Source organism: Diabrotica virgifera, chromosome 2 (assembly GCF_917563875.1).
Source record: "Diabrotica virgifera virgifera chromosome 2, PGI_DIABVI_V3a".
NCBI classification, from domain to species: domain Eukaryota; kingdom Metazoa; phylum Arthropoda; class Insecta; order Coleoptera; family Chrysomelidae; genus Diabrotica; species Diabrotica virgifera.
In genome coordinates, this window is record NC_065444.1 from 237,663,814 (window position 1) to 237,807,992 (window position 144,179).

The 144,179-nt window shown below is 33.0% G+C and overlaps 3 protein-coding genes across 5 annotated transcripts; 1 reads left to right on the top strand and 2 right to left on the bottom strand.

Moving 5' to 3' along the window:
- Positions 1-737: 737 nt before the first annotated feature.
- On the bottom strand, positions 738-22,644 carry LOC114333851 (chitotriosidase-1). Of its 3 annotated transcripts, none has more exons than XM_028283844.2 (7): positions 22,493-22,644; positions 21,936-22,094; positions 20,675-20,886; positions 19,922-20,040; positions 18,013-18,304; positions 9,339-9,455; positions 738-950 (listed from the first exon to the last, which is right to left on the bottom strand). In XM_028283844.2, exons 1-7 carry the CDS (start codon positions 22,566-22,568, stop codon positions 819-821), a joined length of 1,107 nt encoding a protein of 368 aa, XP_028139645.1. In that variant the 5' UTR covers positions 22,569-22,644; the 3' UTR covers positions 738-818. The 3 variants fall into 3 exon arrangements, 2 of the variants coding, with proteins under 2 accessions (XP_028139645.1, XP_028139646.1); XR_003653016.2 differs by having other exon boundaries at positions 919-950; positions 18,017-18,304; XM_028283845.2 differs by lacking the exon at positions 21,936-22,094 and having other exon boundaries at positions 22,493-22,641.
- Positions 22,645-41,020: 18,376 nt separating this feature from the next.
- On the top strand, positions 41,021-66,585 carry LOC114333852 (acidic mammalian chitinase). The gene is made up of 7 exons (XM_050644392.1): positions 41,021-41,298; positions 44,807-44,965; positions 53,956-54,167; positions 59,270-59,388; positions 61,948-62,233; positions 63,414-63,530; positions 66,420-66,585. Exons 1-7 carry the CDS (start codon positions 41,229-41,231, stop codon positions 66,540-66,542), a joined length of 1,086 nt encoding a protein of 361 aa, XP_050500349.1. The 5' UTR covers positions 41,021-41,228; the 3' UTR covers positions 66,543-66,585.
- A 4,189-nt stretch (positions 66,586-70,774) lies between these two features.
- On the bottom strand, positions 70,775-118,946 carry LOC114333850 (chitinase-3-like protein 1). Its single transcript, XM_050644390.1, has 10 exons — positions 118,820-118,946; positions 118,670-118,756; positions 108,467-108,637; positions 103,938-104,170; positions 99,030-99,157; positions 96,106-96,232; positions 94,606-94,791; positions 94,400-94,522; positions 77,163-77,282; positions 70,775-71,312 (listed from the first exon to the last, which is right to left on the bottom strand). The coding sequence occupies exons 2-10, from the start codon at positions 118,737-118,739 to the stop codon at positions 70,911-70,913; spliced, it is 1,560 nt and encodes a 519-aa protein (XP_050500347.1). The 5' UTR covers positions 118,740-118,756; positions 118,820-118,946; the 3' UTR covers positions 70,775-70,910.
- Between the last annotated feature and the right edge of the window lie 25,233 nt (positions 118,947-144,179).

Here is a 144,179-nt window from a genome sequence, read left to right on the forward strand (position 1 = left end):
TCTAAATGTTTTTGGCCTGGATCTTGCGCACCAAAAACAAGTTTATTAATAGCAAGCTGAAAATTTGTTAATAGCTTTACGGTGTCTAGTGGGACAAACTTGATGTATGAGAACACTGGAACAGAGAACGTTTTAATTGTGGAACGTGTCATCCTGACAAGTTTATGATTGTGAAAACTAGCAGGTAGTTTTCAAGTTTATTCAATAGCAAACTTTATACAATATATGAAAAAATGTTTGTCCGACAAATATGTTGGATATTTTAATAAGTCCGACACGTAGAACATGTCAAATGACAGGAATTATGTTGGTGGTAAATAGCAGTCTGATTTTTGCATGAGAGTTTGCATGAGAGGTAACAAATCAATTGGAAGTTCTGTCCGACAACATACATGAGACTTTTTCGTAGTCTGATGTTCGAAACCTGTAACCTGTTCCACAATTAAAACTTCCCCTGTTCCACTGTTCCCGTACATCAAAGTTTGTCCGACTAGACACCATTAAGCTATTAACAAATTTTCAGCTTGCTGTTATTAAACTTTTTTTTGGTACGCGGGATCCACGCCTATAAAATAAAATATGTACTTACTGAATTATTTTACATTTTATCTTTAAATCAAAATTATTCAGTTGTGTAGCTATAATTCTTTCTATTTATAGTGTTCCTTTTGTCTTCTCTTACTTTAAAAAAAGTTATTATGCACCTTCCATCAAAAACAGGGATTCAAAAACATACAACTTTTTAAAATTTTATTAAACTGTAGTTGTTGGAAAATATTTTACAGTGAGGTGTTGATAAATTATACTGAAATAAAGTATCAATCATTTAATAAATAATGGTTTACAGTTCGCAACAAGGATTGCTTTTGGCCACATTCACCATTTATGTCATCTTGACCAATTTGCCAGATCATTGCACCAGCAACATTTTGGGATTTTATGTATTTGACCTAAAAAATGTTTTAATAAAAAATATCCTTTAAAAGTAATGATATTTTTATAAAATACTTATTAAAAGAATTAAGCAATTATGTAGAATGGACCAAATATTTGGCATCTTTCGGTATAATATACAGGGTGTCCCAAAAAGATTGGTCATAAATTACACCGCACATTCTGGGGTCAAAAATAGTTCGATTGAACCTAACTTTCCTTAGTACAAATGTGCTCATAAAAAAAGTTACAGCCCTTTGAAGTTTCAAAATGAAAACCGATTTTTTTCAATATTTCGAAAACTATTAAAGATTTTTTATTGAAAACGGACTTGTATTATTCTTATGTCATATACATCTTAAAACAAAATTATAGTAAAATTTGTCCACCCCATAAATATTTTACGGCGGGGGTTTTGTTCCCTTAAACCCCTCCAAACTTTTGTCTACGTTCCAATTAATTCATTATTGTGGTACCGTTAGTTAAACACAACGTTTCTAAAACTTTTTCATCTCCTAGTATTTTTTCGATAAGCCAGTTTTTATCGAGATGCGGCTTCTTTTTTAATATAATTACATAAAAATTTTCTGTTGGTTTTGCTCTTTTACCCCCCAAATGTTTGTGTACGTTCCAATTAAACTATTATTGTGGTATCATTAGTTAAACACAGTGTTTCTAAAACTTTTTTGTCTCTTAATCTTTTTTGATAAGTCACCTTTTATCGAGACTTCTTTTTCAAAATATATCTAAAAATGTAAATTATAAATAAATTTTCAGATTATTAACAGGTCTCCATAATCTTACTTTTAACCATATACAAATACATATGTGGTGTATTCGTCAAATATTCAAAATATCTCGATAAACACTGGCTTATCGAAAAAGTACTAGGAGGCAAAAAAGTTTTAACAACATTGTGTTTAACTAATGGTAACACAATATTAATTTAATTGGAACGTACACAAAAGTTTGGGCGGGTTTAAGGGAAAAAACCCCCATAAAATTTTTATGGGGTGCACAAATTTCACTTTAATTTTTTTTAAGATGTTGCTGCCAAAAGAATGCCACATGTCCATTTTCAATAAAAAATCTCTAAGAGTTTTCGATATATGAAAAAAAAACGATTTTCATTTTGTAGTTTCAAATGCAGTGACTTTGTTTGTGTGCACTATTGTATATAGGTATGTGAGGTTCAATCAACCTATTCTTGACCCCGTAATCTGTGGTATAATTTATGACCAATCTTTTCGGGACACCCTGTATATTTTAGGAATTGTTTCTAATGGAGATGGGTACCAAAACAATAATTCTATATATAGAATTATTGTTTTGGTACTTATCTCCTTTAGAAACAATTCCCAAAATCCAAAAACCTAGTGGTACCATCTCTAATATTATATGTGAACTAACTTGCTGATTTGCGAAGAAAGCTGCTTTACTTTCAGTATTATTCATAGAAAAACTTGATTAGTTAACAATAGATAATGCTTATATACCTATTATAGTATCCTATTTTACTTAAAATCAGGTCCGAGACACTACATAATTTTCAGGCCCCCTTGATTGATATTAAGTTTCTTAATTGTTCTAAGACCACAGTTGACAAATTTGAAAATTTATTTTGTTTTATTGCAATAAAAATTTTTTTTGGTGATCTTTCCGGCCCCATTAAAATGCGGGCCCGAGGCAGGTGCCTCACCGGCCTAGTGCTAAAATAGGCCCTGTTTATAATAGTACCTAAGTATCTACTTATTTAGAAAATATTTTTTTTATTTAAAAAACAGCCGCATCAACTTCGAGTTAATATCGTGCATATACATGGCAGGGATAGATAATCTATAAATTTAATATTAAATTTTGTTTAACAGTTAACTGTTACGTTGGTTCTATAGGACTATGAGGCATCTGATGAGCACTGATGAGGCTTCAGCAGGTCACATTGGTCTGATGAGGCCAACATATCGCCTTGTGAGAACAATAGTGACGAAACTTCAAAATGAACATTTAGAGATAATCGTATTTGAAGTTTTGATGAAACTGCTAAACAGTATAACTGACTTATAGGTAATCATTTTGCAAAATTTTTCTAATAATGTGCTTTCTAGATATGTAAACCAATTAATAGATGTAAGTTTATTTGAAGAAAAGATGGATATTGTATTTATTTTTGATTTTTTTTTCTGCGTTACGCCATTATTGCATTATCGAAGGTGTTTAATTTGATGTTTCGCCACTATACTTTAATACTACTATACTACAACAGTTTAGTTTCTGTTTTAAATAATTAAAAAATTTACTTTTAAAAATAAATTAAACGCATCAAATAAAATATTTTATTGTACACACCAGTTATGCGCAAAATGAAACTAAAGTACAATAGAAAAATAACAAAATAAGATCTTAAGTAATAATTATGAAAACGATAAACATGATAAAAGATCAAAAGTAAGCAAAAGAACTATGAATAGTAAAATTAAATTCATCATTTCACTTACGTATGTTTCGTATTTCAAACTACTAAAGAAATGATTGTGGATAGAAGGAATTGATTTATTTTGTAAGACTTCTTTTTAGAAATGAATATTGGTTCTTGATAGTTTGAGATTAATCAATACTGATCCAAAGTGGATAGACGCTTTCTTGGTTTGCTATTTCTAAGTACCTAAGAACGATTGAAACTGAGTTTCTCTGTAAGAAGTTTTTTAAAAAGAACATAAAAGCAAAAAACGACCACACAGACAAAAGTGCTCATTCGCCACTATTGCACATTGTACTACTATCTTTAATAAAATACTAAATATTTCAAATACATGTAGGCACGGCGTAATTACAGATTCGCCAGTATTGATATAAAGTTTGGCGTGCTTTCGTCGTTAATGCATCAAAATATTTGACAAATTCACAATACCATAAAGACTTGTAGGCGCCCTCTAGTAATAAGGAAATTAAATAATTGTTAGCCGATATTGCACATAAAAGAGGGCATATTTAGATGTCGATTAATGGACTTAACTCAAAAACGTTAATTTTCGAGTTTCGCCACTATTGTTCTCACTAGGCGATATATTTTGCCTTATTAGGACATGTTGTTCCCATAGGATTATACTTTTCACATTTTGATACTTTACTATTTGCTTTTTAAAATCGGTCACTGCCATATTTTCTCCGGTTACAAGCTGTTATAGAATACAGAACATAAGAATTCACCATAGATGTCGTTAATAAAAGTTCGAAATTTTTCCTGTTTTTAGCTTGGTATTTATCACTTCAAAAACCTCCTAAAAACGCCTTTATGGAAAAGAACAGTAGTAAATCAAAATGATTGGAGAAGCTTGCTTTATGGTTACCCATACTGAAAGAGGAAGTCAATAGAAAGAAAATACCACGATTAGTACGTCAATAACATATCGAGTTAGTACATATTTTATATTTTAGTATTGCTTATATATCTACGTATTATTAATATTATTTATAATTTAAACAACATATATATTATATATTAAAGTCAGAATTTGGTATTAGTTTTGAGAGTAAACTAAATGTAAGACCAAATACTTACGATGTCGGGATAGTATCACGAGGTATTTTCCTGGTTTTTCCTCGTGATTTGCTATGGAATCTCTAGCGCATGTGGTTGTCTTTTTAAAGACAGATCACATGTTATGATTTTTTTGTGACGGATATTCTTGAGTTGGGATTGATTTCATGTAATCGAATGAACTATCTTTTAGTAAAGTCGTCCCAGGAACGCAACTCATAAATATTGGCGATATCATTTTAAAGTCTTCTACTTTAAAATGTATAATATATGTCTGAATTGCCGATATAAATGAGCCAGATTAAATAAATTATTAGAAGAATTTTTTACTAAGCAACAACATTTTTGTTTAATTTAGTAGTATTTTGTATTTTGACGACACCCGATATTTGGGCGTCGAAACGTTAATAAAATTATTTTTTTGAATTTAATTGTGGCTTATTTCCCATCTAAATAGTTCATTATCAGAATGCACATTGTTATGCAAAATATTCCCACCACCTCATAATTTCCAAAACACAATTATTATAAAATAAATTTACCTACTTAGTTTGCAGTTTTTATTTAATTAAAAATAGGAGCGTTAAAAATGGTACTTTAAAGCACTAGTGCTTTAAAATTTTTATGGCACTGCAGTTAAAAGTGAATTGTCAAATTGTTAAACATCAAAATATTTATATTTCTTTTATTAACATTAATATTAATAGTACAACCTGCGAAATTTGAAAAAGGTGGTTTAAAAGGTTTTTTAAAATTTAAATTAAACTGTATTATTGCATTTTTAACACGTTTGTAGAAAAAACAAGTTTATGTAACGGTATAATATTTTCGCTAAGAATTTTTAGACATTTCCCTCGAGTGTAGACAACCATTTCTACCTTTACGGGTCATAGGTTTTATGGTTTCAGCAATTAACAAAAATATTGTATTTTATAAATTTATAACGTTTGTAGAAAAAATATTGTATGATATACGTGTTAAAAAGTACATTTTTAAGACACTCATGTGAATTAAAGAATTCGCTTCGCTCATTCTGCAAACTTTCACATGCGTGCCTTAAAATTGTACTTTTAACACTTATATTATATCATAAATAACTATTAAAACGCTGTGTGATTATCGGGCGCCAGATTTTTTTGGTGGGCTGTGTATATCGAGCAGAATAAAATGCTAATGGCGACTTTAATTTAATAATTTTTTTATAAAGAAATTGAGCAAATATATCGATAGCTTAATATGAAAGCATTATAAGTATAAGAGTTCCTTACATTAAATTATAATTATAGCAGATGCAAATATTTGAATTATTGATAGTTTCTAGTTAATGCAAAAAAGATAAAAACAAAACAGTAGTTATTATAGCATTAAATTTTAATGAACGCATACAGATGAAACATAATTTTGAGTCGTCTTTAACCCATAAGATGTCTTAGGCCGTCCGCACATGGGTCGATCGAAGACACGTCTCTAAGTTCGCGCGTCTTGTACGAACCCTGCGGCACAAGCGATTGCTCCCCGCACACTTGTCGATTCAGTTTGCTCACATCTTCCAACCAGGGAGAACGCATTTTTTATATATTAACCAAAACGACTATTTCGATCTGTAAAAAGTACGGTATTGTTACATTTTTAGTATAATTTGTATACAATGAGCATTATACAATTGAGGCCATTTTTCTACTTCCCCAACGAATTTTATAATAAACACCTAGAAACAAAAGTTTAATGTTTTCAGAATTTTATATTACAAACAATATATTTCCACAAAGCTAGTGGGTAGTACTACAATCAACGAACGTAGCATGCACCGATCTTTAAATAAAACTAAAATTTAATAACTAAAATGACTAAAAATAAAATAACCTATATGACTGGAAACGTGCGTCTCGCTCGAAATTTCTCGTGCACTACGGATCGCAAGAGACGAGAGTCGTACAAGACGAGAAGATTTGCAATCCTAAACGCTCCGTGTACGGAGCTCAATGCCACAACGAAGGAACATGACTGGCGGGGAGAGACCTACGCGGCTGGAATCGAGTCGAGTAGTTCGAGCGTCGCCCCATGTGCGGGGCGGCCTTAGTGGTTACTTTGGCAAGAAACGCGTGTAAATGATTATTAACCGCTTCAAAATCAAATGACAAATTGATTGTTTTCCTTTAGTTATCGTCCATCTTTGATATTTTGAGTCTGTCGGAAATGAATTTTGCGAATTCTGTTGTGGATTTTTGTGTTCGCCTTTGGCACTTGCCTATATAGTCGGAGAGATAGAAGCGGATTTTGTGCGTGATAAGTAATATGGAAAAACTATATGCGAATATGTTGAACTAGTTGTGTACATTACTTTCCCCAACGGCCGGAAACCAGAGTGGGGGCCGAGGGTAGATATAAGGGGTCAAAGACGCGGTTTTTATTATTTTTTTTTGTGACGCTCTTGATAGAGATGCACCAAAATTTGGAAAGAAGTAGGCCATGACGTAACGAATTAAAATTTCCAGGGGCGGAACGCTGCGTGGCCGACAAAGGGGTGGGCACAGGGGTGAATATAAAAATTAAAAGGGTTTTTTTGTGACGTTCCTGATAGAGATCAAAAGCACCAAAATTTGGGAATAAGTAGATCATGACATAACTAAGTAAAATCCCCAGAGCCGGAAACCAGAGTGGGAGACGAGGGTAGTAATAAGGGATCAAAGCGCGGGTTTTACTATTTTTTTTCTGACGCTCATAATCAAGATGAGAGTGCACCAAAATTTGTGAATAACTAGTTCATGACGTAACTAAGTAAAACACCCAGGGGCGGAACGCTGCTTTTGGGGACAAAGGGGTAGGGGCAGGGGTGAATATATAAATTATAAGGGGTATTTTGTGACGTTCGTGATAGAGATAATGCACCAACATATAAAGTTGAATTATGTGAGCACTTTTTAAGAGCACAATATATAACAAATATTTGGCTAAATAAGTCATTTCCAACAGTACTCATTCCTACTGATTATGGATGGAAACTGGCTGATGATAATTCCTATAAATTTAATTGGTTTAAAGGCCCACAGTTGCCAGAATCTATTCGAGATATTGTTATAGGGGATGATGAGTCTGAAAATGAGATGGATGATTTTGAGTGTGAAAGTGATGAAAATGATGATAATACATAACGATTCTGATGATAATTATATTAGCGGTGATGATGACTAATGTAATTATATGTATTGCATAAAGTATATCTTTAAGCAAATTTTTGTACATGTTAAAAGGCTATATCAGCGCGCCATCAAGACGAAAAACGCGTTCCAAGATTGCAGCTTCTGTTTTGAATATTTTGTCGAGTTATTTGACACACATATACGTAATATATTAAAGAATGGCGGTACACAGCCCAATTTGAAAAATATGTTATTATGTGGAAATTACTCCAAGTATAATTAAATAAAAGAAGAAAAAAAATTTACACTTTTTTCGAATAAACTTTTTATCCCATGCCTAGATATTGTGTCACATTGAGAAATAGTTACCGTTATCACAATGCCTATTATTACAATATTGTTCTTTCGTCTTTGATAGTGTCACCTACTTCCGACGCACTGTTGCCAAAGGTTCACAAAACTTTCGAAAAACGGTGCGGCAAAACTTTCGCTCGAATTAACATTAATGGCACACTGATGTAGCCCCTTAATACTTGTAGATGTAAATAAAATTATATTTTCCGATGAAAAACCATGAATTATTTTCTAATTTCATCATTGTTTCTATCAATTAATAATAAAAATTTCGAGAACAATAATTATAATTATTTGCATAAATCAATGTTATAAAATTTTTTTTGAAAAATATAAGAAATTTTAATTTTTTCTCTACATTTTTTATAAAAATATTGTGACACCGTTTTTATCAAAGCTAGCTGACCCCACCTAGCTGTACGCCCTTTTGGATTTTGATTCTACAATGAATCAATTGTGCAAGTTACGGACATATTCTCGATGACGAGCATAACCCAAAAATTTTGCGTATTCACCCTTGTCCGCCCCTGGAGATTTTATTTAGTTTTTTCATAATCTACTTATTCCCAAATTTTGGTACGCTATGTCGTTAACGAAGATCACAAAAAACCCCTATATTTGCATATTAAACCCTACCCACCACCCCTTTATACCCAAGCAGCGTTCCGCCCCTGGAGATTTTAGTTAGTTATGTCATGATCTACCTATTGCCAAATTTTGGTGTACGATCTCGATCACGAACGTCACAAAAAAACCCTTATAATTTTTATATTCACCTCTGCCCCCACTCATTTGCCCCCCACACAGCGTTCCACCTCTGGAGATTTTACTTAGTTATGCCATAATCTACTTATTCCCAAAGTTTGGGGCACTATCTCGATCAGGAACGTCACAAAAAACCCAATTATAATTTTTTTATTCACCCCTTTGTCGGCCACGCAGGTTTCCGCTCCTGGAGATTTTAATTAGTTACGTCATGACCTACATACTTGTTCCCAAATTTTGGTGCACTATCTCTATCAAGAGCGTCACAAAAAAATAATAAAAACCGCGACTTTGACCCCTTATATCTACCCTCGGCCCCCACTCTGGTTTCCGGCCGTTGGGGAAAGTAATGTACACAACTAGTTCAACATATCCCCATATAGTTTTTTCATATTACCTATCACGCACAAAATCCGCTCCTAGCTCTTAGACTAATACCTAGGTTCTTTTATAATTTAAAAATGTTACAAGGGTACCGTTTTGCATAGATACCCATGTGTTAGTTAAATATATATTTTTTTAATATCTATTTTATATGGTTTATGTTATCTCTTTTATGAATGATAGAAATCAATGTAAATAGAAAAAATATTGTAAACAGTGTATACCTTTTCCATAATTGATTGTTCATTTTCAAAGCTCATCCATTGGTTGTTAAAATATTTGTAAGAAATTTTTTGTTCATCACTCCATACTGTAGTGTAATTTGTATAATTCAGGCAAATCTACAAAATAATGTAAAAAAATATCTAAATTATTACCTCTGTTTTCCAGAAACAAATTTGTGCAATTTTGTATAAATTACATGTAAATACATTAAAATAAACATTAATAAATTAATCAATGGGAAAATGCCCAGTAGCTGGCTGTATACCATAATTAAAAAATCATACAGAAGTAAAAAACTTCATTTGTACAATGGTATAAAAAGTTTATTAAAAAGGTAAAAAAGTAAAAAGGTTGGTCTATGTCCATTGAACTGGCAAGAACCACGATTTTTTATCGAGCATGGAACCATGTTGCCCTTTGAGCACTCCTAACACATAAATTAATCTTTTAACATCGACTTGGAGTCGCTATAAATATTATAGAATTATCATGTAAACCATATTTCTTGATGTTACCATTTTCATAAGGTTGCTAGTTCCATGTACTAGGCAGAACGCACTGAAGATGATCTGATCTAGATCGAAAACGTTTTGCAGATCCTTTTGGATGACTTTTAATAGTTTTTAATAAACTTTTTATATCATTGTACAAATGAAGTTTTTTACTTCTGTATGATTTTTTAATAAATTAATGCCTGCTTGCACCAACAGATCTTAAACGTAAGACGTGCCTTAAAGATCAAATTTCTGCTTCCCACAACGGATTGTCACGTGGATTGCTTAGGCCGCACCTAAATTGGTTCCGTTTTTCTCCGATCAGATCAGATTCGACGTCGGCCGACGTCGGAATAAAAAATAAACCCATATTATTAAATGGGGATGCCTACATTGGATCCGTTTTATCCGATCCGATCAGATCAGATCAGATCCGACGTCGGCCGACGTCGGAATAAAAAATAGACCAATATTATTAAATGGGGGTGCCTACATTGGATCCGTTTTTCTCCGATCCGATCCGATCAGATCAGATCAGATCCGATATCGGCCGACGCGTCGGGAGTAGCTTCTCCTATTCTCATCGAGAAGTGGTTAGTTTCATTCCGGTTTTTGCATATAAAGTAATTGAATTTTTTGTTTTAACTATTTCATCAACAATAAATAGAAATAAATCAACATTAATAAATAGCATCCAAATCTTAATATTTAATTTTGTAAAATGTATCTCTACAAGGTAAATATTTTATAATGTTGTCTTGAATATAATGGTTACAAAATCTCTTTATTTACACAGGTAGAAAATTTAATACCTCTAGCACATAACAGGAAACAATTATTGTTCCCTAATCTATACCTCTATGTAGGTAAATAGTTTTATTGGGATGGTCAATTTCACTTTGGTTATAAAATTGCTACGGGTACTATAATGTGTCTTTGAAATTGCCGAAAATAATCTTAGATAAAACCGGAAGTATAATTATACTATCTATTATGTGTTACTATATCTTTTTATCTCAGAATATTTTTTAATACGTGCCAACACAAGGCTACATAGTTTGTAATAAATCAATATATTTTTTCTTTTCTCATGAATTATTTTACATTCTTGTGACGAAAAAATAGGAAATAGGATCTTAAATTTATCAGGATAGTTACGTAGATTTTTGTTTATATTAAATTCTCCTGAAGACCTGTCTTTATTAAATTTATGGATTCATCTACGTTTTTTCTACGTCTTTTAAGAACGTTGTTTTCCAACAACAGTCAACACATTACACCTCTTCATCATTGTCGGTGGTCGGTGGTCAGAAGTTAACGGAACCAATGTAAGCACCCTCGCCGGAAAATCGGTCTATATCGGATCTGATCTGATCGTAGAAATACGGATCCAAAATGTTATAATTCGCTGTATAGATGACGGTACATTTCTCACTAATGGATAGAATACATGTCGTGTTCACTATGTCCCTAAGCCAGTTTATGTCTGGGGTTATATTATGACGGGCATTATATTGGGGCTCATCAAATACTCGTAGATTTCTATGTCTAAGAGCAGACATCTTAACCAAATATCTTCTTTTTACAAAAACGTAGTTTTTGCCTACGTGTGGTATGCACTCCATAATGGGATATTTGGCTAAGATCTCTGCACGTCAAGATTTCTTCTCAGTTTACGTTCGATCGATCACCTTTGATACCTACTTCAAAACCAAGAGATAAGAGCGCGCATCGGAAAAGCTAGATCAACCTTCAACCGTATGGGGGCCTTTTTCAAGAGCCATAACCACTCTCTCTGGGCATAAAAGTAAGAATGTTGCGATGTTTGTTTTATGGTGTTAAATCGTGGATCTTCAACGAAGATATGTACAGAAAATTGCAAACATTTGAGATGTTGCTATATCAAAAAATACTAACTGAGGAGATCCTCAGAAAAATGTAGAAGAACCGAGAGGTATTGACCAATATCAAATCTCGAAAGTTAAGATACGTCGGACACATTATGCGAAATGAATCCAGATATGCCCTCCTACAAGCCATCCTGAAAAGGAAAATATTTGAAAAACGAGGTCCAGGAAGAATGGAATAGAATAGAATAGAATAGAATAGAATAGAATAGAATAGAATAGAATAGAATAGAATAGAATAGAATAGAATAGAATAGAATAGAATAGAATAGAATAGAATAGAATAGAATAGAATAGAATAGAATAGAAATATGCTTTATTGTCATGAAAAATTGTACAATTTTATCGACAAAGCTTATAAAAAGTCAAGAAAACAAAACAATAACAATCCAATTTACTAAAATTACATAAATCGTCAATATATTTACAATAATAACAATAATAATGAAGTTAAACAGAAATAATCAATTGCAAAATTTAAGTAAAGTGCAAATGCATAGTCTACCTAGTAATTAATAAGTTTAAAAGTTAAGCTGCTGCATATGACACCCAAATATAGACAAAAAAAATGATAATAAAAATATGACTTGTGCAAAGGGTACTGTAATTTCTTAGTTATTGATTAAGAAAATCTTCTACTGAATAATATGGTCTTTCAGATAGGTAGGCTTTTGTCAGTTTACGGAATTTGGGGAAAGATGCTACAGATTTAAGTTGTAGAGGGAGATGGTTGTAAAGTTTTTTTGCGGAATATAATATAGATTTCTTTATTAACTCAGAGGACGGGGTCGTCATATAGACGTCAAACGTAGAATTCCTCGTGAAGTAGTCATGATTAGGTCTTGGTGGAAAGACATGTAGATATTTACGAATTAAGCAAACAGTTTCTAAAATATACAAAGATGGAAGGGTTACAATTCCGTGATCTTTGAAGTAACTTCTGCAATGTGTTGTTCTTCTGAGGCCAAACAGATATCTAATTGCTCTTTTTTGTAATTTGAAAATAACATCTAATTGGGCAGCTGTACCAGAACCCCAAAAAGGGAGGCAATAACGAAGATGTGACTCGAAGAAAGAAAAATGTGTTATTTTGTAAGATGCTAAATTGAGTTCATTCGAAACAGATCTTATAGCATAGCAAGCTGAAGAGAGTTTCTTCCGTAATAAATCGATATGGAGGGACCATTTAAGGTTGCTGTCTAAAAAAATACCAAGAAATTTTACAGAATCAACGGTACTGATCTGGCTGTTATTAAAAGGTAAGGGTTGAAGAGCTCCGTTATAAGACAATGCTACTGTTTTATCTACGTTAAACGAGAGTAAATTAGAGTCAGACCAGGTTTTTATTGTAAGCAGATCAGAAGTTATAGTAGCATGAAGAGTTGCAATATTTGAGTTGCTCAAAGTGATACTGGTATCATCAGCAAAAAGAAAGATTTTTTCATCGATTTTTAAACTAGTGTTGTCATTAATAAAGATAAGGAAAAGTAGAGGACCCAATACCGAACCTTGAGGTACCCCACATACAATGTTCTCGAGACTAGAGTCTGTATCATTTGCTCTAACCAGTTGTTTCCTATCATCCAAGTAAGATTGGAACCAATCTAAAGAAATACCTCGAATTCCGTAGAAATTTAGTTTTTTTATCAAAATGTTATGATTTACACAATCAAAAGCTTTGGCGTAGTCACAAAAAATGGTGTCAGTGTGAAGATTATTGTTCAGTGCTTGATAAACCTCATGTAGTACAGAAAAGATGGCATCAGTGGTGCATTTATTATTTAAAAAGCCGAACTGATTTTGTGATAAAATGTTGTTTTCAACTAGAAAGGACATAAGTCGGGCTTTTATGAGTCTCTCAATAATTTTGGAGAGTACCGGTAGTAGTGCAATAGGTCTATAATTGCAGGTATTAGATATTTCACTACCCTTATTAAGAGGAATAATGATGGCTGTCTTCAGGTACTCTGGAAATTTACCTTTCTCAAAGGAATCATTAATTAGTGAGATGAGGACTTCTAACACATTTTCTGGGAGATTAGAAAAAATTTGTATCGATAGACCATCAGTACTACAGGAAGATTTGCTTTTGATACTATTGATTGTTTGGATCAGTTCAGATTTATCGACTGGTTTTATAAAGAATGAATTCGAGACATTTCTTGAATTAGGGAGATAGGCAATGGTATCTTGTTGTGGCAAAATAGTTGATGTAATATTTTTACTCACATTAACAAAGTATTCATTTAGATTTTCAGGGTCTGGAAGGGAAATTGTTTGAGCAGTGTGGGTTTTATTTCGAAGATCGTTTATTATGGACCAAGTTTCTTTTGCAACACTTTTTGAGCTTCCCAGACGGTTATGGTAGTAGTCTTTTTAGCTGATTTTATAAGTTTAAGACAGGTTGCACTTGGTGATATATTCAGTGATAGAGACGTTATTAGTAAATTTCCTGATATAGAGAAGAGAACGCATATTCTTGGAAGATATTCGGATACCTTTAGTAGTCCAGGGTTTGCGATGTTTTGGCTTAATTGCAATTAAAGCAAATGCTTTATTGAAGATACAGACAAGCTTATCTAAAAAAGCACTGAAATTATTATCCACTTCCATAGCAGGAAAGAACCACTCAGAGGTTAAGCATAAATTTTGAAAATTACGAAAGTTCTGGGTGGAAAAAATCCTGCCTAAACGTCGGGTCTTCGAGGAGGGTTTGCTTAAGATTTTAAACTTCGTATAAACTGCTTCATGATCAGATAGTCCAGCATTAATAATTGTAGAGTGGACATCAAGGGGTGAAAAATCTGAGACAGTATAATCAATTATGGTAGATGAAGTTTTTGTAATCCTTGTAGGAGAATCAACGTGCATTGTTAGACCATACGATTCAGATATGTTGACCAAGGATATTTGTGTAGCACTAGCAGCAGCATAATCAATGTTAAAGTCCCCGCATAAAATTTTTCTACTTTTATGGGGCAGGTTATCTAACAAATTTAGCAGGTTCCGAAAAAATAGTTCCACGGAAGAGTTAGGTGATCTATAAATGCAAATAATATAAAGATTAAGATTCTTATTGTAAATTAACGAAAACTCAAAGAAGGCTTCACTTAGCAGAAAGTCATATTTTGTTACCGAAGAAAAATCATTGCTCGTAGACAGAATTAGGGTGCCTCCATAAGCTGAGCTTGGACGATCATACCTAGCAATTGTGGTGTATTTTTCTATAAAAAAAGGCTCGTTGACTTCAAGCCAGTGCTCTGTAACCGCAACTACCGGGGGAAATCCTAATTCCTCTAGGAACAAAAATAATTCATCAGTTTTGTATCTTATAGATTATAGAACGAATACTAATCAGAACCATGCTAAAGTTGTTATCACTAAAACAATTTGAGGATTCTAGTCCCTCAGAACACGTCGTGATGTTTAAAAATTTCGTTTTGGAGAGGCAGCGGAATAGTAATTTCGGTGACATTCGCTTGATTTTTGCAGGTGTATAATTCTTTCAGAAGTGAGAAAGGATCTGTAAGTATCAAGATCAGCTTCCACTTCATCTGGACCAATCCCATAGGCACTGCTAAATTCCAGCAGAATTCGTCGTAGATCTTCAGTCTTAGTGGGAAGTCCCTCGGAAGCCAAAAAGAGTTTAACGCTTGTGTTGGTAAATCCATCGTAAAACACTGAAGCTGGTTGGTCGTGTAGATAAGCAAGATGAAGTTTAATGGCTTTTAAGATATCCGGTTTCCTTAATATGGCTAGAAGATATCGACTATTCGAGTTATTGGTTAAGCTAACTCTTGGTGGGGTCAAAGGATCCAGATTTATCGAAGGTTCTAAAGTATCCTTCTTAATGAAATTTATTGGCGAATGGAACGGATTCTTAGATTTACAAACTTCGATGGCCTGCTTGTCTGTACGTATGTTTGTGTTTTCTACTTCATCTTTGTTCTTGCGAGAATTGGTAATTGGATTTTCCAAGGTGACAGGACTTCTGAGATTCTTCGGATTCTTAATAACCACAGAACCTTGTTCAACACTGTGCAGCTTTTTCGCGATGCTGCATATAAGATTAAGATTGCCATGATGATTGCCAACGTTTTTCGAGGATAGGCATATCAAGAAAAAAATTTCTATGAACCTATATTTTTGCAGTAGATACCCTAACCACATGTGGAGTTTGGTTTATATTCCTGATGTAACCGTTATGCTAGCGCCATCACACAGTCCTGTCTGGCACCTCGTTTATTTCTTCTTTGTCTAACACAGAGCTATTTATGAGAATGCAATCCCCTTGTCCCCAGTAAAAATTGTTTCAGTAATCCCTCGTATCAATGTTTTCATTTCCGAGTAATCACATCTAGACAAGGCGAAAACGGCGGGTTCGTTGGAAGAAATATTCCCATGAAATTTTTTTGCATAATCACATTCGTGAGACACCCTAGAATAAGGTTCAAGAAGTCGCCCACGCGAAAAGTGGTCCAATTTTTTTTAACAATTATTTTCTAATCAAATTAAAATCAATGTTTTCGGCCTGGACAATTTTTTTTTATATTTTTCGGACCATTCTGGACAGAAAAGGTCTCTTGTAATTTTTCTCTAAAGTTGATTGTGTTCGAGTTATAAGCAATTTAAAATTTGAAAAACGCAAAATGGCCATTTTTAAAACTTAATACCTCGGTTAAAGATTATTATTATGAAAGTCAGAAAGTGACTAAATCAAATTTAAAGCCCTCCCTTTATGATCCTGAAGAAATTTGTGTCATTAATTTATAACTACTACGCTGTTATTTTTATTTATTAATAATGAGCGGTAAGATCGTATTGACGCGGCTGTAAATGTGAGTGCGAATGAGATGCGCCATTGGACTGCCTGAATGGCATCTCTTTCGCACTCATCATGGACGGCCGCCTAATACGTGCATGGCGCTCATTATTTTTACTTAAAAATAACAACTTAGTAATCAAGTAATGACAAAAATATCTTCAGGAACTAGTAGGGGGCTTTAAACTTTGATTTAGTCACTTTCTGACTTTCATAGTAATAACTTTTAACCGAGTTATTAAACCTTGAAAATCGTCATTTTTCGTTTTTTTCAATTTTAAAATGCTTTTACCTCAAAAACTATCAACTTTAGAGAAAAATTATAAGAAACCTATTTTATCCAGAATAATCCAAAAAACCTAAAAAAAAATTTTTGTCCAGGCCAAAATATTGATTTTTGCAATTTGATTAAAAAAATTTGGACCACTTTTCGCGTGGGCGACTTCTAGAATCTTATTCTGGAATGTCTCACAATTGTGATTATACAAAAAAATCTCATGGGAGTATCTTCTCCAAAGAACCCGCCGTTTTCGCCTTGTCTAATCAATGAATCCTAACTTCATAATCTAACCGGAGCAAAAACTTGTGATATCATTATCCTTAGTATAATAACCCTTATAATATAATTAATATAACATTTTGTACAATTAAATTCTGAATAACGTTATCATTGTTATTAACTTATGGACTATTCCACGAATATACGACTGTCTTAGATTATCGCGACAACGAATATTTTAGTGTGCAAGACAAGAAGTGCAAAAGTAAATGGCTCTAATAATTGTTCCAATAAACAACAATGCATTTTGCAATTTACTTTCGTTCTTCATAATTTGCACAGTAAAATATTCGTTGTCGAGATAATCCACAACAGTCTTATGCTCGTGGAATAGGGTATATAAAGCCACGAACAATAAGTAAACACGAGATTGAATTGTGCGTGTTGTTGATATAGTTTCTTGTGTATAAATACAGACAGGCTAAACACATTACTATTCGTATTTATTATTAGACGTGAATATGGCGAAATAGTGTGATAAAATAGTATTGTTAATTATTGTTGATAGTTATGGTTAGCCACCGTTGCGATATGTAAATATAATTATAAATGGATTGAAATACAGTTTTATTTAATATAAACCAAAGAAGCAGATTAAATACCAACCCTCTGCTTCACCAGTGCAAACTGTTAGACAGAGAGCATGGGCGCATATATAAAAAATTTTAAGGGGGGGGGAGACAGACGTGAAGATGTTGCACATTACATTTTGTATACTTTGGACAATGTATAGTTTAAAGCACCCGGAAAGCTAGGGGGAGGGGGGCACGGCCACCTCTGCCCATGAGTATGGGCGCATATGACTGACAGAATAGGCCATACTCCTTGTAGTGTATTATACGCTACCCCCTGCATTTAAAAATAATATTTTTAATAATTCCAATTATATACCTGCCTGTAAGTTACTGTTTCGGGATTTCCTACCCCAGTTATAGGGGAATGAAGTCCGTGGTTATTTGGATCTGCTATTTTAAGTATACGCCCATAAAAAGGCATTCCAACATTAATTTTGTCTTTTACAGCGCCAGCTCTTAACCAGTTTTGCAGACAAGCAGCTGTATTTCGGCGGTTTCTTTCATCTTCAGTTTCAAGGGAAGAACTAAAAAGTGCTGAATTGTGACCTGTATATTTACTCCATCCTCCATAAAAGACGTAGCACATTAGATTTATCATATCGACGTTTCTGAAATATAAATATACCATATCAATAAAAGGATTAATATTAAAATTGGATTCACCAGGTTTTCAGGATGAACCGCGTTGTTGCATTCTAGGCAGATATTCGCAGTATTGTGTAGAGGGCCGAGTAGTGTAGAGTGTAGTGTCTAGAGCCTCAGAAGACTGAGGCCCTGGAAGCCCTAAAGATGACGTCAGCGAGGATGTCGAAATCTCGACCCAGAAACCAACGACGCGGTTCAATCCGGAAGCCTGGTGAGTCTAAGATTAGTATTAATTATTTTATTGATATTATTTTTCAGTATACAGGGTGGTGAATCGGAAAACGGGCCATAGGAAACTCAATGTAAAATTTTAAACTGTTGAATTCCTGCTTCCCTAATTATGTTACGTCAAAAGTCATGAGAAGTTATTTGTAGAGGATTGAAATCCGTATTAAAAACAGAAGTTACAATTGTTCTATGATTTAAACACATTTCAAAATTTTGAAAAATATAATGTATTTACCGCAGTAGGTATGTGTGGGCATGTTAGGCCACACGTTACTATTTAACTGACAGTGAGCACACTATTGACTGAAGAAAATATCTTCATTATTAATACTTTCTCCTTAACTGAAGGTATCTGATCAACTTTATTGTGTTTTAAACAATAGGGCCTTTCATTCACAGTCATTTGTTTCGAGCTTCTGTCATATCTCGTATAATCCGTGTATATTAATATCATACACAGATTATACAACATATGACAGAAGCTCGAAACAAATGACAATCGATGAAAAGCCCTATAAATGATAAAATAAATAAAGAAATTGACAGTTCAAATTGTTAATATAATAAATTCATTGTCACCGAATGCAATCTTATACCCATTATTACACTGTGTGTGGCGTAACTTTGGCGTATTTCTCTGAAAATTGTATTATATTTTTACAAGATTTTGAATAATTATTGTTCGTAGAACAATATTAACAGTTGTTCTCAATACAGATTTCAATTCTCTACAAATAGTTTCTTATGAATTTTGATGTAAAATAATTAGGGAAGCAGAAATTCAACAGTTTAGAATTTTACATTGAGTTTCCTATGGCCCGTGTTCCAATTCACCACCCGGTATATGATACATACTATGTATATGTTATATGTATAGTATATTATATACAGTTGAGTCCCTGAATATTTACCAGTGCGTCATCATTTAAAGCATACAATAAGTCTGAAATTGAAATTTACTAAACGCAACAGCAAGTGACAGTAAAGCCTGGGTTTCCTCAAAAGCGGCACCAACAAACAGCGACCGTAGCACTGCGATGAATTACGTCAGATTACGGTGATAAATTCAAGGTTCTTCACTGGGGCAATGGAATGTGCAAGCTCAGCAAGCGGTGGCTTCCAACGCATCCTTGGAAACCAACGCTATTATTTTGCATGGTACAGTTTTTTATGATGTCATTCATCGTAGTGTTACGATCGCAGGTTGTCAGCACCGCTTTCGAGGAAACCAGCGCTTAAGTGACTTGCTGTTGCGTTTAGTAAATTTCAATTTCCGACTTATCATCGACTTATTTCGTATGCTTTTTAATGATAATTCACGGGTAAAGATTCAGGGACTCAACTGTACTTACTCTGATATTGCTGTAGCATTATAACCAGGGGTCGGATAAGATTGTAGAGCAACAGTAAGTAAGTACTTTTCTTTCTTTAACGCAAATTGTAGCTCTTTAAGAAGATCTATAAAATTTTCCTAAAAACAATTTAGAAATACCTATTACGACAGATGTTTATATAGAATAGAGTCTATAATGCCTGGCTGCACCAACAGATCTTAAGCTTAAGACGTCCCTTAAGCTCAGCTTATGAAACATACGCGTTACACCATTGAGTCTTAGATCAATTTTCAGCTTGAACCGACGTTAATCCCAAATCCCCATTATTCCCAGCTTAAGTTGCTGTCTGTGTTAAAAGACATAATCTAGGTCATAATCTATAAGCTGAGCTGAGCTAAACTGGAGCTTTTAAGATCTGTTGGTGCAACCAGACATAAATATTATGTAGTAAGACTTTGTAGTAAGATATGTAATAAGAATTTTCATCACGTATTTAATTCTGTCCAATTAGATTATTATTATACTGGGAATCTTCTACCTAAACTATTATAGTGGGAATAATATTTAGGTATTTTGTTTCTGTTTAATTAAGTACAACGACAAATGTTGCGTTTAAGAAAATTGATCATAATAAACTTTTATTTCTGAATCTAATGTCAAATTGTCACGAGGATAACACAAATCGGCAATTTTAATCCAGTGTATTTCTGTAATATTATTTCATGAATAAAACTGTATTTTTTACTGAATTTTTATTAAGAAAGGACTTACTTTATCAACAATATTCGGATGTTCCCAGTCAACATCTACTCCATCAAAACCGTATTTCTTCAGAAAATTTACAGAACTTGTGACAAGGTTTTGCCTTTTTGTAGGATCTGCAGCGACTTGTGCAAACGTTTGGGGCGGAATTTCCCCAAGACTTATTAAAACTTTTAACTTTGGATTTGCCGTCTTTAAGGACAATATTTTTTCAAACATTCCTGCAACAGAAAATGAACATGTGTAAGAATCATAAAGTCATTTTTTCTCAACTCGACTCCACTCTCTTTACTACAACTACTCGCAAATCTCAAACTCCACTTTTCATTTTGAGATATGTAGATATTCGACTATTTTCTATATGTAGTAACCTACTCAAGGAATAACTTTTACTTTTTATCAGCTAAAAAAATAATTTTCAAAATTTGTTTTCTTCTTCTTTTTCTTCAGCCTGTTTGCATCCACTCCTGGACAAAGGCCTCCCGATGAGTTCCTTATTCTTCTCTGTTTTATGCTATTTGGTGCCAGTTTTTTCTCTCATTTTTACTTTGATGTCGTCTAGCCATCCTTTTTGTGGTCTTCCTCTACCACGACTGTGCTCACGTGGTTTCCAATGTACAATGTTTCCACCTTTCGATGTGTTGTCGTGCCACGTGTCCTACCCAGTTCCATTTCATTTGCGAAATTCTTCCAATTACACCTTCCATCTTCGTCCTTCTTCGCAGGTCCTTATTTCGTATATGTTCCCTCAGAGATACTCCTAACATCGCTCGTTTGATCGCCCTCTGTGTCGTTCTCAATCTATTGCCTGACACATCTGATCTGTAAGTGTCATGGTCAAATTTGTTTTGGTTATACAAAAAAAAAGTCAAATAATGAAATCATACGAGATAACCTTGCAAAATTAACAGCAGGGGTCTCCTTTTAAGTAGGTAGATCCCTTCTGTTAATACATCCCCAAATATCTCTTAGATTTGGACTGCATTGAGTCATGGGATTTATTTTTGTAGGTACCATTTTGAAACAAAATTTTGAATTGAAGATCATTTTTACCATTGAAGTTATAGGTTTTTATATAAAATTATGAAACAACTTAGTATTTATTTTTCCAGTTTACCACATTCTGATAGAATTCTGTTGTTTTTTCTTTGATAGTCATGAAAATGTGGCATGACTCAATCTGCAGTTTTTTGAAATAATAATAATAATAAACATAATTGGTGAACGATATATTAAATCAGGCAGAAATTATATTAAAGCTTTACCTTACTTTTATCAATATCTAGTGACTTTCTCCAATGAGTCAAATTTCCATCACCATCAACTTTCACAAAGGCGTAGTTCAAATGAGTGCAGAGTTTCCCATCAAGTGATTCCGGTGGTGCAACATGGAGTCCATATCCACATAAAAAGTAACATACTACATTTTCTACAAATAAAACGCAAATTAAAAATTGTTTATGTTGGATGAATGCCTTGTCCAGCATATGCCATATTGTGAAAGTCTTATTCTCTTTAAAAGCTGTTGTTGGCGTTGTTCAATGGTCGCTACACAACTGGCAGTAGTGCAGTGCAGTGACCAGTGGACAGTGTATTGTCTGGAGCCTCAGGAGGCTGAGATCCTGGAAGCCCTGAAGATGACATCATAGAGGACGTCGAAAGCTCGTCCCTGTGAATATCGACGCGGTTGAATCCGGAAGCCTAATGAGTTAAATTTTAATATTACTTTTTGTAATAATATTGATGTAAGCTTAATTATTGTATTAACGGCGGAAACCTTTTCGAATAATATAACAACCTAATATTTGGATATTAAAATAAACTTACTTGTGGTATTCGAGATTTCAATTGAGGACTTGATATACACAGTGCATAATAAAATTAAAAGCAACATAAAATTCATGATATATTTGATAAACGCCAAATATATATCTTACACGTTGTATCGTTGTATTTGCCTACTAATCTTACTGAAAAGTACACGGTCCGAAAAAAATATTATCAAAGAGGTCATAAAACATTATTGATATAAAATTGTAAATAAAGCTGTTGGAATAATAAACAAAATATAATATACAGTGATGAGCGCGCTAATAATCGGCAAAATAACGCAAAAGATGGAAAACATAATACATTGTGAAGAAAAAAGAGATGAAATTAATTGAGGTGGAAATGATCGATATAAACGTATAAATTAACATTATATTACATAGTTTCCCACTTTATACCTAACCCAAAGGGAAATAAGAAGGAGATCTATGCAAATCAATGAAATTAAAATAAACCGAATACATTTTATAAGGATCAATTGTATAAAAATTCCTATTCCACCAAAATAAGCAAAATTTTAAAATACTGAAGGACAAACTAGTAAGGGCGGAGTCCCATGTATCCGATTTCCGACGTACGTCGATCCGAATGTATTCTCATTGGTCAGAATCGAATCAGAATATTTTCGCGCTGAATTTCATCCGAAATTTTTAACTACGCTTCCGACATCGGGGCCCTGATTCTAAATCAAATTTCGACCAAAAACAAGTCGCTTTCAATATGGCGACTGTCGAAATTATTTGACACGGAGATGAATGAATCATGAATGAATGGCCAAAAGCGAGGTTAGGTTTAGTTTAGATGTGTTTTGTTTATTTCTTGCAAGGAAAACTAAATCAAAAGGTATTATAATATAGCTGGGTTTAATTGAAATTTGCTTGTTTTGAGGAATTAGATAGAATAGTATTAAATTAGAAATATAATAATTGAGAATGTCCACAACATGAATCATCAACTCAATGAAAGATGTGAGGTAATAATCTGGGAAAATTAGTAAAAAACAAGGAAAATTAATTACCAGCTATTTTATTGCTGGACATGCTGAAATCAAATCTTAAGATTTCCTATATTAGTAATATAGCTGTGCAAAGTCCACAGAAAGTGTGCTATTTTGTTTATAAACAAATTAGCACTCCGAAATCTTTTTTTTTATTATTGCTCTATAACTCCGAAAATTTTAACTTTAAACCAAAACACTCACATAAAAATTGACAGTAATTTAATTCTGCACATTGATAATTTATTCCAATTTCCTTCGACGGAAATTTTCTTCGGAAAATTCGGGTTTTCCAAACAAAATCTTTAATTTTCAACTAAAATTTGAGGGAAGTAATTATTTATCAATAATTAAATAATTTGGTGACAGTGACATAAATCTTTTTTGTTATGAGTGTCTTGAAGATATGAAAATTTGTATGTACAAAGAGGACCGGAATTAAAAGGTATCTAATGGTTCAAAGATTAAAATCCTGTTGTTTATAACTCTGTCGCAAATGCCGGTCAAATTTGACCGGTTATACCTGGAATCACTCCTCGCAATTCAATTTGTTTTTCTTCGAAAAGGACACAGAAGCCGTGCTCTTTTGAACAGCGTTAACTTAATTTAATTTAATCTAATATTTTCTGAGGGGTTCTATTTGTTTATAAGCCAAAAAATTGTTTCTTTATAACATTCCTGAGACCGCTCAAATGGTCCAATTTCAATCCTGTAAGGTACGTTGAATAGGTATAGTGCTTTTTTATATGAAAATCATAGTTATTCTGGTGTATCATAATCTTTCTGGTTATTATTTCGACCGAAATTTTTTAATTAACATTTTAATTATTGCTAAACTATTGGTTAGATTGTCGCCGGTCTCCTGATATACAGAGAGGGGCTAAATTATGGAATAAATTCATTTTCTCTAAAATGGACGATTTTAGAGAAAAATCCCGAAACAGGTCGATTTTTATTTTTAAATTAAATTTCTTGGCATATATTTCAAACTAGTGACGTCATCCATCCGAGCGTGATGACGTAATTATTTTTTTAAATAGGAATACGGGTTCGTGTTGTAGCTCATTTACAAAGGCGTTCAATGCTCTATTCAGTATTATAAACATTAATATCATTATTTATACAGGGAGGCCAAAAAAAAATTTGAATTAAATTAATTGACGCAAGAAGAAGAATGCATGTAATTTATTTAACTCAAAATACATTCTATTGCTGTCAGAAGATAGAAAAAAATGTTTATTTTGCAAATAAACATTGCTTTTAGCTTAAATTAAAAGTTCAAACTGCCAATAGGTAGGAGGGAGGCTGTTTGTGATTTAATTTAAGCGAAAAGAAATGTTTATTTGTGAAATAAACCTTTTTTTTCTATTTTCTGACAGCAGTACAATGTATTTTGAGTTAAATAAATTACATACATTCTTCTTGTTGCGCCAATTAATTTAATTCAAAATTTTTTTTGGCAACCCTGTATAAATACCTAATGATATTAATGTTTATATTACTGAATAGAGAATTAAACGCCCTTTCAAATGACCTACCACACGACCCCTATTCCCATTAACAAAATTATCGATTACGTCATCACGCTCAGATGGATGACGTCACTAGTATGAAATATATGCCAAAAAATTGTAATTTAAAAATAAAAATCGACCTCTTTCGGGATTTTGCTCCAAAATCGTCCGTTTTAAAGAAATGAATTTATTCCATAATTTAGCCCCTCTGTATAATCTACTATAATAAATCTTTCATGTCTTCAATTATTTAATTATTGATAAATAATTAGGTACTTCCCTAAAATTTTAATTGAAAATGGCAGATTTTTTGGGAAAACTCGGATTTTCTGAGTAAAATTTTTGTTGAAGGAAATCGGAAAAAAAATAACTTTGTGCAGAACTAAATTACGGTGAATTTTTATTTGAGTGTTTTTGGCTCAAAGGAAAAATTATAGGAGTTACAGACCACTAATTGAAAAAAAAAAGAAGATTTAGGAGTGCTAATTTGTTTATAAATAAAATAACACACTTTCTGCGGACTTGTCATACCCCATATTACTAATATATGCAATCTTAAGATTCGATTTTAGCAATAAAATAGCTGGTAAATAATTTTTCCCAAAAATGGTATTTTTTCGATAATTTTCCCAGACTATCAACAAAATCCAAGAAACCGAAGCGCCAACCCAAATTCTGAGCAGTCTCAACATGATAAGGTTAATATCCCCAAGAATCGCTATACTCTCCGGCTGTCATGGCGGTGTCGAAATAAAATTGCGACTGTCGAAATGAATTAGAATCAGGGCCCGGATAAAGATGAAATTATTTTAACTGTTTCCGATAAAACGGACGTTTTGTAATTGTAACGTAACCTCATTTTATTTCTGTGCATTCAATTTATTGAAACATGGATTTGAATCGAAGAAGTTATGTTCGTAAAGTTAATAAAACCCTAGTATAATGTATGCTTCTTTTAATTCGCAAAAACAAACCAAAAACAAACCAAAAACAAACCAAAAACAAACCAAAACCAAATCAACCAAACCAACCCAAAACGTACAATGCGGCCAAGAAGAAAGGATATTGGGTTCGTGGAATATTTAAGCAAAGAAACAAGGGGCTTTTAATAATTTGTTGCAGGAAATTAAGCTAAATGATTTTGATAAATATTTCAATTATTTTAAGAATGCCTCATTGCACATTTAAAAAATTATTAAGTCTAGTTGGACCAGCATTATCAAAAACATACCATTCAACGTTATCCATAATAACAATAGTTATAATTTACAACAATATTGCAATTACTAACCAAACCAAACAAATAACAAATGCCAAATAATTAACAAAAAATTGACATTTGACCATTCACAGTTGACAGTTTATACGCTCTGAGCTTCGCTAGTGTCGCTTCTAGCGGATTAGTAATGCAACTTTCACCGGTAAATTTTAAATTTATTATTTAATTGTTATCGCTTAATATTTACAACGTAAAAAAGTAATTAAATTGTAATCGATTTTTTTAAGATTTTGCTAATCATTTTGACGTTCTATTGATGAAATATTAATTTCTTACTTCGAATACTTTCACAATTATCGTGTAGATGGCGCTAAGATTAATAGATTAATTTATAATTACATATTACGGAACATTAAAAAACTTAAATTCAGTATTTAAAACGTAAGTATATTTAAGGTAAAAATATATACCACAGCTTTGACCAACTAATATTTTTTATAATTAATGTTTTTATTTTTAATTTTAAATTAATCACTTTGACATTTATTTCAAATTTCCAGTAAACGTTTACAGACTTGTCACTACTGGCGCTCACGAATTTTTAAATATCCCCTCTACGTACCAGTTCGCAGCGTATACGGATTTTCGTATCCGATAATCGGAACCATGTCATAGCTGCTAAACTAGCTACTACGAAAAGAGACGATTTTCGTATGTCGGATATCGGAGATCGGATACATGGGACTTCGCCCTAAGTATCCATGTTGTACACACTGTGTTCACTTTAAAAATATTCTACCCTCGATATTTCAGAAAAGCGACATAAGAAAGAAATGTCGAAACAGGTCAACTTTTAATTTTAACAAGCAATTGGACTTCGTAAATCATAGGTTTTCACCCAAAGTCATCGAAACTAGAACCGGAAGTCAATATTTGAACTCTTCGTGTAACTCTGTATCGATTGACATACGGTTTCACTAATTTTGAGTCATTTTTACTAAACTTTCAGTCATAATTGTTTAAGGAGAAATGACTTCAAAACCGGAACTAAAGATTCAAGCTAGACTTTTCAATACGCTTCGATTGGTATGTCACACGCACTATTACTGCGCCTATAATATGGCACTGCCGCACAGTGTTCAAAATTGAAGGAAACGTGATCGTAAGTACAAAAAAAAAATAAATCTGAGAATGCCGAAATTAAGGGGTTTGTTTGTACTACTCATGGTGCAACTTCTCAGCAAAAATTGATTTTTTAAGTTTGTTAGGGCCAGATGTATTAATGGTCAAAAGTACAAAATTCAGTATAATTTTATACATCAAATTTCAATCCTCAGAAGCTGCCTTTTACTTGGAATATTACTTCATTTATGTGGATAGCTAATATAAAAGTAATTATTTGAGATAAAGTACATACTTTAAAGATTAAAATAGCATAGTTAGTTTCACGGAAAGTCGGCTGTCTAAAAATCTATACAATTTTTGATAAAATTAATGTTTGACAGCTTATTACGTTTATTGTGCCATCTTGTGCCACGTTAAATCCTTCACTAAATGAAAGATTGCAATGTAAGAAATAAAAAAATATATAAGACAAACTGCGAAAAACTGCGCAACTGAGTAAATTGCGCATTAAGTTTGCAGCGAGCGCTGCGCGCATTTAGTCTGAATTAATTGCACTCGTATGTATTGTTTACATGTATGTCAAACACATGTTGTTTGTTAGGGTTGCGAAAAGAGATTTTATTTTTGATGAAGTAGTATTAATCCTTAATAGATAATGTTGTACATTAGTTTTATAAATAGCTATTATATTGCATACCGGGTGTACCAATAATACTGTGGTTTTTCTAAAAGTTCGAAACACCCTGTGGAATATTCTGGCATCTATAAAATGTTGAAATTAAACCTCACTTGTAGCCTTAGGCTTGCTTAACATTTTGTTTTTCGATTCATTTGCTTGTATTGCAAAATAAAAAAGTTAGGTACTATAACAACTAGCCATGTTTTTCGTCGATAAATCCTCATTTTTTGCTTAGTTTAATAACAAAGCCTACAGTAGGCTATGAGAAATTAACAATTTAATAAATGTCAAATTGTTAATAGTCAAAAAGTGTCTGATTTGTTGTGAAAATTAGTAGATTTATCATTTAAAAGGCTTCAATTAAGTCCGTAATTTTTTTTGTTGTTTGGCGAAAATGGAACGCGATACAAGGAATTTGACCGCGATGAGTATGTTCAAGTAGTGAGCTTACACAGTGAAGAACTTAGCTACCATAATATCGGCTCCTTATATTGGTAAAATTTTTTTGCTATGCACGAAAATGCAAGAGCTCACGTTGCACGAACTTTAACCGAATATTTTACAACAGGTACATCTTCGGGCTTTTGAATTGGCCACCGCATACTCTAGATCTTAACCCAATCGAATATTTGTGGGACATAATTGGCAGAAGACTACGACAGCGTTTGCCACCTCCTAGACCCTTACAAGAGGTACAAACAATAGCTCTCGAGATTTAGACTGATAGTGTTCAAGACCAAATAGCAAACCTCATTTGTAATATAAAAGTAATATATTTGAACTTAAACAAGTAACGGCACAGATATTTTGAATAATGTATTGTGTTGCTTAATTTTCAAATATCTCGAAAACTTATGGTTTTATCACTAATAATGAATAATATACTCTTCAGTCTTAACGATAAAATCATTGGTCATAGAGATATTTGAAGTTTAAAATTAAGCGGCAAAATACATCAATCAAATATCTGTACCGTTACATGTTTAACTTCAAATATCTCGAAACCTGATGACTTTATCGTTGCGCATGAAGTGTATGTTATTTACATAGATAGTATTGGAGAATCCAAAAATTCTGCTAAAATGGCATTTCCGCCAGTGGCGTAGAATTTGGGAAGGGTCAACCATTCACTGTCCCCTGTCGTACGCCTCTGGTAATAGCCAGAAACGTTTGTTTAACATAATTTTATAGGGTGTACAACACCCACACCTTGTGCCAAGTATGAAAAGGATACGTCGAATAGTTTTAAACCACTGAGCAAAAATAGTTATTAAATTGTTAAATAAAACAACCTGTAACTCTGTAACGAGCCACATTTTATTTAAGTGATTTGGGTTAAATCCTAATATTTTGAGGTCTAGAATCTAAAAATCAAAGATTTGACATTCTTAATGAAACAACCTGTATAACGATATTTTTTAAGTAATTCACCCCCTAATGAGGGGATGAAAACTAAAAAAAAATGACTCCTATTATAATATACTCGTTATACGGTATCAAATATTCCAAGTTTTCAGCCGGATCACTTTTACAGTTTAAACAAATTTAGTTTCGATCACGTTTTGACCAATTTTGAACACTGTGTGCCGGTTAGAACTTTTTAACCGGAAATTATGCTAGTTTACAACCAATTTGCGAATCGAATGCAAAATGCTGTTTTTTTGTTAATTTTTGCTCTCTAAATATGATTATGATGATAAAACGTTCGTAACACGTAAGACTTTTGATGTATGATTAAAAAAAAATGAGTTACGATTTTTGAGTTATGAGTATTTTACTAAATTTTTTTTAAAACAGTCATTTGTAATATATCGGGGCGTGATGTTATCAAATTAACATTTTTCTTAAAAATTGTGCATAATTTGGCAACACTGGGATATCTAATGTCTACGAATAACACATTAACATTAAATTTAATGGTCCGAGAGCTGTGAGACATTTTTGAGTAGGTATTTTAGGCAACTTGAAAATTTTTCAGGTGACTCTTCCATGATAGCCTAATACAAAAATGCCGGTCTGGCTGGAGGGTAGCGGTTATTTTCCCCAAAAATCCCCCCCAAAATAAGACAAAAGGGTAAAAATTGTTAGTACAAAAAATATCATTGACATGACTTTAAAGTAAATTTAAATATTCAAATATAAAGAAAATAAACAGGCCAGGTGATTTGAGGTCGATCTTAACTCTGCAAGATACTTGCATGGGCGCCCCATAATTATTTTCAGGGGATGCATCTGAACTTTAGAAGATTTCATCTGAATCTGTACATACTATTAACGAGTATAAAATATACAACTATACATGCATAGCTATGTAAATTCCTTCCGGACAGGAAGGTGCAATTGTTATTTTGACAGGGTATTTTTTAATATTAAAAATAAATATTCTAAAAAAGGCAGTTTTTTTGGTGAAATTTTCCAATTTCCATGTGATCAAACAAATTACGCGTGCATATAAATGAAAAGCGCTATAGGTAAGCAGCAGTGTGAGACAGAGCGTATATTGATAGCTGTTTGCGTAATTATTATATTATATATTATATATTATACTTTTTTAAGTAACTTTTTCTTAATTAAAGGAAAATAATACGTAATATACAATATATTTGCAAATATGATAGAAAAAGAAAAATTTATTATTATAAATATATAGGTAGAAAAGTATAAAACTATATAAACTAAATTAATTCTGTATCCCAATCTTGTACTTCTTCAAACTCCTCATCTGAGGTTAAATAGTCATTCTCTTCTTCTTCGTCATTATTTTAGCTCATTTTTCTTTCCTTCATAGTGTTGAGTATTTCTTTTGCCTTTTTCATATTTTTTAATGTTTCCGTGTTTGTTACGTATTGTGTCTATGATATATTTTACATTATTCGATAACACCCCATCTCAACAACGGCAAGTCTTTCTTCAGATGCGCCCGTGATTGTCCAGGCTTCGACTCCGTATAAAAGGACAGAGAGTACGTAGTAACTCAATTAATTAATCACTAATTAATTTTTAATTAATTCTAAATACATATTACAACTAGTTACAGATCATGTAGAAGAGGAATTTGAGTCTCGAAGGGAATCTGACGAAGAAGAAGAGAATGAATATTTAAGCTCAAATGAGGAGTTTGAAGAAGAAGTACAAGATTCGGACACGAATTAATTTAGTTTATAATTTTACACTTTTCTACCTATATATTTATAATAATAAATTTGTCTTTTTCTATCATATTTGCAAAATCTCTTGTATAGTACGTATTATTTTCCCTTAATTAAGAAAAAGTTACATCAAAAACTATAATATATAATAATTACTCTAAAGTTTCGAGGCACAACAACATGGTATCGCCATGGCACGTGATTTTTCTCGAGCGAACGGACTCGCTCAGCTACAATAGAGGACGCAAACAGCTATCGGTATACGCTCTTTCTCACACTGCTGCTTACCTATAGCGCTTTTCATTTATATGTACGCGTAATTTGTTTGATCACATGGCAGTTGGAAAATTTCACCAAAAAAATCCTGTCTTTATTAGAATATTTATTTTTAATATTAAAAAATACCCTGTCAAAATAACAAATGCACCTCCCTGTCCGGAAGGAATGTACATAGCTATGCTTGTATAGTTGTATATTTAATACTCGTTAATAGTATGTACAGATTCAGATGAAATCTTATGAAGTTCAGATGCACCCCCTGAAAATAATCCTGGGGCGCCCATGCAAGTATCTTGCAGAGTTAAAATCGCCCTCAAATCGCCTGGCTTGTTTATTTTCTTTATATTTGAATATTTAAATTTACTTTAAAGTCACGTCAATGATATTTTTTGTAATAACAATTTTTACCCTATTTTTAACTTTGGGGGGGATTTTTGGGGAAAATAACCGCTACCCTCCAGCCAGACCGGCATTTTTCTATTAGGCTATCATGGAAGAGTCACCTGTAAAATTTTCAGGTTGCCTAAAATACCTACTCAAAAATGTCTCACAGCTCTTATGCTATAAATAAAGAATAAACCAAAGGTAATCCTTAATCAGTAAACCTACCCATTTTAACTTATATACAGTAGGAAAAATGAAAGAATACCCATGAACGAACGTATAAAACACGCTGTGTTTTCCTGTCACCGTGTCATACAAAAAATTGGCCAGCGCAAGTACATGCAATAATTATTATTACATGTACTTGCGCTGGGCAATTTTATTTCTGACACGGTGACAGGAAAATACAGCGTGTTTTATATGTTCGTTCATGGGTATTCTTTCATTTTTCCGACTGTAGGTAGTTCTAAACCGTTTTAACGACTGTTACTTCTGTATGACAAAAGTTTCTGGGTTTTCAAGGAAGAGCAAGCATAAAATAGAATATCCAGATATTACCTCGGCAATAAAACCGGTTTTCTATGGAGAAGATTTACCAGTTCCAGGACTTCCGGCAAATTGGGAGCATTGGGAGGAAGATTTGGAAATGTATGGCGTTAAAAGTGAACCCGATGATGTATCAGAAAAGAATGATTCTTATTTTCCCGAAAGCGACGAAAAAGCACCTTATTGCATCCAACAAGCCGAATTACATGATTTAGTTCGAAACCTTTACTTGTTCAAAGGACATGCTTAACTCTAGGTTCTAGATTACAATAATGAATTTTTTTTAAATGGAATTTACTAGCTAGTACAACTTATATTATTTATATACTGTAACCAGGAGCTATCCTAGTTTTTTACCATGCAGAATAAAATGTGTGTTAGTGTTAATCTAAACAGTGTTATGGGAAAATTGAAATATGAATTAGAATATAAGATTAGAAAAAGATAAGGAAAAACCACTACACGTTTGTTCTCATATTTTTAACGCACGTCGAATAATGTATCGCTTATACTATTTCGGTGACTTTAAAACGATACTTCCAGTTGCAACTCTAAAACCGGAAGTCCGAAGTAAAATTTCTCGTCTTTAATAGATACCATCCTTGGGTTATTAGCTTTTAGCTTTCATTCGACACCTCATTTGTCATTATATCTGTGTTAATAACAGAGGAGTTATATTCGCGGACGGACGGATAGACAGTCATGAAATCGGAAGTATATATCTGTTCTCATCTTGCAAAGGCGCGTCGAATAATATATCGCTTCTACTATTTCGCCGACTATAAACAGTATTTCTGGTTGTATTTCTAAAACTGAAAGTCCTGGCTTAAATGTCTCACCTTTATTTCCATCCTTGGGTTATAAGCTTTTATTTGACATATCATTTGTCATTCTACCTGGTATTGGGACCCTGCAAGTTCGGCAAAGCGACACCTGGATTCTACGCTCAGCAACATTATTCGCACTTACATTAATTATATTGGCCAATTATATTACTCCTGGTTACTGGATAATTGTCAAGAGCATAGTCCAAAAAAATAATAAGAAGAAAAAATAAGATTCAAGTTATGTTATTAAAACGTAAACAATTGTATGTAGTAAATAAAATTAGTTATTAAAATGCAGTACTGCAAGCAAAATACAATTAATTAAATTTACCTTTATATAATAATTGCATATCATATCAATATTGTGGAGCAATATATAATTTTTCTTCTTCATTGACAGTAGATATGAAATATACGACAATTTGACAATTTCAATTGACAATGAATTATTTAAGAAAGTTACAATATTTCTCCGCTATTCTCGCACGATCGTTTCTCGTATCCCCTCCAAGTACTTGCACACCGCGAATAATGACGGAGGAGTTGTGTTCACGGACGGACAGACGGACGTGGATATTTCAACGTTTTCACATGTTTTTAAAATTGGGTGAAAACAATGGGACACTTTTTAGCGATAATGTCATAAACATCAGCTTAGCCCCCTCCTTACTGGAGATATTTAAATTTTTTCAAATGGCGTTAGGTGTCAAGTCACACCTTAGTTAAAATATTTGGCGAATCTATATTCAATGATGATATTTTACCTTTGACACCAACCTTCATATCTTGATAAAAACAAAACAATAATAACAATTAAAAAAGTCTTTATTAGTAAGTTATCGATCTTCAATAGATTTCGCTGTACTGAAATTTTCAGTAGAACAACAGCTACCGATGAAAGACACCTAGACAAACTTGTCGATCCTAAGTGTGTTAAACACATAGATATAAGTAGGTAATTGGAAATTTTTCTATGGATTCAACAACATCCACTATTATCTTTCCGTAGGTTATATACATAAATCTCTTAAAAATGTTAATAGTATAAAATACACCTATTGAACGAACTAAATAAAGATGATCCCAACAACCCAAACAAGCGAAGTAAACATGAAACACCCCGAAAAATATATTTTTGAGCCAATCTTCATTGAAGGAAATTTGACGGGTGAAAAATATTTGGTACTTTTAGATATTGTGCTACAAAAAGGGTGCTATATAGTGGCTATTTAAATATCCAGCATTTCATAGACTTCAAGCAAGCCTTTGACAGCCTAACAAGACCCGACCTAATAGAAGACATGAAAAACCTAGATATACCAATGAAACCTATAAAGCTTACGAAAATGACAATGAAAGGATCGACTGCAGCAATAATTGCAGATAACGGAATCACCAAAAATATAGAAATAGCAAGTGGAGTACTGCAAGGCGACTCTCTATCAACGTCACTATTTAATGTCGCTATAGAAGGAACAATAAGAGCTACATAAATAAAAGGTACGATTATAACATCGACGTCGCAACTTGTGCCGTATGCTGACGACATAGCATTCATTAGCAGAAACCTAAACAGTTTAAAGGAAGAATTTATGAAGTTATGCAAAGAAGCATCCAAAAGGGGTTTAGAAATAAATCAAAACAAAACAAAATACCTAATATGCTCAAGAAAAAACCCAGTTAATATGATAAGCTTAAATATTGGTGAATATAAATTTGAAAAGGTAGAACATTTTAAATATCTTGGAGTCTCAGTTAATGGAACTAATAGTCGAGGAAATGAAGCATTTTGGCTCGCAATTCTTTCGTCCAGCATGAATTTACTTGAAATTTTCACAGAAGGAAGGGAATAGTTCAAGGATCATTTTCTATATCATGCCGCTGTACGCTAAAACCTTGGGGGTGGTTGCCACCCCATCTCGGGGGCGGGAATTTTTTATTAGATTTTAACCATGTAAACCGATGTAAAAAGTAATTCTAAGAAAGAAATGTTTTTTACATTTTCTTTGTAAAACTAATATTTTTCGAGTTATTCGCGCTTGAAAGTAACAGTTATTCGATGAAAAAATCGACTTTTTTAGAGGGTTTTTTGAGAATACCTCGAAAAATATGCATTTAATAAAATAAAACTGTAGAAATCAAAATTGTATCTTTTAGTAACACAAACCAAATTCTTTTTCTGTAATATCCTTAAGAACAACACAACAATACGGCATATTAAAAGTTAGCTTTTTTCGTCAAATGCATAATTTGAAATATTCAAAGTAAAATAACGGAAAAACTTTGCATTTTTCGAGGAAAAATTAAATAATATTATTTCAAGTACATAGTTAGCCCTTTCAAAAAATAATAATAAAAAGTTTCTAGCCTGACAATTAAGCGATTTATGATCAAAAAAATGTCGGTACCTGCTTTTCTCTATGAAAAAATCAGTGAAAACAACCCCCTAACTACCCTCCTAACTAAAAATTGGTCTTCACCTTTCTGTAATTCGTTTTATATTTGTATTATCAATACACTTAAGAAGCTTGACCTATTTTAAAAGCCTAATTTTAGAAAAATTGGACTTTAAAGAAAAATTAATTTTTGGAATTTCCCATTTTTCACCTTTTACTTCAAAATATCTCCGAAAATACTGGAGACACGAAAAAAATGATAGACTACTAAATTGTAGCTTTTTTAATAACTAAAATTTACCTGTACATAGATTTTCATTACAGTGAATGGTTAGCGAGATATAGCTGTTTAAAACATCTATTTACGAGCAAACACCCCCTTATTCGAGCCCTTTAAACCAAACCTAATTAAAAACTAAGAGATCTAACGAAATTTAGTTTACAAAGTCTTAACTCTTTAAAAGGACTACAAAGTCATTTTTGAAAAAACTTTTATCGCCAAAAATTAAAGAGCTATGTTTATAAAATGAATTTTTTTTTTTTCAAAAAATTCAGATAGTCCGCTTATGGATAATTTTCAATGTATGTATAATACCACAGAACCGATTCGTATACTGGAAGATGACTAAAAAAATATTTGTATTTGTATTTGTACATATTTGTAAATTCGTATTTTTGTGTAAATAAATGTTTTTGTAATTCTTTAATTCTACTTTTTTTTCTGTATAGATCTATCAAAATATCTACTTATAAAAACTGTAATGTTATTAAGAGTGGTTTTTAAGGGTTGAAATATTATGATATTATATCCTAAAGTATAAAACAATCATTATTTAACCAACAAAAACCAAATTTTACCCATATTAAAGTTTACAATGTTTTTATATAATTTTTGACAATAAGGGGTAGTTTACACCCCTAAAAATAATCAACGCCCTTAAGCATAATATAGAATATGAAGTACAGGGTGAGATGATCCTAATCCCAAATTTTTATGTAAATCGATGCAAGCCGAAATTATTATTTTAGGATAAGTAAATTTTTTATATATAGCTCCAACAAGGGTGGTTTTAAGGGTTGAAATATTATGATAGTATATGTTAAAGCATAAGACAATCATTATGTAACTAATAAGAACCAAATGTTGACAATATTAAAGTTTTAAATGTTATTTTATAATTTTTTGCAATTAGGGGTAGTTTTCACCCTTAAAAAACCAAAAGCGTACAACGGCTCAATATAGTAAATGAACTAGAGGGTGTAATGAGCCTAATCCCAAATTTTTGTACAAATCGATTGTTGGACGAAAAAATTGCAAGGTTTTGCCATTTTTTCAGCTTCATTTCCTCGACTATAATGATAGACGTATCGAAATTAATGAAAGAATCCAGGCAGGAAACAGAACCTACTGGCAATACAGTAACTTCCTCAAAGATAAGAAGCTTACTCAGAATACAAAACTGAAAATTTATAATGCAGCAATTAGACCAGTAATCACATATAATGCTGAAGTAATGTGTCTGACACAGAAAGAGGAAGAAAGATTGAGGATCCTAGAAAGGAAAATAATTCGGACTATAGCAGGTCCACTAAACTTACGTAATAATGAATTTAGAAAACTCATGAACTACGAAGTAAGAGAACTTCTGAAAGGAGAAGACATCGTCAGATTTATCAAGGCACAGAGACTCAGATGGATGAGACATATAGAAAGGAGGAATCCAGAAGCCGTTATCAAGAAAATTTCCAAATGGAGATCTGTATCGGGCAGACCACGAGAAAGACCCAAAACTATCACTGCGCTAGGAGTGTAAATGCCATGATGATGATGATTAACAATACTCGACTTTTCTTGTGGGTTTTTTTACAACCTAAAGTCTGAATAGTAATCGTTGTCATTTTGCACACATGATTTTGGATCTTGGATAATACGACTTTTGCTGTTTGTCCTCTCTGAAATTTCAAAATATTGTAAATATTCCTATTTCAGTAAACACATTCGATTATACAAACCGTTTTCATCGCTACGAGTTTTAAGTTGTTGCTCATCGTCTTCTGAAATTTTGGATAATGCTCCTTTAATGCGATTATAGCCTTTAACTAGTGCTTTTACTGCATCACTTCTAGATCACCATCTAGTAGAATTTTTACTTTTAGGAACAATAATATTTCTGCCACGGTCGGCGTTGCACTCGCTTTTACTATATTTTACTATACGCATATTTTAAACATTCGATTAACAAGGTGTATCTACAGGGTGTCCAGAAACTCTACCGACAAATGAAGACGGAAGATTCTTCAGATAATTCTAAGACAATTTAACCCTATTCACTTAATCCAAAAATGCTTCCTAAGGGAGCTAGAGCTCTTTGAAGATGGCGTCTTGTAATGAGTTTTTCTTAAATACCTCCAGAACGCTTCTATTTAGAAAAACAAAAATTGGTACACATATTTATCTTCCAGAGATAAATCTATTCCATGCATTGCAAATTTTTAGTATCTATCATAGGCGTCCCTTTTGGCCAGGGCAACGGCTATTTTATCGCATAACTTTTTTGTCTTTAAATTTTAAGCATTTTTGATACTGCATTATTAAATTGTAAGGTATTCTATTACTAAAAGGTACTCTTGTTTTAAGCCCGTAGGACACACCGTTTTCTAGAAAAATCGATTTGAAAATTTTTCGTTCTTTGAATTTCAAAAAAAAATTTAAAAAAAAACCTATTTAGAAAGACGAAAACTGGTACATTTATTTATATTCCATAGATGAATCAATTTCATTAATTGCGAATTTCTAGTACCGGTCATAGGTGTCCGTTTTGGGTAGGTCAACAGTTATTTTATAGCGTAACTTTTTTGTCCTTAATTTGTAAGCATTTTTGACACTAGATTATTAAATTATGAGGTATTCGAGTACTAAAAGTTACTCTTGCTTTAAGTTAGTAAAATAAATCGTTTTCTTTTGAAAATTATTTTCAATTTTTTTCAAATTCCAAAAACGAAAAACTTTCAAATCGATTTTTCTAGAAAACGGTGTGTTCTATCGACTTAAAACAAGAGTACTTTTTAGTATTAGAATACCTCATAATTTAATAATCCAGTGTCAAAAATTCTTCAAAGTTAAAGACAAAAAAGTTATGCGATAAAATAAGCGTTGCCCTACCCTAAAGAGACGCCTATGACCGGTACTAGAAATTCACGAAGGACGGAATCGATTTATTTCGGGAAAGTAAATATGCAAACCAATTTTAGTTTTTCTAGATGGAAGCGTTCTGGAGTTATTTAAGAAAACTAATTACAGGACGCCATCTTCAAAAAGCTCTAGCTCCCTTAGGAAGTATTTTCGAACTAGGTAAATTGGGTTAAATTATCTTGAAATTATCTAAAAAATCTCCTGTCTTCGTTTGTCGGTAGAGTTTCTGGACACCCTGTATATGTAGAAGAAATGAAAAATACATATACTTCGTATAGTTCTTATAAGAAATAAAGGGATGGTATGGCAGCAGGACAACACTCAGCTGCAGCTTTTCCAACTAAATTTAGAGAGTGGGCGGCACACAGAATCCATAACAACTAGATATTATGTTCTCTAATTTTAGCCTGAACACCATTGCATTTTCCACTCATAACTGACGCGTTGTCGTAGGACTCTCACTTGCAGTTTTTCAAATTGATATCATGTGTTTGCAAGAATGTCATTAGATAATTAAATATATCTTCTGCTTTATGACCGTGACAACAGGAGTGAAACCTTCCAAGTAACGAAATATCACAGTTAATTGATTGACAAAAATTATTCTATGTGATAATGTTCTGTGTTATTCTATGTTCTTTGCTCGTTAGTCTAATATTTTGTGACTAAATAGTTTTAAATAACCAAGGCACCGCCTCGGTGTTGTTTAAAATAAAAAAAAATGTGAATAATGTGCTGATTTTTTACGTTTGAAGCTTTGTGGGGGCTTCGGGCAGCTGCCCAGCCTCTCTCTCTCTCCTGTCGTTTCCCCATTACTGAGGATCGTGATTTCTTCCAATATTCCTAACAATGTTTCTCCATTGGTCTCTATCTTCAGCTGCTCTAAGAGCTTCGTAGAATGAGTTTCCAGCTGAATGCTTTATTTGGCCAGACCATCTAGTTGGTGATCGTCCTCTTGATCTTCTCCCCGGAACGTTTCCAGAAACAATTAATCTCTCCAAACATCTGCCCAGCCCGCCCTCCCTTAAATCCGGTCCTGTGCTGGTGTCTGGGTAAAGTTCTTAGAGCTCTTGGCTAGTTCTTATACTATATTGTCTTGATGCTTCATCTAACATAGGCCCAAAGATCTTCCTTGGGATTTTTCTTTCTCAAACACGTAGTCTCTCTTCGTTTGCCTTTGTTATCGTCCACGTTTCGCTTTCATACATCTTTACGATCATCATAAAGAGTCATAAAATGTATACCCTCACAGCTGATCTTTGCAAGATACCCCTATATTTATCGAATCGCCCCGCTACCGAGAATTTTCCGAAATAGAAAAGTTGTCCGACTTGACATGAATAACTGAATAAAAAATTCTCGGGACCTCTACCCACTCGAGGGATTTCGTTCTGTACATCTTGCACGAAGGCTAGGTTGGAGGAGCTGGGAATCCTTCGCTACTATTGTAACGATATGATACCTCGGCAAGCGATGAGCTGCTATTACCAGAGACGACCGATGGAGTGTCCGTGTTTGCGCATTCCTTCTTCATAGCACCGCTGGGGGAAACCGAAGGAGAGGGCATCATGAGCATATTTAAGGCGAGCTAGGAGAATGAGAAAATCAGTCATGGTTAGCGTATTGAACTAACTATGGCTCAACAGCTGATGCTCGCGTATTGAACGAGCTTTAACTGGCTTGGCAAAGATGCACCGTTTGTGAGGTGGGACTATGCCTAGGTAGACGTCACCGTAGTGACGTGGAGTCTTGCCACAATCGTTCGTTATCGCAGTAGGCGGTAGTAGCGAGGAGCGAGTGACTGCATTGTAGTGAAATGCGGTCTCCAGGCTATGTTGATTCAACGTAGCAATATTGTTATTGTATATATGGTTTATCGTATTATTTTAATGTTGCTGTTATGATCGGATGGCTGTAATAAAGTTTAATATTGTTTTTCCTTTGCAGAAGATGGAATTATATTTTATTTTATTTGTTTTAAACTGTATATAATTATCTTTAATATATTTGCTTTATTTTTAACTTGTGTTTTACTGAGTCTGTCGTGCTTAAAACAACCACCCGTTAAACTATATTGAAACAAATATTATTATCTACATCGTACTACTACATTATAGCTATTGACGTTTAGACGGCAATTAAAAAATTGTATCAATATCGTAATTAAACGTGAATATTAATTAAGTTAATTGATACAAAAACAAAATAAGATATGTCTAAATATTTATGTAGATTTGTATGCTACAGATAAGAGGGATTTTCCAAACTGTACATAACATGTCAACTTACAATCTATTAACATATTTTAAATGATAAATAATTGCTTTGTGGTCTAATACCACAAGGAAATAGGCAGAATTTGTAAAATATATTTTGATAGTGTAGATACACCGTCATAGCTGGAACAGTGTTACTAACTTAGTAAATGATGCAGTCCTTATTCGTGATACCTATTGTTATTTTCGTTTCAAACGTAGTATGTCAGTCAAAAGGTCGTAAGTACAATATTTTATTTTCAACTTCAATCTTTTTATAATAATAAATTTTTTTAAGTTATACTTCTTTAGGGGGGATTGAGAAAAATGTTGAGAGTGCATGTTAATAAAAGCTACAGTAAAAAGTACGCGCATATCGACAGTGTGAAGTTAGTTGCTAAATCTTTCAAGTTACGTACGTGTCAATGCAAATAAAAATATATTGGTGTTTTAGTAAATATGTTTATTATAATTTTTATGTTTTTGTTTCCGTTGGGAATAGGATAATTAGTATTAAAATATGATGAAAAGGAAATTAAAAAATTTGTGTAGAAAATTTAGAAATCTGACGTTTTTTAGATTTTCTACGAGTCATAATCACAATTATGATGGAAAATAAGCCACCATTTTACTAAAAAAATGATTTTATTAACGTTTAGACGTCCAAATCGGATCGCCGTTGCCGTTGTCAAAATCGGTGTTTTGACAACGGCATCCGATTTGGGCGTCGAAACGGTAATAAAATCATATTTTTAGTAAAATTGTGGCTTATTTCCCATCAAAACTAGTTAATTAGATAATTCTAAGACTAATATGGAAAAAACCTTTGTCTTTATTGGAGGAATTAATATTTTTTTTACATACAGGAAATATTTGTGTCATTACGTCTAGCAAACACACCACATCTTAGATTATTAATATACCTATATATTACAAAAACGGAAAATGTACTACACAGCTTATTAATATTCACACTTTTGGTAATATCGCCTGCAAAATTGCTGAATTTCTTTCATTAACGCATCTCAAAGAATACACCGGGCCCTGTTTGCGAAGGAGCTCAGCTACTTTATTAGCTGATGGTGGTAATGTAACACAGAGGCTAGAAATCAATCACTGTATTAGAGCAATACTAAGCAGAAAATTCTTTATAAAATAAAATTCACATATCGAGGGTTGAGAACCATAGAGTTCCAAGCGACATTCTGTAAAAAATCGGTTTTTGTAAACAATTCCATTAAATAAAGAATTATGCATTGAATGCTATTTGAAATACGTTGAATTGTTTCGAAATGGCACATGGCGGTGTAACCAACATACACACACCGGCAAAATTAGCCGAACACCTTAAAAATGGGACATGTTTGATGTCTTGAATTTCCTAAACCACTGGTTCGATTTGAGTGATTCTTTTAGTACGTTATAGCCTTAATATTTAAGAATATCGTTGTAATAATATTGTTGCTAGACAGGTAAATATCATTTTATACCGGGTGTACCAAGCATACTGTGTTATTTTCTTAAAGTTTGGAACACCATATGGAATATTCTAGCATATGTAAAATATTAAAATCAATACTCGATTGTAGACTTAGACTTTCTTAACATTTCTCTTTTCGAGTCATTTACTTTTGTTGGATAATATAAAAGTTATGTGCGTTAACAACTATCCATGTTTTTCATCAATAAATCCTCATAGTAGGGGAGGAAAGTATACTAAATTTGCAGTTACTCGAACGTTATGGGGACCTATTGGATTGTGAAGAGTATGTGCTAAAATCAGAAAAAGGTTAAGCTAAGTTTTCCATAAAGTGGGGGACTTTTAATTTTTTAATTTAATTTTCCATTTGAAACAATAATTTTTCTCCGATTATAGCGCTATTTATCCATAATTCGAAAAAGTTTGTCGAAAAAAAGTTGCTTATTTTTACGTAAAGGATCCAAATCTGAAATAAAAATTGGGGGCTTCTAATCCCCCACCCCACCTCCGTGGGGACTCGTGATATCCCATGGAGAGGGGTGGGGGGTAAATTAAAAATTTTAAATACGAACCCTGCGATATTTCGCGAAATGAACATCAGATTGCAAAACTGCAAAATGCATCTATTCAATATTTTTCAAAAATCTACCGAATGGCACCAAACACGACCCCCACGGAGGTGGGGTGGGGGGTTACTTTAAAATCTTAAATTTGGATCCTTGACGTAAAAATAAGCAACTTTTATTCGCAACATTTTTTCCAATTATGGATAGATATAGCCTATATTTCCTATAATCGGAAAAAACGATTGGTGGAAATGGAAAATTAAATTAAAAAATGGAGAGTCTCACACTTTATGGAAAACTTAACTTTTTTGGTTTTAGCACCCAGTCTTCACAATCCAATAGGTCCCCATAACGCTCGAGTAACTGCAAATTTAGCATACTTTCCTCCTCTACTATGAGGATTTATTGATAAAAAGCATGGATAGTTGTTAAAGCACATAACTTTTTTATTTTCCAACATAAGCAAATTAATCAAAAAAGAAAATGTTAAGAAAGCCTAAGTCTACAATTATGTTTTAATTTTAATATTTTATATATGCTAGAATATTCCACAGAGTCTTCCGAACTTTAAGGAAAAAACGCAGTATAATTGTAACACCCGGTATAAAATGACATTTACCTGTCTAGCAACAATATTATTACACCGATATTCTTAACTAATAAGGCTATAACATGCTAAAAGAATCACTCAAATCGGACAACAGGATTAGGAGATTCGAGACATCAAACATGTCACATTTTTAAGTTGTTCGGCTAATTTTGCCGGTGTGTGTAGTTTTAAGTACGTGGAATATAAGCGTTTCCATAAAGTTCCAAGCGACATATTACGTCAGAAATAAAGTAAAAAGTTTGTTGATTCGTGGTCTATTCAATAAAAAAAGATAAAATTTAATTAGGTCCAGTCTTTCATAATGTATAAGTATTTTTTTTATTTTCACTTCAAGTTTGATTTAGGAAAATATTTTTTTCTTGTATTTTGTTCTGATTTTCAATTTAAGAATAAATATTAGCTTTATTTTGAAACTTATTGCTTAATTTCACCAACTGCTCTATAAATATTATGGAAGATTTAAAAGTTTTTGTGAATTGTTTATCTTATAATTCCATAAGTACACCCTGTATTTTGCAGAATGGAAAAAACAGTAAATTGTTATTTTGATTTAACAATGTCTACATTAATCATTTGACTTATATTTGACAGTTGACAGTTCTGCTGTACCTACTAGTTTTAGTGCTCTAATAAATTTTGTCAGTTAGTTACATAAATAAATTATTTAAAAATGAAAAAATTACTTGATATTTGAGGAAGGTGGTAAAATCATATGTATAACATGGGAGTAAAGTGCCTTTTCCTCCCTCGAATGATTACCTCGAATGATTACAGTAAACTTCATTCTCGGGAGGAAAAGGAGGAACTTCATTCTCTCACTTTCCTCCCTTGTTATACAAATAGCTATTCCTCGCCTAAATTTAAAATATGTTGTTATTCCTGACTGAACACTTTCATAGCGGTGATTGATTTATATAAAGGTAATCTAGATCGCTGGCTTAACAGAGGGGGCCAGAAAATCATTCTCAGCAAACGCTGACATATCAACTTTTTTGCCTGTACCCTTCAATTGAAAATGTTTATCTTACGCAGGTTATATATTAACTGATTTTTGTTTTCTCATTTTCTCATTTATTATTATCGTTTTTTTAGGAAATGTAGTTTGCTACTACTCTGGTGATTTTGGGACTAGTGTTGCACCTCCTGAATTATTAGATGCAAATTTATGTACCCATCTAAATTACGCATTCGTCAAAGTTAATGAAAATGGAAATTTGGTATTTTTAAATAAAAACGTCGACATCGATCAAAGTAAGTGATTTTAGCAGGTTTTAGGCAAATTGTCTTTTAGATCATTATCACTTACTTTGAAATACTAAAGATAATTTGATAATATTTGTTAGAAGAATCTAACATAAGAGGTTTTGAAACTGTTTTTTGCATGTTTAAGTTAAATATATTATTGTGTTTTCAATTTTATCAATCAAAAGCAAAATAAAAATTAAATTAATTTTTTTTTAATAACGCGGGGACATAAATTTGATACACCCTGTATATTGAGCTGTAGATATTTCTTAGAATGTAGTTTGGATGTAAGTAGATTTCTCTTTTAATGAGCTTTCCGATGAACCATTAAAGACTTTTGTGAATAATTAAAGTGAAAATAACGATGTATTTAGATTTAAAATGGAAAAAGTTTGTTTAGGGTATAGGTAATTATAAATTTCTCGAAATTGATAATTGGAAAGAAAGTTGGAATTTTAATATCTTTATTTCAACACGAGTATATGTTGGAGAGTTTCTCCGAAAGTAATTAGGATTGTCGGAATAATTTTGAAAATGACTGTTTTGTTTGTCGAATGGAAAATTCGAGGTTTCTGATGCTTGGCAATGTGGAAGGGGAAAAGGAGCGGTTCGACGTTGTTAGTGGATAGATAGTTACCAGATACCAGTGGCTGTTTGATAGTGGAGAATAGTGTTGAAAAGTGGAACGAGACACAGATCAAATTGAGACGAAATACCTCTTTGATTCTGTATTATTGTGAGAAGGAGAGCAGAGAATTTTTGGAGTTTTGTTTGAATCGAGTACGTGTCAAAAGAGACCCGGCTTGTTGGAGAATTGGTGCTGGTATGCTGATAGTTTTGAAGCTGGACAACGGAGGGAGGCTTTGATGAGTAGCCTTTAACATAGTCAATGAGGGAGAGCTGTTTTGGGTCACGAGGCGACATCAGAGTGAGTGAAGCAAAAGGTCAGTCAATTTATGTGAAAGAGATTGTTATGTTCGGAAACTAAATTTTTGAGTAAAAAGCATATGAATTAAAATTCCAATATTTTAAAAAGTAAATAGTAAATATAGGTAATCTTGCGAATACATAAATTTGTTTTGTTTAGTTTGTTTTACCAAAGTCATCGGGAACAAACCGATAAATTGTTTTTTTTTAACTATAATAAATTTAAGTGGTATAAATTTCATTCGGACATCTGTGTCCACAGGTTTTTAGATTCGATAGATTTCAGAGTATTGATTTTGATAAATAAAAGACAATTCTGTATTTTTATTTTAATAATTTGCTTTATTTCTTTTCCCTATTTTATCCCGATTAGGATCAACTCAGAGATACTGAACCCACGAGAGAAGATAAGTATAACGTGAGATAATTTGGATTTTTTTTTAGTATAAAAAAGGCACCCTGAGATTTTTTATTCAATTTTTATGTATGATTTGCGACAATTAAATAATTAATCAAATAAATAATAATTAATATAAAATTAATAAGAAGCAGATCATAACAATATTTATAGGATTAAGCTAAAATTGATTGTAATAATTTATATCATACCTGAACCAGCTGTAGTTTAAAAGAAATAATCAGAATAAAAGAAATGGTTATTCCTAACATCATCCAATAGGTTCGAGTAGCTTGGATTTACAATTTACTTGATTCGCCGTCAACAATAGTATATTGTGCAACAAGTGCAGAAAGGTACTAATTTCTCACGAGTTTGAAAAGTTGCGGTACGAGCGCAAGCGAGTGCCGCAATTCAAACGAGTGAGAAATTACCTTTCTGCACGTGTTTCACACTATACTTTTTCTACAAGCACAGTTTTTCCTAAAAATAAAAATCACAATTTCCAAACGGCGATTAATTATAATAGGTACCTATGTGATAAATTTTAAAATGTATTTAATTAATACCTACTAATCAATTTAAATTCCTTATACCTAAATAAATTGCACAGAAATCAGTTAAAAAATTAATGCACTGCCTTAATTTGTTTAAATTTAAACAATTATTACACATTATTGACATTATATTTATGCAGTCACGGATTTACACAAAACCTACAACATTCGACGTCTCTTGCACAGGTTGCTAAATCCTTATTGGTTATTTGATAATTATAAAATGTTTAATAAGAATAAAATTTTAAAATAAAACAGTTGTAACATCCATAATTTAGTTTCTATGCTATAGTTAAATATAATAATTGTCTTATAGGTTATATATTTGTCTAAGGTTTAACCACGGATGTAAACAGAATATAACGTTACTCAGAATGCGGTAGTCCACGGATGTAAACAGAATATAACGTTACTCAGAATGAGGTAGTCAACTGTGCAGAAAAGAACTTTGCGGCACAGAAACGTCACTTTGCGGCACAGAAACGTCACTTTTCTGCACACTAATGTCAAATATCTTATACTGTGAGAAAATATCAAGTTTGCTAACATAAAACCGTGCAGAAAAGTGCACTTTGAATAGAGGTTGTAGAAAAATGAAGTTTTCTGACTTCTTATTGCTTCATATGGAAGTCACTACTAGCAAACTCAGGAGTGTTATGTTACTATACCGGCCATATCGATGAAGATAATAATTGAATTTAAATTCCAGTTACCGCAAGTGTTCCTGACGTGCGGTGAAACCCCGAAATACGTACCCAGTAAAATGGATTTTCATTTCACCCAATTCTTCATCGAAGAGAAGTCTCCTGGGATATTGTTGCTTCACATAGAGGTCACTACCAGATGTACATACTCAAGCATGTTATGTTACTATAACGGCCTTATAAATCAAGCGAAGTGAAACTTCTATAAACGTGTAAAACAATAATTGTGTAGTATAGAACAAACGTGTAGGTATAACACGTTTTTAAAAAGTTTTTGAAAAGGGCTGTAATCCCTGATATTAAGTATGTATATCTATAAAAATCATCAATAAGTGTAAGGCTTTATTAACAATTCATTCAATTACATATTGTTGCTTCATATAGAGGCCACTACTAGCGCATTCAAGCATGTTATGTTCAATAACCTTTAACTACTGACGTTGATGTTTCAGATGGTTTCACAACGTAGACACTAACATGCGGCATGTCATACCGTTGCTTATTCTCGTTTGATTTCAATATGAATTTGTCTGATATCACTGTATTAAGTATTAAGTACCCTCGGAGATCCGTGGAAAAAATTTTACACCCAAAATAACAAAAATTCAGTTTGGCAACACTGTGTGAAAGTTGATAGTAACATATCCTTTTTAACCACAACTGTAATTTAGTCCAAACAAATTAATATATTTTTTTTGCCAACAAAAATGAGATTTTTCAACCAAATAATATTTCAAATATGATGTGCAAAATAATTTTTAATTGGGTTCTGCTAATGGGCTTGCTTTTTGTTGTCATTAAAGTAGAAAAAACTAAATTTCACTCATTAAATCGTTAGTGTCCGGTTATCTTCTTAATTATTTTAACTGTACTAATATCCGTCAAGTAATTCTGAATGATTAATAGGTTGTTAAAAGATTTTATCTGTAGCAACTTCTGGAATATCTTAAAAATATCGAATTTCATTGATAAAATGCTCATATCCCACCAATCTTCGCTTCGACCATACTTGTTTTTTACATCAACTATGGAATGATTGTTCATACTGCTGTGGAATAAAATACTGCTCCAAATAAAACAAACTTTAATTTTTCAAGAAAATTATGAACGCATGCATCATATTAAAAAAATGGAGGTTCTTACAAAATCCTTCAGAACTGAATTACAAATAAAACTAAAATTGGTAACTAAAAAATAGTCAAATACTATTGAAAGGACTTAAAAGTAGAACAGCTGGATGGACTGCTTTTAACGCTGGAAATATTACTAAATGGACTGCTTTTAACGATAGAAACGTAAACACTGACATACGGTACGTGATACCACAAGAAAACTTTACGTCAACGTAACTCAAAGACTAAACCATACTAAAACTGCAGAAGTTAGGAGCAAGTACAATTACACACCATACTGAAGGTAGATACACAGATGGTTGTCTAACAATCTTTTATAAAACAAGTTTTACAACAAAATATATTTTCGGCATGGAATACCGCATTGCAGTAGTTAAGGGTTAACGGCCGTATAAATCAAGTGCATTCCATTCCTATCCGAGCTACCACCAATGTTTCTGATGGTAGGTGAAACTTCGATAGAACAACTGGGTGGTATAGAACAAACGTAAACGTATAATACGTTTTTAAAAAGTTTCTGAAAATGGCCGACTCCTTGATATTATATCTATAAAAGTTATCAACTAGTCCAAGGCTTTATTGACAATTCGTCGTCCCTTTTTCTTTTTCCGACTTTGCCATGCCAGTTCTTAACCTTTACTAACGAACCATTCCTTCATTTTCCATTTTGCTACTGTTCTACTAAGTACGGTATGCGTCAAAACAAAGGACACTGAAATGAGGAAGCCTGTGAAATATAATCGCGTCATATGAAACAAGTGACAATGTTGTCATGGTATTTTTAAACATGGTTTATTCTAACAAGCTGTCAAAAAGATTCGAAATGGTGCTTACAACGCAAGAAAATAGTTATTTTCCTAACTAGTGCGGAAAGTGATACTTTCACGCACGAGAGTGCCGTTGACCCGAACGACTATTCGGGTAAGCAGTCGAGTGCGGGGAAGACACTTTCCGCATGAGTTAGGAACAATATTTTTTCTAGGGCCGTACGTTTGGAAAAAAGCCACAAAAAATAGAGTTATATCAATTTTTATTTAAAAGTGAAAATACACAAATTAGTTCTTTGACAAGTTTGTCAAAACCAAACTTTCAATATAATGGGTTACCACGACGACGATCTTGGTTTCCATAACGACGATTCAAAACCATTGTAATTGTCTACTGATCTGACTTTTAAATATTATGTCAAAATAATTTTATTTCAGCGAATTATCAGTAGTAATTGCACAAGAGCTCTAAAATTCTATATTAATTTTAGAGATCGAGTGCAATTTGTTGCGATTCTTTCATGAATAAAACTGTTCAAAACCAAAATTTTATAATAATTTATTTATGTACAAATTAGTACAATTAAACAAACAGTTATTATAAATATTAATTTGACGGTTGAAAGTCTCACTTTTATAATTTTTAAAGTATTAATTATCATTAATGTCACTGAATGTATTTTTTCGTAGCAACGAAGGGCATCTGACGTAATATACTTGACGACGGGAAATTATCAAAAATTATCGATTTAATTTATGTTTCTGTAGCTTTCTATTGGTCAGAATCTCCTATGAATGAAATAATCGCGCTAATTTCATTAAAACATAAACACAATAAGATAAATTTGAAATAAATTAGTAAATAATATCTAAATATTAGTTTATTGCATGTATTATAATATATTATAATGCCATATTACAAGGTATTTTACTTACACGCACGCCGTGCGGGAAAGTGCAACATTCGGAAACGAAATGCGTACGTAAAAGTGGCTCTTTTAGCACGGCCGTAGAAAAAATATTTTTTCTACGAGCGTGCAAAAATGTCTACTTTCGCGCACGCATTTTAGTTTAGAAAGTTTCACTTTTCCGCACGCGTGTTACTTTTTCGCACGCGGTTTTTACTTTTCCGCACGCGTGTTAATTTAGATATGTTAATATGGCCTTAAAGTAATTATAGTACATGCAATAAACTAATATTTAGATATTATTTACTAATTTATTTCAATTATATCTTATTGTGTTCCTGTTTTAATGAAATTAACGCGACAATTCGATGAAATAAAATTATTCTAACATAATATTCGAAAGTCAAATCGGTAGACAATAACAGTCGTTTTGAATCATCGTCATGGAAACCAACATCGTCGTCATGCTAACTAATTATATTGAAAGTTTGGTTTTGACAACCTTGTCAAAGAATTAATTTGTGTACAGTCGGAAAAATGAAAGAATACCCATGAATGAACATATAAAACACGCTGTATTTTCCTGTCACCGTGTCACAAAGAAAATTGTCCAGTGCAAGTACATGTACTAATAATTGTTACATGTACTTGCGCTGGCCAATTTTTTGTGTGACACGGTGACAGGAAGATACAGCATGTTTTATATGTTCGTTCATGGGTATTTCTTCATTTTTCCTACTGTATGTATTTTCATATTAATTAAATTAATTGATTAAGATTTGGTAATTTTTTAAAGACTCTTAGAAACAATATTGTTCCTAACTCTTGCAGAAAGTCTCTTTTCCGCACTCGACTGCTTGCCGAACTCCCGCTTCGTGTCGTTCGGCAAACTGCAGTCGCGTGCGGAAAAGAATGACTTTCTGCATTTGTTAGGAAAATAACTATATTATTGAGTATTATTTCCGCTCACACGGGAATGGACGATCAAATAGACCTAGTTTGTTAATGGTTGCCAATCAATTTCGGGAAGAGTTTCAGAAGCATGCACCGACTAATAAGGACTTGTTAAGAGCCGTTGCAAAATTTCGACGAACAGGAAGCGTTCTAACTCAACGCAAAAGCTGTACTGGTCGTCCAGTTACCGTGACAACAAATGCGAATCAAGGAAGGCTATTTCAACAGGTGTTAGAATCACCAAAAAGAAGTCTCCGCAGAACATCACTAAAAATGAATTTGAGTGAAACGTCTACCCGAAGAATGTTTAAGAAGATTGGTGGTTTTCTCTGTAAAATACAGATTGGGCAACACTTGACAAGACAAGAAATCAAGAGTTGTTTATTGTGCTTCAGTCTTGGCAATGGTTTATGAACAACCCCTTTTTTTTTAATGTGTAGTTTACAGACGAATGTCACATCCATCTAATTGGATTTATCAATCGACAGACAAATCGCATTCTTGGTTTTGAACGACCAGACATCATCGCAGAGAAACCTCTTCATAGTGACCGTGTAACGATTTGGTGCGCAGTGTCAGGTAATGGATTATTGGGCCCTTACTTCGTGGAAGACGAGCGTAGAAGACCCGTCACACTAAATCAAGTGCGATATAGAGAACAAATTTTGACACCATTTTTTATTGATCTCATACAATTCTGTCGTGCCAGAAACATACAGTTGAATACCCAATGGTTCTAACAGGATGGGGCTACTTGTCATACCACGAGAGCATCCTTAGATTTGATTCGAGAAAATTTTGAAGACCGCGTAATTTCCCGTAACACGAATTTTCCTTACCTTTCTCATTCACCTGATCTAACAACTCTTGATGCTTACGTATGGAGTATGCTGAAACAAGCCGTTTTTACAGAAAATCCACCGGCAACTATTGATGAACTCCGTGAAAAAATTTTGACCTTTTTCACAAGAATGCAGCACCCTATTTTTAATAACATGCTAAGCGATCTTGTTAAGCGTTATGAGTACTGCTTGGAACGCAATGGCGAGCACTTTGAACACATTTTGTATAGAAGCAAAACTTAAAATTCGCATTATTTGAAATGTTTTTATTTAATTTTTCATGTTTAATAAAGCTTTAGGTTTTCAGTGTCATTTGTTTTGGTGCATACTGTACTTTTTTTACTCTCTGTAACGGGAGTATATTATTATAGCTGTATTATCATACCTTTGCCGTATCGATGCCTTGCCTTACCATGATTTCTTTAACGGCTCTTCTTTAGTCTTTAACTTTTTGATATCCTTTTATTTTCTATTTTCATACTGTGTTCGATTCAGTTGTTGATTATGTTAACTCTTGGGTTTTAGCTGACATAGTCATCTGTATTTTTGAACTTATTGGCCTTGATAACTGAGAATTTGTTTTTTTAACTGTTTGATTTATTTTTTTGTTATACTTCTTTAGGCGCGATTGAGAGTAAATTTCATAATCCTGCGCGCATGCGCACACAGACAGTATGGCGTTTAGTTGCTAAATCTTTCTAGTTATGTATAAATATATCAGTGCAAGAAAAGGTGTGAAAAGAATATATTAGTGTTTTTAGTAAATATATTTGTTATAATTTTTGTGTCTTTGGATTTGTCTTCCTCAGGAGTAAGATGAGTATTATTAAAACATTTTATTGTATATTTATTATAATCGTATCCGTCTTATCCAGTAAGAAATTCGATTACATTCAGAAATACACAAGCTAGAACTAACCTTATGTTGAATTCTCCTCTATTCGTCATGTGGAGCTATTATAATGCCTTAAGTATTTACTGCGATATATTTCACTGCAGTTTAAAGCAACTTATTTCTATGGCCAAGATCTACCTAGGTGATTAATAATTTATTTCTTTACGTTCAATAGTATGTTGTTCGTTGCTAATCTTTCAAATTATGTATCAGCGCAAATAAGCCATTAAAATAATATAGGTATTAGTGTTTTTTAGTAAATATATTATTTATTATAATTTTTGTGTCTTTCGATTTGTCTTCCATAGGCGTAAAATAATTAAATATCTATTTTTATATTTCACTTGTCACCGTGATGTGTAATTATGTATATGCGAAACGTCAATAAAAGACGCCTTGATAGCCTGGTTGGTAAGGCATTGGACCAGAGATCCAGAGATCGCGAGATCGCGGGTTCAAATCCCGGACGATTCCTATTTTTTTTTTGAAGTTTTGGCATTGTTAAGTTTTGGTTAATTTTTGGTAATTATTGTTAATTTTTTGTATTATAACTGTTAAGTATATTTATTTCGTTGAAATTATATAATAGAAGTATTTAGAACTTCTTACCTGCGTACAAAGTACACACACATTCTCTTTTTGTGCTATTTTCCTTGCTGTACCTTCTGGCCTTTCTATAATTTTTTTAACCTATACTGACGATCTTGCGATCAATAACATATGTGTACTTATAGTTGGAGTTTATGTGTATAGTGTACTTTGAGTATTTATGTTATTGGTTTGAGTGTTTTATGTTTCACAATATTTTTCGCATAATTCTTAAACACATATTATGTTGGTTAAAATAGCTTTTCCATTTGCATTTCTATAAGAATAAATAGGTATATGGTTTTGAGAAAAATATAATTTTAGAAATGTACGAGCGAACCATAAAACTAAAGAAAAATAACTCAAATCTGAAAGTATTATTAAGCATAGGCGATACGCCAGCACAGGTATTTTCGACAGTTGCAGCAGATCCAGCCAAACGTCAAGCAATGGTATCCAGTTCACTAAAATTTGTCAAAACTTATGGATTCGACGGAATAGATATTGACTGGGAAATACCAGAAGGAAAAGATAAGGTATATTTTAATATTTTTAAATGATTGCTATTTAAAATGGAAATATATATCTTATAGCTCCATATTTTGTGTAGATATAAACTAGCAGGTAATTAAAATAATATAGACATACAGGGTTTCCAGTCTTCTGACACACGAAGACTGGAGATTCCTCAGATAATTTTAAGACAATTTAACCCCATTCACCTATTCTGCGTTCCGCAGTCACTTTGCAGTGTGGGCAGCATATCCCAATATAAAACTTATGGAACCTTGTAGCTCAGTGTTGCCGGTTTTAAGCAGACGAACTTAAAGTCCGTCTAAATAGAATATTCCAGAAGTCCAAAACATATTGATTTGAAAATCTGTGGGTTTTATTATTTTTAAATAATTTATAGACAGGTACTATGAAAGATATTTATACGATATTAAAGATATCATTTGAATATTAATTATAAATCTGTGGCTTGGTTCTAAAAGGGCCAATGTCAAATTTTTGTTTTTTTGTACAGCTTTCTTTTGAATTTAATATTGACCAAACAAAATGCAAAATATTGAGATTGCCCATTTTAACATCAAGAAAAATAATGTGGCTTAATGCTAAAAGGGCCAGTTTCAATTTATATACACATATAAAAGTAAAGGTATAAATATTACTTTAAAATTTATTTAATATAAATATTAATATCTCTTGGCAACACTGTTCTTCATAAGAGTCTGTACTGAAAGGTGACCGTGGAACGCAGTATAGTCAGAAACTACTTCCTAAGAGTGCTCTTTGAAAATGGCGTCTTGCAATTAGTTTTTTTTAATATCTATGTACCTCCAGAACGCTTCGATGTAGAAAAACGAAAACTGGTACGCCTATCTATCTTCCAGATATAAATCGATTCCATTAATCGCGAATTTCTAGTACCGGTCATAGGCGTCCGTTTTGGGTAGGGCAACGGTCATTTTATCGCATAACTTTTTTGTCTTTTAAGCATTTCTTATCCCAATTGTACTTGTGGCAAAATCGGAGATCTAACCCTTGTCGTATTAGAATGTCATTTACCTACAGATAAATAACATAAACGACCTTTATAAGGAATTAAAAAATTTAAAATGTTGTTTCCCAATAAACCTTAATACTTAATATTTACAAATGATATGGAAATTCTTCATCTCATTTATAAACATGTTAAATTATGTAAATACAAGTTGTAAACTAGCCATAATTTGTTAATTTGGTTTGAAAAAATTAAAAAGAAAAAAAATAATATATAAAAAAGAACATATTATAATAAAATAATAATAATAAAAAAAAGAAATAAATAAAAAATAGAAACAAAAAAAAAGAAAAATAAAAAAAACAAGTAAAAAAATAACAAAAAAAATAGAAGTAAAAAAAGTGATTACCACAAATTAAAATATATAATAAAAAAAATATAATATAATAATCTTCTTCTTCATTTGCCATCTCCGCTACGGAGGTTGGCAATCATCATAGCTATTTTAATTTTTGAGGCAGTAGCTCTAAATAGTTGTTTTGAGCTGCATCCAAACCATTCTCTCAGGTTCTTCAGCCATGAAATTCGTCTTCTGCCGATGCTTCTTCTGCCATCTATCTTTCCCTGCATTATGAGTCGCAGGATGCCATACTTCTCGCCCTGCATCACATGTCCGAGGTACTGTAGTTTTCTTTCTTTAATTGTAAGTTCAACTTCCTTCTCTTTACCTATTCTTCTCAGTACTTCATTGTTCGTAACTCTATCTACCCAGGAAACCCTCATAATTCTTCTATACGTCCACATTTCAAAGGCGTTAAGTCGTCTCATTGTCTCTACATTTAACGTCCATGATTCCAGTCCATAGTATAGTATAGTACACTATATACGTAATATTTTGTAATATAATAATATGTTGTAACAAAAAAAATAATACTGTAGTACTTACGTCATGAAATAAGAAATTTATGACTATGAATCTGCAATCAATCACAAACAAGTCTGTCTAATTGGCTCTGCCAAAGCCATTTTCAAGAAAAAAAAATTGACACTGGATTATTAAATTTTGAAGTATTCTAGTACTAAAAGGTACTTTTGCTTTAACTTGGTAGAACACACAGTTTTCTAGAAAAACCAATTCAAATTTTTTGTTTTTTAAATTTGAAAAAAAAAATAAAAAAAAACTTTTTAGAAAAACGAATAACGATAAAAGTTACTCTTTAATAGCAATAGTTAGTTACTCTCTTTAGCAATAGTTACACTATTGCTAAAAGTTACTCTTGCTTTAAGTCAGTAAAACACACCGTTTATTTTGAAATTTTTTTCAAATTGAATAAATGCAAAATTTTCAAATCTATTTTTCTTGAAAACGGTGGATCCTGTCGACTTAAAGAAAGAGTACCTTTTGTTAGGTACTATAATATAATCTCACAATTTGAAAATCCAGTGTCAAAAATGCTTAAAAGTTAAAAACAAAAAAGTTATTTATAGGATAAAATAACTGTTGTCCCACCCAAAACGGACGGCTATGGCGGGTACTAGAAATTCTCAATTGTTGGAATCGATTGATCTTAGGAGGATAAATAAATAGGAGTACCAGTTTTCGTTTTTCTACATAGAAGCGTTCGGGAGGTATTTAAAAATTCAAATTGATTTGTCTATAAATGTAACATTGGCAGATATACAGGGTAGCGAGAATGTATGGAAACACGGTAATTTCTCGGAAACCGCTACAACGATTTTTATAGATTTTGGTGGGTAAGGGTTTTTTAATGCGGCCGATATTATAGTGGTAATTACACTGTTGTCAAATCTTTCATTTTTCTGGAAATCTAATGAACTTTGTTATTTTAAATGGAACACCCTGTATATTTTTTACTTTTTCAGTCCTTAAGAGATACAGATTATATTATTTTCATGTTATATTCCCTATACCTAAATGGCGTAATTTCAGAGTTACTGCTACATTTATAAAAAAAATTTTTAAATAAATTATAAAAATTAATTTGGTTGGCCAGGGTAGACATTATTATTAGATTTTTTGGATCATTGGGAACAAAAAAGGTCTTTTGTAATTTTCTTGTAAACTTAATTTTTCCGAGTTATAAACAATTTAAAACTGAAAAAAAAAATTGAAAAATGACGAATTTCAAGGTTCAAAAACACAAGAAAAAAAATGATTGTAGAAATCACGAGGTACCTAAATGCAAGTTCAAACTTTTTTCTATCAGCTACCTTTAAGAATTTTTGGCACGTTTTATTCTAAAACATTGTTTTTTTTTTTAATTATTAATGAAGCGCATATGAGAGGACGGGCGATCGGGCTGCATTAACAACTAAAAAACAATATTTTAAAATTAAATAACACCAAATCACTTATCGGTATCAGATACAATAAGGTTTGTACTTAAATTTAGGCTCTTCGCAGTTTTAAAAACAATATTTTTTACTTGTGTTTTTGAACCTAGAGAATTGTCATTTTTCGATTTTTTTCAGTTTTAAATTATTTATAACTCGGAAAGGATTAACTTTAGAAGAAAATTATGAATGACCTTTTTTGTTCTCAATGATCCAAAGAACCTAAAATAATGTCTACTCAGGCCGAAGAAATGAATTTTTATAATTTGTTTATTAAATTTTTTTTTAATAAATGTAGTAATAACTCAGAAACTACGGCAATTAGGTATAGGGAATGTAACATGATAAATAATCAGTATTTCTTAAGGACTTCAAAACGTAAAAAATATATAGGGTGTTCCATTTGAAATAAGAAAGTTCATTAGATTTTCAGAAATACGGAAAATTTGACAACAATGTAATTACCATTATAATATCGGCCGCATTAAAAGACCCTTACCCACCAAAATCTATAACAATCGTTTTAGCGGTTTCCGAGAAATTATCGTGTTTCCATACTTTCTCGCTACCCTGTATATTTTAAATACGACCCTGAACCAGTCGTAGTTTTCAAGTATCCGCCACGTGGTTTTAGCCCAGAAACAGACGAACCACTCTACAGGGCTACTCTATGGCGCCACAAAGTAGCTTCCGATGATTAGCCGTAAATTCTTATGTACATTAAACATGTCATTCTATTGGCGAGGAACCGCAAAGTGGGCGACGCCTGGTGGCCAATTTGAAAAGCATCAACTCAAGGAAAACATTGACTTTGCCATTAACTTGTGTACATATTTGCGGTCAGTTTATGTTGTAATTAACAATAATTTCGACTTAAAAAAACTATTGCAGTGTTCCTCAGTATTCATTCCTATTATACTCTACGTAATGACCTAAATTAACCAATGCCAAATCACACATTTTGTTAATTTAACGTTTGTATTAAACGTAGTATTTTTTAATGTTTAAGCAACTGCAAAATTAAATAAACGAATAAAATGTAGTATATATTCTGTATATAGAATGTACATTGTTATGAAAAATATCCCGACCACTTCGTAATTTCCAGAACACAATTATTATAAAATAAATTCACCTACTTAGTTTCCAGTTTTTATTTAATCAAAAATTTTTATCTGTCGGTGTAAAATAAACTGTAGTGCACCTATTAATTAAATTAAAAACAAAATTAGAAATCCTAAGATAGATTAATAATTTTTAGAACGCTGTGTGATTATCGGGGGCCAGATTTTTTTATGAAAAAAAAAGTAAAAACAAATCAGTAGTTAGCATCAAATTTTAATGAATGCATACAGATTAAACATAATTTTGAGTCGTCTTTAACTTATAAGATGTCTTAGTTGCAAAACTTAGTGGTTACTTTGGCAAAACACTCCTGTAAATTATTTTAATTTAACGTTTTAGAACTGTGAATTCAAATGATAAAATGAATTGTTTTCCTAGCGTTGTCGTCCATCTTTGAAATTTTGAGCGCCCTCTGTTGGAATTTAATTTTGCGAATACGAGCGACAGTGACCAGCTGATCCTCGCTGCTAGTGGCTACCACTACAAAATCCTGCAAAGTGGCTCGTATCGTATGTTTCTGGACTTAGGGTAAAATATCACTTTTGCCTTTTATCGCGAACAAGCAAATACTGCAAACGTAGATATGAATTATTGTATTAAGTAATGTTTATACATATAATTAAACAGTTAAATGTAATGTACCTATGTTTGCAGCAAAATTTTATAAGTCTGTTGAAGCTGTTTAAAGAATCTTTAGGAAGAGAATCGTATACGTTTATGGTCACAGTTTATAATTACCCTGAAAGTGCTTATGACGTTCCTCAGATTTCTCGGTAAGTATTTTCAACATCAATATCACAAGAGAGTGAGAATAAATTGACAATAATGCAACAATTTTTCGAAAACTTGTTGCCTGGCAACAGACACGAGAGCCAGCAGGGCTCTCGTGACTATGGCCGAATGGAAACAAGTTTGAGAAACAAATTGGAGCGTTATTTTTTAATTTATTCTTACTATTGTGTGGTATTCGACAGATTATTTTTTAAAACTTATATACAAAATTCGTAAATAAACATTCAGTGACATTTATCACTAAAAGGCGGCGTTCATACTCGGGCGATAGCCGATAAGCGACTTTTATCGCCACGATATATTGTTAGGAAGGTTCAAAGGGAACGGACGATAAATCGCCGCCACCATGCAATGATAATGAAAGCACAATCATTTCAGTTAAAATTATGAGCTCAAGTGAGGAAGACGTTGTAGTGGCTTATTGGTTTAGGCGTAGAATGAGAAGAAAAATAAAATAATGGGTGCATCCTTATAATCCTATTAACGCGTATCATAGCTCAGCTGTTGTGTCCAGAGAGCTGTATCAACACGAATTATTAAAGATCAAAGACCTGTATACCTTTTATTTATGATGCAATTTCCCTTCATGCAGTGCTCGTTACATCTGTCTTACTGTAAACAAGAAGGCAATAATAGTTCTATAGATGCTCTGCCGAGCTTTCACTAAATTAATGGAAAGAATCACAGAACTGTCTTCTATTCTTCCCGACAAGTTAACAGTTTGAAATATCGTATGAAACAAATCGCTAGAGCGACCGACATGTAGCACTTCGAACGATATATCACTTACGATATCTGATATGTTGTGCAATCCCGCGGAAGTGAATCTTTTTTATCATCACTATTTAGAATTTATGTATTTGTTTTTGCGTGTCGCCTATCGCGTATCGTTTACGATATAACGCTTATCTTTTATCGCCCGAGTATGAACGTCGCCTTAACCCATTAGCGCCCAGCGTCCTCGTTTGAGGACGGTTTGTTTAGATGGGGATAAAACAATTTTTGGGTAAATATTTTGTGATTGCCTACCTCAGTGGTTTAGTAGAAGCACTACCGTAGGCATAAGTGTATGTATTCATGCTTTATTTATACAATTTTTAAGTTTACTGAACTATACTTACATCGGTGTGTATAAGTTTTTTGTATACAAAAGTTTGTTCTAAAAAATTGTATTTTTTATTAGGTTCGATCTACAACTTGCACAAAAAAATACAAAAATGACTACCCAGTAAAAAAAATGTTCAAAAAATTATAAGAGTATTATGCGTCCTCAAATGAGGACGCTGGGAAAATACATATATTTTGTGTAAATAGTCTACATTGGCATTTTTAGTAACTAATTATTTTCTTCGATTCTAGGATGAGACAAAAATATTTATTAGAGAAAAGTATTAGAGAAAATCGAACTGTAAAGTGTCCTACCAAACAATAAAATACCTAGAACAGAAGCCTTGACTATGACTGGTGCTTTGACAACAACAATACAGTAAATGTATTTATGTTGGAACCAGTTATGATACGGTTTTTCTCACCAACCAAGTTCAACAATGGAGTAAAAAGGAAAAAAAGAAAGTAGAAGTAGAAGTAAAGAAAGTTTCCCAACTATCCGCTATTTCCAATACCTATATGGGTGGCGTGGATCACCATGACTGGTTTTAAGAAAAACACCATATATCTGTAAGAGGAAAAAAATGGTATTGGTGTCTTATTACACAAATGATAGATATGGTTATCCTAAATGGGTACGTGCTATACAACATGATACACAAGGGAAAAATATATCCATCAAAGAATTTAGGCAACAAGTAGCTTATTCATATCAAACAATTGCACATGACGTAAGAATAAGCAAAGGTCGTTTATTTAGTCTTCCAAGTACATCAAGAAACAATATTTCTAAAGACATTAGATATGATAATAAAAACCACATTATTGCAAATCGGGAAAAACAACGAATATGTCAAAATCGAAACTTTACGTCAAAACCGCGAACATATGGCCAGAAATGTAATGTAACGCTTTGCTTGTCGATTTGTTTTGAACAATTTCGTAAAATATAGTAGATATATAATATGAATATAATTTGAAAAACTACTAAATAAATTTATTTTTCTAAACAAAATTTTGTCTTTAATTTTATAGTAATTGAGCCCAGCGTCCTTAAATGAGTACAGTTGTTTTTTCAAAAATTTAAAAACAAAAAACAAAAACTTTAATAGGACATCATTTTGTACCTCAAAATATATTACGAAACAAAAAATTACGTTAAGAATGCAAAAAAAAATAATTTGGGCATTAATGGGTTTTAATGTGACACACATTTTTCAACTTCAACTGCAATAAAAACTGGAGCTTTTCATTTAAGATTTTAAAGTTACCTCCAGGGGGTGGAGGGGGTCGTGTTTGGTGTCATTCAATAGATTTTTGAAAATTATCGAACACGCATTTTTCAGTTTTTCGATCCGATTTTCATTTCTCGAAATCTTCGACCGTTCCACTACTTTTGGGACACCCTATATAAAAATAATTTATACTTTTAGGTCCGCTGATATGATAAACCTAATGTGTTACGATTTTTATGGATCGTGGAGCAAGTACACAGGTTATAATGCTGCACTTTTTGCATCACCTGCTGAAAGCGATTTTGAAAAAAATCGGCTAAATGTGGCGAAGTGTATTCAGAATTGGCTTAATGCAGGAGCTGCTAATACGAAAGTAAATGTGGGAGTACCCTTCTATGGACGCACTTTTAAATTGGCTAATCCGAATGATCACAAAATACATTCAGCTTATGTTGGAACTCCAGGATCGGTTACCTATCAGAAAGTATGTATAAAATACATTATTTCGCCATTTAATATTTTGCAATTTTTTATTATTTCTTTTGATATAACTAATTCCTACATTTTAGAATATCTAAATGGAAAATGTCCAGAAGATCGGATCTTTGCTCTGATTAGAACCAATTGTTTAATCGAGGAGAGTAAAACTTGTAAAACTTAAGATAGTAACAGAATTATCGAAGAAGACAATGCAGAAACAATAAATATTGATCACAAATGTGGAAATCTGAGGAACTTCTCTGGAACAAAATTTGAACTTCTCTTGCTTTTGTTCACAAAAAGAAAATCTCGAAATAAATTTAAAAAATTGGATGACAGCAGAAACTTTTGAGCCGATGAAAGAAAGCAGAAAACGCAAACCAGAAACTTATATTACATTTACAATATGATAGAATAGTAAAAATAAATCCAGGAAAACATTATCAAGGAAATTCGAGTGCCAAAAAGAGGTTGTTGTCTGACAGATGCAAAAAATAGAACAGATAGATAACAAATACCAAAGTTGTGATCTATAGAAGAGAGTCGAAGATAATAACGTGCGCTAAAATAACACAATATCGAATATTCCTAAACATGACAAATGAAATGTATTTACTAATCTAAAGGAGGGATTAATGTTTTGTATTTTCAGAACGATATGGATCGATAGGCCTCAGATAAAGTTACTAAAATACTATTTCCTTTATCTCTATCCCGTCTACACTGTAAAAAAATATATATTTTATGTTTACTCTAATTAGATTAAGGGGAAAGGCGCAAAATGTCGTCTGTCAAAATTTTCAATGTGTTTTAAATGTTATCATTTTTTTCGAATCCTGAGAAAACTAATAAATATTTTTGAAAAACTTAAACGCAGAATGAATGATTACATTATTACTGAGGGCCGAAAGTCCCTGAAAACTTCTATAATGTTTATTTCAATAAGTTACAGAGGTGAAAATAAAAGAGAAAATTAAGTGTGATTTTTAATTGCCAATATTTCATTCAAAAGAAACTTTTTATTTATTCTAAGGGACTTTCAGCCCTCGGTAATAACGTGATCTTTAATTCTGCGTTAAAAATTTTTAAAAATACTTATTAGTTTTCTAATATATTATACTTTATAACAGGAAAAAATTAAAATTTGGTAAAAAAATTTATCCTAATAAAAATATTTTTATTAGATATGTTCGGACTTTAAAGAGTACACTGAAGCATGGGATGATGTACAAAAAGTGCCGTTTAAGTATTCTGGAGATCAATGGATAACATATGATAATGAGAGATCGATTGCAGAAAAGGTTTGTATGTAATTGATCACATAAATATTGTTTTATCGCCAACCGTCACTAAAATCATTCATTATTGTACTGATTTGCCCTCATTTGCGGCAGTAAAGTAACACTTTATTGTACTGAAAGAAGAATTTTACTTTACCTGCCGCGATTAATCAAATTAACAGAAACTGAATGTAAGTGGTCGACGACAGTAATCGAATGGCGACTATTTGAGTTGACTTAAAATTTATTTACTTTAATTAATAAAAATATTGGACGCAATTATCGATATTATCGATATTATCAATTAAATTTAAGTCAAAAAGTAAAATTCTGTAGTATTTTCTAATTATATTCATATAAAATAAACTAAAACTTTACCTAATTGATGGATTCGACCGTTACTTGATGGAAGTTCATTTTATCTCACAATAAAACACTGAAAACTTTTGTTTTCTATACTTCTGGTGGATACACTAAATTAGTGTATCCACCACCACAGAAAGAACCCAGTACCTTCTGCTCTCTCACATATACTGGCAAGATAACAACAAAAATAGCCAGATACATAAAAAAGAAAGGAATAATACCAGCTTTCAGAACTAACAACAACTTAAGCAAATATATTAAGAACAATAAAAGCCGAAAGAGAAAGCAACTACAGAGTGGTGTGTACAAACTAACTTGTGGTGACTGTCCGAAAACGTACATCGGTCAAACTGGCAGAACTTTTGACAAACGGATAGCAGAACACAAAAGGGCTTTCAACAATAGAAAAACAGACACTTCTACATACGCACTTCACCTTCTAGATCATAATCATTCTTTCAATGAAGAGTTTCAAATTCTGCATATCCAAAATAAAGGCCTTAAGCTATCTTTTTTAGAATCTATGGAAATTAATAAACTGAAAAATACAGATACAATTCTGAATGACCAACTCGAGACAAACAGCTCCCCACTCCTCAACCTCTTCAGTTAGAGACTTAAAAAGGCAAACACATTGTAAATTATATCACTTGAGAAAGGCACTCTGCCGAAACAGGTGTAGTCACATAGTTGTAAATAATAAATTTTGTGGAAGTATAGAAAACAAAAGTTTTCAGTGTTTTATTGTGAGATAAAACTTTACCGATTTATTAATTATTCAATATTGATAACTATCGATTAAAAATCGAAAGCGGTTATCTTGCAAGTTATCTGTCATCGCTGCCATGAAATTATTATGACGTCTAAAATTTAAAAAGTTCTTAAATTGTAAATTGCATGTAAGTGTTAAAACCAATATTAAATTATGTTGGCAAATATTATTTTATATCAATAAAACATAACATCTTAACCGATTGTCAAATATACCAGCAAACGAGAAGTAAACTCAACCTTCCCAGGGACCTATCTGAGCTTTTTAGAAACAATACAAATATCAACAATATCATACAGTTTTTAACGGAAATAGGAATAAAAGACATTTAATTGTATCACAAATTTTTCAGGTATACTTTTTGTTAGTACATAATATGTATCTACGTAATATTATAATCTCTTTTTATTTTTAATATATATTTTCCATTGTTGTCGTTTATAACCGCAGTGGTTCGGAAGACATTAAATTAAAAAAATATGTTGGCGATAAAATTTTGTGTGCACCACGTCAGTAAAGACTCTTTATCGAACTCGTCTCTTAGTCGCCTCGCTCGCTCTTCTCGTAATATCAGACTCGTTCGGTAAAGAGTCACTTTACTGACTTGGTACATAAATAACTATTAATGAAAACATTCAAAAGCGTTTACATAATAACAGGAGTAGAAGGAAGTAAATAAAATCTAAATTCACTCAATACAGTTTAATATAATGTTCAAATACCTTGAAGAATAATAATTATTACACTTATAAACAAATCAATTATAGTTATTAAGATACCAAGGGTATTATACGGATAATAACGCTTGAGGTTAATGGTGTATATACCGAGGCCTTATGGCCCGAGGTATATACGTTGACTGAAAGCGTTATTATCCATAATACCCGCGGTGCCTTCAACGTTTAATGTTCGACTAAATTCTTCTTTATATGCAAAAAAATTGAATGAATTTTGAATTACTTAGTTTTACCATTGAATTTGAATTAGTGGTAACCATAGTTTTACTTAGGTTTTTATTTGTCAACTTGACAGTATTTAACTAGTTATTTAAATTTAACGCCCAAGGACGTTATTTTTCAAAATAACGCCCTAGGGCATTATATCATATTTAACTGACTTTGAAATCATGTCATTATTTGTCAAATAATAGGTATACCAGTGCTTCCCTATCCCGACAAATTAAACTGCGCAGCTTAAGTCGGTTAGCTTCAACAAATAACAAAAACTACTTTAGAGAAAATTAACCTTATGCCTTTGCAATATTGTTCTCAAAAATCCAGGCAACTTTCAATTTTTAAACTCCAAAAGTCCCTGTTTTCTGTATGTTTAGATTTTAAATTTAGAAATGTTCTTTTATTAAAACTGTCTAGCTTAACTCCTTCCTTTGTTCTGCTTATATGGATTCTCGGTCAAATGTCCTAACAATCCTACCTATCTCGTTTGACTGCCAAAATATCCTTGGCTATGGTTCTCCCGATGAATGAGAACTTCCAATCGGCTTCCAAAATCCATTAAAAAAATTTTCGTTAACCTTCCACCCTCTTCTTTGTAATAAATTATCTTTCAGTGGTGGTAAACTATGTAAAGTAATATTAATAATTATTTATACGTTTATATCGATAATGTCCATCTCTACTAGTTTCATCTCTTTTTACTTCACAATGTATTATGTTTTCCATCTTTTGCGTTATTTTGCCGCTTTTTAGCGCGATCATCACTTTATATTAGACGTTATAAAGGCTTGTTTAATATTAAACTATTTGTATTTCCAGGTAAAGTACATCAAATCTCAAAATGTGGCTGGTGTAATGGTGTGGCAAATAGCGCAAGATGACATCAAGGGAGCTTGTGGACCAAAACAAGGGTTGTTAACTGTTGTAAAAAATAATCTGTAATGAATCTCTTGAGAATATTAATTCAATAAATAACTTAACGCAATAGTTTGTCTCTTGGCCAATTTATTTTCAATTTTATGGTTCTGTTTGTTACTATTATTAAAAATTATGCTGTAATAAATTTCAAAATAATATTAAACAGCACCCAATATTGCAAGACTATTTGACGTTCTTTAATTTTTTTAACAGCGTTTAAAATTGTATTTATCTGTCTAATTGCAGATTGATATTGGTAGTTAATCATCTAAAGCTGCCGTACATACTATACCATGAATTCATAATTAATATAGTAACGACAGTAAAAGATACTGAGAAAAGTGGTTTACTGTAAAGAGGCCGAAATCATAAGACCGAAAGCAGTAGACCGAACTCATTAGACCGAAAAGCACTTGACCGAAACCTCACTAGACCGAATAGCAGGGGACCGAAAGGCATTAGGTACATAATACCGGATTTATACTCAGCCCTGTTCGGCAGGGAATTGGACAGGGAAGTGGGCAGCGTGAATGTGTAAATAGCTCACTCGCGCTGCTGCTCGTCATGCTATTGCTATTGCACCTACATACCCCAAGAGTCGGTTTTCTGTGGCGGAAGTCAAAGGGAGGCAGCGCGAGGACGAGTGGGTATTCACATTCAACTACTCTCTCTCTCACTTGCCGCTGGCAAAGCGTCAAGTGAGTAAGGGAGCAATACGATGCTGTCATCACATTCCTTTTTTGTGAGTTATTCGGTAATGAGTTGTGAAGATATTGGCGAGGAACTGATGTAAACACCTCACTCGCATCGATATCGTATTTCGGGCAATATTTCTGTCAGCGGCAGCAGCAGTGGGAATAGCTGAGTATAAATCCGGCATAATACAGGGTACTTAAACAAGAATGTAATCTGAGAAAGAGTAACATAAACCTCTCTTCGCCCTTTATCCAGGCTTAGGACTGGCAGAACAAAGTACTGGCGAGTTGAGCGGTTGTTTTTTGCTTTGTTCTTATTTGTTTTTGGTTTATTTTTTATTTATTATGTGCAATACTCAAAATTAAATACAATACATTTTTGGTAATTTTATAATTATTTGGGATTGCAAGTTCCATCCGATTACCAGGAATAGCCGGAGCAGCGTCATGCTTTGTTCGAATGTTCCGTATGGTTCTTTTCAAGTTGTCCACTTTTGGTAGTTTTGCTGATGCTGCCTGCGATAATCCTATAGATCAGGGGTGGGCAAAAGCCGGCCCGCGGGCCGCATCCGGCCCTTTTGCTTACTTTATCTGGCCCATTGAGAAATCTCGAAAGCGATTTTCTTAAGAGAGTAATGCATTCATTTTTTTCGAATCCTGAGAAAACTAATAAGTATTTTTGAAAAATTTAAGCGCAGAATGAAATATTACATTACCGAGGGCCGAAAGTCCCTGAAAACTTCTATAATGTTTATCACAGAGGGGAAAAAAAGAGAAAATTTTGTGTGATTTTTAATTTCAAATTATGTCTTTCTCATTTTAATGATAGTCAAAAGTTCTCTGTTCCTTTTCTATTCTGTGCAACACCATTTCGTTCGTAATATGATCGGTCCATGATATTTTCATAATTCCCCTAAAAAGCCACATCTCAAAAGCTTGCAGCTTTTTCTTTAAGTCAGCTTTAACAATCCAATAAAGAAGAAGAGAGTGGACATAACATTTTTATTATTATCCCGGTTTTTTATAGCGTTCTCCGTCTTCCGGTTGCCAGTTTGCAGCTTCGTCCGTCGTTGCATTCTTCAGGGTTAAGGTTTCTTTCCGACATTGCCTTCTGAATGCCCCCTAGCCAGGATTGTTTCGGCGTTCCTCTCTTCCTTCTTTCCCTGTTTGGGTTTAGGAAAGGTTTAGGAACAAGAGAAGCAATAGTAGCAACACAGGTGTTGGTCCAAAATTATTACGATCAGAGGAAGGACGTATTCCTGTGCTTTTTAGATTACGAGAAAGCGATTGATCGTGTCCAACATCACAAGTTAATGCGGATCCTCAAGAAGCTTGATATAGACCAAAAAGACAAAAGATACATTGAAAACTTGTACTGGTATCAGGCAGCACAATTAAAAATAGACAATTCTATATCCAAACCCATACATATAAGAAGGGGTGTTCGGCAGGGATGTGTGCTTTCCCCTCTTTTATTTAACATTTATTCGGAAGTCATATTTCAAGAGTCTTTGGAAGATGCAGAGATGGGAATCAAAGTGAATGGGGTATTGATCAACAACATACGATATGCTGATGATGCTGTCTTAATTTGTGACAACGTAGCAGATCTTCAACAACTTGTCACTATAATCGGACAATACAGTAAGCGAATGGGATTAGAGATTAATACCAAATAGACCAAATTCATGATCATCTCCAGAAACTTGGATGCATTTGAAAACTCTATCATAACACTGAATACTAAGTCCATTGAAAGAGTGAGCAAATTTAAATACCTGGGAACGTGGCTTTTTGAGGACTGGGTATCGGACAGGGAAGTAAAATGTTGCATTGAGTAAGCTCGACAAGCTTTCGTAAAATTCAGGAAGTTACTGACCTGTTCAGAGTTCGATCTTACACTGAGACTAAGGTTTACTAAATGCTACGTGTGGTCGGTGCTGCAATATGGCGTAGAGGGCTGGACACTCAAATTAAGGGATATAAACCGATTAGAAGCCTTCGAAATGTTGGATTTTATCGCTGTATCCTAAAGATACCATGGACGGCGACAATCACAAATGTAGATGTCCTTAAAAGAATCAACCAAGAACGCCAGCTTTTCGAAAACTTCAAGAAAATAAAAACGGCGTATTTGGGTCACATCATGCGAAACGAAAAATATCAGTTCCTTCAACTTATAATCCAGGGTAAAATTGAAGGCAAGAGAGGAATAGGACGCAAGAAAATGTCCTGGCTCCGAAACATAAGGCAATGGACAGGGATTAACGACATACAATCTCTGATACATATTGCAAGAAACAGAGAGTTGATGTAAAATGTGATCGCTAACATCCATTAGTGGATTTGCATCTGAAGAAGAAGAAGAAGAAATAGCAGGCACACATACGCATTAATGAACACACATTAGAAAAGTTTGAAATTAAAAGAGGAGTGCGACAGGGTGTGTATTTTCACCACTACTATTCAATGTATACTCTGGAGAAATTATGGAAAGAGCTCTTGAGGGAGAAAGAGCAGGAATAAAGGTCAATAGAACACCTATTAACAACATTAGATATGCGGACAATACTATCATAATAGCGGACAACCTCCAAGACTTCCAAAAGTTAATGAACAAGATAGTTGAGCATGGAGAAAAATATGGATTATCAATAAATATCAAGAAAATTAAATTTATGAAGATATCAAAAACCCAAAATAATGATGAAAGCCTGACAATTAACGGTAAAACTTTAGAAGAAGTTAAAAACTCCAACTATCGTGGCACAAATTAATCACACAAACGATTACTCCAAAGAAATCAAACATCGAATAGTGAAAGCATGAACAAACTTCAATAAAATGAGAAAGGTACTTTGTGCAAGAGAACTGAAATTAGACTTGAGAGTTAGGCTGGCAATGTGTTATATTTTCTTAACTCTTCTTTACGGGATAGAAGCATGGACACTTAACGCGTCGACTACTAAGAAGTTGGAAGCATTTGAACTGTGGGTGTACAAAAGAATCCTGAAGATATCATGGACCGAGCATGTAACAAACAACGAAGTCATGAGAAGAGTCAACAAAAGAATAGAAATATTGAAAACCATCAAGACACGAAAGCTGCGATACCTGGGGCATGTTATGCATAATGAGAGATACAGCATACTTCAATTAACTATACAAAGAAAATCCAGGGCAAGAGAAGTGTAGGAAGCAGAGGAATCTCATGGTTGCGAAACTTGAGTGAATGATACGGATGCAAAGCAATCGAACTATTCAGAGCAGCAGCATCTAAGATCAGAATAGCCATGATGATTGACAACCTCTGTTGCGGAAATGGTACGTAAAGAAGAAGACGGACATTCCTTCACTGGAAAATAAAGTCTAGCGAGATTTCTTCTCTGGAAAGCAAAGTCTCTGCTAACATCTCTGAGGTCACCTCCTACTTCGACGACAAGATATCGTCGTTAAAATACAAAGTTTCTCCTTCTGAAAAAAATATGAAATATATAGAAAAAAGGTGGAGAAATCAGGAAAGGTAGACAAACACTTTTTGATATTTTTGAAAAAGTAGCCTAGCGTTTAATTTCTATATTTTTTAACGTACATTATAAAAGTTCACAAAAATATATTTTGCATAAAGTTTTTAAGTGTTTTACTATCACCATCTGTCCAACAAAGGAAAACTTTAAAAGTACAATGATTTCTTCTATTAGTTACAGTTAGTAACTAACGCCTTCCAGTTACATACGTTACTGTTAGTATCAAAATAAAGACCACCGTAACATGACATTTGAACACCAACTAAAACACCACTGGTATTAGCAGCGCAATAGTAGAATTTGGAGCAATCGCTGGGATCCCTAACATATCCAGCCTTAGAGCACACACTGTTCTGAACTTTTGAATTTGACGCGGCTTCATTGTTTGAGGTATTTGAAGCAGCCTCACTGTTTGTGTTAGAAGCTGAGGATTCTGCAGCCGAAGCTGACGACTCTGCAGCGGAAGCTGATGATTCTGCAGCTGAAGCCGAAGATTCTGCAGCGGAAGCTGAGGATTCCGCAGCTGCAGCTGCACTTTCATTTGTTTCAGCAGCAGCGTTTGAAGATGTTGCCTTAAAAAGAAAAAATGTTTTAGAAATGATTATAAAATGTTAAACCTAAGTAGTCATTTTTTTAAATGATTAATTATATTATGTATTTTTCTTAAATAATGTATATGATATTAGCGTTTTAGCAGACAATGTGTTGACATGTGTGTCCATTTATTTTTTTATTGTTTTCTGAATCCATTCATGACCAGACCTTTGCTTGATGTCATCAATCCATTTGGTTTTGGGTCTGCCTCTACTTCTACTATATACATGTTATAATATTGCTAGGAACGGCTAAAAGGGTACAAGAACAGAGGAATATTATCGCATACCTATGAGTCTTCTTTCTATTGAATAATGTAAGTTCCGCCAGTGACGTAATAGAATATTTAATAAAATGAGTGAAAAATAATTTCCACCACGAATCAAGTAACCTGTTAACCGAGGTACACAGTACCAAGGGGCGCCGCTAGGAGAACACTCCAATAATGCATCGCAGATTACTTATATGAAACGTGGTCATTTTGTACTCTAAAACCGAGTAAGGTATGACAAAAAACAAAAACATCGTTTCGTTTTGATTCAATTCGAGTCTCTTGCCATCCTCTGACGCCTGATGTTTCGGAATCTATTGCTTGTCAAAGAGGCTTTGCAAGTAGACTGAATTGGACCATAACGAAACGAAGAAGAAGTGCAAATATTAAAATATTTGCACCTGAGTATGGTTAGACTGTCCTCTAACGGGGAATGATGAAATGAGTAAAAAATAATTTCGACCACGAATCAAGTAATCTGTTAACCGAGGTACACAGTACCAACAGGCGCCGCTAGGAGAACACTCCAATAATGCGTCGCAGATTACTTATATGAAACGTGGTCATTTTGTACTCTAAAACCGAGTAAGGCAGGCCCGACCCTAGGGATTTTGCAGCCCTGAGCAAGATCGGTGACCGACGCCCCCCCCCCCCCCCACCTACTTAAGATTGTATTTTTATCGATGTGTGCTTGGTGCTAAATTATTTAATATGTATGTCATTTTCTACGTTGCCATTATTATTTAATATGTCATTATGCCATTATGCCATATTGCCATTATTATTTAATATGCCATTTAAAATATACACGTCAAAAACATATATGTATTTGCAATATTTTCGTGAGATTTTACTACATTACTGTATATTAATATGTTTTAATATCCAAAAACTCACTATCCATATCCATAATTACACACTTACTTTTTTAAGTAAGTAGCACTCTTCTTATCTTGCCACGGGAAAAGTCTTTTATTAGTTCTCCAAGATCCAGGGACCTTGATCTTGGATCCTATCCTATTTCGTGTTCAATAAAGATTGTTGATAGAGCTCTCAAAGGTTCCTGGGACATAGTTGATCTTAAATAATTTTTTATTAGTTTTAGCTTTGAAAACTTTTCTCTCCAGAGGACAATGTCACTGGTAGAGTTTAGGGTTAATAAAATCCTCAAAGCAACACTAACCTAAAATCATACCCCATAATGATTTTCAGGGTCTCTAGTCTCTAGAGGTGTATTCTTCGGCTTCACAATCGTGGAAAGTACTTTGAGTTCATCTTTTAGATCAGCATAATTTAGATCTAAAGCGTCACATAGTTTAATTTAAAACATTTATCTGATAAATGATGCGTCTCTTTTGTGTGTGTCAAATAGTTCTGGAATTTTAAATAACTTCTGAGAAACGTAAAATGGTTTTCCGTTTTTTCTAATAAACTGACAGTTTGATACATTCCTATATCAATATTCTGCAGTGTTTTGCTGACTATGTTGATGTGAAGTAAAATAATGTCATGCCATATTACCACAGAGTAAAGAAAAGTAAAATCACTGATTAGATTTGCAAAACAGCTTGACTAATGAGCAATCATTTTGTCATTCACAAGGAAGAATTTCCTATAGCTGGCTGTATACCATTAATTACAAGTAAAATTTAATAAAAAATTTTTGTCTTGGTAAAAGGTATATTAGTTTAAAAAGCCCCTATAGGGCTACAAACATAGAAACAAAACGTTTTCGCTCTGTAACAAGAGCATCATCAGTGTTGCAAGAACATGGTGAGCCAACCAAAAAAATACAGAGGTCAAAACCTTTCAACAACAGACTAAAAGTCTCATATAAATGCAAACATGCCAAAATCCAAAGGATGCTGTCACCTCTTGTAACAGAATGACCTAATTGTTACCTATTGACCCACTTACCACGTGTGGGAGTCATATGTTGTCCTAGGGCCGTATCCATAGGAATTATATCCATCCTTTGGATTTTGTCATGTTTGCATTTATATGAGACTTTTAGTCTGTTGTTGAAAAGTTTTGACCTTTGTATTTTTTGGTTGGCTCACCATGTTCTTGTAACACTGATGATGCTCTTGTTACAGAGCGAAAACGTTTTGTTTCTATGTTTGTAGTCCTATAGGGGCTTTTTAAACTAATATACCTTTTACCAAGACAAAAATGTTTTATTAAATTTTACTCATTTTATGATTGTTTTTATTGACAGTGATTTCTACAAGAGCATCGTAGATTTCTTCAATTTGGTATCTGATCGGAGTAAAATTGCATCAATGATCATCTAGTTCCCATCTAGTTGCGGACAAAGGTTTCAATGTTATGCTAGATATATGATTTTTCAGTATAGTCCAACCCAAACGATGAATAGATGCTGAGAAAAAGTTGTAAATTTTTATCAGTAAGGAAAAGGAAGAAATTGCAAACTGTGCGGCTTTAGTAGCATCGTTCACGACTAAGTTGGGTGAATGGCTAGAACTCTGCAGTCTAAAACCTAAGATGCAATCATCAGATATCAAATTTTGTCAACAGTATACGAGGTATGTAAAAAAATATGAATTTCGCTCAGGAGCAAACTACCTTTATATTTCAAAATATCAAAAAATGTTATTATGAAAAGTTATTTGTAATTAAAAACCATATTCAAATATGCAATAACAGCCTTTACTTGAAAAAAATTTCTGAAATTTTCCTAAATTACCGATTCCGAACATCATTTTTATTTATTAGACATGTAATAACTCTTTTATTAATAATTTTAGGAAAAAAGTTTTTCTTTATAAAAATCTGTGCATGGTCTAAAACTCAAAATGCAACCATCAGTTATCCAAGTTTGTTAATTTTATACGAGGCGTGTCGAATAATATGAATTTAGAAAGAATTCTAGAATTCATATTATTTGACAAATCTCGTATAAAATTAACAAACTTGGATAACTGATGGTTGCATCTTGAGGTTTAGACCATGCATATATTTTTATGAAGAATAACTTTTTTCATGAAGTTATTAATAAAAGAGTTATTACATGTCTAATAAATAAAAATGATGTTCGAAATCGGTAATTTAGGAAAATTTCAGAAAAATTTTTTTTCAAGTAGAAGGCTGTTGTTGCATATTTGAATATGGTTTTTAATTACAAATAACTTTTCATAATAAAATTTTTTGATATTTTGAAATATAAAGATAGTTTGCTCATGAGCGAAATTCATATTTTTTGACATACCTCGTATAGTGTTGACAAAATTTGATATCTGATGATTGCATCTTAGGTTTTAGACTATGCAGAGCACTTTATAAAGAATTACTTTTTTTCGTAAAATTGATATTAAAAAAGTTTCCCATATGGTTCCAAGTTACGCAGACACCCTGTATAATAACCTGTTTGTACTCGAGTCAGATAGGCGACATTAATATAAAAATATAAAAGAAAAATATTAGAATTAATTCATTAAAATCAAACGTCCAAAGAAATTCCTATTATGAGAGGAGTTCCAAAAGGATGTGTGATTTTGCTCATTTTGTTTAATTTATACAGAAAAGTTACTCATGTATTCTGCCCTCCTAAGACAAAAGGTCCTATCTGCAAAAATTCGGATTTTCAGGTTTTTGTCTCACTGGACTCTTAGTTCAAAACTTAACATATTTACTACGTCAAAAAGCCGTAACTGACAGGCAGTGATTCAAAATTGCCATATTTATTTTGTCCTAACCAACAAAAGTTAATCAAATACCAAATAAAATTGTCCTAAAGTAATATTGCTAGACGAGTATGTCCGAAGTTGGCTGAATATATGCAGATAGGACAATGTGTCTTAATATAGAATGACGTTTACAACACGTGACTCAACAACATACCCTTAAACCCCAGTAAGGAATAACTTCTGACTGTGCAGTTTGACGTGTATCGGTGTGAATTATTGTTGGTATTATTAGTTTTAAAAACAGTAAATTGGCAATATATTTGAAGAATTACAATGGATACTGAGTAAGTACATACTATTAAGCAATTACCTACTTTAGATATTTCTGAATGAAAAATGTGATAGAAGTTTATGTGTTATTTGCGCGGAAAAAATAAATACTGATTTTTTTACGTGAATATCATTTATAGATACGTGTAACTTATTTTTAAACTGGCTGTAAGTGACTTTGTAGAATTAGTTTTTTAATATTTATTTAAATTTTAAATAAATATGTATTTGTTTATTTCAGATTTTATCATTTTTGTTTCAGAAATTGCAGAACTGCTAGTCGTTCCAAGAGAATGGTTCAGGCTGCGTTAAATAAAAGCCTACAAGAAAAAATAAGTGTAATCAGACAGAAGACTAAAAAACCAAGGTGTGTAACGAAAGATAATGAGTATATAACTGAAAAAGGTGAATCTGAAGAGACTGAAACTAGTGAAATAGAAAACGAGTCATTTTCAACGGATTTACACTTATTGAAGAACAATAAAGCGACTTCAAAAATCAACTAATATCAGACATAATAATAGTGAGGCACACCGAAAACAAAGAATCTATGCAAACGAAAGCAACAATAGCGCAGGAAGATTTCTTATCAAATAGTATGCCACCACATGTAACCAATTTGGATTTTAATTTTATTGTTACTATTCTAGAAGATGCTGTAAAAAGGCAAGCCATACATCAGAAAGTAAGTTGTACACGAAAAGGGAGAGCTTAGAAAGAGGAGAAAATTCGAAGAAAAGCCTAGTGAGCGACAAGTGAAAAAAATTAAAATTTATATCGACAATCACAATATTAAGGAAGTCTGTAAATGTCCAATGAACTGCCATAGAAAAATATCAAAAACTCGACGGGAATCTATTAATAAACAATACTGGACCCTATCAAAAGATCAACAGCGGTTATTTATATTCAAATGTACCAAAAAATTTCAGAAACGAAGAGATACCTTGAAAACTGGAAACTCGAAACGCACAAATACTTTTAAATATTTTCTTTCAGTGGAAGAAGGTTTAGAAGTAAACGTCTGCAAAGTATTTCTCTTAGCCACGTTAGGATTTGACAAAAATAATGATAGTGTTCTCAAAAATATAAGAGTTTGTGTGAAACACTAGACGAAGGTGTTTTATATATTTTGTGATTTCTTTTTTACTAATAAATTAATTTTCTTAATATTTTAAATTTATTAATTTAATAGGTGATGCACTTAGTACCTATTAATTAATGTTTCTTTATAAATAGGATCCCTTCTACTAAGTTAATTAGTCCTAACTATCGATATATTCAAATATCTTTTTTTGTGATGATATAAGTGAAAATAATATTGTACTATTAAATCCAATAATTATCAACTAACTCAGGCAGAAAATCTTAAAAATCTTGTGATTATCAATTTTTTTTGGCAAGCAATTATTAAAAAAACCGTGATATCTCAAAACTTTAATTTTGCAGATAGGACCTTTTGTCTTAGGATGGCAGTATTGATCTCAAATGAAAGGCATTAAGAAGCAGAAACACCGAAATACTTGTTACCTAGTTTATTTGACCATAAATTAAATAAAATGTCACTAAGTAATACTTACCAATTGTTCATTAATAGCTCTTAAGAGTGGATTTTTAACTCCAGATAATCCTTGGAAATCATCTGTTTCGATAGCCCAAGCCATAACACCACCAAGTCCTTTATCTTGTGCATATTTGGTCTGTTGAAAAGAAAACAGTGATATTAAAAAGAGAGACAGGAAGTAAATATGATTGTTTTATTCTGACTATCTGAAAATAGTTATTGATATTCGCTCCGTGGATGACTTACGCGACACCTAGCGTCGGCACCAGACAGTTTGAAGTTAAGCATATTATGATAAATACATGTGAAATCGCAACTTATTAATCATTAGTTTTTTAACGATACTTTTCCAATTTATGTATAAAATGGATGTAGCATTAGATAAGAACTTAGCAAATGGAACAAAAAGACTTCTTTAGTCTTCTTTCATCCAACACTCGTATGGTAGTCCAGTCGGGTTAGACGAATAACAGGCCTAACCTTGCATTAGGAGCTGCCCCAAATTTTATTTTTCTAATCTTTAGGAAGGGTCAATATTAATGTTTCAAAATGTTATGAAAACTGCAGGAAATATGAAAACTGAGTTGTAAAAAAATAGAATTTAAAAATTATGTTTCCACAAGCTTTGCACAATATCGCTTACCTGGAAATCGGTGATATTTAGGATATGGTAAACTTGTAGATCCAATGGGTGACTCAATTCTGGACTCCTTCCATGGAATTCGCGATGTACGTGGAACGCGGGACGGTACCGTCAAGATCACGAAAGGGAGTACCTTTTTCGTTGAAAGCTTGAAGCGAAATCACAGTAGTGGTACCTTGTCCTTAAAGTACTTAACGCATGTCCAGTTTTATACATGCGTACCGAAAGCGATAAGCTTTGAGCTTGTGGATAATTTTAAAAATTGACATTAAGAAGGTTATTCCGCGTCATTTTACAGGGGGCATACCAAAATAACTAAATATAATTAAATTGTCTAAAGCTTATTCTACCCGAAAATAAATAAATAGTAGAATCATAGCAATATTAAAATAAAGAAATAAGGATTCCCGAACATTAACCCCGCCAAAACGAATGTTTTCAAAGTAAGAGAGAAAGAAAAAAAATAAAACTAAAGTTAAACTCAATTAAACTTAATTAAAAAAAGCAGTTACATTGCCTAATTGCCTGGAAGAGGACAAATCTTGACCACCGGTCGTTTCATCGTGCCGCGAGAAGTATTGACTTCGACAACGCGAATTACATCATCCTGTCCCGGAAATACGTTAACAATACGACCAAGTTCCCATTGCAAACGAGCTTGCTGTTCATTCTTAATAACTACCAGATCTCCTTTAGAAACCGGAGGAGACTGTTTAGTCCACTTGTGTCTTTGTTGAAGAGTGTTAATATACTCTAAAGACCAACGTTTCCCGAAATCGCTTTGGATACGTTGCAGTAGCTGCCAACGACTTAGTTTGTTAAGACTTAAATGCTCTAAATTGGGTTCAGGAATCGGATTATTTAACGATTCGAAAATCAGAAAATGTCCAGGCGTAAGTGGCTGCAGATCATTAGGATCTGAGCTAATGGGACACAAGGGACGAGAATTTAGAATAGCCTCGACTTGTGTTAGAACTGTATAGAATTCTTCAAAGGTTAAAATTTGATTTCCCATAACTCGGTAAAAATATGATTTAAATGACTTGACGCCAGCCTCGGCCAATCCATTCAAATGCGGAGAAGCGGGAGGATTAAAATTCCAAGAAATGTCTAATTTTTGTGCTGTAATTTGAGCAAGTTCTATTAATTGATTATTAGCACCCTTAAAATTAGTGCCCTGATCACTTACAATATGATTGCACCTACCCCTTCGGGCAATGAAACGTCTAAAAGCTGCTAAGAATGACTCTGAACTAAGATCAGATGTGGCCTCCAAATGAATGGCCTTAGTAGCGGTACAAACAAATAAACAGACATAACCCTTAAAAGTTCTTGCTCCTCTGTGTTTGCTCATCAAAAGCGAAAATGGACCAGCGAAATCAATGCAAACTGATGAGAATGCCTTTAACTGAGAAACGCGGAACGAGGGTAAATCAGCCATATACGGATTATATGACTTGGGTTTAGAACGAAAACATGTAATACATCTAGATAAACATTTATAAATTGCTGCTTTAGGGGATAAGATCCAATATTGTTGAAGCAACAAGTATTGCAAAGTCTTTAAACCAGGATGAAAATATGAGCTGTGAACTGATTCTATTATCAATTCTGTCAGTCTGTGTGTTTTGGGTAAAAGGATAGGATGTTTAATGTCGTAACTAAAAGAAGATCTTTTAAGCCGACCACCAACTCTAAGTAAACCATCTGGGTCCACAAATGGGGCCAATTTACGAAAAGGTTTTGACAGTAACTGATTTTGATTAATCTTAAGAAAAATATCAGAAAAAACATCCAGCTGAACATATCGAATGATCGGTATAAGTGAAGAATTTATTTCCTGAGGAGTAAGGATTTTGTTTTCGTTGAGTCTTTGTTTAGACCTAGAATTTTTTATAAACCTTATAACGTAAGCTAAAATTCTTTGAATTTTAAGCAAAGAAGACAATCGGTTAAGTAAATTAAATAGAAAATTGTCACTATTAACTGTCACCGCAAGTGCAACTTGTTTTTCCTCCTTTTGGATCTCTATTGATAAATCAGAGTAAGATTCAGTTGCAGGCTGACAGGGCCAAGTGGTTCTAGGCATAGAAAGAAAAGGAGGGCCTGACCACCACATAGAAGTATTTAGAATTTGAAGCGGACTTTGACCACGACTTGCATAATCGGCAGGATTCTGTGAAGACGCCACATGATGCCAACTAGAATTAGGGACAGTTTCTTGTATATGACTTACTCTGTTAGCTATAAAAGTCTTCCATCGACTTGGTGAAGAAGACAACCAAGCCAAAGTTATCATAGAATCTGACCACGCATATACAGCGTCAAACATTATGAAGCCCTCATAACTTCTTTGAACAAAATTAATTAAGTTAGCCAGAAGAACTGCTGCCAAAAGCTCCAAACGAGCAATAGACTGGGTCTTTAATGGAGCAACCTTGCACTTAGCGCTAACCAAAAAGGTTTTGATATTACCAGTGGTTTCTTCAATTCGAAAGTAAACAACACTAGCATAACCTACTTGAGAGGCGTCACAAAAGCCATGTAACTCGACGCGAGATATGGCTTCAGAACCCAAATAACGAGCAATTTTAATATCAGCGAGATTTGGTAATTCCGTTTTGAATTTTGTCCAAATTTCGGTAATCTCGTCGGATAAGATTTCATCCCAAGGGACATTGAGCTCCCACAATCTTTGTAGCAGACGTTTTGCAAACAGAAGACAGGGTGAAATAAATCCGAGAGGATCAAAAATCCTACTAATTTCAGACAAAATGTGTCTCTTTGTACAAGAGCGATCAAAAGGGACATAGGAATAGGAAAATATGTCTGATGACGGATCCCATTTTAATCCCAACAGTTTGATGAATGAAGGTTCGTCCTTATCAAAACTATAAGATGAGTTCTGACAATCGGAAGCAGAAAGATGAGTAATTAGATCAGGGTGATTACTAGCCCATTTTCCAAGTTCAAAACCTCCTCTTTTCATAACTGCGATTAAGTCAAATTGAAGAGTCAAGGCTGAGGGAATATCATTAGCTCCCAGTAAACCATCGTACATATAAAATTGAGTTCTTAAAGCTTTAGCTACATGAGGATAATTATTTTCTTCAGAAGCTGCGAGTTCATACAAGGTACGTAATGCCAAATATGGTGAAGAAGATATACCATATGTCACAGTGCGTAAATGATACTCCTGAAGAGGTTCGGATAGGGAGAAACGCCATAGAATACGTTGATAGTCCCAATAGTCGGCAATCACATTAATTTGTCTGTACATTTGCTTAATGTCGCAAACAAAGACATAGGCATAAAATCGAAATCTAAGTAAAAGACTAGCAATGTCCTTCTGAAGCTTTGGACCTACAAGTAAGGTGTCATTTAGAGATACACCGTTTATGTCACGCAAACTTGCATCAAAGACTACCCTTATTTTAGATACAATCTCGAATTCGGAAATTTGTTCCTTAAATATAGCATGATGGGCGATATAATAGGCCGAAGGAGAATGGTTATGCTCTGTAGGAACGAGAGACATGTGACCCTTATTTAAATAATCTTGCATAAAATCACAATATTTTGTGCGTAAATCAGGATTTTTTCTAAAACGATTTTCAAGCATCGAAAAACGTCGATGGGCTTGAGAATAAGTATCAAGAAATTTAGGTTTTTCTTGACGAAAAGGTAACGGGACAAAAAATCGACCTGTAGAATCTCTAAGAGTTAAAGACTTATATATTTCTTCACATTTTTTATCTTCAGAGGATAAAGGTAAGGATTTAGAAATCTCCTCAAGCTCCCAAAATTTTCTTAATTGCGTGTCGATATTTGTTTCAAGAGACATATGACAATTAACAAGAGTATTTATAGAAGAATCATTAGGGAGGCAATTTACTTTACCTTGAAGAACGTATCCAAAAACAGTTTCTAATGCCACTGGTTGATTTGGATTTCCAAAAATTCTACCCGATTTTAAAATAAACGGAGTGAGTTCTGCACCAACTAACATGTCTATAGGACCAGGTATGTGGAACTTAGGATCTGCCAATTTTAAAGTTTGAAGATGTGTCAACTCAGAAGGATTAATTAGGAATTTTGGTTGATTTGAACATACTTTAGGAAGAACAATGGCTTCAAATGAAAATGTTGGATCGATTTGTCCACACGGTTTCATTGTGCACTGCACTATACCACTGTTTGCAGCCAATGATATTCCATTGAGACCTTCAACAGGAATCGAAAAATTTCTTTTTGAAAGGCCAAGACGTTGAACACAAGATTCAGAAATAAAATTCGCCATAGAACCTGTATCAAGAAGAATTCGTATTGTGGTAAAGTTACCTCGAATATCCTTTACTTCCGCTTCACAGGTTGACAATAAAATAGTTGATTGAGGAAGTGATAAGGTGCTTGTAATACAGTCAGAATTGATGTAAGTATTTACAAGAGTATTGGTAATCGAAGAACTAGTAGAGGGGTTGCAACCCACTGACGGACCAACAGAGGGGTTGGAAGAAGTAACCTGAACGTTTGAATTCTGCTCAGAAGCTGTATCGTTTGATTTTTTATCAAAGTGCAATGTTGTATGATGGGGGAATTTGCAAACACGACATTTATGAGATGACACACAATTCCTCATAGAGTGTGGCGAAACTAAACAATTAACGCAAAGTTTGTGTTGTTTAGCAATAGAAAACCTCTCTTGAGGGGATTTAGAAAGAAATATTCCGCACTTATATAAGGCATGAGGCGAAGAACATAAGATGCACTTAGACTGCTCAACTGAATTAGGGCTGGATTCCACCAGAAAACTAGATACGTGTTTTTTATTGTTCACCTTTGGATTGTGAGATGACGAAGCAATATACTGAACAGACTCCAGTGCGATGCATTGTCTATCTAAAAACGACATTAATTGCCTATAAGTTGGCAATTCCTGGCTAAGGCTATGTTCCAGTTCAAAATTGGTTCTGGTTTTTGAATCTAATTTATTAAGAAGCATGTTAAATAGCAAAAAATCCCAATGATCTACAGGCAACTTCATTACCCTGAGAGCAGCAACATTTTCTGAAAAGACACTTAATAATTTTCTTAGTTCAAAAGAATTTGCCTTTGAAATTGAGGGAGCATTAAAAATTTCATTATAATAGTGGCTAGCTAAGATACGTGTATTTTTATATCTTTTTTCCAGCTTTTCGTATGCTACAGTATAATTGCCCTCAGTAAGAGGAATGCCTTTGATTAAAGCTAGGGGTTCATTACCCAAAGAAGTAAGCAGATACTGAAACTTTTCAACATTAGATATGTCAGGATTATTGTGGATTAGACTGTTAAAGACATCAAAATAAGTAGGAAAATCTTTATAAGAACCTTCGAAACGCATCAAGGAAAGCTTTGGAAGGTTTACGACACTTCTACGGTTAGAAGAATTAGAATTATCTACAGTAGACATGTTTGCCGCTTGAGAAGATGAGTCATTCAACAAAAAATCATGTTTTAGTGATAAAACTCCATAAAAGGCTTTATCAGCATTTAATCTCATCTCATCATAGGAAGAAAATTCATCATCATTGATTAATGAAATAACAGTGTTATGATTACTTTGAAATTCATTATAAGTGCCATCAATAGCATTGGCTCTAGCAAGAAATTCAGGCTTTAAAGACTCATCATTCGAAACTTTAAGACCACACTCGTAAGTTTCTTGTAATCGTTTAAAAGCAGTAGTTCGCTTTAAATTGGCTTTTGTTAATTTATCAGACATGTTAGAAAGTTAATTTAACAAATTAATATTCTAATAAAATTTACTTAAATGTGATTGATTTGTATTCTAAATAGCGAATAAAAAATTTATTAATCAAAGACACAAGTGGTTTAAATAATAAACGTAATTCAAATAATAATTGTTTTGTTATAAATAAGCGAACAACAGCAAGTAACTTTATTTATCAAAATCGACATAAAAATAAACAAGAAAACCTAATTAACGTGAACCCATCAAATTAACCGATAATAATAATTAGCGACAGGTTTAGAAAAGCAAAAACTAGAAAGCGATGTACCGTTCAATTTCTCGATTCAAAAATATGTGCGAGAATTTACTTTAGGTATCGTATTGTAAAGTTTTTAAAAGTTACAAAAAAGTGACTGTTAATAAAAAGCCTATAACGTTTGTCGTTTATAGAAGCTTACAAGGTTTAAAAATGACGCAAAATAAGCTTATATTATGTAAAATAAATAGAAAAAAAGGCTCAAAATCCGGCTCGAAGGACCAAAATGTTTCAAAATGTTATGAAAACTGCAGGAAATATGAAAACTGAGTTGTAAAAAAATAGAATTTAAAAATTATGTTTCCACAAGCTTTGCACAATATCGCTTACCTGGAAATCGGTGATATTTAGGATATGGTAAACTTGTAGATCCAATGGGTGACTCAATTCTGGACTACTTCCATGGAATTCGCGATGCACGTGGAACGCGGGACGGTACCGTCAAGATCACGAAAGGGAGTACCTTTTTCGTTGAAAGCTTGAAGCGAAATCACAGTAGTGGTACCTTGTCCTTAAAGTACTTAACGCATGTCCAGTTTTATACATGCGTACCGAAAGCGATAAGCTTTGAGCTTGTAGATAATTTTAAAAATTGACATTAAGAAGGTTATTCCGCGTCATTTTACAGGGGGCATACCAAAATAACTAAATATAATTAAATTGTCTAAAGCTTATTCTACCCGAAAATAAATAAATAGTAGAATCATAGCAATATTAAAATAAGGAAATAAGGATTCCCGAACAATTAGTATAAATTTAAAATCTTGACTGAATTCCACCGTTGCGTTAGCCGCCATCTTGATTTTAAACGAGAACCGTTTTTGCTCAATATCTCCGCCATTTTCAATTTTTTGACAAAAAGTGTAGAAACTGAAATTGTTGAAAATGCGATTTTCTATAATTTTATTTATTATAATTTTTTTCGCGCGGTCAATATTTTTCGAGTTATGAGGAGAAAATAGTGAGAGTTGGAGCATAATTATTTAATTATTGAATTAACTCGTTTATTATTAGTTTTTCAACAAATATGTGTCTATACAAAAATGACGAGAATTAAATTCTACACAATTTTAATTTTTTTCATTTTTTTTGCTAAAATGAATATTTAAGGTAGTACGTATGCAGTAATGGCGCGAGCGTAAGACCGGATTGATTTTATAGCAATTGTTTTTGTTCAATATCTACGCCATTTTCAACTAAAATTGTTCAAAATAAAATTTCCTACTATTTCTTTTTAACAATTTTTTTCATGCGGTTGATATTTTCCGAGTTACATGGGAAAATAGTAAAAAGTGGTGGGGGAAGCATAATTATTGAATTGAATTTTGTTTCCGAGCTGCCCCAAATTTTACAATTCTATCCTTTAGGAGAGATCAATAGTAGTGTAAATTTAATATCTCGACTGAATTCCGCGGTTGCATTAGCCGCCATATTGATTTTAAATGAGAACTGTTGTTGCTTAATATCTCCGCCATTTTCAACTTTTCAACATAAATGGTGGGAGAGAAAATTGTTGGAAATGCAATTTCCTACAATTTCTTTGGCACAATTTTTTTATACGATCAATATTCTCCGAGTTAAGGGGGAAAATAATGGAAGCGGAGGGGAAGCATTATTATTGAATTGTCTCATTTATTATTAACTTTACGACATAATTGTACATAAACAAAAATAAAAAGAATTATATTTTATACAATTTTTGAAACTTCCAATGAAACATCAACCAAACTAAGTATATAAAAGACATAAAAGACATTATATGCATTAAGTTCACTTAATTTTATTAACTAGCGGGTTTGATTGGTTGAATTTGTCTGTCGATATTTTAAGTTTTATGTCAGCTAATATATCGTGATGTTTCAACAATTTTTTTTTTAAATTTTGGACCCTGTTGGGGAATTTTCCCATTCCCCCCCCTTATACACCCGCCACTGGTTCTCTCGAAAAATTGTAGTAAATCGTAATTGCAACAATTTCAGTTCTTACACTTTTTGTCGAAAAGTTGAAAATGGCGAAGATATTGAACAAAAACCATTGCTACAAAATCAATCAGGTCTTACGCTCGCACTTTAACCACATACGTACTACCTTAAATATTGATTTTATCAAAAAAATGTACGGCATCAAAATTGTACAAAATTTAATTTTCTTCATTTTTGTATACGTATATATTTGTTGTAAAACTAATAATAAACGAGGTAATTCAAGAATTCAATAATTATGCTACAACTGTTACTATTTTCCCCTCATAACTCGGAAAATATCGACCGCAGGAAAAAAGTTATAATAAATGAAACTATAGAAAAGCGCATTTTCAACAATTTCAGTTTCTACACTTTTGTCAAAAAATTGAAAATGGCGGAGATATTGAGCAAAATCCGTTCTCGTTTAAAATCAAGATGGCGGCTAACGCAACGGCGGAATTCAGTCGAGATTTTAAATTTGTACTAATATTGACCCTTCCTGAAGATTAGAAAAATAAAATTTGGGGCAGCTCTTAATGCAAGGTCAAATGCTATCCCGACTGGGCTATGGTTTGCAAGTAATAGAAACCACGAAGGCGTAGTCAGAAAATAGGTTTCATTAAAAGTTTATTTATTTGGAAATAAAACTTTGATATTGTAAGCAGATGTCGCTGTGGCATCCATTTCTATTTGTTAATCGTGATTCGATACTAGTAGGCTTTATTTTAATTTGTTCAGGGATATCGATATAATATACGAAGAGTACAGGGGAAAACAAGAAATGTCACTTTTTCATTAATTTTGGTTTTTCTCGCCATGTGGTAGCAAAAACCGACTACTATCGACTAGGCTATCGATTCAGGACAATAAACACAACGATTAGTTAAAAAAGGGTTCAAGGCAGGTTTTGTTTATATTCGATTTAGAGTTGGACTACCATCTCCATATAGCAACTATTTCAGCATCCTTATGCATCATCAGTGAAGTTTATGCAGTCACAACTCTGAAGGGAATATAAACATTCTGCCCCTTTTAAGGCAAACCATCGCGATGCAATGAACCCACCTTTTGAGACGCAATCTAGCGACATCTCTCGTATTACGAGGAAAACAACGAAAAGCCCCAGATACAAAGTTTACTACTTTTTAAACAATTAGAATAATTGAAATAAAAATATAATAAACAATATTTTAAATCTAAGACTTTTCGTTAATAAACTGCTTTCTGGCTGCATCCCATATCTCCGGATTTTACAATATATAATCACGTAGAGACGACGAAAATAGGAGAAAGCAAATAGAGGACACTTAGGCCACGCATTTACCTTCTCTTCGTCTAGGAAAAGGACCGAAAGACAGTTTCTAAATACTCAAAAACTGAGTAAAATGAAAAAGATAAAAAAGGGTTCAAGGCAGGTTTTGTTTATATTCGATTCAGAGTTGGACTACCATCTCCATATAGTAACTATTTCAGCATCCTTATGCATCATCAGTGAAGTTTATGCAGTCACAACTCTGAAGGGAATATAAACATTCTGCCCCTTTTAAGGCAAACCATCGCGATGCAATGAACCCACCTTTTGAGACGCAATCTAGCGACATCTCTCGTATTACGAGGAAAACAACGAAAAGCCCCAGATACAAAGTTTACTACTTTTTAAACAATTAGAATAATTGAAATAAAAATATAATAAACAATATTTTAAATCTAAGACTTTTCGTTAATAAACTGCTTTCTGGCTGCATCCCATATCTCCGGATTTTACAATACAGTGCTAGTCAAAAGTCCGTACCCCCCTCGTATCTTTTGAACGGTTACACCTATAATAGTGAAATTTGGAGGGAGGAAATAAACCGACGTAAGCTTCTTAACTAGTCATGACAGGTGACGTAATAGTGACAGATGACGTTACAGAGCCACTGTGACCGATAATTTTAAATGGGACCTTATGGCAAGTGATACCTCGTTTGAAAGGTATTTAAAATACCTATTCAGTCACACTAATTTTTTTGGGTTTAAGTTAATTTGGATTTTGGTGAATAAATTAAATAAATATAATATTGTAGTTTTGAATTTAATTAATAAAAATTCAAATGTCCGTCTATGGATTTTTTGTCAAAAAAGTTGACGTTTTTGAATTGTCTAGTAGTTTTTACGTCAACGTCAACCTGTTTGACAAGTAATCATAGGCGGAATTTTGAATTTTTATTAATTAAATGCGAAACTACAATTCTATATTTATTTCATTTATTCATCAAAATTAGCTTAAACTCAAAAAAAATTAGTATAACTGAATAGGTATTTTCAATACCTTACAAACGAGGTATCACTTGTCATAAGGTCCCATTTAAAATTATCGGTCACAGTGGCTCTGTAACGTCATCTGTCACTATTACGTCACCTGTCATGACTAGTTAAGAAGCTTACGTCCGTTTATTTCCTCCCCCCAAATTTCACTATTATTGGTATAACCGTTCAAAAGATATGAGGGGGGGTACGGACTTTTGACTAGCACTGTATATAATCACGTAGAGACGACGATTAGTCTTTATGAATTTTCTAAGAATTTGTGTCCAGGCGAAGGACCAGGATTGTCTGCACGCTACTGAACAAAAATAAGGAGTGGTAGCAGTGTTTTGGTGCATTTGTAAATTAGTAAGTTAATATAGATTCATATTATATTAAGATTATAGAATAAGAATTGCTAGAATTCTGCTAAGAAACTCTTAAGTAGTTTTTAGATGTCATAAGAGTTATACCTTTATTGGTGTTTATCTCAATATCTATAAAATGTGACTTTCCTTGTTTTTCTCCTGTACTCTTCAACAATCTCGGATGATTTCTAATAAGAATGAAACTAGTAAGATTATTTACGGGACTCTCTGAACAAATTGAAATATAATTACTCCAGGGAAATAAGGCAAAAATATACCATGTTCGGGACACTTGAGCAGCCAGGTTGCAAATGGGTTTTTTGGGTACTATATACCTAATACATTATACATACAAAAATGCCCGTCACAGTTCGGACGAGAAATTTAGTTATTAACAAATAAGTGTCAAAAATGGCAGTTTTTTCGTTTAAATCGCTACGGGTAAAAATAGGGTAATTAAATATCTTATTTATACTGTTATTCTCATAGTAGATGAGCCAAGGTTTAAAATAGAAGTGTTTGAATTTCGGTTTGATCATTTGTTGCTTCAGAAATTGCAAAATTACAACATACAGACAACAACAGACTAAAATTTCGAAAATAAAAAAATTGCTATAACTTTTGTGAAAATGACCTTAAGACTTTCATATTGCACGAAAAGTTGAGACAAACAGTTCGTATAATGCAAAAAAAATTTAAGACGATTCGTCAATTAGTTTAAATTTTATTCAATTTGTTTATCCCAAGGAGCTTTTTTTCGCAATAATATTGTTCAGAAAATAGTAATGTAATAGCAATTTTGTGAAAACCAAATGAAACAAGAAAAGTCATGATTTCAAAGTATTTAAAAAAAATCATTAATAAGTCATTTTTATCATTCCGAAAACATTTTACTAAAGTAGGGTCATTTTTAGTTCATAAACAATTTGAATAACTTTGTTAATATTAACTGTAGGTTAAAACTACTTTGGCATTTGAAAATCTGGTATTTTTATACGAATTTTCAAAAAAAAAAGACTGTTTGCCTAGGTTAATTACAGTCAAAGTTAGCCACTTTTTTTATTTAATTGACAGCTACTTTGTTTATAACAATTAAGCAACCCAACTAGCGCCATTTCGAAGTTGAAGGTATATAGTTTATGTGTAAAAGTTTGAGTAAACTTTAAACTTCAACAGAGTTGTTAATAAAGCTTTAAAAATAACGTTCTAACGAAATCGATGTGTGGTCGGTGGAAATGAATTATTAAAATCAGTGCACTCAAAAAATGAAACTGATTCTTCAAACATATATGCTGCCATTAATGTCTCCAGAGATTGTTGATGGATTTTGATCATAATTTTTTTAAATTGTATGTACTCGTAGTCTTGTAGAGTACGTTATGTACGTAAATCCCCACCTAACATTTCAAAATGTTAGCGGGAGTTCCCCTTATCACTCAGGGATAATAAAAATAGATTACGACCGATTCTAAGACCTACCGAAGATACATTATATAATTTTATAAAAATCGGTCAAGCGGTCTCGGAGGAGTATGACAACTAACACTGTGACAGGAGAATTTTATAGATGTAAATATAGAGATGGATATTAACAAATAGGGGTTGGTGATGGAAAAGTGTAAATTAAGGGTTGTATGTATTTTTTAATCCTACATCATATAAAATTAAGATAGACTATTTTGTCCAAAAAATAAAAAAATATCATGGTGGCAACCCCCCTTATAAATTATGGATATGAAAAATAGATTAAAACCTATTCTCAGTCCCATAGGATACACTTGTAAAATTTCATAAAAATCGGTCAAGCCGTTTCTGAGTAGTATGGTAACTAGCACAGTTACAGGAGAATTTAATGTATATTGAAGTAACTGTGAATTAAATAATAAAAGTGGCTAACTTTGACGGTAATTAACATAGGCGAAAAGTTTTTTTTTTTTTGAAAATTTGTGTAAAAATACCAGCTTTTGAAATTCCAAGGTAAATTTACTCTACAGTCAATATTAACAAAGCTCTTTAAATTATTTTCAAGCCAAAAATGACTCTTCTTTAGTAAAATATTTTCGTAGTGACAAAAAATACTTTTTAATGATTTTCTTCAATAATTTGAAAAGAAGACTATTGTTCTTTCATCTGGTTTTCACAGAATTTCTATATAATTATTATTTTCGGAACAATAACCTTACAAAAAAAAGCTCTTTGGGATAAACAAATTGAATAAAATTTAAACTAATTGACGAATCGTCTTATAATTTTTTGTGCAATATATGGACTCTTTGATTCAACTTTTTGTGAAATATAAAATTCGCAAGGTCACTTTCGCGAAAGTTATAGCAAATTTTTTATTTTCGAAATTTTAGTTTTATTTTGCAATTTTCGAAGCAACAAATGATCGGACCAAAATTAAAAAACTGCCGTTTTAAACATTGGCTCATCTACTAAAAGAAGAATACTATAAATAAGATATTTAATTATGCTATTTTTACCTTTAGTGACTTAAACAAAAGAATTGCCATTTTTGACCCTTATTTGTTAATAACTAAAATTCTCGTCCGAACTGTGACGGGCATTTTTGTATGTATAATGTATTAGGTATATAGTACCCAAAAAACCCATTTGCAACCTAGCTGCTCAAGTGTCCCGACAAAAATCTTATTTCCCTGGAGTAAATACACCTCTTGTTTTAATTTCACGACGAAATTTTTTTGTATTAGCTTTACTCCTATCTGAGTATCGAGACCTACTTTTCGTTGAAGTTTTGCCACGTTAGATAGACGGGTAGTGAGATGAAAATTTTAGATCTCCCCTTAACTCTTCTTTCATCCAACATACGTATGTTTGCAAGTTATACAAACCACAAATGCATAACCAGAAAATAGGGCTCATTAAAAATTTATTTCTTCGGAAATAAAGCTTTGAATTAAAGTAAAATCTTTAATTTTAATTTAAATTAATTAAAATATCGAGTATACAGGGTGAGTTTTTAGTGCGGGATCGGTCGATAACTCCATTATGGTATAAAATACCGAGAAAAGTTATTTAAAAAAAATGTAGGCAATAATATTCTCCACGCTTGGAAAATATGTCCCTTTCTACAGGGTGATCAATAACAGCGTGGTATATCAAACATATAATTTTTTAAATGGGACACCCTATATATTTTTTCATATTTATATTCCCCTCATAATTCTTGTTCATATAATATATGGTTTTGCATTACTATACAGAGTATTTAACAAGTTATGCCCATTTTTATTTCGAAATCACTATGAGATTAACACCCTGTATGTAAAGAAGTAATTCGTAGACAATAATTTGTTTTATGTAATAAGATAAAAAATATACTGTAGTTTTTAAATTAAGTCCAATTCACATCATTGACGAATATTTGTATACAGGGTGAACTACAAAACCAAATTACGATTTTCTCTATTTTTTTAAATGGATCACCCTATATTTTATTTTTCAACATTATTGTATTTAATATACTCTTTCATTTTTATAAGCATTCCCTATATCTAAACTGATTACTTTCCGAGATATTTTTAGTTTTCTTCAAATTTCGGGAATACATTAAATTTTTCTAGTAGAAATAAGTTAGTATTGAGTGATAATTAAACAAAATTATTTTTATTAGATAAATAACTAACACAAAATATAAACCATAGCAATATGCAGTGAATATACCTATAAATGTGATATTAAGAAATTATCATATTTCCCTAATATACAAGAATCGTAAAATTCCTACAAAAAAACTTTGTATTGTATATAATAATATAACAAGATTATTTTTATTCAATAAATAACTTACATGAAACATAAATCAAAACAATATACAACTGATGTAACAGTTTTTAGATGGGTATATCAACAGCATTCTAAGCCAAGAATTTTTTACTAGAACATTCATTTTTATAAGCACTTTTAAACTACAAAACAAAATTACGATTTTCTCAATTTTTTTTAATAGATCACCCTATATTTTATTTTTTTTCTAAACTTATTAGTTTCTGAGATATTTTTAATTTTCTTCATTTGCCGGGAATACATTCAATTCTTATAAATATAAATAACTTAACAAATAAGTATTATGATTATGTAATAATATAACAAATATTTTCATTCAATAAATAACTAACAAAAAAATAATAAACCATAACAAAATTTAATGAATGTACCAATTAATGTGATGTTAAGGATATAACTCTAAAATAAATGTTGAAAATGACCACTTTCAAAGTCTATGCAATTTTGTAACCGATATTCAAATGACCGAGCCACATTTCTAACATTTTTGTAAGTTATTAAAAGCTTCTTTTATTCTATTTTTCATAACATCAAGCGTTGTTGGATGCTTCTGGTATACAAGGTTTTTTATATAGCCCCACTTGAAAAAAATCAATTTTGGAAGGACTGGAGCACCGTCGTATAAAAACCCTCAACCGTCAAAAAATGTGGACCAATCACATAATCTCTAACAATATCACCTTAAACATTTATAGATCACCTAGTTTTAGTGTTAACAAAGTAGGGATTTCTTGATGCATATTAATGAAATTTAATATGAAAATTATATTATTAATAACTGCGGGTCACAATCTGCAATTAGGAATGTGTTATTAAAAACTTCTTGGCTTAGAATGCTGTTGATATAATAATCTAAAAACTATTAAATTAGTTGTATATTGTTTTGATTTATGTTTTGTGTAAGTTGTCTATTAAATAAAAATAATCTTGTAATTTTATTATACACAACATACCTATATTTTTTTTGTAGGAATTGTATGATTCTTGTATATTAGGGAAATATGATAATTCCTTAATATCACATTTATTGATACATTCATTGCATATGGCTATGGTTTATATTTTGTGTTAGTTATTTATTGAATAAAAATAATTTTGTTTAATTATCATTCAATACCAAGTTATTTCTACTAGAAAAATTGAATGTATTCCCAAAAGTTGAAGAAAACTAAAAATATCTCCGAAAGTAATAGGTTTAGATATAGGGAATGCTATATAAAAATGAAAGAGTATAATAAATACAATATTTTTGAAAAATAAAATATAGGGTGATCCATTTAAAAAAATAGAGAAAATCGTAATTTGGTTTTGTTGTTCACAAACATTCGTCAATGATTTCAATTGGACTTAATTTAAAAACTACAGTATATTTTTTATCTTACTACATAAAACAAATTATTTTCTATGAATTACTTTTTTATATACAGGGTGGTAATCTCATAGGGATTTCGAAATAAAAATTGTCATAACTTGTTAAATACTCTGTATAGTAATACAAAACCCCATATTATATGAACAAGAATTATGAGGGGAATATAAATATGGAAAAATATATAGGGTGTCCCATTTAAAAAATTATATATTTGATATACCACGCTGTTATTGATTACCCTGTAGAAATGGACATATCTTCCAAGCATGGAGAATATCATTGTCTACATTTTTTCTAAATAACTTTTTTCGATATTCTATACCGTAATGGAATTATCGACCGATCCCGCACTAAAAACTCACCCTGTATATTTGTCCGAATAAGATAATTGCTGATGTTAACTTGTACATTGATTGTTTCCAGAGCAAAAGAGAGTCTCATAGAATGCAAACTAATGAAGATAATCTGGGGAGAGACCATGGTAAAATTTTAGCTGAATTATGAAAAAGAATGTTCTTCATTATAGTTATAGTTTAAATGAGGAATGCTTTTTGGCAAGTCAGTATAAAACACAGTAGTAATTTTTGGGTGTCTTCTTGATCTCTTTATATTTTGATCTCTTTTGAATGTTGGAACAATACCTGCTGACTTTCTCGTGATAATAGAAAATAGATTTTTGAAGTTGCAATTATTTATAATCTCTGATTTCTCAAATATATGTTTTTTACCTTTTTATCTTATGACTTAACTTAAAAACACTTACTTTAACTTGTACGGCTTTTGGATCATCAAATCCTACCCATTGGTCTCCTTTGTACATATGGGGAACTTGCTGTTCATTGTCCCAGACATAGGTCCATCCTCCTTGTAATTCTTTTTCAACAATCTAAAAATATAATTTTATTTAATTCTTTTTTATTTCTTTATTTTCCGATAGGCTTAACGTGTTAATGTATAAGTTTATCTTACTTCATTATATCCTAAATATCCAGCTTCCAATGTGTAGGGACCTGAAATACCTGCTCCGCTAGAAACTGCTCCTACAGCGACGTTGGTGCTACTGGTGATTGTGAAAGTTCTTCCATACAAAGGTACACCAAGGTTGATTTTTTGGGGATCAGCGCCTTGAGCAATCCAGTTTGAAATAGCAGCATCCTAAAAAGCATATAACAAAAATATTTATTCAAGGGGATTATCTACTAAACAAATATTAATAAATATTTAATAATTATTTATAATAGTAAGGGAACAAGTAATACAACACGTATCTACTTTTGAATATTTGGGAAATGTAATAAAAGATGATGGGAAAACGGACATGGCAATAAGTATTAAACTACTAACGTGTATTACTCTTTAAATAATACAATTTTTGGAAAGTCAGAAATAGACAACAAAACTAAACTCAGAGCATTGTAAATGCGATAATGACATATGGGTCGGAAACATGGATTGTGCAAAAGAAACATGAATCAATGATAAACGCGACCGAGATGAAATACATGAGAATAATAGCTGGAGTTATGAAGTTTGATAGATTCAGAAATGAAGATATAAGAAGAGAGCTGGAACAAGAACCGATAATGAGGAAGATCGCGAAAAACAACAATTGAGCTGGTTTGAACACATTCAACGAATGGAGCAAAGGAGACTAACAAAAAAAGTACATGAAGCCAAAATGGGAAACAAAATAAAAAAGGGAAGGCCGAGGAAGACATGGATGGACCAGATCCAGGATATAGGTGAAAGGAGACACATGAGTATGAGGGATATGAAGAACCTTGCCACCAATAGAAGCAATTGGAAGAAATGGATAAAAGACGGAACCCGACATCCAACGCCCTGAAGGGCACTAAGGATTTTGAGAAAGAAGAAGAAGAATAATAATTCATAAAAAAGTCGTACAAAAAACTGTATGATTATTTACCGTAAAGCATTAATAGCGCTGATGAACATGCCCAAAGACGTTCAGCTACAAAATACGTCGGTTCAGGTATATACCCAGCTTAGAAGTGGCAAATTGGCCTCAAAAAGCTCAGATTCGAACATAATATACCTACCACTAGGAATGTCCACCAGATTAAGTATGTGGCAAAATGTATATTAGGCAAATATGAGCTAATAGGACTGAAATACGGCGAAAATCAAGAAATAATCGTCTCAGAGTCATAACAAAATTTCTCACTATACAGGCGCCAGTCAAGAGACAACCTCAGAAAAGGGGGCTGTTTTATAGAAACTTAGCTGCAAATTTGTAGCACAAATTGTCAATAAAACATCAAATGCCTATATATTATGGGGTTTTGTATCTTCGTTAAAAAATAGCATACGAAATGAAAATTACGAAAAAAATTGAATAAGACCAAAGATGAAAAGAATGTAGAACAATCATCACATCTACTTTGTTCTTAGGAGGGAGTGGATAAAATAATAAATGTTCCTGTTACATATCTCATATAAAATACTTACAACGTTGAGTTGTTTGCTCGCCGCAGTGGTGTCAACGGATGATGCATACAAGGGTGCATTATGTCCCAATACTCCATCCCAAGAACCGTGTAAATCGTATGTCATTACGTTAATCATGTCGACATATCTACAAAAAAATATTTAATAAGTATTAATAGTTTCAAAATACAATTTAGAACATGTTAGGTAAAAATCTTCTTAAGTCAAAATATTTTAAGTGAAAACCTTAAAATCTAGGTACATATTTATAAATGTTTAAAAAAAATAATTGTTGTAAAAAAATAAACTAAAATTATGATTATAAAATTGTTAATTATTATACTTAACTCTACAAAGAATATTTAAAATGTTATTTATTATCTATTATTTATATAAAAAAATATATTTAAAAAAATCATTTTCGAAAAGTAAATTTCTAAAAACGTCTGCAAAGTTTATTTTAATTATTCTGCCGCATGTATTATAACAAATTTTTACTAGTATATAGATTTTGAATCATCCTTAAACTAAACATTCTTTTATATAAATATTGCTTGTGAAGAATACGAAAATTATTTATAGTTGTAGCATACAGTATAATACGTGTGTTCGTTTCCAAACTAAGCTAAGACGCCTTTTTCAGACGCCTGACCGGTGGAAGTGTCGTGTAGTCGCAGCTTGTGATTTGTTAGAAATTAAGTTCATCTTCTTTCTGTGCCATTCTCTAGTTCTAGGCCATGACGTTATTCTTCCGTTTAACTTATATATACACCGGTATTTTAGGCGTCAACTCCCTTCCGGTAGCGATCTATGGGAGAGTATCACCGAGCCGCAAGCCCTTATCCCTTGTTGTACTGCTCCCTTATAGGCCGATCAGACGTCCACATATTCCAGTGTAAGCGCGAGATTCATATTTAGAATTTTATACTGAAGCGTTAGCCTTTTTTGTTTTTTCGATGGCCTGGCTGGGCTTGAACTCGCATTCCTCACGGCGAAGTGAAGTGCGGGTCAGCCGCTAGTCGCACTGAGCTATCCGATCGACTTCCGTCTATCTTGCCTTGTATTATTAATGAAGTATATATCTTTGGGTGACGTATGGCCAAAATATTCCAGTTTACTATGTTTAACTGCTCTGACCACTTCCGTAACTTATCCCATTCGCTACAAAACAACCTACCAACTATCTACCCAACTTCTCCCTTCGACACCAGATAAAAGAATAGAGAACACAGAACATTCCAACAATCTAATTTTCAATTTCGAAGCGGTATTGTTTCCACATAAGGTTTTCTTTTGCTTACATATATCCCAGTTCTAATATAGACTACAATCAAAGGTAAGTGATATTGTTGGTTCTCTCCAGTTGTTCTGCATAAGCTGTTACCAATTCTGGTTGTATTGGCATTTACTGACAACCATCGCCTTTGTCTTTGTAGTGTTTAGCTTCAGTTCATATTCATCACACGTTGTGGTAATCCTACTAATCAGATGTTGAAGTTCTTCATAACTATTTGCAATTAACACAGTATCATCCACAAATGATCAATATTCATTTAATTTTGATACTATTTACAACTATTTCGAAGCGGTATTGTTTCCACATAAGGTTTTCTTTTGCTTACATATATCCCAGTTCTAATATAGACTACAATCAAAGGTAAGTGATATTGTTGGTTCTCTCCAGTTGTTCTCCATAAGCTGTTACCAATTTTGGTTGTACTGGCATTTTACTGACAACCATCACCTTTGTCTTTGTAGTGTTTAGCTTCAGTTCATATTCATCACACGTTGTGGTAATCCTACTAATCAGATGTTGAAGCTCTTCATAACTATTTGCAATTAACACAGTATCATCCACAAATGATCAATATTCATTTAATTTTGATACTATTTACAACTATTTCGAAGCGGTATTGTTTCCACATAAGGTTTTCTTTTGCTTACATATATCCCAGTTCTAATATAGACTACAATCAAAGGTAAGTGATATTGTTGGTTCTCTCCAGTTGTTCTCCATAAGCTGTTACCAATTTTGGTTGTACTGGCATTTTACTGACAACCATCACCTTTGTCTTTGTAGTGTTTAGCTTCAGTTCATATTCATCACACGTTGTGGTAATCCTACTAATCACATGTTGAAGTTCTTCATAACTATTTGCAATTAACACAGTATTATCCACAAATGATCAATATTCATTTAATTTTGATACTATTTGCAACTATTTCGCTAACTATTCGCAATTAAACCGTGTCATCCACGGACCTCAAATTATCAATATTGACGCCATTACTTTTGATACCACACTGAACACTGTCAAATGCTTTATTGAAAACGAACTGCGAAGAGATGTTAAATTCTAGTGGAAATAAAATGCAGCCCTGTCTTACACTTATTCGTATTTGAAGCTCTTCAGAATTATCCCGGCCAATCGTGATGTTTACACATTGACATCAGTACATAAAGCTTTTTAGTGATACGTATATTATAGGTCACTAACAGCAATACCAAAAGACTTCCAAAAATAACAATGAGATGGATACCGCCAGAAAAACGAAAAAGAGGAAGGCCACCGACCTCCTGGAAACAAGGAATTACAAAAGCCATGTCAGAAAGAAATCTACAAGAAAGAGACTGGCTAGATCGACAGGCTTGGCGATTGGGTACCGGAAGGCGTAGAACGCTATAGAACCGGTTATATATATAACATCAATACCTTGGCGAACGGATTTAGTGTCCGCAGTCATATAAACCCAAACAAACAACAAACATCAATACCTACTTTCTGAAAAATGTCTATCATTTCATTTATGTTTTTGATCAAAGTCCTTACCAAAGTCAATAAAATACATATAAACTGGATGACCGACATCTCTGCATCTCTGTACCATACTTTTTTCCGAAAAATTTTATTGCATACGTTATATAAAATTGTCCGAATACTTACTGGGATATACGAGCAACATCGTACGATAGTGCCACAGATGCAGAACCAGCGGCAACAGCAACTGATACTAATAGACCATTTGCTTCAAAAACTGCTTTGGTTTCTTTTAGTAGAGTTATGAAGTTTTCCTTAAAAATACAAAAAAAAATTATTTTTCGTATAGGTAATCAAATTAATCACATGTTCATTAAACATAATATATCAAACACAAACGATAATCTTGATCTATCAATAATTGAAATGCCAGAAGACTGGTTAGAATCCATCTTGACTCCCTTACCAAAACAAGCTAACTACATTTCTTAATTGATCACTAAGGGTTAAATAGAAATGAGACAAGGTATTGAAAAAATCTGTTAGTTGAGTGATATTAGAAACAGCATAGCACTAGGCTTTGAAGAACTTGACAGGATGAGTACAGCTGAAGGGATAGAAACTGCTAATCTCCAATGATGGAAACGGCACATGAAGAAGCAAAAGCTATTTGCAAGGGTCGGTATTGGTAGAGCTACCAAATGGAAATCTATGAACTCAAGTAGTAAAGTGAACCTGAAAATTAAATGGGCCTTAACGAAGACTTTTCAGGTATATCCTACTTAAAAAAAACTTAAATATACATTAAACACAGAATAGGATGAATGCATGTGGAATTCAATAATGATGCGAATAAAGTCAACGAAGCCTTAGAATGACAATGGGTAGTTCGAATTAGGGGAGAAACTATTAACGACATCAGATATTCAGATAACACAGCGATCATGGCTGAAAGTATCGAAGATCTTTATTTTCTAATAGATCGAGTCACTAGAGAATGCTCCAAGGCTTGGCATAAATGCATCAAAGACAAAATTACATGTGGTTAGTAAATAAGATGTTGGCCCTATGTAACTAATTGTCAATGATGAGCCTATTACAAATTTAAATATTTGAAATACCTAGGATGTTGAATAAACGATACACTAAATCCTCATGAAGAAATTAAAACTCTTATAAAAATTGCAAGGTTGCAATTGCAAATTGAAACCTGAGAAACCCTATACTGTAAAATACGATGAAAAAAATAGATGCCTTCAAAATTTGGTTATATCGTAGAATGCTTAAAATTTCATGTGTTCAACTCATTTCAAGCATAGATTTCTTAAACGGAATAGATCCAAGTGAAAGTGACTTGGCGAAGTCAAGTCCAAGTGAAAGATGATAAAGAAGTGAAAAGTTGAATATCTTGGGCATATAATGAGAGGTAACAGATACTGGATACTGCAGTTAATACTCAAGAAGAAATGGTAGGAAGAAATATTTATGGCTTCAAAACCTACGTCAATGGATTGACTTATCAGCTCATAAATTGTTACATCCCACGCAAGACTGAGAACCTTCTTCTTCATGTACCATGTCCTTTCAGAACGTTGGTTACCATCATAGCTATCTTAATTTTATTCACTGCCACCCTAAATAGCATGCTTGTATCAACACCATACCAATCTCGCCAGATTTTCAACCATGAGGTTCTTCTTCGTCCTGGACTGCCTTTGCCTGCTATTTTCCTTGCATAATATTTTGTAGCAACCTATATTTGGGACCTCTCATTACATGTCCGAAGTACTCCAGCTTTCTCTGCCTGATGCTTTTTATGATCTCAGTAGTCTTGCTGAGACGTTCTAGTATTGTGGAGTTTCGAATCTTCTCCACCCAGGAAACTTTTAAAATTCTTCTATAGCACCACATTTCGAAAGCCTCAAGGCGATTTAGATCGATTTTATTCACAGTCCAGGACTCGACACCATAAAGTAAGACCGAGAACACGTAGCAGCGAAGTAGGCGGATCCTCAATGCCAATTTTAGGTGTCTGTTACATAACACCTTGGACATCCTTCTAAAAGAGGCTCTAGCCTGCTCTATCCTAGATCTAATTTGGCCGTGACTTTCTGCGTTACAATTTAGTTGCTGTCCAAGGAAAACGATTTTATCAACTTGCTCAAGTTTGGTATTATTTACATATATATACGGTTTTATATGCTGCTGTTTACATATTACGAGTATTTTGGTTTTCCGTATGCTCAGATCCAGACCTGCCTCCCTACAACTCTCAACGATACTATCAAGTAGTGTTTGCAGATTTTCTTGACTAGAAGCTAGGAGTACTGTATCGTCCGCATATCGCAAATTATTGATGACTTCACCGTTCACAAGTATTCCTTCTTGTTTTTCAGAAAGAGCTTTTCTGAGAATTCATTCGGAGTAAACGTTGAAAAGCAGTGGTGACAAGAGGCATCCCTGCCGTACTCCTCTTTTAACAGTAAGAGCCTGTGATTCCACACCATCTACTAAAACTGATGTTGTTTGATTCCAATATAAATTTGCAATTATTCGAACATCTCTGCCGTCCAAGCCTATGTCTTTTAGAGCTTCGATCAATATAGAGTGCTTAACACGATCAAATGCCTTTTGGATGTCAATAAAACAACAGTATATGTCTACAGATATATCTCGACATCTTTGAGCAAGTACGTTAATTCCAAACAATGCCTCTCTCGTTCCAAACCCGTTACTGAAACCAAACTGTGTCTGAGAACCGGCAATCGGCAAATTGTCAAGGAAGCTACCTACGCCTAAAATTTGGGCACAGTATGTACTTTCTTTATAGTCGCCAGGGGGTGGGTTCCAATGGCCTCCTTTATTTAGATGGACTTACTTAAGTATTTTTTATGTATTTTGACCCGTAGAACACGAATTTTTTGGGTAACAGTTGATCCGGGTGTCGATAAGATTGTTATTATATAAACAAAGAACTTACAGAATTACACAAAAGCGATTTTTCGCAAAATAAAACATTTTTTGTATATTTTGGATCATTCTTAGTTGATCCGGGTGTCGATAAGATTTTTATTATATAAACAAAGAACTTACAGAATTACACAAAAGCGATTTTTCGCAAAATAAAACATTTTTTGTATATTTTGGATCATTCTTAGCAAAAAATGTCCTTACAAGTTTTTTCATAGGATACACAGTTTTCGAGATAAACGCAGTTGAACTTTCAAAAAATCGAAACAGAACCCGAATAACTTTTGATTAAAAAAATTATAAAGTAGCAATTCTGCTTACAGCTTTTGAAATTTCAAGTCAAATTATAGTGATTTTGATTATTTGCATTGATAAAAATTTATTTTTTTTATTGTTAAACAAAGCTTTAAACACATAGTGCTTGATTGATATTTTCCATGAATCTCCCATTTTTTAAAATCAAATGAGTAGGTACAAGTGCGAGCGCCTACAAACAGGCAATTTCTACGTAAACGCGTCAAAATGCTCAAACACTATTTGTTTATCGCCTTGTTTAATAATAAAAGAATTAATGTTTAGCAATGCGAATAATCAAAACTGGTATAATTTGACTTGAACTTTCAAATGCTGTAAGCCGAATTGCTATTTTATTTTTTAATCAAAAGTTATTCGGGTTCAAAAATTGCAGTTTTTCGATTTTTTGAAAGTTCAACTGCGTTTTTTCTCGAAAACTGTGCATCCTACGAAAAAACTTGTTAGAATATTTTTTGCTTAGAATTATCCAAAAAATACAAAAAAAAATACAGGGTGTCTGCGTAACTTGGAACCATATGGAAAACTTTTTTAATATCAATTTTACGAAAAAAAGCCATTCTTTATAAAGTGCTCTGCAGTCTAAAACCTAAGATGCAATCATCAGATATCAAATTTTGTCAACAGTATACGAGGTATGTCAAAAAATACGAATTTCGCTCAAGAACAAACTACCTTTATATTTCAAAATATCAAAAAAATTTATTATGAAAAGTTATTTGTAATTAAAAACCATATTCAAATATGCAACAAAAGCCTTCTACTTGAAAAAAAAAATTCTGAAATTTTCCTAAATTACCGATTCCGAACATCATTTTTATTTATTAGACCTCTTTTATTAATAATTTTTGGAAAAAAGTTATTCTTCATAAAAATCTGTGCATGGTACAAATTTCAAGATGCAACCATCAGTTATCCAAGTTTGTTAATTTTATACGAGGTGTGTCGAATAATATGAATTTAGAAAGAATTCTAGAATTCATATTATTTGACACACCTCGTATAAAATTGACAAACTTGGCTAACTGATGGTTGCATCTTGAGGTTTAGACCATGCACAGATTTTTATGAAGAATAACTTTTTTTCCTAAAATTATTAATAAAAGAGTTATTACATGTCTAATAAATAAAAATGATGTTCGGAATCGGTAATTTAGGAAAATTTCAGAAATGTTTTTTTTCAAGTAGAAGGCTGTTATTGCATATTTGAATATGGTTTTTAATTACAAATAACTTTTCATAATAAAATTTTTTGATATTTTGAAATATAAAGGTAGTTTGCTCTTGAGCGAAATTCATATTTTTTGACATACCTCGTATACTGTTGACAAAATTTGATATCTGATGATTGCATCTTAGGATTTAGACTATGCAGAGCACTTTATAAAGAATGACTTTTTTTCGTAAAATTAATATTAAAAAAGTTTCCCATATGGTTCCAAGTTACGCAGACACCCTGTATAATAACAATCTTTGCGACACCCGAGTCAACTGTTACCCAAAAAATTCGTGTTCTACGGGTCAAAATACATAAAAAAAAACTTGGGTAAGTCCATCTAAATAAAGGAGGCCGTTGTACCCCCCTGGCGACAGCACTAATAGTGACACTACAGTAAAAGTATAAACAGTACTGGCGCTAGGGTCTAAGGTGCCCGCCAGCAAAACTAGCATGGACGCCCTTCGTAGTTTTTAAGTTGGTATTTTGTATAACACCAGCAGAAAAAAGCTCATTTTGGCGCCCCTAAAAAAAGGGCGCCCGCCTGCAGTGCATCTCTTGCAGGCCCTGAGTATAAATCATCACAACATATTTACCTTGTCAGCTGCGGCTCCACCACGTTGAGCTGGATATTCCCAATCGAAATCAAGTCCATCAAAATTATGATTTTGACAATATTGCAAAGCATTTTGTATAAATGTACTTCTAAGAGATGCTGATGCAGCAAGAGTTGAGAATTTAACAGAACCTTCGTTCCAGCCTCCGATGGCAACGAGAGTCTTTAAATTTGAGTTTGATGATTTCAAGCCAGTAAATTTATTTAGATTATCTAAAATGAAAGTTTTTAATTAATATCGTTTTAAGTATTGTTCTAAATAATTATAATAATAATGCCTGTGGAAAATTTTTGGCGGTTCTTCTATCAGGCACGGCCCCCTGCGAATGGGGGATGTTTTCTGGGTATGCGTAGCGCCAATACCCAGAGGGTAGCAGGGATACTTGCCGTGGAACAAAAACTGCCACCTGGCAGTAGGTATAAAATGCACACCCATGAGAATGGAGATTAATAATTTATGTTTAGGATCGCTGCCTGGGGATCGCCAGGGCACGTCTGGAGCCGGCGCTGGACGTGACAGCATGCGGGACGTCAGTGGCAGGGTGTTGAGGCAGGCCCCTGTCATACAATCAGCTACAGCCCAACCACAACCACAAGCGAGCCAAACAACAACAAGAGCTCCACTCGCCGAAGGTGCTGCGCTGGATCATCAGCCGGCGCTTACTCAAGCGGGACGACCGAGGCAGCGCATGAAATGGACTGTGTCCATTAACGAAAGTATTTTGCGCTTATATTATAAGGTGACAAACCTCGGTCAAGAAGCGATCGGCTACAGACAACAGCTGTATGCCGAATTTTGCAGGGTGTACCCAGATATTCAAGTATCGGAGCAAAGAGTATCAGATCAATACCGGGTAATCATAAGAAACAACCTTATCTCAGAGACTAGATGCAATACGATCAAAGCGATCGAAGTCGAGCGGGAGATCAATAACCAAGGGCTAGTTTTAGATCAAGTCCCTAATGAAATCCTCGATGTGCAGATTCCTGAGCTTCCCATACCAGAAACTCAACCTGATAATACACAGCAGGAAAATAACAAGTTCCGTGAGAGCCTAGTAAATGAAATGGCTCGTGCTGTACAGGAGTTAAATGGAACAAAGCCACTTAGCAGACCATCGCTATCACGAATAAACTCTTGCGCTCTTACAAATTGTGAACACTGAAGTCCTACCCAATTATGTCGTAGAAGCCCACACACTGAAATATCTGCATATGCTAATCTACAGTGCAGCAACAGCAATTGCTAATGTAATGGGCATTAAGATCAGAACACGACGGGGTACTAATAACGGAAGGACTGGTAACAGAACTGCACCCTGGGAAAAAAAGCTCGGAAAAATTGAATTACTGCGTAGGGATATTGGTCAAGTCACAGAATATATAAGAGGTATAACAAGTAGAAAAGTCAAGAAGGTATAAAGTTAGTAACAACCGAAAACGTGACAATGCACTTTTTGAGAACTCTGAGAAGGCGTTCTACCAAAAACTCAATTCCACCGTAGAAAGTGTCGACAAGTCTTACCCAAGCCAGAAGAGATTCATGAGTTTTGGGTAAATCAACTTTCAACACCAGCTGCTCTTAACAACAATGCCGGCTGGATGATACGACGCACAACTGTCACCAATACGTCACAGCTAACTACGAACCATTCACGACTGAAGAGGTCTCAAATATCATCAAAAAGCTTCATAACTGGAAATCTCCTGGACCAGACGGAGTTCAGAACTTTTGGCTTAAGAAATTTTAGAGTATTCATGAGTACTTATCAACATTAATTAATCATGTTTTTTCTAACCCGCAGGAAATACCATCATTTCTAACTCAGGGAACCACCTATTTAATACCGAAGGATCAAAATAACTCCCAAGATCCAGCCAAGTAGCGCCCAATTGCTTGTCTTGCAACTTTGTATAAATTGTGTACACACCCTGTATAACACGGCGTACCTACCAACACTGTGCTCTAAACAATATCATAGAGCCTCAACAGAAAGGATGCGCTAAGGGTTCCATGGGTTGCAAAGAACAACTTATCATCGACTCTGTCATTTCTAACCAGGCATTCACGAAAAAAAAAGGAACCTCTTTACTGCCTTTATTGACTATAAAAAGGCCTTTGATTTACTGCCGCATGAATGGCTTATAAATATATTAAGAACATAAAAAGTCGGTGATAACATAGTGACATTTTTAAGGCATGTTGGAAGACTAAAGTTAAGTTGGAAGACTAAAATTCACCTCCAAATACCTGGTGAAAACAATATCGAAACGGAAAATATCGCAATCAACCAGTGCCTGTTTCAAGGAGACTCGCTGAGTCCATTGTGGTTCTGTTTAGCTATCCCAGCTATTAAACTCCACTGACTCAGGTTTTAGCATTAAAAACAACAATACTCTAGTGGCGAAGCTTAATCATCTGTCGTATATGGATGATTTGAAATTAACGGCTTCTACTCGAGACAATCTAGAACAGATGCTAAAAACAGTACAAATATTCTCTAATAATATTAATATGCACTTCGGACTAGACAAGTGCCGTGTTTTAAATATAGTCAGAGGAAAGGTACAGCCCGGTGGATTCGATATGCAAAATGGCCAGAACATCGAGGCCATGGGTGAAAACGATATGTACAAATATCTTGGAGTAAAGCAGGCGCGGAAAATTGACCATAAGCAAATGACAACTGAGATAACTACTGAGTTTATACGAAGGATAAAACAGCTGCTTCGTTCACAGCTTAACAGTAAAAATTTGTTTAAGAGGACTTATGGATATAGGTGAGCAATTAGATTATTAGATAAACAAGTTGCTAATTTAAGAACTTATTTTCAGATGCAGGCTGAGACATCTACACTATATCGCGCTATCTGCGCAGTAGATGACACAACACGGATCAAACCCAGGGAACCAGAAATGCGCATAAACCACCTCACTAAGGACAAAAAGATGCGCACCTGGATGGGAAAACCTCTGCACGGGCGGCATCCCAATGAGGTCAGCCAAGATTATGTCGACAATATAGCGTCGAACTACTGGTTGACATCAGGAAGGATGTTCCCCGAAAAGGAAGGTTCATTACTGGCCATTCAGGATTAGGTTATATCAACCAAAAATTACCTGAAATAGATCATCAAAGACCCTCAAGTTCAAAACGACAGATGCCGATATGGATGTCAAGTCCAAGAAACTATTCAACATATTACCGGGGGCTGCCAGGCATTTGATGCAACTGAATACAAGGAACGGCATGACTCAGTTGAAAAGATCGTTCATCAAAAGATAGCTATCAAACTAGGACTTCTCCAAGCGGGCCATCTCCCATATTATCAATACGTCCCTGTGAGTATGCTTAAGAATGAAAACTATAAGCTATACTGGGACCGCACTGTGCTCAGAGACCAAACAGTGGCACATAATAGATCAGATCTCATATTAGTCAATAAATTAACGAGACAAACAACACTCATTGATGTGGCGATTTCTAACAACAATAATCTACGTACTAAATTTACTGAAAAGATCGCCAAGTACAGAGATCTGGAAATTCAATTACGGAGACAATGGAGACTGCAAAGTACCCAGAAAATACCGATTATTATGTCTACTACTGGAGTCATTCCGAAGACCCTCCTCGAAAGCATAAAAAAGCTGGGTCTCAATGAACATCTTTATAAGACCATGCAGAAAGCTGTACTTCTCACGACGGCCAGAAGTGTACGAAAATTTTTGAGAGACACACCTGCATACCAAGTCACCTAGGGCTCGATAACATGGAAAGAGTCCCACCAGAGCTCAATCCGTTTGATACCGTAGGTATCTGGGATGAGTAAATTTTCCATTAGGGGGAGTGTGAGCCGTATGACTAAATCTGGGATAATAATTAGCACGTCGACCCTAGCAGGTCCATGGCTTGATTCACCATTTTCCTCCAACTACTCTTGTTCATTGCTTCTATCTTCCAATTTGTGGCGTTGAGTTTTTTTAGACCATCTATATGCATTTTGCACCATCCTCTATGTCGACCTCTTCTCTGACGTCCTCCCATTGTACTTGACAGTAGCATTTTCGGTAGTCTACCCTCTGGCATCCTCTGTATGTGTCCTTATAACTGTTTTTGTTTGTATGTTGTTGTTGGTTGACTCGTCTGTATTGACGGTAACAATATACGGATATGAATCCCGGACTATGTCGGGATCAACTTCCGTTTCTATGTGTATGTGTTCTTCTAGTATCTGAAACCTACTTCCTTTTGAGTTCTGTTTTGTCTATTATATAGAGAATAAAAATGCGCACTAAATTGTTTTCGGTTACTTTTTTGTTTGTTAATTATTTCACGTATTTATTTTTTCTGAAATTTTAATAAAGCAACTTCCTGGACCGATGGTTTCTTCTTGCTTTCCACTATTATACACATTTTATCTACCCTTTTGTAAAGTACCTACCTAGTTTAACTAGCTTCAATATTTTTGTTTTAATAGCATTTTCTTATAATAAAAAATACTTACTTAAATCATTGTCCAAATAAGAGTCTAAGGAAACCATTTCTCCAGACGCAGATAATCCGATAAAACTGTAGATTAAATGGGTACATAATGAAGTAGGTATGTCCGTAAGTTGGTAAGCCCCTTTTCCGTTTCTATAACGAGCCCATGTTCCATGATAACACACCACTCTGGCTGAAATATAAAACACAAATAAATTAAAAAAGAAACATAATATTATTATAAAAAAAACAAAAGTATTATTTCATATTCATTTGGTTGAAAGACTGATAACGCAAAAAATTAATTCTTCATATTCATTTGTCTTTAAGTTAATAATAGGCCGCTGGCTGATGCCGAAACGATGTCTCACAGTCCTTAGTTGATTATCCATCCTGCCATTTCCAGGAAGGCGGATAAATCACCAGGGGACATCTCCCCTATGTCGGCAGGTGTATTGACGATAACTCCGGACATTCACATAGGACATGCTCGACAGTTTCGTCATCTCGTTCACACTTCCTGCACAGAGGTGTGTCTACTAGCCCCAGTGGGTGAAAATGTTTTCTTAGTTGACAATGGACAGTTAAAAAACCAACTGTCAAGCGTAGGTTTTCCTGGTCATTATTAAGTACTTTTCTGATGCTGACTTCCCAAGGTTCCTTAGGGTTACCTTCGCAAATCTACAACCTGGCCCTTCTTCCCATCTTTTCACGGTTTGCGTGTGGGAGTGACATTTGGCAATTTCCGCGATTGTTGCAGTTGACCAGCCAAAAAGATCACCAGGCCCTAAGAGTCTTAGGCCTGCTGTCTTCCTAGCTAGCTGGTCTGCAATGCGGTTGCTTTTATTTCCGTTGTGTCCTTTCCCCCCATTCCACGAATAAACGACCCTCTTGGATTATCGCGACATCGAATATTTTACTGTGCAAAATATGAAGAACGAAAGTAAATTGCAAATTATATTGTTGTTTATTGGAGTAATTATTAGAGGAAAATACTTTCGTACTTCTTATGTTGCACAATAAAATATTCGTTGTCGCGATAATCCAAAACAGTCGTATTTTCGTGGAATACACCATACTTAACGCAATATACAAAATAGGATATATACCGAAACCATGGTTACTCTCCACCTTTTGCGCTATCTCTCAAAGTACAAACAAACTTATTTGAAACGTACTGTTACAAAAGAATGCTTAAAATACCACGAACGCGCAAGACAACGACCAAGGTAGTATTGCGAGAAACGGGAAAAGAATATGAAATAATAAACACAACTAAAGGAGACAGCGACATGATCTGCTAAGATTGATAAATAAAAGAGAATCTAACGCAAGGAAGGAGTATAAAAAAGTAGAGTGTCATCTTCTTCTTCTTCAGTGCCTTATCCGGTCCGGATGTTGGCGATCATCAAGGCTATCATTGTTTTGTTGACTGCTCTGCGAAACAGCTCCGCGGAGGTTATCCCAAACCATTGTCGGAAGTTTTTCAACCACAAGATACGACGGCGTCCCGGTCCTCTCCTGCCAAATACTTTGCCCTGCATGACGAGTTGAAGAACTCGATATTTTTCTTCGTTCCGCATCACGTGGCCAAGGTACTCAAGCTTACGTTGTTTTACTAAATTAAGCACTTCTTTTTCTTTTGTCATGCGCTGTAGGACCTCAATGTTGGTGACATGGTCCACATAAGATATTTTTAGTATCCTCCTGTAGATCCACATCTCGAAGGCTTCAATCCGCTTTTCAGTGGCTTGCGTCAGTGTCCAGGCTTCAACTCCATACAGTAGCACCGGAAGAACGTAGCACCTCACTATCCGCATCTTTGTTCCCAAACTGAGATCACTGCAGCACAGCAAGGATCTCAGCTTGATACATAAATGCAGACCGTGCCATTTCAATTCTGGATCTAATCTCTTGAGCGTGGTCCCATTATGAGTTGAGGGTAGTTCCGAGGTAAGTGAATCTGTCGACTCTCTGGATCTCTTCGCTATCTGCCATTAGTGCCCCGGGATCTAAATTTACACGGCTGACAACCATGAATTTAGTTTTCTTAATATTAAGGTTCAGTCCGTATGTTACGCTCACAGTTCTCACACGGTCTAGTAAGGCCTGTAGATCATTTATGCTGGTTGCTAGTAATACAATGTCATCGGCGTAGCGGATATTATTGATGTATTCACCGTTCACTCGGATTCCCATCTCTAGGTTTGTGAGGGCTTCAGTAAAATTTTCCTCAGAGTACCTATATATTGAAAAGAGTCGGCGAGAGCACACAGCCCTGCCTTACTCCTCGCATAATCTTCACTTGGTCGGTCAACTGGTCTTCGACCTTGACTTGAGCACGCTGGTTCCAGTATAAATGCATGATGATCCGAATGTCCTTCTCATCTAATCCTACTCTTTGTAGGGCGGTGACCATCTTCTGGTGCTGGCAACGGTCAAATGCCTTGGCGTAGTCAATAAAACAAGCATAGACATCACAACTAACATCGCGGCATCTCTGAAGTAGAACTTGTAAGGTGAAAAGTGCCTCACGTGTGCCCATGGAATCGCGGAATCCAAATTGCATTTCACCGACATTTGACTCGCATTTCTTGTAAATTCTTGCATGTACGATTTTAAGAAAAATCGTAAATGCATGATTCATAAGGCTGATAGTCCGGACATCTTCGCACGTTTTCGCAGATCGTTTTTTTGGTATTGTTACAAACGTTGATAATTACTGGGATATTACCTGAATCGTATAAGGCGTTGAACAGTTCAGTTAACTCCTTCGTGCTTACTTCACTCATCACCTTAATAAGTTCGACGGGTATTTCGTCCGGACCTGTGGCTTTACCATTCTTAGACTGTTTTAAAGCCGCCCTTGCTTTCTAGTATTGACGGCCCTGTCATGCAATTTATTTCTGGAAGTTTGCCTCGGTAGTCCCAGAAGAGTTCTTCGATGTACATTCTCCAGGTCACCAGCTTCTCCTTAACTGTCGTCGCCAGGTTCCCGTCTTTGTTTATGAGGAGGTGTGTGTTTCTCCTCTTGTATTGACCAGTGGCTTCTCGAATCTTTAGGTGAATATTTATATGATCCTGTTTCACTTGGAGCTCCCCGATTAATTTACATTTTTCTTGCATCCATGTCTCCTTGGCTCTTCGTATTTCTTTTTTAATTGTTTGGTTGATTTCTTGGTATTTCTTCGCGTCCCTGTTCTTCATTAATCTCCTTTGATCCATCATCTGCAGAATGTTATCAGTCATCCATTCTTTATTTTTTACTCTTGTTTTCTTTCCCAGATGTTCTTTTCCCGCATTCAGCACGACGTCTTTGATATAACTCCATTTTAGTTCTACACTCTGTTCTTGTTGTTTAGCGATTTTTAGTTTTTCTCTCATTACATTTCTTACGTTCTGACGAACGACGGGGTCTTTTAGAGTGTCATAATCCAGGTTCTGTTTAGGTTTACTTTTGATGAGTTTTTTTAGTTTGAGTTCTACCTGGCCCACTAATGGGTTGTGGTTCGATGAGACGTCTGCTCATAGGTAGGTCTTCACCGAAGTCAAGCTGTTCTTGAAGCTAGAGTGTCATGATTGAAAAATTTAAGGGACTAGTTTAAATGCAGTTCAAAAGAACTCTTTAGAGCAGCAATATATCGAGTAAAGCTAGTAATGATGATATATAACCTCCAATTGGAAGACGCCGCTTTAAGAAGAAAAGAAGGAGTTATAAATAACAAGTTAGATCTTTCTAAATCATTGTAGACAAACTCATTTAGAGATTTCTAACGACATATTTCAGGATTTTGCTCTAAAGTCGTTGGTATCCAAATTTTTTTTATACTTTACGTATTTATTTGATACTTTACAGAGCAATTCTATGCAATGTAAACATTGGTTTGATGTTATATTCGCTTTGTTTACTCGTTATTGTACATAGTAAATAGTTAAATCCCTGACTTTGACATCTTATCTTGTTCATATTTAATTTATACATATTTGGGACAATATTATCAGACGGTTCAAGGAATTTTATTAGTTTTGTATATATTTATTAATTAGTATGTTTTGAAGACTATCTAAAAATCGCATTAATAAATAGAGCTGCGTAGAACCATACAAATAAATGAAAGTGAAAAACGACCAAATTATCCGACAGTATACATTAAAAAGTACAGGCGACAATATACATTATTTTTTCTTCTCTCCCCTTTGTATTTTTATTCTGTAAATTATTTCTGTTGGAATCTTACTAGAGAAAACTATAGTGCAAATAGGCACATATTAGAAATTATTATTACAACCAAAATAAAACTAGGAGGAAACAAGTTAACATCATAGAAATAAACGACTCAACAAAGTACAAACTTATACGAAAGAACACCAACAGAAGCAATCTACAGCAACCGAATCGAGGAAGATGATGGAGTAGAGGAGAACTCATCATCATCATCACACGGCCAAATTTGTCCACTGTCGGACATAGGCCTCCTCAAGATGTCTCCACCCCTCTCTGTCCAGGGCAGCTGCAATCCAGAGGAGAAACTGGTTAAAGATAAACACGAATATTCGAAACAGTTCAAAGGAATCTGTCGGCGAAATGACTATAAATAGGAATAAAAAATTCCTTAACAAAACGCCATGGTTATGTAAGCAAGTAAAATAAAATGTAAAGAAAACAAAAAAGCCGATCTGGAGTACATGAATACTAAGCTACCACATATATACATATGAGAACTATAAGAGAATCACTGGCGAAGCGTCCATGTAATCACTGTTACCATTGGTAACAGTTAAAAATCTTGCAAATAAATATATTATGAGGATGAATAATTCCATTTACAGTAGGAAAAATAAAAGAATACCCATGAACGAACATATAAAACACGCTGTATTTTCCTGTCACCGTGTCACATAAAAAATTGGCCAGCGCAAGTACATGTAATAATAATTATTACATGTACTTGCGCTGGACAATTTTCTTTGTGACACGGTGACAGGAAAATACAGCGTGTTTTATATGTTCGTTCATGGGCATTCTTTCATTTTTCCGACTGTACCTATATTTTTACCAATATAAATATATTATTATATTAGGTGTTAATAGTACCTAATTCAGTAAATAGTCAACTACTCGTAGACACACGAAAATATTGGCAAGTTTATGTGACTCAGTTGCACTTTATTATACTCTGTTACCAGTTTCATTTCTGGTTACAATGGTTATACCCTCGCTGTCGCTCGGGACCGGCTAGTGTCTAAAATTTTGAAGGAGCGACGGCGACGGCGCCGGCGTTAGCGCGATGTGTATATCAGTAGCCCTGTTACCAGATTTAAATTTGGTTACAGTAGGTACCTATAAAAAGTGTGCGTGCAGTTAACCATGGATGAGTGTCGCTGCGTAATCGGCCAACTACATACTTGAAAAGTAATTATCCTTGTATAATTTTGAAGAAAAAAAATGAGACTATTGAAAATGAAAGACCTATTTTAAACAATTTAAAAAAGGAATCAAAAAAAGTGAAAATCCTTGGTTATGTGGTTGCAAGAAAAATAGAATGTATTGTTGGCCATGTCTTCTGCTTTCTACAGAAAAAATGGGTGGACCAGGTTCACGATTTAAATAGTTTTAGAGTTTTTAAAAGGAGACACGAAATTTCTCCGTTGCCTACATGTAAGATGTAGAACCCATATTCTATACCCAATTTGATTCAGTTTGGCAAAACAAGAATCGAAAGTTCTCTTAACCAAGCTTTTAAAGCAAATATTGCTAAACATAATGAGTTTATTAAAAAAAATTGATAGGTATATCCTTACCACACTTGTAATAGATACCGTATGTTTTTTGGCCAAACAAGAATTAGCGTTTCGTGGTCATTTTGAGGGCGACGACTCTGACAATCGAGGCAATTACAGGGTATTGTTAACATTAATTGCTAAAAAGATTAAAAATCTTGCGAACATCAAGAAACATCAACTGTTTTTTCGAGAGTTTCAAGTGATAAACAAAATTATATTATTGAAGCTATATACACCTACATTTAGCCATATCTTCATTTTTTTTTAAATAAGATTTTTTGCATCTGGTTTTGGTAACCGTTTTGGTTTTGCGACGACTCTGACAATCGAGGCAATTACAGGGAATTGTTAACATTAATTGCTAAAAAGATTAAAAATCTTGCGACCATCAAGAAACATCAACTGTTTTTTCGAGAGTTTCAAGTGATAAACAAAATTATATTATTGAAGCTATATACACCTACATTTAGCCATATCTTCTTTTTTTTTAAATAAGATTTTTTGCATCTGGTTTTGGTAACACTTTAGAAAAATCACGCGTCGCCACTGAAGAGACTTCGCAATGAGACATATTATGCCTGTTAGAACAACATAAAATAATCAATGGGAACACTTCTTAAAAGATCTGCAACATGACTTCTACGGATTGTAAAAGGAAATGTGAAGATTTATAAGAGGACAAAAACAAGAAATGAGAGAAATTGTAGAAGTTAAAGGCACAGAGATAAACACGTGGACAGATTACTTGAAAAAGCTGTACCTACTCAAAAAACCTAGCCAAACCAGGAACACTGGACATTTACAACTAATTAATAAACCAGAATAAAATAAAGAATATTAAAAAATATAAAATCTCTAGGCATGGATAGAATGAGCTACTAAAATATTGTAATATTGTGGAACAGTGATGTCAGATCAATTAGCACAGCTCTTCATCAAATTTTTGCAATGCATCAAAGTACCCAAAAAAATGAAAAATAAGCTAAGTACTAACCCTGATGTTTTTAAAGGTCACAAAAAAAAACGAAAAACTATAGAGCCACCAATCTATTCAACACCACCCTGAAACTAACAACAAAAGCTTTATCCAAATTAATTAACTAGAAAATATCACTTATGCTGGGGCCACACTAACTTTAACGTTTAACGTTAATTATCGTATTAATTTATAAACCAGAAATGATGGATTAAACTGCGCATTAAAGTGACTGGCCACACTTAGTTTAGCGCGTAGTCAGTGGAAAACGCGTTTCTTAATCAAATAATTTCAGAATGGAAGTCGAAGCTGCTATGCTGTAATATTATATGAGTGCTAATTAATATTTTATGAATTTATTATTTTACATCACTCCAATTTCGTAGAATGGTACCTATGTATTTCACAAAACAAATTACACTGCTGCACTGCAAGCTAGAACTTGCTGCGTATAACTAAAACAACGTTAGTGTAGCCAAAACAACGCGATAAGTAACGTAGGAACTCCTTTGTTGTGTCGAAACCGCCCCCCGATCTATCGCCTAACGTTTAACGGGATTAATAATGGCAATAACAAATTAGCGCGCTAAGTCGTGGCTACACCTACCTCTAATGTCAAATAATGCGTTAATTAACGGCATTAGAAGTTACTGTGGCCCCAGCATTAGGAATACACACACACACACACACACACACACACACACACACACACACACACACACACACACACACACACACACACACACACACACACACACACACACACACACACACACACACACACACACACACACACACACACACACACACACACACACACACACACACACACACACACACACACACACACACACACACACACACACACACACACCCAAAGTAAATCCCAGCTCCAGGGATATGAGATTTCCGGAGAAGGGTGTTCTCGTGTCCGAAGGTCAAAGAGGTCACCCCTCAAGGAGACAGTACCTCCCTGACCACCAAGCTATTACCAAGTGAACTAGGCTTCTGAAGCAGGAGATCGTATACAGACGCTGTATAAGACAAATCACGAAATAAGCACAAGCATGCAATGGACCTTGATTGACTTTGTATTTGACAGCGTAAGGCTGAAGGCCGTTATTCACCTTTTATATAATAAACTTTCTTAATTTCAAACTTCTATTAGAACCAGAAAGTCGAAATAAGAATTGAGGATCAAATGTCGGAAGAAATAGACATTCTTCGGGGTGTAAGAGAGGGCTGTATATAGTCACCACTGGCGTTTAATATATATATATATAGCGAAGGCGTCTTACAAGAAGCTTTAGGAGAATGTAAGGATGGGATGATCATAAATGGTGAAATTCTTAATAGTATAAGGTATGCCGATGACATTGTCATATTTACTTCAACTCTACAAAGTCTGACAAACATACTGGAACTGCTGAACGAAAAGTGTACCATATATTAGATTAAAGTGAACTTAAATGAACGAAAACAAAATTCATGATATCATGATCATTACAAAACATCCAAAAGACAACGGGGCACTCCATATTAATAATATCCAGATAATAATATTCAGAAAAGGAAGGCAAATACAAATATCTAGAAATATTGGTTAGTCAAAACGAAGTACAAACACAAGAGATTAAAAGCGGTATACAGGGTGTTTCATTAATAATTGTCCATATAGTAACTGGAGAAACCTTAGCACAAAATACGAAGATTTAACTTAAAACACTTAAATAAAATGTGGTTGGTTACTGAGTTACAGTGTGTTTTATCTAAAAATTTAAAAATTATTTTTGCTCAGCATTTTAAAACTATTCGACGTATCCTTTTCATACTTGGCAGAAAGTGCGACTACTAGACACCCTACCAAATTATGATGAACAAATGTTTCTAGCTACTACCAGAGGCGTACGACAGGGGATAGTAAATGGTTGACCCTTCTCAAATTCTACGTCACTGGTGGAATTACTATTTTAGTGCCATTTTTAGATTCTCCAATACTTTCTACGTAAATAATATACTCTTCATTCCTAACGATAAAGTCATTAGTTTTCGAGATATTTGAAGTTGAATATGAAACGGCACAGTTATTTTCATTAATTTATGATATGATTCATAATGAATAAAATTTAAAAATTATTTGTACCCAGTACTTTAAAACTATTTGGCGTATCCTTATCATACTTGGCAGAAAGTGTAGGTATTATACACCCTACTAAATTCAGATAAATAAACGTCTCTAGCTACTACCAGAGGCGTACGACAGGGGATAGTGGCTGGTTGACCCCTCACAAATTCTACGCCAGTGACGAAATTACTATTTTAGTGTAATTTTTTGATTTTGCTATACTTTTTGTGTAAATAATATACTCTTCATTCGTAACGATAAAATGATCAGTTTTCGAGATATTTGAAATTAAAAATGAAGCGACGCAATACATTAATCAAAATAACCGTGTCGTTTCATTTTTAACTTCAAAGATCTCGAAAACTAATGACTTTATCGTTACGAATGAAGAGTATATTATTTTCATAGAAAGTATTGGAGAATCCAAAAATTGAACTAAAATAGCAATTTCGCCAGTGGCGTAGAATTTGGAAAGGGTCAACCATTCACTTTACCCAGTCGTGCGCCTCTGGTAATAGCCAGAAACGTTTGTTTAACATAATTTAGTAGTTTGTACAGTAACTATACTTCCTGCCAAGTATGAAAAGTATATGTCAAATAGTTTTAAAATGCTGAGCCAAAATAATTTTTAAATTTTTAGATAAAACACCCTGTAACTCAGTAAAGAACCACATTTTATTTAAGTGTTTTAGGTTAAATTTTCGTATTTTGTGCTAAGGTTTCTCTAGTTACTATATGGACAATTATTAATGAAACACCCTGTATAAATAGCAAGACAAAAATTTGTAAAAATGAAACATCTATTATGTAATATAATATAGACCTAAGAGTAGATCTAAGGATAAAGTTGTTGCGCTGCTACGTTTTTCCAATTTTGCTCTACGGATCTGAGACCTGGACATTGAAGCCATTAGAGATGAAGAAATTAGAAGCTTTTGAATGTTGTTGTTATAGAATAATGCTAAAAATATCATGGGTAGACAGTAATAGCACTATTGAAGTCCTTGATAGGGTTAATAAGAGGGCTGAAATTATAGACAATTAATAGGCGACAGCTTGAATATTTCGGTTATATAGTAAGAGGTCCTCGTTATAATCTGCTGTGTTTGATTAAAAAGGGCAAAATAAAAGGTAAAAGAGATATAGGAAGAAGACGAGCCTTCTGGTTACGAAATCTAAGGGAATGGTTTAGTCTGAGCTTTAATCGACTATTTAGAGCTACTGCAATTAAAATAAGAATTGCTATGTTGATATCTTGCCTTAGGAAGAAGAATACAATAGACAAATAGATTAAAAAATATGTCAGTAATAAAGAAACAAATAAAATAAAATAAACTTACATGTAGTAGCTGATACAATCTCAGAGGACAGTTGGGTAGCAACTAGAACTAAAACCAATTTTACCCACATTTCTCCAATCTATATCCCTGCAATATAAAAAAGATCGTATGGTTATTTAAAGACCTAAACCACAGTACCATTGGTCTCACCTGCTACAGTCACAAATTCAGTTTAATTTTTTCCTACCTTGACATTAACCTTTATATACTAAAGATTTCTAATCTTAAGTTAAACAAAAAACGTCAAACCTTATAAAGCTCATTTAATTATTCTCTAAAGGAAACTAAGTACAATTGTCATATTGTAAATGTTGATTTTTTAATGCGTACCATGATTGGTCCCCTATAATCTTTAGTGTTTTATAGCGCGTGTATAAATGCCAAGAATAAAAGATATTACGTATTACTTTCTTTGTACGATATCAACATTTAGTATAGAAAATCGAAGGTTTTTATCATTTTTAATATCTAAGAAAAATAAAAAAAAAATGAAAAAATTATAAACAGAAAATAAAACACACAATTCAAAACCGTTGTACCAATACTTAAAACTAAGTACAGTCCAAAAAATGAAAGAATACCCATGAACGATCACATCAATCACGTACAATCACATATTTTGTATTTGCTGTTCTGTTTCTATTACCAGAGAATGGCAGTTCTCGTCAGTGGCGCACAACCCCAACAACAATACAAGCGACACTAAATATACACGAAATTTTCGATTTTCTAAATCTGACTGAATTGAAAATTGGACCAAATTCCATCTTAAAGTTTAGGAAAAGACTCCACCATCCATATGTCAACTCTCCATTTTGGTCCAAGGGTGTGGATTTTACGGCCCTTCCCATTTAGGGTCTGTTTTTCGTTCTCGTCCCCAAAACTCCCAAAAATTTCAAAAATTTAAGTCCGACCTTTACGGCTTCTGATAATACTGATCATTACCTTTCCAACGGATGTCTAATTTTGAAAATCGGTTATACCATTAAAAAGTTACGGAGCTCAGAAATATGACCCAATTTTTACTTAAAAAGGGGAAAATGTTTGTGGATATGTTTGTATGTATGTATGTGTGTGGAAAAGTTACACCGATCTGAATTTTTTTTCTTGTTTCAAGAGGGTGTGAGGGCCGATTTAGAACCGGTGTAATTTTTGACTTCTGACTACCCGTAAACCCGCTAGAGGGCTAGGGAGATACAAAATAGCATATTTTTTGGGTGTACATACAGGGTGCGCCAAACCTCTGGTCTTCTTTGATTACGGCTAAACTATGAGATATACAAAAAAATGTCTATAACAAAACTAATGTGTATCAAAGGGGTCTATAATTTAAAATTATTTTCAATTATACAGGGTGAGTCAGAACGACGGTATGAACCAAAGTTTTATTTTTTTAAATGGAACACCCTGTATATTAAATCATTTTTGAATATATTATTTAAAAATATGAAAAATTTGTATAAGGTCTTATAGGTCTAAAGTTAATAATTTTCGAAATATTTACATTTTTAAAAAAAAGGACTAAGTTTTCACTCTAATGGCATATAACATATCCCACCAGAATGAAAACAATGGGAACCTTCTCTGGTTACACCTCCGAGGCTTCTACAATTTGCAAGCCATACGGATGCTGAGACTAAGGAAGATGAGGGAATTCTACAATTTACAATTCACGTCACATCTGCTCAGCGCGGTAAAGTTCCAACGAGACTGGTTCCCTTCATACTCCACACAGAGTAAATGTAAATCAAAAATGAATAACCATTTTCAATTTCGTTGCAAAACGAAAATACAGCCGAACCATATTCCAGTCCAATCAGAGAGTGCTGCAAGCACCTCTACCGGTTTCGAAACTTATTAGTCTCTCATCAGGAGGCACATATGCTGCTCTCCCTGATCCAACCAAAACAAACCCCAGCGTGCAGTCCCGAATTGCAACGAACGAAATGGCATAGATGCCCTAGCGGCAACTGCTAGCAAAAGACTAAGTTTTCACTCTAATGGCATATAACATATCCCACCAGAATGAAAACAATGGGAACCTTCTCTGGTTACACCTCCGAGGCTTCTACAATTTGCAAGCCATACGGATGCTGAGACTAAGGAAGATGAGGGAATTCTACAATTTACAATTCACGTCACATCTGCTCAGCGCGGTAAAGTTCCAACGAGACTGGTTCCCTTCATACTCCACACAGAGTAAATGTAAATCAAAAATGAATAACCATTTTCAATTTCGTTGCAAAACGAAAATACAGCCGAACCATATTCCAGTCCAATCAGAGAGTGCTGCAAGCACCTCTACCGGTTTCGAAACTTATTAGTCTCTCATCAGGAGGCACATATGCTGCTCTCCCTGATCCAACCAAAACAAACCCCAGCGTGCAGTCCCGAATTGCAACGAACGAAATGGCATAGATGCCCTAGCGGCAACTGCTAGCAAAAGACTAAGTTTTCACTCTAATGGCATATAACATATCCCACCAGAATACGGGACTGCACGCTGGGGTTTGTTTTGGTTGGATCAGGGAGAGCAGCATATGTGCCTCCTGATGAGAGACTAATAAGTTTCGAAACCGGTAGAGGTGCTTGCAGCACTCTCTGATTGGACTGGAATATGGTTCGGCTGTATTTTCGTTTTGCAACGAAATTGAAAATGGTTATTCATTTTTGATTTACATTTACTCTGTGTGGAGTATGAAGGGAACCAGTCTCGTTGGAACTTTACCGCGCTGAGCAGATGTGACGTGAATTGTAAATTGTAGAATTCCCTCATCTTCCTTAGTCTCAGCATCCGTATGGCTTGCAAATTGTAGAAGCCTCGGAGGTGTAACCAGAGAAGGTTCCCATTGTTTTCATTCTGGTGGGATATGTTATATGCCATTAGAGTGAAAACTTAGTCTTTTGCTAGCAGTTGCCGCTAGGGCATCTATGCCATTTCGTTCGTTGCAATTCGGGACTGCACGCTGGGGTTTGTTTTGGTTGGATCAGGGAGAGCAGCATATGTGCCTCCTGATGAGAGACTAATAAGTTTCGAAACCGGTAGAGGTGCTTGCAGCACTCTCTGATTGGACTGGAATATGGTTCGGCTGTATTTTCGTTTTGCAACGAAATTGAAAATGGTTATTCATTTTTGATTTACATTTACTCTGTGTGGAGTATGAAGGGAACCAGTCTCGTTGGAACTTTACCGCGCTGAGCAGATGTGACGTGAATTGTAAATTGTAGAATTCCCTCATCTTCCTTAGTCTCAGCATCCGTATGGCTTGCAAATTGTAGAAGCCTCGGAGGTGTAACCAGAGAAGGTTCCCATTGTTTTCATTCTGGTGGGATATGTTATATGCCATTAGAGTGAAAACTTAGTCTTTTGCTAGCAGTTGCCGCTAGGGCATCTATGCCATTTCGTTCGTTGCAATTCGGGACTGCACGCTGGGGTTTGTTTTGGTTGGATCAGGGAGAGCAGCATATGTGCCTCCTGATGAGAGACTAATAAGTTTCGAAACCGGTAGAGGTGCTTGCAGCACTCTCTGATTGGACTGGAATATGGTTCGGCTGTATTTTCGTTTTGCAACGAAATTGAAAATGGTTATTCATTTTTGATTTACATTTACTCTGTGTGGAGTATGAAGGGAACCAGTCTCGTTGGAACTTTACCGCGCTGAGCAGATGTGACGTGAATTGTAAATTGTAGAATTCCCTCATCTTCCTTAGTCTCAGCATCCGTATGGCTTGCAAATTGTAGAAGCCTCGGAGGTGTAACCAGAGAAGGTTCCCATTGTTTTCATTCTGGTGGGATATGTTATATGCCATTAGAGTGAAAACTTAGTCTTTTGCTAGCAGTTGCCGCTAGGGCATCTATGCCATTTCGTTCGTTGCAATTCGGGACTGCACGCTGGGGTTTGTTTTGGTTGGATCAGGGAGAGCAGCATATGTGCCTCCTGATGAGAGACTAATAAGTTTCGAAACCGGTAGAGGTGCTTGCAGCACTCTCTGATTGGACTGGAATATGGTTCGGCTGTATTTTCGTTTTGCAACGAAATTGAAAATGGTTATTCATTTTTGATTTACATTTACTCTGTGTGGAGTATGAAGGGAACCAGTCTCGTTGGAACTTTACCGCGCTGAGCAGATGTGACGTGAATTGTAAATTGTAGAATTCCCTCATCTTCCTTAGTCTCAGCATCCGTATGGCTTGCAAATTGTAGAAGCCTCGGAGGTGTAACCAGAGAAGGTTCCCATTGTTTTCATTCTGGTGGGATATGTTATATGCCATTAGAGTGAAAACTTAGTCTTTTGCTAGCAGTTGCCGCTAGGGCATCTATGCCATTTCGTTCGTTGCAATTCGGGACTGCACGCTGGGGTTTGTTTTGGTTGGATCAGGGAGAGCAGCATATGTGCCTCCTGATGAGAGACTAATAAGTTTCGAAACCGGTAGAGGTGCTTGCAGCACTCTCTGATTGGACTGGAATATGGTTCGGCTGTATTTTCGTTTTGCAACGAAATTGAAAATGGTTATTCATTTTTGATTTACATTTTTATTGAGAAAAATGGTAATATTTATAGGGTTGTGGATTATGGTTCCAAGGAAATAAAAATTTAGGTGATAGGTCAAAGTTTTTAAAATATAGTGTTATTTTTAAATAATTTAATATTTTTTACTTTTAGCCATAAAATATACAGTGTGATCACTATTTGCAAATACAAAATTTTCTCATTTTTTTTAATGGGACACCCTATATATTAATTTTGCGTTTTGTAGTAAATATTACAACCTTTGTTTTGGTATAAGGTTGTATGTACCTAGCATGTTTCGTTTTGTAGATATTTTAAAAAAACTATAGAATTTACGTTTTTGCGGATTTTTTATTTAAACATTTTTTTGCAAATAAAATAATTATACTCTGGTTTTAGAAACATACACTAAAATATAAAATATGAAAATAAAAACGTAATTAAAGATTAAAATAAATCGTATGCTAGTACAATTCAATTGAATTTAATAACTTTAAATTATTTTACAAAAAATATTTTACCACATTAATGAATACATAAATTAGTTACTAAATTAAATAAACAACCAAATTTTAAATCAATCGTAGTAATTCTTCTACCGCAGCAACTTTCCTGTACCAAATTAATTGTTAGTTATATTGTATTTACGAGTAAGATCAGTTAATAACTTTTTAATTTACAAAGTACATACATCTTGAGAACGTATAAAGTATGCTTTGAAACAAATGAACGTTATGGAAGTATATTAAGGAGTAAATAGTATCTATGTACCTACTCGTGTCACAAAAGCTGGTAATAATTTCTAATGGTTTCGCCCAAAACAAAGTCATATCCAAAATTTTTTCGGTTAAAAAATTAAAATTTAAAATATAAAAAGTTGTTACAAAAATTTCAACTACAAAAGTATTACCAGCTTTTGTGACACCAGTAAATACTATTTATATTAATAAATAATTTGGCTGATACATTTAACAGTCATTTGTTTCAAAGCATACTTTATAATAATTTTTATATTCTCAAGATTTATGTAAGTAAATTTAAAAGGTAAATTAAAAGTTTAACTAAATACAATTTAACTAACAATTAATTTGGTACAGGAAAGTTGCTGTAGTAGAAAAATTACTACGGTTTATTTAAAATTTGGTTGTTTATTTAATTTAGTAACTAATTTATGCATTCATTAATATGGTAAAATATTTTTTGAAAAATAATTTAAAGTTATTAAATTCAATTGAATTTTACTAGCATACGATTTATTTTAATCTTTAATTACGTTTTTATTTTCATATTTTATATTTTAGTGTATGTTTCTAAAACCAGATTATAATTATATTTTTTTGCAAAAAAGTTTTTAAATAAAAAATCCACAAAAACGTAAAATCTATAGTTTTTTTAAAATATCTACAAAACGAAACAAGCTAGGTACATACAACCTTATACCAAAAGAAAGGTTGTATAATATTTACTACAAAACGCAAAATTAATATATAGGGTGTCCCATTTAGAAAAAATGAGAAAATTTTGTATTTGCAAATAGTGATCACACTGTATATTTTATGGCTAAAAGTAAAAAATATTAAATTATTTAAAAATAACACTATATTTTAAAAACTTTGACCTATCACCTAAATTTTTATTTCCTTGGAAACATAATCCACAACCCTATAAATATTACCATTTTTTTCAATAAAAATGTAAATATTTCGAAAATTATTAACTTTAGGCCTATAAGACCTTATACAAATTTTTCATATTTTTAAATAATATATTCAAAAATGATTTAATATACAGGGTGTTCTATTTAAAAAAATAAAACTTTGGTTCATACCGTCCTTCTGACTCACCCTGTATAATTGAAAATAATTTTAAATTATAGACCTCTTTGATACACATTAGTTTTGTTATAAACATTTTTTTGTATATCTCATAGTTTAGCCGTAATCAAAGAAGACCAGAGGTTTGGCGCACCCTGTATATATCTTAGGTTCAAGGAGAGACAGGAAAACTACAAATACACCAAATCAATAGGGTTGAGTTAAAATTAAAATGGTGCCTAAGCTATCAAGCTGAGATGTATACACTGCTCACCATAGCCAAAAAACTGAAAAATTAAACTATTAAAATTTTGGTTTTTCGACAATTACTCAAAATTTCAACTTACGAATTGCACCAATAACTGAGTGTTTGTAGGAGGTCTCTAGTCGCGTCTAACGGTGTATACCTTATATCTGTAAAATTTTGAATTTTTAAGTTATGGGCTTCATAAATATGATCAAATCTATTTCTTATGAGAAAAACGGTTTTTCAAGCTCAATAATTCCTATAATACCTTCAGTTATCATACTTGATCTTAGATGTATCGAATACTACTTGTCAGTACGTTTCAAACTCATGTTAATTGATCAAAATGAGTTAAGCCGTTCAGAAGTTATAGAGCTCCAAAAGTATAATTAGTCCAGGAACTGAAACTTTTCACTTCGCAATTTTTACAGAATGGATCGATTTGCTTGAAAATTTGACAATAAGTAGTGAATAGTCCAAGGATTAAAATCTATATGATGGTGAAAGACGCTTTTACCATGGGGTGGTTGCCACCCCATCTCGGTGGTGGAAATTTTTTATTATATTTTGACCACGAATGTTGGTAAAAACATTAATTGTAAGCAAAAAATGTTTTATACATTTTTTTGATAAAATTAATAGTTTTAGATTTATTGGTTGTCGAAAGTGTTAGTTTTATATCGAAAAAATCAATGTTATTATTCAATTTTCTGCTAATAACTCAAAAAGTTTTTGTTTTATCAATACAACTTTACTTAATGAATATATACCTTTTAAAAAAGAAACAAAGTGTTTTTTTTTAATTTTCTTTAAGACCAATAGTAATCGAGCTGTACTTTATTATATGTTAGCTTTTCTTCGTCAAATACTAAATATTATAGTTTCAAAGTCAAAAGACGGAAAAACTATGCATTTTTCGAGGATAACTTATAGAAACTAATTTTAAATGTTTAAAAATATCTATCTTCAAAAATAAAAAATAAAGTCTGTAGCTTAAAAATTAAGTGACTTATAATGAAAAGAATGTCAGTCCCCATTTTTTCAGTCAAAAAGTTATTGGAAACCACCCCCTAATTACCACCCTAATTAAAATTAGTCATCGACCTTATTTCGTATTTTTTATTTATGTATTTTTAATAGATTACAGAAGTTTGACCGGCTTAAAACGATTAGTTTTAAAAAAACTGGAGTTAAAACGAATAACGAATTTTTGTAGTTTGGTAAAACCTGCCTTGTTCTTCAGAATAGAAAGATTAGCATCAGAGATGCGAAAAAATGTTTAAATATGAAAATTTAGCTTGTTTAATTCTTAAGAAATTTGTTAATGAAAATTTTTTCTACGATAAAAATTGAGTGAGCTACAGACAATTAGAACTTGTGATAACATGCAAAAACCACCTTTACCAACCCTTTCAAAGTCACCTCTTTTTGCGACTGAGGATTTTAAAAGGATGTAATATTAATATTCTTATAGATCTTATAAAAACCTATAAAAAATTTTTTGAACAAACTTTCTAATATAAAAAATGAAAAGTTGGGGTTAAAAAACCAATAAATTTTTTTGAAAAAAAGTGGAAAAATACAATTGGAAGCATAATAATGTAAATTAGCGGTTTTTTTTGTATGGTGTACGTTAACAACTTATTACCAGAGAACGGCAGTTCTCGCCAGTGGCGCATAATATCCATACATGCGACACTATTTATAAAGCTTAACGTGTATTCGATAAACATTGCATTCAACTTCATACATTTAATTTATAAATAACTTTGAAAAACTCCTGAAACAAGAGTAAAAAACCGCTATACGCCGTAAAAATGAGTGGGGCATACAATATTGTAGCTACAAAAGAGCTGATATGAATATTACGTGGCGCGATAATGTATTTTCGTTTTGATGGAAAATAAAATTCTAGTTTTATTTTAAAAGATTTTTCCATAATATTTGCTAAATCTGAAATAAAACGCGCCACAAAAGAGCTTCAAATGCAAATTGTGTCAAAGTCATCCTTTTGTGGCGCATTTTACTTTAAATTTAGCAAATATTATGAAAAATTTTTTTAAAATAAAACTAGAATTTTATTTTCCATCAAAACGAAAATACATTATCGCGCCACGTAATATTCATATCAGCTCTTTTGTAGCTACAATATTGTATGCCCCACTCATTTTTACGGCATATAGCGGTTTTTTACTCTTGTAAATAACAATCGAGAGAGATAGATTATTAATTATCTTAATAATATGTGATTTATGTGATTGTTGATGGGTATCCTTTCATCTTTCCGACTGTACCTAACCGAAAACGGACAGCTAATGTAGCTATAAAAGTAGAAAAATAGCAGAGGTATTTCGAAGAAATATATCAAGACAGGCATAGAGAAGAAGAAAGAGAAACAATAATTAACACGGAACAAGATGAAGAAGAGGAGGAATTGACCTATACGGAAGTGAAAGATGGAAAAAAGGAATCATAATAACAATCCCAAAACAAGGAGACCACAGAATATGTAAAAAGTACCGAGAAATTAGTTTACTGAATGTAACATATAAAGTAACAGCTGGAATAATAATTAGAGACAGACTAACAATACACACAGGATAAAGCATAAGACGTTACCAACACGCTAAAACAAGTGATAGAGAAAACATTTGGATACGACTGAGAAACACATATAGTCGAGGAAATGAAGCATTTTGGATCGCAATTTTTTCGTCCAGCCTAGATTTACTTAAAATTTTCACAGAAGGTAGGGAATAGTCCAAGGATCATTTTCTATATCATGCCGCTGTACGTTAAAACCTTGGGGGTGGTTGCCACCCCATCTCGGGGGCCGAAATTTTTTATTACATTTTAACCATATAAATCGATGTAAAAGTAATTCTAAGAAAAAAACGTTTTTTACATTTTCTTCGTAAAACTAATACTTCGCTTGAAAGTAACAATTTTTCGACGAAAAAATCGACTTTTTTTAGAGGTTTTTTGAGAATACCTCGAAAAATATGCATTTAATCAAAAAAACTGTAGACATGAAAATTGTATCTTTTAGTAACATATACCAAATTATTTTTCTGTAATATCTTTAAGACCAATAAAAACCGAGATACGGCATGTTAAAAGTTAGCTATTTTCGTCAAATGCAAAATTTAAAATATTCAAAGCCAAATAACGGAAAAACTTTGCATTTTTTCGAGGACAACTTAAATTATATTTATTCAAGCATGTAGTTAGACCTTTCAAAAAATAATAATAAAAAGTTTTCTGGCTTGAAAATAAAGTGACTTATGATCAAAAAAGGTCGGTACCTGCTTTTTTTATGAAAAAATCAGTGAAAACTACCTAACTACCCTCCTAATTAAAAATTAGTCTTTACCTTACTATAATTGCTTTTATATTTGTATTATCAATACACCCAAGAAGTTTGACCTATTTAAAAGGCCTAATTTTAGAAAAATTTTAGTTTAAAGGAAAACTGATTTTTTGAAATTTCCTATTTTTCACCGTTTACTTCAAAATACCTCCGAAACTGCTGGAGATACGAAAAAAATGATGGTTCACTAAATTGTACTTTTTTAATAACTAAAATTCCCTTGTTAGGCTATTGATTATGTACTATAGAAAGGAACTACAACGTTAACGGGGTTTTATTACTTCATATGGTCAATGAATCTCTATATACATATATATAATGAAAAAACCGCGGAGTGCTACCATTTAAAGGGGTGCGTTTTTGAGAAATGGGTGAATTAGTCCCTGGGCACAGGTTACATTAGGGTGAGTTCTATGCACTTTTGGTACAAACACGTCTACATAAAAATTGTACCTACCTGGTTAAATTTCCTATCTAAATATAACTTTTTAAAGTCAAAGATACTTTTTTTTACAAAAATATATTCAAAAGAAAAAGCCCAAAGAAACCCAAAAGAAAGAAATTTTGTTTTTTGTCCCATAACTTTTGTCCACGGGGATATAGGTCTATGGATATAGGGGATATAGGGACATTGCTTCACAGAAAAAAAACTTACATATTTTCTCTTTAAAATGATGCTTAGTAGAGGTCGTTAGGATTTACAGTTTTCGCAGTATGATTTTTCAAAGTTCGCCACTCACAGCAATTTTGGGTAATTTTCCTTGTTATTTCGCAAATATTTTTCTGTAACTTTTTTCTACGCAACTTTAGGCATATGCAATGGTACATGTAAGAGGAATAGAAATCAATTACCTTTAAAATGTTCTACTGTATAATGTTGTACGACTTCTTTTAAAGAGGTTATCTTTTTCAAGATTTTATACTTTTAACAAGTTTTTATATTTTTTATATTTTAGGTATATATTATATAATAAAAAAGAAAGCTTATTCTATTTACTTTAAAATGGTGTATTATAAAAAATTCTAGGATTATTTTTGAATAAGACATGCATTTTCAAAATGTAATAAGTACTTGCAACGATTTTTGATTTTAGGATTATTTTTTAAATTTCTCATAACTTTTTTATGTGATTGTGTGTTATGATTGAATCTTATTTTTTATAGGTAATACTTTGGATCCACTTGACTCGGCCGGGCAAACTTCAAAATATGGATTAATTCCAATATTTACTGTCAAAGCTCATGCACCACAAGCTTTGCTTGAAAAAATAGCATGTAAATGTACCAAAGGATGTACAAAAATCTGCGGTTGTAGGAAGATAGGAATTAGTTTTTCAATATTCTGCAAAGGGTGCATGTGCATGGGTACTAATTGTGGGACTCTAAGATAACTGAGGTGTCCGAGGAAGATATTGAAGCTAATGCTAACGAAGAGATGGACTTTGATTTTGAAATTTTTTAAATGCCAACGTTTAAATAATTTTAACTAAAGTGATGTTTTCTAAGACTAATGTTTATGTAATTTTTGTAAAAGAAATAATTTTAAATAATACAGGTAAAAAAATATCAAAGAATCACTCGGTTTCCATTATTTAAATATAGATGATACACCATTTTAAAGAACAGAAAGTAAGCCCTCTTTATTCAGCAATATATAGTATATTCATGTACAAGAAAAAAAAAGTTATAATGAGAAATTTAAAAAATAATCCTAAAATCAAAAATCGTTGCAAGTACTTATTACATTTTGAAAAATAATATCTTATTCAAAAATAATCCTCGAATTTTTTGTAATACAAAATTTTAAAGTAAACAAAATAAGCTTTTTTTATTATATAATATAATATATACCTAAATGTAGAAGAAAAACAGTTATAATGAGAAATTTCAAAAATAATCGTAAAAAATGTAAAAAATAATATTTTTTTTTATATTAGGTATTATATATTATATAATATAATATTATATTATATACACTATATATAATATAATATTATATAATATACAATATATCATATAATAATATAATTTTATGTTTAAATTATATTATAAAAAATCGTTAAAAGTATAAAACTTTGAAAAACCATAATCTCTTTAAAAAAAAGTCGTACAACGTTAGACAGTAGACCATTTTAAAGCTAATTGATTTCTATTTCTATTACGTGTACCATTTCATATACCTAAAGTTATGTGGAAAAAAGTTACAGAACAATATTTTCGAAATTACAAGGAAAATTGCCCAAAATTGCTGTGAGTGGCGAACTTTGAAAAATCATATTTCGAAAACTATAAATCCTAATTACCTCTACTACACAACATTTTAAAGAAGAAATATGTAGATTTTTTTTCTGTAAAGCAATGTCTATACCTATATCCTCGTGGACAAAAGTTATGGGACAAAAAACAAAATTTCTTTCTTTTGGGTTTCTTTGTGCTTTTTCTTTTGAATATATTTTTGTAAAAAAAAGTATCATTGACTTTAAAAAGCGATATTTAGATAGGAAATTTAACCAGGAACAATTTTTATGTAGGTATATTTATACCAAAAGTGCATAGAACTCACCCTAATGTATCCTGTGCCCAGGGACTAATTCACCCATTTCTCAAAAACGCACCCCTTTAAATGGTAGCACTCCGCGGTTTTTTCATATATAGATGTCCATTGACCATATGAAATAATAAAACCCCGTTAACGTTGTAGTTCCTTTTAGCTATCTTATTTTGAATATAATCAATAGCCTATGTGCATAGATTTTCATTACAGTAAATAGTTAGCGAGATATAGCGGTTTAAAACCTCTATTTACAAGCAAACCCCCTTATTCGAACCCTTTAAACCCACCCAAATTAAAAACTAAGAGATCTTAGTTTTCACAGTCTTATAGCTCTTCAAAAATCCTACAAAACTGTTTTTGAAAAAACTTTTTATCGCTAAAAATGAAGGAGCTATATTTATAAAATTTTTTTTTCGAAAAATTCGAATAGTCAGCTATGGATTATTTTTAAAGTATGTATAATACCACAGAACCGGTTCGTATACTGGAAGATGACTAAAAATCTATTTGTATTTTTTGTATTTGTACGTATTTGTAAATTCGTATTTTTGTATAAATAAATGTTATTGTAATTCTTTAATTCTACTTTTTTTTTGTATAGACCTATTAAATTATCTACTTATAAAAATTATAATGTTATTAGGGGTGGTTTATAAAGGTTGGAGTATTATGATATTACTAGTATATCATAAAGCATAAAACAATCATTATTTAGCGAATCAAAACCAAATTTTACCCATATTAAAGTTTACAATGTTTTTATATAATTGTTGATAATAAAGGATAGTTTACACCCCTTAAAATAATCAACGCCCTTAAGCATGATATAGAATATGAAGTACAGGGTGAGATGATCCTGATCCCAAATTTTTATGCAAATTGATACAAGCCGAAATGATTCTTTTAGTATAAGCAAATTTTTTATATATAGCTCCAACAAGGGCGGTTTTAAGGGTTGAAATATTATGATACCATATTTTAAAGCATAAAACAATCATTATGTAACTAATAAGAACCAAATGTTGACAATATTAAAGTTTAAAATGTTATTTTATAATTTTTTACAATTAGGTGTAGTTTTCACCCTTAAAAAACCAAAAGCGTACAACGGCTCAATATAGAAAATTAACTAGAGAGTGTAATGAGCCGAATCCCAAATTTTTGTACAAATCGATGCTGGACGAAAAAATTACGAGGTTTTGCCATTTTTTCAGTTTCATTTCCTCGACTAATAGACTTTTTCTACACTTTAAACAGATGTTTGACAAACTAAACAGAAGAAGAATTATCCAAGACCTACAAGAGAGTAAAATACCAAATAAAATTATAGGAATTATAAAAATGACAATGCCAGATTCCCAAGCAACAACATAAACCGGAAGAGAAAGAATAGATAATAAAAATAAAAAAAGTAGAGTAAGACAAGGAGATAAGTTCTCAACGGTACTATTTATTGTGTCACTAGAAAAGATAATAAAAAGCTGGCAAACCCAGGAACTATAAATAATTATAAGAATACAGTACAAATAATACAATATGCGCACGATATAACTATTGTAGCAACAAATAAAAGCTTCCAAGATATATAAAATAAACCCAAACTGAGAGAATTGGAAATAAATGAAAACAAAACGAAATACATGAACGTAAGTAAGAAAGAGAAGACACAAATGACCAGTGGCGGCTCGTCAGAGGAGGCAAGGGAGGCTCAGCCTCCCCATAAATTTTTTACACACTCTATACTGTTTTGTTTATCATGAATCGCGAAAACAACAATTACTCTCACTATTATACAACGTTTAAATTCCATATGATCACTAATTATCCATACGTACGGAGCATTAGCATTAGAACGCATGATCGCGTCTCAGTTTTATTACATATTATTGTAGGCAGGACCCTGGGTTATCCCGAGATGCACGAACGGAGCCGAGAAGCCCAGCATTCTCCGTTGCTAATGCTCCGTGCAGCGCAGCAGGCGTTTACGGAGACCCGATCTCCTAACAGTGGCATCTACGGCGCCATCACACGCTGCCCGGAGATATACCAAGGGAGGCAGAATAGCTTCTCAGCTCCGTTGCGGTGGTTGGGTGCGTCTCGGGACAACGAATTTTAGAGTCCTGACTAAAAATAATGAAAATTCTAAAAGTGCGAATTTTGTTATGAAATTTGGTATGTGGGGTTATAATAATATTTGGAACAACTTGCTCAAATAACTTTTTCCGATATCTCTAACTGAAAGCAAAATATCGGTAATTTATCGTGTTTTTGAATTCGCAGTAGGCCGCGTTTAGAATTAAAAAAATTCAGTTGAGTATCTTAAAAAAATTGAAGCTTCATTATGTATGGACTGCAAAACTTCAAATCTGTATTTATTTTGATATGCATAGGTATCTATTTACAAATAGATGGAATTGTTAACAAATAAACGACACAAACTTTGGTATTAAACTTTTACTATTAGACTAACTATTTTTAAAATGATGATATCATGAAATTATGAATTAGGATGATATTATGAAATGTAAATAAAAATTGGTCAAAAGATGGGGCCTTAAATTACATTTTTTGGCGCATTTTTTTGCTAGTGCAAATTTGTCTAGATATTTTACAGTTAGGTATAGCCTCCCCTATTGTAAAAATCACGAGCCGCCACTGCAAATGACATAACTGACAATAGACGTACATAGCTTTGAAGAGGTTGAAACGTTCAAATATTTGGGAATATTAGTCAAGAGAAGAAATGAAATAGTAGATTATGAAAAGAAGAATTCAAGCAGGAAGCAAAGCGTTCTATAGAAAGAAAAACATGTTTAAGAAGATAAGCTGAATAACAAAAGTAAAAAATCTAAAAAACGACCTTAAGACCAATAGTGGTTTATGATTTAGAGACATTTACAAACAACTGAAAATTATCAGAAAAATACTGGGACCAAAGAGGGAAAACGAAGAGGATGCAAGAGAATGGATGAATCACCAAATACAAGAATTAATGCGTCAAGAGAACATAGTTACAGCATTAACAGAAGAGTGCAATTAGAACGAAAACATGCATTGTTTCGGAAAAATTCAACCAAGCTTATATTTTTCTAAAACTGTTTTTATTTTGTTAGTTTATATACATGTTAAAGTAAAAAGTTCTACCCGCGGATTTGGCCGCTAATTGTTTATTAATTGTTTAAACAATAACGATTGTTTTGTATCAATAATTTAAAAATATCGTTAAATTCATCATTTTAGTTTGACCAAATATGTTTCTATTTTGTTTTTGATTATACTGAATCCGAATATGGCATTGCAGCTTGAAAATTCTTATAAAGAAGCTCTTATACAGTATGTCTGCGTAGCTAGGAACCACATGGAAAACTTTTTTATTATCAATTTCACGAAAAAAAGTTATTTTTCATAAAATGCTCTGAATAGTCAAAAATCTAAAACAATCAGATACATCAGATACCAATTTTATCAATTTTATACGAGTTATGTCAAAAATATGAATTTCGTTAAAGAGTAAAATACCTTTATATTTCAGAATATCAAAAAAGGCGATTATGAAAAGTTGTTTGAAATTAAAAACTATGTTTAAATATACAATTATATTATTCTAGTCGAACAATTTTTTTCCATTTTTTCTCAAATTACGGATACTTATCATCATTTTATTACAATTATGATAACTATTTTATTATCACTTTTACGAAAAAAAGTTATTCTTCATAAAATGCTCTCCCTGGTCTAGAATCTAAGATACAACCATCAGATATTAAACTTTTTTAATTTTATACGAGGTGTGTAAAAATATGAATTTTTCTTAAGAGTTAAGTGCCTTTATTATTCACAATATTTTAATTAGAAGGATGTAATTAAACACTAAAACAAATTTTTTAATTCCAAACAACTTTTCTTAATAACAATTTTCAATATTGTGAAATTTAACGATACTTTACTCTTGAGTGAAATTCATATTTTTTTACATACCTCGTATAAAATTCATTAAATTTGATATATGATGATTGCATCTTAGATTATATATACGATGCAGAGTATTTTATAAAGAATAACTTTTTTCGTAAAACTGATAATAAAAAAGTTTTCAATAGGTTCCAAGTTACGCAGTATAAGAGCTAAAAAAAATTTTTTTGCTGAACATTTATTATTGTTGAAGTTTATTATTAAATGTACTTAGGTAAGTTTTACAGAAAAAAGTTTTAATCACTTTATATAAACATTTTTTTAACTGGTAATTTTCGGATTTTGTATTACATTTTTGTTATCTTTCTTAATTTTCTCAAAAATAAATAGTCTATTTCATTTCTAAAGTAAAATAATTCAGTGAATTTTAAAGACTACATCCTAAGCTTTAAAAAAACACTTATAAAACTGTAATAGATCTGTTCAAACTTGAGTAATACCGTTTTAAAATGGTGGTAATTCTATAAAACTACGAAGATTTCAAAAATTATATTTTTTAAGACGTCATATCATTTGAATTAAATTTTTGAGAGTTTTTTTAATAAAACATCATTTGGTACGATGCTTGAAAGGTAAGTTCTGCAAAATTTAGGGTTTTTTAAAAAAATTGTATTAGTTACACATTTTTAAATAATTTTTAAACAATATCCATGTAAGGCTCATTTTCCGCCCCCACCGTACTTATGCCCATATATTTTATGTCTTTTTATTATAACCATAAGATAGCTTAATTATTCTTCTTTTAGGTTCAATTTGTAAAATTTTATTTGATCAATTAGTTAAAGAACTACATTAAAATAACTCAACCCTGTACTTCGCCGTACGCTAGTTTACAGTGCGCCAATGTTTGTGAGAAGGGTGACTTTAGCGTTATAAATAAAAAATTATAGAAGATACAGATTTAATTTTAGATAATTCTTTATATAAGGTTTTTTTTTGTAATATTTTCTGAATTCTTCAATGGTCAAGTCAGTTTTGTTCTAAAATTTATATTTTCGGAGTTATTTAAAAAAAACATCAAACTTCGTAGTTCATTTGTTTAATAAAAAATGAAGCAACCACTTCTCGAGTAGAACTTTTTGATATGTTGTTTATTAAACATTTCTTAATTAAATTACAAAAGTTCTATCTTGTTTAATTTTTTCCGATGTGAAAATCTATATGCGCTCCCCTATCAAGTGTTCCATGAGAAGGAATTTTACTAATGGCTTGTTGCTTATTTAATTTTCGATAATTTGTTTTTGCAGGCTATGATTTTGCAAACCTTCTGCTTCGTTCATTATTGTAATATTAACCCTGTGTAATTCTAATCGACTGTTTTCAAAGTACGTAATTTGTTTGTGGTTTGTAGTCAAGAAAACACTTCTGGGCTTATAGTCGAGGCAATAAAGCACTGAACCTCCTAATTAAAAAAAAACGACAAGACGGATGTTAATAACTATTTTTGCATTCGATTCGTGAATGCGCCAGAAAACTTTATGACCCCGATCCATAATATAACAAGTAATTGGACTTCGTAAGTCCTAGGTTTTCACCCAAAGTAATCGAAAGTAGAACTGGAAGACGATATTTGAATTTTACGTGTAACTTTGCGTGGATTGATATACGAATTTACTAATGTTGAGTCATTCTTACTAAACTTTGACATTTGTCACCTCATTTGTGATTCTACCCGGTATAATGGCAGAGGAGTTACATTGGCGGTCCTACGGACCGACGGAAAGATTGCCCAGGTCAAATATCTCACCTTAGTACCATCCTTGGATTATCAGCTTTTATTTGACACCTCATTTGTCATTCTACCTGGTATAATGACGGAGAAGTTATATTCGCGGTCGTACGGACCGACGGAAAGACAGCCTAGGTCAAATATCTCACCTTTAGTACCATCCTTGGATTATAAGCTTTCATTTGACACCTCATTTATCATTCAAGCTGGTATAACGATGGAGGAGTTATATTCGCGGTCGGAGGGACCGACGTACAGACCGCCTAAGTTAAATATCTCACCTTTAGTACCATCCTTGGATTATCAGCTTTCATTTGACACCTCATTTGTCATTCTACCTGGTATAATGACGGAGGAGTTATATTCGCGGTCGGAGGGACCGACGCACAGACCGCCTAGGTCAAATATCTCACCTTTAATACAATCCTAGGATTATCAGCTTTCATTTGACACCTCATTTGTCATTCTACCTGGTATAATGACGGAGAAGTTATATTCGCGGTCGTACGGACCGACGCACAGACCGCCTAGGTCAAATATCTCACCTTTAGTACCATGCTTGGATTATAAGCTTTCATTTGACACCTCATTTGTCATTCTACCTGGTATAATGATATAGGAGTTATATTCGCGGTCGTACAGACCGACGGACAGACCGCCAAGGTCAAATATCTCACCTTTAGTACCATCCTTGGATTATCAGCTTTCATTTGACACCTCATTTGTCATTCTAGCTGCTATATTGCCGGAGGAGTTGTGGTTACGGACAGACGGACAGACGGACGTGGATAATACAAAGATTTCACATTTTTTCAAAATGGGTGAAAACAATATTGAAAAACTGCATACAAAAATGCATTCTAGTACATCTCACACAGACAATAAAAAAAATTCAGAACTCGTCAATAATCGGCGGAAATGAATTCAATTTTGTTACTCTGGGGGTTTTTGGTTAATTTGGAGTAATTAACAACGAACTAATTGAACAAGTCTCGAGATTCCAATATCTGGGAGTCAAAATATGTAGTTATGGAGATGTTAAAGAGAGCGTCCGAAAGCAAGCAAATAAAGCCAATTAAGTGTCAGGATGTCTGAGAAATGTCATCTGGAGAAACAAAGATATGAGGTTGGAAGGGAAAGTACGCATATACAAATCATGTGTAAGACCGATCATGACGTACACGATAGAAACAAGATGTGACACAGCAGAAACCAAAAGGATACTGTGAACATCAGAAATGAGAACGTTGAAGCCAATAACGGGGAAAACACTGAGAGACAGCATACCGAACGGCAGAATAAGAGATCTCTGTAACATACAAGATATAGTACGGTGGGGAAGACAGAGACGACGAGAGTGGAATCAGCATGTGACGAGAATGGACAGCGAGAGAATAGCCCGTATAGCCAGGGATTCGAAGCCAACAGGCAGGATACCAATAGGAAGGCCCTTTAAAAGGTGGCGAGATAGCTGGCAGTCAACATCACAGCTACGAATACAAGCTCAAAATCGGTTAAGAACAGGCCAAGAGGCCTAATATAAGAAGAAGAAGATAAGGGTTTTTGGGGTCGCTCAAAACGAATATGACGTCGTAAGTAATATCCGGAGTACCTGGTGCCAAGGGTACCTACTGTTTACCTCGTCACTAAAATTCATTAAAAAATTAGTCAAAATCATTATTCGGGGGTTTTTTAAGGCCACTAACGACGAATATGACATCAGAAGTGATCTACAGAGTACCTAGTGCCCGGCGTACCTACTGTTTACCTCGTCTTGTGGAGTTTTCGGCAAAAAAAATTATTAAAAAACTAGTCAAAAATCATTACTCTTCGGGTTTTTGGGGTCGCTGACGACGAATATGACATCAGAAATGATCTCCGGAGTAACTGGTGCCCAGGGTACCTACTGCTTATCTAGTGACTAATGATTTTTGACTAATTTTTTAATGAATTTGCCGAAAACTCCAGAAGACGTGGTACCCTGGGCACTAGATATTCCGGAGATCACTTCCGATGTCATATTCGTCGTTAGGGACCACAAAAACCCCCCAAGTAATGATTTTTGACTAATTTTTTAATAATTTTTTTGCCGAAAACGCCACAGGACGGGGTAAACAGTAGGTACCTTAGGCACAGGTACTCCGTAGATCACTTCCGATGTCATATTCGTCGTTAGTGACCCTAAAAACTCTCCGGGTAATGATTTTTGACTAATTTTTTAATGAATTTTAATGACCAGGTAAACAGTAGGTACCCTGGGCACTAGGTACTCCGGAGATCACTTACGACGTCATATTCGTTTTCAGCGACCCCAAAAACCCCAGGGTAACAAAGTTGAATTCATTTTCGCCGATAATTGACGAGTTCTGAATTTTTTTTGGTTGAGATGCACTATAAGAATGCATTTTTTTATACGCAGTTTTTCAATATTATATCATGGCTCATAGTCACAAAGTTTCCTCGCGCATTCACGAATCGAATGCAAAAAGAATTATGAAGATCCGTTTTGTCGTTTTTTTTTTCGGAGGTAAGGCCGGTTTTAGTGCTTTATTGCTTCGCATATTAGGAATGGTGATTTAGCATCTTGTTTCCAACTTGTAAGAATTCTTATTTCCATTATCTCAGGGGCGGCCCGTCGGGGTAGGCAAGGTAGGCGCCGCCTACCCTCTTCAAATGTAGTACAATCATATAAATTATTAATATAAATTACTTATTTCAAAATTGTAATTTATAAATTTTGACACAATATCTACAATAAAATAGCAAAAGTTATCCAAATTATTTTTAAAAATATCCAAAAAATTTTCTCCGTAGTTATAATTATTGTACGCTCCTTGTAGTATCAGTAGTACTGTATAGATTCTATATTCTCCTTGGTCAGGCACTCGGGAACGTAGCCTGAAATAGAACGACGCCAACACCGAATTGACGTGCGATCTCTCTCTGTTTACGCGAGCAGGCCTGCTGCAGGTCTGCTCGTAGCGACCGTATTCTACGATTTTGAACGGGCGGATAGGCACAGAGTCTTATAGCCGGACCTACAAAATTTATCAGTTGCTTCTCTTGTGTCTTGTGAAACTGTTCTAAAATAATTGTTTTTTGATTTTGGCTGTTATTAGTAGGTTAAGTATTGAATAAAACTAGGTAGGACAATTTAAATTTGTTTATGAAAACTGAATAATGTGTTATTAGATTATATAGATAATTAAAAATTTAAAGCGATGTTAATTGTTAACTTATCAATTTATTCGAATAGTAAATTATTATTTGATACATAAATAAAATAAGTAATATTTGACGTTGTTGAAACATAGGTGTGTTAGTTTTATTGGTGGAAAAACTTTAGTCATCGAATATGAATATTTTAAACGATGTAATATGCAGTTTGATCGAGACGCCTTTTTCAAGGCGCCAAAATCAAGAAAGATTAGTATCTAATTATTTCAATGGGCCGGCCTTTACAAAATTTAACAATTTTATCCACAGATAAGACAAAAGACAATCAACCATTTTCGAGATCGTTTAAAACAATATGGTATGAAAATCATAAATGGCTAAGCGGAAGTTATTTTAAAAATTCACTTTTCTGTTGGCCTTGTCTGTTACTCTCAAATTTGAAGCAAAATGTTTGGGTGAGTCAGGGATATTCAGATTTGAAAAATTTATCAGCTAGTGTAAAAAAACATGAATCTTCGAAAGAACATTTAAACAATTGCTTAGATTTAAAACGGTTAGAAAAAAATAGACAAACTACTGACAGTGCTTTCGCTGGACATATTTCTCTATCTAATAAGATATATAATGAAGAAGTTGAAAAAGATTGAAGAAGTTGAAGAAATTGATGTTACAATTCTTTTAGCAAAACAAGAACTTACATTTCGCGGTCGTGATGAGAGCCATAATTCTTCAAACATGGGTAATTTTAAAGAAATTTTTAATTTAGTAGTTAAACGCGATCAGGAAATCCAGGATCATGTTAAAAAATAGAAGGGGTGTTCACGGGTTTGTCAAAAACCAATACAAAATGATTTAATAGATTGTCTTGCCGATTACGTAAAAAATGAAATTTCAACAGAAATTAATGAAAGTCAATTTTTTTCTATACTAGCTGACGATACTACTGATATAACCGAAAAATCACAGTGTACTTTAACAATCCGTTTTGTTAACAAAGTTGGTCAGGTAACAGAAAGATTTTTAGGGTTTTTTGATGTTAGCGATAATAGATCTGCAGACGCTCTATATAGTTTAATTTCAAACGTGCTTGAGCCATATGATTACAAAAATAAATTAATTGCTCAATTTTACGATGATGCAACTGTAATGGCTGGCTCTTTAAACGGATTACAATCAAAAATTAAAGTAGATGCTCCAAAAGCAATTTTTACACATTGTTGCGCTCATAGATTACATTTAGTATTGCAAGACGGCTCAAAATGTATTACAAACTGTAGGATATTTTTTGTCGCCTACCCGAAGTATATGTGTAGCCTACCCGCATACTGAGGTCACGAGCCGCCACTGCATTATCTTTTTAGTTATTATGGTTTTCTTAGAGTTATTATATGATCAGCAAACGTTAAAAGAAATTGGATTACTATATTTACAGAATAAAAATAACATAACGTAGCGAAACATCGTTTGTTTGTTTTATTATGATATCTACTAAAATCTGATAACGAAAATTATATTCGCATTTTTTTTTGGTGTCAGAACGTCTTGTAACATTTTTTTAGAAACGAGCAGCATGTATAGCAAAAACTGCAAAGAGCCTACATTAACGGAAATAAAGGCAATCCGTAGTCCTCCTAAACAAAAAAAGATGGTTTTCATAGACTTTCACGATAGGTAATAATATTTATGTTATGTAAGACATATTTTGAAATGTAAGAATATTCGAATTTATAATACCGTACCTAAGTACAATAGAATAATTCAAGAATTATACGGACTGGTGTAGTAGGGGAGTCCATATAGATTTTCACTTCGGAAAAAATCAAACAAGACAGAACGTTTTGTAATTTGATTAAGAAATGTTTAATAAACAACATATCAAAAAATTCTACTCGAGAAGTGGGTGATCCCTTTTTTATTAAACAAATGAACTACGAAGTTTGATGTTTTTTTTAAATAACTCCGAAAATATAAATTTTATAAAAAACTGACTTGCCCATTGAAAAATTCAGAAAATTTTACAAAAAAAACTTTATCTGTATCTGCTATAATTTTTTATTTATAACGCTAAAGTCACCCCTCTCACAAGTCACAAACATTGGAGCACTGTAAATTAGCGTTCGGCGAAGTGCATGGTTGAGTTATTTTAATGTAATTCTTTAACTAATGGATCAAATGAAATTTTACAAATTGAACATGAAAGAAGAATAATTAAGCTATCTTATGGTTATAATAAAAAGAAATAAAATGTATGTGCATAAGTACGGTGAGGGCGGAAATTGAGCCTTACATGAATTTTGTTTAAAAATTATTTAAAAATGTGTAACTAATACAATTTTTCTTATAAAACCCTCAATTTTGCAAAACTTATCTCTTTCAAACATCTTACTAAATGATGTTTTATTAAAAAAAATCTCAAAAATTTGATTCAAATGATATGACATTTTAAAAAATGTAATTTTTGAAATCTTAGTAGTTTTATCGAATTACCACCATTTTAAGACGGTCTTATTCAAGTTTTAACATATCTATTACAGTTTTATAAGTGCTTTTTAAAGTTTAGGATGTAGTCTTTAAAATGCACTAAATTATTTTACTTTAGAAGTGAAATAGACTATTTCTTTTTGAGAAAATTAAGAAAGATATCAAAAATGTAATACAAAAATCGAAAATTGCCAGCTAAAAAAATGTTTATACAAAGTGATCAAAACTTTTTTTCTGTAAAATTTACCTAAAATACATTTACAATACAAACAATAAATGTTCAGCAAAAAAATTTTTAACTCTTATAGAATACTTATATCTGCGTAACTTGGGTAACTTGGATCCTATTAATAACTTTTTTATTATCAGTAAAAAAAGTTATTCTTTATAAAATACTCTGCACGGTATATAATCTAAGATGCAATCATCAAATATCAAATTTAATTAATTTTATACGAGGTATGTCGAAAAATATGAATTTCACTCAAGAGTAAAGTACCGTTACATTTCACAATATCGAAAATTGTTATTAAGAAAAGTTGTTTGGAATTAAAAAATTTTTTTAGTGTTCAATTACATCCTTCTAATTAAAATATTGTGAATAATAAAGGCACTTAACCCTTCATATATTTTCCATATTTCTTATTTTTTAGAAAAATTCATATTTTTTATATACCTCGTATAAAATTTAAAAAGTTTGATATCTGATGGTTGTATCTTAGATTTTAGACCAGGGAGAGCATTTTATGAAGAATAACTTTTATTCTTAAAAGTGATAATAAAATAGTTATGATAATTGTAATAAAATGATGATGAGTATCCGTAACTTGAGAAAAAATTAGATTAGAATGATGTAATTATATATTTAAACATAGTTTTTAATTTCAAACAACTTTTCCTAATAGCATTTTTTGATATTCTGGGATATAAAGGTACTTTACTCTTTAACGAAATTGATATTTTTGACATAACTCATATAAAATTGATTAAATTTGATACCTGATGGTTGTTTTAGATTTTTGACTATCCAGAGCATTTTATGAAGAACAGCTTTTTTCGTAAAATTGATAATAAAAAAGTTTTCCATGTGCTTCCTAGCTATGCAGACATACTATATAATAGCTTCTGTATAAGAATTTTCAAATTGCAATGCCATATTCGGAGTCAACATAATCAAAAACAAAATAGAAACATATTTGATCAAAGTAAAATGATGAATTTAAAGATATTTTTAAAATTATTTATACAAAACAATTGTTATTGTTTAAACAATTAATAAACAATTAGCGGCCAACACTGCGAGTAGAATTTTTTACTTTAACATGTATATAAACTAACAAAAAAAGTTTTAGAAAAATATAAGCTTGTTTGAATCTTTCCGAAACAATGCATGTTTTCGTTCTAATTGCACTCCCCTATAGTACGAATTACTTTTTTCATCTAATATGATATAGTTTCAACAGGGAATGGATCAGGACTGTTTAAAGGCCATTTTAAAACATGAATATTCATCTCCTATAGCCATAATGTTACGAATTTTGCTGTATGACAGGCTGCACCCTGCACCATCTTGTTGAAATCTAAATCCCCATCTGAAGTTTAATTTCATTAAGAGTAAGAGGGGGTTATATGACATAGAGTAGATAGAAAACTT

Coding starts and splice junctions, on each gene's coding strand:
- LOC114333851 (XM_028283844.2), bottom strand. CDS start 22,568: ATGAATTTTATGTTGCTTTTAATTTTATTATGCACTGTGTATATCAAG. Junction 22,095..22,492: donor TGAAATCTCGAATACCACAA/GTAAGTTTATTT, acceptor TTTTATTTGTAG/AAAATGTAGTATGTTACTTT. Junction 951..9,338: donor AACAATCAATTATGGAAAAG/GTATACACTGTT, acceptor AACATTTTTTAG/GTCAAATACATAAAATCCCA.
- LOC114333852 (XM_050644392.1), top strand. CDS start 41,229: ATGATGCAGTCCTTATTCGTGATACCTATTGTTATTTTCGTTTCAAAC. Junction 44,966..53,955: donor AAACGTCGACATCGATCAAA/GTAAGTGATTTT, acceptor ATATAATTTTAG/AAATGTACGAGCGAACCATA. Junction 54,168..59,269: donor TACCAGAAGGAAAAGATAAG/GTATATTTTAAT, acceptor CTATGTTTGCAG/CAAAATTTTATAAGTCTGTT.
- LOC114333850 (XM_050644390.1), bottom strand. CDS start 118,739: ATGTGGGTAAAATTGGTTTTAGTTCTAGTTGCTACCCAACTGTCCTCT. Junction 99,158..103,937: donor GTGGAGCCGCAGCTGACAAG/GTAAATATGTTG, acceptor TGTATTTTTAAG/GAAAACTTCATAACTCTACT. Junction 94,523..94,605: donor GATATTTAGGATATAATGAA/GTAAGATAAACT, acceptor TTATATTTTTAG/ATTGTTGAAAAAGAATTACA.